The sequence below is a fragment of the Ammodytes marinus genome (genome assembly GCF_949987685.1).
Source record: "Ammodytes marinus genome assembly, chromosome: 20".
In the NCBI taxonomy this organism is placed as follows: Eukaryota; Metazoa; Chordata; class Actinopteri; order Uranoscopiformes; family Ammodytidae; genus Ammodytes; species Ammodytes marinus.
In genome coordinates, this window is record NC_137224.1 from 11,007,762 (window position 1) to 11,128,498 (window position 120,737).

Here is a 120,737-nt window from a genome sequence, read left to right on the forward strand (position 1 = left end):
TGAATATGTGAAAAAAACGGTTTTTTTGGGGGGGTTTTTTTGTGTTTTTTATATTCACAGCATAGCTGGACAATAGTTCTTCTGCTTCGTTCCTCTCACAGCATTTAAATGAATTCATTATACTGCAGAGAAATAGGTCTCGTTAAAGAAAAAGAGCACCAAGCCCAACCCAGAGGACCCTGCATACATTTTTATTTATTTTAAATTAATATTTTTATGGAAAATCCATGTGTCTTTCTTCAATAGCTTCTAATTCATCAGACCCAGTGTCTCCAAATTATTTGTTCACACAACATTCCTCATATTTAGCCTCTTAATTTTCCTCTCAAAGTGCACCAGATTCATGCATTTCACTTTAAAAAGGTGAAAACAAATCTCTCGGGGGGGCATACCCCCGGACCCCCCTACGAGAGTCTGGTTCTCCACTGGCTACTATTTTCCTCCAGCAGGACATTGGAGGCACTAGCGAAAAAACACTTGGTGCGTGAATGACATTTCACTAGTCAATAATTTGGGCAAGTCTGTCTGCCTATCTTTCTCACTCCGCTGCACACTCAGTCACTACTATCCATGCTTAAAGGAAGCAGGATTAAAACACTGGATTAAGATGTTAAAATGTATTAAAAAATGTGTTTAAAAACACACAAAATGTTTTAGAATGTTTCAAAAATATGTTGAAATTTGTTCTCTGAGGGGGGGGGGCTCACTTTCTCACACTTTGAAAACCCCTGCTCTATAGAACCGAATAATGTACAGGGAGCATTATTTGATAGGGGATATTGGGATATACATATGATCAATATCCTAAAAAAAAATGTCATTGCCCTTTGTAAAATTATTTTGTAAAGGCGGCATTATTTATTTCTTAGGGAATATTTGGCTATTGAAATATACCCCTGAAATCCTTTTGGAATATTTTCCCCTAAGCCCATGAAGCTTTTTCTCTATCAATTTATTTTCTAAATATGGTTTTCCAAAGAGGCCTTTGTTCCCACATTATTTAATTGAAATGCTTTGTTCTCTCTCTCCCTCTCTCTCCCTCTCTCTCTCTCTCAGTAGCCTACTCTCTGGACTCCGAGACAACTACATCTTCCCACATGTTCTGCAGGCTGTCCGCCCCCTTTTCCCCATGAACAGCTCAGGTTAAATTTATAATTTCCATTGGCCCACGTTCCTTGGCATTTAATTGGACCTTCAGCATCCCCACACTACATGCAAATCTGACACATGGTTTTTATGGAGCTATCATCTGCCCAAGCCGCAATTGCATCATTAGCCTGCAACAGTTAAGTACCCTAAGTGTCTAGATTTGAGTTGAATGTCAAAACTGCCGGATTACATAAGTACGGCTCCGTTGCACACACACAGGTGGAGCAACAGTGATCCTCTGCCAGCAAATTTGGGATGAGTAGGGGGGAGCATATGTAATGTTTGAGTACCTGTACAAAATTCCACCATAACCTATTCACATATTTAGCTCTGTGTGTATGAGATAGTGGCTCTGTGAGTAGCCACCCCTTCTCTCCATGCACACATACAAACATTGACTTGGTATCACATTTTGAATACATGACCAAAACTTTGAGGGGGAGTGATTCAAATATTCTACTGATACTCCTCTTTTTGTTATCATCTTAACCACTCCTGACATGAACAATGTCAAATGAATGAATCTAAAAGGATCTTTTTGATCTCGCTTTAAAATCAAATTGACGGCTGCATTCTTGATTTATTTATTTTTAAGACAGAAAATGTGCCAGAGAGATATGGAACGTGCGGATGTGCATGTTGAGCGCATAATAAGAGAACTGAGAGATCAGAAACGAAGACGTATGTAGTTTGATGTTTTGTTACCCCAACCGTCCACCCTGGTCTCATTCATATACAAACATTGTTGGGGCTTTGTTACAGTGGTTATTTTGAGGCAATGACTGAAATGACTTGGGAGGAAAGCCTCCTCAGAGACCCAGTCTCAGCATGCTCAAAGGCCACCGCCCCTCGACGGACTTGCTTTCTGCCTACCTCACCCCAAAGTTATTGTTGAGAATGATTAAAGGCCATTCGGACGAAAAAAAAGTGACTGAGGAATTAGTCTGAAGAATTCATTTGTGATAATACCATACGATATTTCTTAAGGAATTCATGAATTTTATTTTGAACTAAAGGACTTAAAGGACAAACAAAGTGTGTGTGTGTGTGTGTGTGTGTGTGTGTGTGTGTGTGTGTGTGTGTGTGCGTGTGCGTGTGTGTGCGTGTGTGTGTGTGTGTGTGTGTGTTTATTGTTGTTATTATTGTTTGTTTGTTGTTTAGTTGTGGATCCCCATTAGTTGACGCAGTAGCGGCAGACTAGTCTTCCTGGGGTACAATTAAAATCAGAACATACAAATAACAAATCATCAATTGCATACATTCAAATACAGTAGAAGTAACAAGATTACAGATACAAAACAACAGTTGTAGATAAATGAATGAATATGAATCAGTGCACTTCAGAGCGTGCAAACACCCACATGAAAATACAATACATTGAGTGCCATGTTAAATATGAGTTCATATTTAACATAAATAAAAATAGGATTTAATTAGCCTATTGCATTCTTTCTTTACAGTTATAACACAAATGTGCAAAGGTAGTAAATTCCATAAAGACATGGATCTATAGAAGGATGTTTTCTTCATTGCATTCGTTCTACAGTGTGGTAGCAAAACGTGTTCTGCTGTTGCAGATCTTGTCCTGCTGTTGTTTGTTGTGTGTGTGTGTGTGTGTGTGTGTGTGTGTGTGTGTGTGTGTGTGTGTGTGTGTGTGTGTGTGTGTGTGTGTGTGTGTGTGTGTGTGTGTGTGTGTGTGCACGCTTGCCTGCCTGCGTGTGTGTGGGTGTTGGCTGTCCCTGGCCCAGTCTCTTATGTATATTAGTTGGACTGACATGATGCTGATTGCAATCAAATCAACTGTGTGAGAATATGAGCATGTATCTCCAATATTGTTTTATTATTAAAAAAATGTACGTATTCCTATATAGTATATTTTTGGTATTCTGTACGTGCTGATGTGAAGGTTCCCGCATATATACATATGTGTGTATGGCTTAACCATTTACATGCTGTCCAATCCTGTTGTCCCTCTCCACCTTATAATGTTTGTGCTGAATAAATGAGCTTGGAGCCAGAGATAGAGCAAGTCCTCCACAAACTGGACTATCCCCTCTCTTCTGGAAAACCTTCTGAAGTTCTTTTAGTTTTTTTTTAACATTTTTCTACAGCTCAAACAGAAATAGGACCCTTTTATCTGTGTCCTTAGGAAGCATAAAACCAATTCAAATCCTTCAATACAAAACTGTGTCCCTTTTATAAGCCTTTTTTGACTGTTTGATTCATCAACCATTCCCTTAGAGAGTTTCAAAAACCCGGTGCTTAATTCCTTCTGCCCGCAAGTATGAAATAAAACCTGAGACAGAAACGCAGAGCAAAACTAATGGAATATTTTCAACATGGGTCATTTTACCACTAACAGATTTCAGAGGATGCACCTATCTGCCATGTTCATCTGCAATGTTTTCTTTCAGTAGTTGTTGCAAGCTGTTGATGCACATCAAGAATAAACTAAAGTGATTTTTCTACAGCAAGGCCTCTGGGGGTATGGTGTTGTTCTTTTCCCAAATAAAGAAGCCAAGCTTGAAATAATTGTGTTTTTGGTTTTTTTCCCAGACAAGGATCCTACATTTTTCCACTGAAAGAAAATCTCATTTCAGTGACAACATTGACACCATTTGACACAGTAACACTTTCGCTACATAATGGTAGTACTTTCAAACCTTTTTTCCAGATATTGTGGCGTGGAAAGAAACAATTTTCTGATTTGTTTTCCATTTTGTTAAAATAACGGGCATGTTACTTTTGCTGAATATTTACACACACACACACACACACACACACACACACACATGCACAGAAGTTGTTGCTCTTACCTATGAAAATCATTTCACAAAGACTTAACATTTGCTTTAGATGGATAATCCAGCATAGCGATTTTTTTGGTGACCGCATTATTTTTCCTTAACAAACATTTAGCAAAAAAACCTATGGTGTGATTATATAAATTTTTATCTTAAATCTTTCCTTGAACTCATCATTTGGGAGAGTTTTCAGCTAGAGACTGCATTCACATTTCTTAATTTTTTACTTTAAATGCAGCATAAAGGTAGCCTGGTGCTACCAGACCATCGTACTTCATTTCGTTTGTACAGAAGGTCTGGAACTGCTGTAATTGGCAAACGTTCACTCACTTGGAGGCAGGTGTATGTTGAAGTTTAAAACTATTGGATCTGCTCAGTGCCACTCTGGATTAGCCAACCAATCGCATAACGTTTGGTCGTGCCGTACGTCATAAGCCGGCTTCTGACGGTGCGTTCCAGTTGTACAGGGAACTCGGACATTTCCGACTTCACTACATATTTGTTATGGTAAACGATGCTGAACCCAAGAGCAGACAGAGACAGTGTTGAATTGATGAAAAAAAACGGTTTATTTAATGAGGTGGGGAAGCAGGTAGTGGATGAGGAAGCCGGGGGGAGATTGAGGCAGGCGAGCTGGAGAGAGTGATCCGGATAACTGCAGGCAGAGGAAAACAAAATTAGGTTGTAGTCAAAAGCAACAAGCAACAAGAGGCGAGAGAAGGGTAACAAGATAAACTGGAGCCAGGCACGTATAATTACCACTGTAACGCATAGGACGATCTGGCACCGACTGCAGGGAATCCAAGGGTTGAAGAAGGGGAGTTGATTGGGGATGAAGACCAGGTGAGCATGATTGCCGATGAGGGCCAAGTGTGAAGTGAGACAGACAGGGGGAGTGGCAGACACAGGAGGAGGAAAACACAGCAGGCCGCTGTGACCACGACAATATTGTAGTCTATGGATCTACCGGTACCTGGCAACGGTAATTTGCTAGAGCCTAACGTTTAGTTATTTGGATGAGAAAGGTTGTAGGCGTCCATACTTTCCCGAGCAGATGCACTGGAACACAGACAGGTCGGAACTCGGAACCACCAAGTCGGAAATTTCCGAGTTCCGAGTATAAAGGAACGCAGCATTCAACTGAAACTGGAGCGCGACTTCGACGTCATCGTTCTCAGCCACTCGCTCTGTTCCCTGATTGGACAACCAAAACTCTGGATGAGCAGAATCCCACTAATACTAATAGGGAAAATGAAATTTGGGCGGAAGTAGGTGGGCGGGCGGAGCCAGGCTAGCAGAAAGGTGTGACGTGATGTTCCTAGATTTATTATTATCTCTGGCACTGAGAGATAATGTAATATGTAGGAAATGAATGGAGACCAATTACTGTAGAAGGCAGGATCAGGATCAATCTTAACACAATAAAATAAATCTGAATTATAAGACGGCTGTTTGTCTGGCAGTAGTTTAAAGTACACTCATTTCCTGGATAATGTTGACACAACAGGTGGTCCTTAATTTTCACCCTCTTTATTTGCGCTGCAGCAGACTTTACATACACGCTCAGCAGGAGAGCTCTGGTGAGCTTAGTTCAGCTGAAAGTAAAACGTTTTCATACCTGGTTCTCAGTATAATGCGATTCTCCCCCTTTTTCTTCTAAAACAATGCCTGAAAACCACTCTGTCATTGTTAGTCCGACGGATTCATTCAATCATCTTACGCCAAGCCCTGTGTCTCTGCCAAACAGTCAGCCAAGCCTTGCCAGTCCCTCTGCGCCAGAGCTGGCTTAACATACAAGATCCCTGCATGTACTTGTGTACTGTGTGTGTGTGTGTGTGTGTGTGTGTGTGTGTGTGTGTGTGTGTGTGTGTGTGTGTGTGTGTGTGTGTGTGTGTGTGTGTGTGTGTGTGTGTGTGTGTGTGTGTGTGTGTGTGTGTGTCTGTGTGTGTGTGTGTGTGTGTGTGTGTGCAGATGTCCTGTCTCCAAGTGTGACTCTTGCCTTTCCATCTCATCCTGTCATCTAGAGATTTCCCCATCCATTTTGCGAGTGGGGGTGCAAGTTTTGGCATGGATACGACACAATGTTTGTTTGTAAAGCAGATGGTGCAGTCACTTGGTCAGTCAGTCCAACACCTTGTTCCAGGGTTGAAATATCTCGACAGCTGGATTGTCATAAACTGTTTCAAAGAAATTCATAACTGCCAAGTTTGAAACAGGTTTCAACTCGTCAAAAGTCAAAATTGTCCCCTGATCAAGGTCTTCAGTTCATCGTTCAGACACATATATGACTAACTTCATTACCATTTGATTTGCTGACCTTTCCTTTTGGCTATTCATTGACTATGGACGCAACTTGACCTTTTCCATTATCATGATGTAAGCCATAAAAACTTTCAAGCTTTTCATGCACACCACCAAAAAAAATTTGGATTAATATGACTTCCACACTCCCAGAGGATGCATTTTTGGGGGAGTTTGACCCTATGACCTGCCTTCTATAGCACTAAACGCAGGGCAAACTGTCATCTTTTTGGAATTCTATCTAATATTGTAAAGGGCAGATTCAAATTCATGCCTCCCACATAGTGAAACCATTTTAAAATCGATGACCCTGTGGCCTTCCCACCAGCACCCCATTATTTACACTTGTACGCACGATGCTTCATGGAATACAAAGTCGATCAAGGCAGCAAATGTTGATACTTTCTCTATTTATACATTATTGTCACTCTTTGACTTTAAAAGGAAGACATATAAAGATAAACACAGATGCTGGCGCCATCCTCCATTTAGGAGCTGGTTAAGCTCACAGAGAAGTTTTGGGTGTCTAATCTTATTACATGTAGACATGGTCATTTTGGCTTGTTTTTCCAAACTCATTATCAGAATAAATAAGAAAAAGTAAGTAATTAAATTGTACACAGGGCAAAATTAAAATGCTTCTTTTCGCATATCCCCTCCCAAGTTTTCCACTTTCTCTGTTTGGTGTTATTGTTCAGCCGTCTTTACTCTGACCCCTCTGTGTCTTGCCCTCTTTTTCTCTTTGTCAATTTAGGTTAGAGCTTGAAAGGCCACCCTTTGCCTTTGTAGATGTCAATAACCGCTCAACACTGTGTAGCTATGTATTTCTGCCCTCTCTCTCTCTCTCTCTCTCTCTCTCTCAGTGTTTCTATTATCCTATGAGGGAAACGGCACTGATGTCTCCTGCTCCATCACTCTCTGTCCGCCTGCCTGTCTGTGTGTGTTGCTCCGCATCTTTAACCGATGTCATAAATAGATCTATTCACTCATGCTCTTTTTTTGCTTTCGCCCCCCTCTCGCCTCTCCCTTCTTCCTCTCTCACTCTCTCTTTCTCTCTCTCTCTGCCTTTCATAGATGTCAGAAAGGCATTTGTGTGCTCTGAATGTGGAATAGAGGCAGAGGTGATGTTTGGATGTTTTGAAGCAGAGCTGTCTGTCTAACCGTCTGAATACAGACCAAGACCTATTGATTTCTGCTTTACGAAGGGATCAGAAACTAATCTGTATGGAGCGCACACGCAGCAATGCACACACACGCACACACACACACACACACACACACACACACACACACACACACACACAGTTCTGTACAAAGCCCTGCATGCACATGCTTAGTGAAAAATGTTTTCCCCCTAATACAGTAAGTACGTGTCCACACACATGAATAATCGCAACAGGCTTTCATTAAGAATCACGACTCCTGTGTTGAAGTAGAAGTGTGTGGAAGCATGAAGCATGCACACACACGTAGGCAAACACAGAGTTGACTTAAGGTTATAACAACAGTGAAAGAGGTGGACTGAGGAAAGTGATTACATTGAATGGTATTTGACCACCTGTTAGAAACACCTCTGTTTTTTATCGATCTCTCAAACACAATATATGGATTTCCATTTAGGCATAAAGTACATACATACAATCAACCCTGTGAAAACATATGTACAATACTGTATGTGCATAGAATGAACAATGATACAATTAATCATTTTATAATTTTTCAAGCGAAGGGGAATTTTGGGGGCGGGGGGGCATCTCCCATCATCTGACACTCCCCCATAACACAGCTCTTCAGGTTTTGAGTTCCCCTCATTTACATACTCCTCCTTGTATGTATCCACCTCATCTGTCCATGCTGCTTTTAGTCCAACACAAATGGTCACCTTCTGCAGACCTGCAAGTCTGTCCCCATAGTTCTCCAGGAGTTTCTTGTCATTTTGTCAGGAAATTTAAAAAGAATTAGGCACAGATTTTGTCATGTAATATAGATTGATAGGACTGCAGTAAACTTTTGAAAGAAAATTATGGATTGTGGCAATGTGGGATGAAAAATGATTTCTGGAAACCAAAGCAGAGAACACGATGATAATAGGGTACAAGGGTTATGTCAAAGTGTTGCTTTTTCTGTCATGATGAAATTTTGATGAAATGGGGACCCAAATGGAGCCAAAACGATTTCCTGAACTTACAGGTACATGAAGTTATCTGTCTGACCCCTAAGGCTACTGCTGCTGTCAGAGCGAGAATAATTTTTCTTAAAACCCTTTTTTGCGAATCCTAAGTTAGTTCACTGGCTGATCGAAAATGAGTTACTTAAATATTGACGCTCTCGTCAATTCATTAAGGTCTTTTTCATGAACGCGCCTGTTCAGAAAAGTTATCTGACGAGAAAAAAAAGAGTATGAATGCAGGTAAGAAAACAAGATAGATAGGACAAGAAATAGAATAAAACACTATTATGTGTGAACACAACCTTAGAATACATTTTAGGCCTAATTTCAAATGGCTCTCAAGGGAAATGTGTACTTTATATCACAGCAATAATGTAGCTGTGTCTTCTATCAGCCCTCCCCCCTTGACAAGATGTTGGATGTAGAAAAAGAAGCAACAGTAATTTACTGTACAAAGACATTGTTGCATTTCTATTGTTCGCATTTATTGTGGCCTTGTATGGATTTTCTTTTTCAAAATAAAACATACTGGTTCTTATGTTGCTGTAAGGGAGGAAGTGACAGGCCATGCATACAGTAGGAAAATATGAACACTTTGCTCACACTATGCTTTTATCATGGTGCCAAAGAAGTCTCCCACGTGGTAAGATGAAATCAGCTCGTGCCAAACAACTGCCATGTCCCATTTTAAATGTTTTTGTTTAGCATTTTGACTGAATATTAACTACTTCTGCACAAGATAAAAAGTAGACAAGCGCTCATGTTTTGTATTTGTTGTTGTATTACAGGAGAAGCGATATGGTACTTTTAACTAATTTCCTGTCAGTGACTGCAGATAGCAGTTCCATCCCTCGTCCCTACGTCACCACCACATGAACGCGCAACCGTCTTCGACAGATAGTGCCGCGATGGAGAGCAGCAGTCATTGTTCATGGGCACAGAGACCCGCCTCTTTATAGTGCTGTCTCCTGATTGGATAAAAGCGCCATACTCAAAATTTTATCTGGCAATTACTGCAAGGCTGAATAATAATAATAGACAGGTTTTATATAGCGCTTTATTGCCTAGGCACTCAAATAGGCCTTTCACACCAAATAGAACCATGAGCCAGTTCCGGGCTGGTGCTGGGGCCAGTTCAAAACTGGTTACAGCCTTATCCCAGTTATGAACCAGTTGGTTTCACAACTACCAGAGCCAGCCATGGAGCCGGCAAGAGAGCAACATCATGACGTCACTGTAAACGTTTGTGTACGTCGCCCGACGCCGCTGCCCTTGTGGCTAACGCTAAAGCTACCGCTAGCTTTAAGCACAACAACAGCGGCGAATACGTTATTTTTACATGTCTCCGTTTGTGTGTGTGTGTGTGTGTGTGTGTGTGTGTGTGTGTGTGTGTGCGTGCGTGCGTGCGTGTGTGTGTGTGTGTGTGAGTGAGTGAGTGTGCGTCTCTCCGTTTGTCTGTGTGTGTGGCTGTGTCTTGATTCAGAGACCACGCACTTGGTAGGACGCAGTCTCGCGGTCTATGAAGGCTATAGCCTATGAAGGCCGATTTTAAGGCCGGTTTTAAGGCCAACGAGCCTTGTTAAACGAGACGGTCTCCGCAGGTCTCCGTTTACGAGCATTTTCGGTTTACGTAACAAGCCGTTACCTTGCGTGACGACTCGCCGCTCCTGTGCTGCCTAGCAACCCTGATTGCTGCCAACGGAGACAGCCCTGTCAGCGGAGGAAAAAAGAAAAATAAGTTGTCTACCAGACGAAAAGAAAAAAAAGTACAAGAAAAAAAGAAAGGAAGATAAAAGTTAAGAAGATGGAGCAACACGTTGCTGTTTTGTTATTTTTTATTTTATTTTATGCAATCTCTGAAAAAAACGCAATGAATCTTGGGATATGTTGGGCCACGAAGGATACATCTGATGCAGCCTTCAAAACTGCTTCAAAACCGTGAAACGAAGGCTGCATTTCACGACCGCATATGAGGAGCCTTGCAAGGAGCCTTGCAAATGGGACAGCCTTTGCGCGCCGCTATGACGCAATCGGTCTTCAAATGCAGCCTACGAGGCCGGTTCCAAGACCGCAACCCCTGAATCAAGACACAGCCTGTGTCTCCGTTTGTCTGTGTCGCCCTGCTCGGCTCAATGGGTTTACTTTCCTGTTACTTCAAAATAAAAGCCAACTCACGTTTGTCCAGTGAAATCCTAATGTGAAGCCAGTGAAATGCTTTTAATGTGAAGCCGCAGCCTTAATGCTCTATTTGTTTAACAGTAACTTAACTGCTGCGCACTGATCTAAAGATAGTATTTTTTAATATAGAAAGCTGTGTCTCTGGCATTACCGGTGGTGACACAAGTTTATTTTGCTAAAAAAAACGGCACATTGTCCCGCACAAACGTAGTCTTTGTCCCACATCTGGTGAATTGGGATCTGGTCACCCTACTTTGCAAACAGAACCCATACAGCGTATTTTCGCCGGTCAATTTGATCTATATACGTTCGGTAATTATGTTATGTTTACGTCTCGTAGTAGCGGTGTTTTTAAATATGGCGGGCATGAGGTTTGAGCTTTGAGTTGGTCTGGTTGGTCAGGAAAATCCCTCCATGAAGGTAAGGATAACCCCGCCCCCTGCCCCTGGCGTAAAAGCAGTTCTTGATTTAGCAGTTCCCTGCTCAATCCTGGTGTTTGAGTTGAACCGGTTTTTACAGGCCGGAGCCGGTGACTTGACATTTTCTGCTACCCGTCAGATTTTGCTCCCTAGTGGTTCTGCGCATGCGCATTCCGAAAATAACAATCCTGCGTGAGCAGCCGTCAGATTCTGCTACCTTTTTTTGCTACCGAGTATTTTCTTCAAAACATGTTTTTAACTGCGTAATTATGCTACACATATGTTTAAATTGTGCCTTTTGACCTGTGAGCATGTAGACACTGGCTTTGCTGCTGAATATAGAAATAAAATTATAGGCTTTTCTATGTGTTAACTTTACCAGACTCGGAGTGGAGAAAGTTTTCGCCGGTGGTGGTGGTGGGAGGGGGGTGTACATAGGTAGTGGTGTAAAATAACGTGATTCTGTAGCGGGAGCATTATTTGATAGAGACAATTGATCTCACATTATACCCTACTAAATCTATAATAACGTTATAAAGTAGCATAAAAATATACAGCTTTCAATGTAGGCTACATGGGGTGAGTAGTGGTGTTGTAAGTAACGTGATTCTGTAGTGGGAGCATTATTTGATAGTTAATGGGTCTACAGATCAAATACGCTACCAATTACGTGAGGTAACATTTTCTGATAGGGTAGCATAATTTGATATAGGCTATTAAACACTAACAGCATCAAAATATGCTCCCCATATTCCTACAGTGTAGGCTACACTGTGTGTAGGCCTACATAGGGTGAGTAGTGGTGTAAAATAACGTGATTCTGTAGTGGATGCATCGTTTGATGAGGTAATTGTCTATACGCTACCATGACGTAGGGTAGCATTTTCTGATAGGTAGCAAAATCTGACGAGGGAGCAGAAAATGTCAGAACACCGGTTCTTTGGCGTTGTGAAACCAAAACACTGTCTCTAGCTCCGAACTAGCCCAGAACCGGCTCCGATTTTGCTGCGGTGTGCTGTATGTGCTGTATGTGCTGCGGTTGCTGTATGAATATAGAGTGATTTAACACATATATTAACAAACAAATATCACTTACTTCTTCTTTGGGAATACTTGTGTCAGGCATCTGGTGCCTTCCCACTGGCTCCTCTGTTCTCCTCTTTCTGACCTTGGTATTTTTTTGTGATTTGACACTCTCAGCAGGCCCCAGAGAAGCAGTTGCCTTTCATCTCGAGAATTTGATCATTCCATGTAATGGGTGAAATGCAGCTACAGACATAGTTCCAATAATAGCCTTTCTAAATTGGCTTATTGCTTTTACTAATATCTGCCTTGCATAGTGTATTTATTTGGCCCCACCTCACTCAATAATTTTTATTTTATTTTTACTTCACGTCAAATGCTCTAATCTGGGATTTACTCTATGCTCAATAGGTTACCTATAATGAAAACCATGAAAGGCTAAAAAATAATGAAATTATTACCTGACAAGCCCCATACTGTGATTAGGAAGACATTGCATTGATTTTTTCCCCCTGGTTACCTTACTTACTTTGAACCGTTATCAGTGCATTTACCCAAACCCTAATCAAAAGAACAACTTCAATGTTAAGGGTTTACCTTGCGAGTCCCCATAATGTCTAATATGCAAACACACACACACTGTTAGCCCTTGCTGTAAACGCTACAGTTAATTACCAGAAAATGCCCAGTAAAATACTTTTAAAACATTTTACAGTATGAAACTGTAACATGCAATGCACCATGGGAAATGTATAATAAACTACAGTTATTTACTGTATAATTTAAAAATGTGGTAGGATACTGTTTTCCTGCAATGCACCATGGGAAATTTCTAATAAACTACAGTTATTTACTGTATAATTAAAAAATGTGGTAGGATACTGTTTTCCTGTAATGCATTATGGGTACACACATACAGTACAGTAATTTACAACACTATTTACAGTAAGCAACCAATGTATGCACGTTCTAGAACTTTCTTCTACAGATGCTGCATTCAGAAAAAACGGTCAATTGGAATTGTATTACTTCCCAGTAAAGCAAAAACATTATCTATTATTATATTAGCTGTAGTGTTCTTTTGTAACACACATTCAAACCAGCGTGGTGATAATAAGAATTTAAAAAAAAGAAGAACAAGAAGGTGTTTGGCTTTTATACAGCCTTTTGGGCTTCCTTTTGTAGCCTACATAACCCACATTGAGATCAATTTGGATACGTGCTGATTTAAAATGAAAATTAAGTTATCAGTGGTAAAATAGGCTCTTTGGCACTGACATTGTAGCCTACTGGCGGACATTCATTACAAACCATTACAAACACTTGATGTCTCTGTAATGGAAAGAAAGTCTCACATTCCCTGTGTCCCTGAACGCAGCATAACCGTTGCGCAAAATAACTAGATGGAGAAGGAGACGAAGAACTTGATCCTCAAAAGCCTCTCAAATGTCTCCAGTGAGATGGCTGGAAGCATACAACAAAACCCACAGTAAGTTTTGAATATTTTATCGGCTGACGAGATTATTCGTATAATTAACGCTCTGTTAATTAACGCTCGGCGCAATGCGCAAATAGGGATTTCAGTGATTGTTTTCCATTGCTAAAGTCATATGTTGCGCTAGCATTAGCAAGGTAACAGTTGGTGTTAGCCAGGTTAACATTGTACTGCTGTTTAAAATGGTTTGTCGATGATAAATTGTGTTAACTATTTTAACTCACATGTTAACCGCATGCAGTGTTGGAGTTGGGTGCAAACATAGTTAGTAGGCTTTTTAAACTATTATTTCACTGGGGAATTTGAATGAGAAGTAGCATAGCAGGGTTGCTCTCTTTCTATATAGCCTAGCTAACTTTAAATTTGGGAGGGAAAAAGCTAACTTGTACACTCTTATTTCACACTACATTTGTTAAGCTTGTTTGGGTGATTTATGTGACACACTATGTTGAACTTATTGATGAAGCCATTCATTTGATTTCACATTCCTTTTTTTCTTCCTTTTTTTGCAGACAATGCCAACCAAACCACTGTTAATGTCAAGAAGAGACTCATTATACTTGGTAAGATAAAAATAGTTGTTGTGTTAGGTTTGTTAGTTAGGTAACCAGTATCGTATGGCATCGTGCAAAGCTATGCAACGTAGCAAAGTCACACTGTGTGTTTTTATTAAGGTTAAGCAAGTTTTTAAATTAAAATGTAATGTACCTATTTTCCATTTTTCCTCAAAAAACAAGAATATATGTGCCCTTCTCTGGGGAATAGGGACCTTTAGCAATGTGCCCCCTGCTAGTCAGCCAAGCATTGTACTTAGCTGAATAGTACTCCAAAACGCCCCATTTACATATTGTGACTTCCACATACCCTACATTATGAAAATAATTTTAAATTATTAGATCATTTTTGAGATTATTATTTCATAGTGGGGTAAATGTGCCAGTCATCATGTACATGAGTGTGTTTTGGGGTTCTAGGAATGTTAAAATGATGGCTTTTGACGGAGGTAGGCTGTGTATACTAGAGACTACCTTTTATTGTGCTAAGCTTACTGGATGTGTGTTCCTAGATTTCTGCTGAACAGAAATATAAGGGCATCTCTCTTCTCGTCCTACTATTGAAAGGATGTCAAATAGGCGATATTTTCCAAAATATGGCATCTTCCTTAAGATTTTGTATTCCTGTACATAGTAGAGCTGGACTGGCGTTCTACCTTGGTTTACAAGTAAAGGGTACACTTTTGTTTTTACTTCAATTTTTTATGAGTTTAAGTACAACATCTCAGGCCTTTTCTATACATTCAAAGGGATTATTTCTCTCATTCTGTTACCAAATTATATTGAAAATATGCCACCCTAAAATGATCTTATGCAAAGATAGCAAATCCATGTAGCATGCTGACCACAGGTATGTACACCAGAGAGAGCGCTCCGTCTCGAGAGAAATAAGCCTTTTGTGTTAACAGAAAGTTTTTATTAATTTGTGTTTTATCTTAACTCTTAATGGGAGCAAAGACAAATAAAAAGGGTTGCATTTACATTTTTGTTGAATACATTTATTATAATTTGTGTTTGTTTATTTCAGGTGAAAAGCTCCTGTCCGCTGACCAGTGGATGGTCAGCATCAAGGGAAAGGTGGCATATCAAATCAGTCAGCAACACAACTTTGCTGCTGCCTTGGCTTCCTATGTCGATTGCTTCTATCTCTACAGCAAGGGGGTCGGCCTGCACAACATAATTGATACAGAGGTGAGCACCGAAACCTTTTTATTAATACAGAAACTCCTGCCATACTATTTTGTCTAAGTGGCTCAAATGTATGAATTAGGGATGTTAAACGAGTCATTGTTTGCGTGTCGACGTGTCGGAGGCATGAATCGACAAATCGATCGATTTACTGTGCCATTTAAAAAAAATAAATAAAAAAAGGCAGTGTTCCTTTTTTTTGCGGCAGCATCACGTAGTTGTGGTGCTGATAAACTGCGCTTTCCTTTAAAAACACTGCTGCCGCTCGCTGTGTGTGTTCAGACTTCATCTGCATCAAAGCTTTTTGATAATAAAGAGAGGCTTTAATTTTAAAAACGCTGTCCATGCGTCGGAGGTGAATGTAACTTACTCGGCTGAAAACAGAAAGTGCAACATATAAAGCATAACCTTTTAATATTCGTCTACGACCGTGATGTTAATTTAACTTTATGCTGCATATGTTGCACTGCACTGTTGACACACACCGGACCTGCAGCGCGCTCGCGACCACACATGAACTCGCATGACGGACGTCTCCCATGTCCCCAAAACATCTAATAAAGTAAAACACCCGATTTATCGATTTCTATTTTTCGAGTCGTCTTAAGCACGTGTCGAAAATCGAGCCGAGAATCGACACATTGTTCACATCCCTAGTATGAATACATTCTTTGTGAACTTGTTTGCTTGCATTTTTCCTTTGTGGAGTACCATGATGCATGTCATGTACTGTATCAGTTCAGAAAAAAGCAAAACCATGAAGTGGGTCAAGAAAATATTTAGATAACTAATTTATTGCTTTTGTGTGTTAAAAATGATTTCTCAGGATAAACCCAGTAGAGGGAACTAAGTGCGCCGCCAAAGTCGGAACCATCAGAAAGACGGCCGCCTGGTTAACAAAAAGCTGTATTCCCAAAACCCTTGGATGACGACTTTCCTCACCAATTGACTAAGTTTCAATGGAAGACCTCAAAGTAGGTAAGTACACACACACACACTGAATGGATGTTGTAAATTGAAAATGTGAATGTACGCCTTTTTAGTTTATTTGATTTTGTTTACTGACATTCTCTTAATTTTACTCTCCCCTCCATGTGCATCAGAAAGACACCCCACGCTGGACAAATCCTTCTTCCATCAGCTACTTCCATTCTTCTTATTGAACCCCACCAAATGCAACTATCAGGGTTCGTACAGATGCTTGTGCTTGGATTTTCTCTGCAGTGTTGTAATTTAACTATTGTTTTTATTTTTTATTCTGTAAATTTTTAAAAAATTCAGAAGTCATGCCAAGGTTAATCAGTTGAGAATTTTTTTTCCGTTTAAACTTATCGGACAATGTTACTCTGACTGTTCATTCATGTTCTCCTTTGTAAATTACACCAAATCCCGAGTTTGTGTTTGTTATTGACTTGTAGATACAAAGAAATAGCATGCTAAATTGACGCTCAACACCGTTAGCAATTAGCTGACCAGCTACTTCTCAATAATTTATTGCTCCAAATTCATGTTGTTAGCTAGTAGTTGAGGTCAAATAGTATATAAATAGTATTTATCTTAATATGAAGATGAATCTGGTAAAAAAGTATGAGGATATCTAAAAAGGAAAAAAAAAGTCCCATTCACCACGTAGTGTGATACTAGTGTAACCTGTTGTGGTAATTTTCAGGACTTTCGTCCCCGGTAGAGATTTTGTCACACATCCCATGTTGTTCACTGGGGTCATATTAGTCTATAACAGTTGAGATATTCTACGCTAAATGAAGCGCATACAAATCTTACCCAGGACCTAGACTATAGATAACGTAAGCTCGGGGGTTACTTCATTGTAACGTGATGTTACACTCAGCTGGGTTAGCTCGATGCAGCTCCATTAAAAAAATTTATAACCTAATCCATTAATCACTGGTAACATTAGTTACAGAACCAAGATCCAAAATTTAAATTTTGTGAAGCTGTCAGTCGTTGCGGTGTGCTGCCAAAAAGTTATTTCAGTCCACGGTCCCAGCATGTTAACGCTATGTCGGCACATGTGTACTGATGCTTTATTGGACCAGAGCCCTCTTAGTCCCGTTTACGTTCTGAAATCATGGACGTATATTGGCTTAAATACCTTTTTTATTTGACTGTAAGACCTTTTTGGGAGGATCACTTTTTGGCAACACACCAAGATACACAAACTGTAATCTGGCAACCTAGCAATATTGAAAGTGTCTGGTCATACACAAGCTCAAGAATGTATTTAAATATATAATATCTAGGCATACATTTATACATATTTTTAAAATTCAGCCCGGGAAAAAAAGGAGTGCAAAGGCTGTATTTGCCCTTTGTTATTCTTTAATTTTTCTTACATGTGTGTGTGTGAGTGAAATACGTTTCTAATTAGTAACCATTTCCTGCATCTAGACCTATTGATTATCGCTATGGCATTTTCGACAGAAGCACTGCAGCGCTGATATAGTGACAACATTTGTCCCTCTCATGTGATATTGCTTAAGTTTTTTTTTCTTTTTTTTTTTTTTTTTTTAACCTTTATTTATACAGGTATATCCCATTGAGACCGAATACTCTTTTGCAAGGGAGACCTGAAAAGTATAGTCATGTTGTTATTAACCTGATAAATGGTCATTTTGGGCATATGAACTAAACTGATAAAGGTCTCCTTAGGGCCATACTCTCCAATTTGGTGATTGTCCATATACATTATATTATGAACACCCTCCCATTTTACAGATAAGGCAATGTTGTAACGTGACTAAATGTCGAACATTTCAAGGGGTATAAATACTCACACGTACATTTATTTTATTGGGATTTTATATGATACACCAACACAAAGTGGCGCATAATTGTGAAGTGGAATGAAAATGAAACGTGGTTTTAAAAAAAAATTATAAATAAAAAACTGAAAAACGTGGCGTGCAAGAGTATTCAGCCCCCTGAGTCAATGCTTTGTAGAACCACCTATTGCTGCAAATACAGCTGCAAATCTATTTGGGTATGTCTTTACCAGCTTTGCCCTTCTACAGACTGACATGTTTGCCCATTCTTCTTTAAAAAATAGCTTGAGCTTCAGATTTAGCATCAGATTGGATGGAGAGCGTCTGTGAACAGCAATTTTCAAGTCTTTCCAGAGATTCTCAATTGTATTGAGGTCTGGACTTTGACTGGACCATTCTAACACATATGCTTTGATTTAAACCATTCCATAGTAGATCTGGCTGTATTTTTAGGCTTGCTGTCCCTCTGGAAGGTGAAGCTCCACCCCAGTCTCAAGTCTTTTGCAGACTCTAACAGGTTTTCTGTCCTGTATTTGGCTCCATCCATCTTCCCATCAACTCTAACCAGCTTCCTTGTCCATGCTGAAGAACAGGACCCTCAAAGCATGATGCTGCCACCACCATGTATCACGGTGAGGATGGTGTGTATAGGGTGATGTGCAGTGTTAGTTTCCGCCACACATTGCATTTTGCATTCAGGCCAAAAACTTCAAGTTTGGTCTCATCTGAATATACTGTGTCCCCCGCATGGCTTGTGGCAAGTGTTGGAGGAAGGTGCTCTGGTCAGATGAGACCAAAAAGGAAATGTTTGGCCTTAACGCAAAGTGCAATGTGTGGTGGAAAACTAACACAGCACATCACCCTATACACACCATCCCCACTGTGAAACAGGGTGGGGGCAGCATCATTCTTTGGGGATTCTTTTCTTCAGCAGGGACAGGGAAGCTGGTCAGAGTTGATGGGAAGCTGGATGGAGCCAAATACAGGGCAGAAAAACCTGTTAGAGTCTGCAAAAGACTTGAGACTGGGTGGAGGTTCACCTTCCAGAAGGTTAAATACCCTAAACATACAGCCAGATCTACTATGGAATGGTTCAAATCAAAGCATAGTCATGTGTTAGAATGGCCCAGTCAAAGTCCAGACCTCAATACAATTGAGAATATCTGGAAAGACTTGAAAATTGCTGTTGACAGATGCTCTCCATCCAATCTGATGCTGAATCTGAAGCTTGAGCTATTTTGCCAAAAAAATGGGCAAAAATATCAGTCTCTAGATGGGCAAAGCTGGCGGAGACGTACCCCAATAGACTTGCAGCTGTTATTGCAGCGATAGGTGGTTCTACAACGTATTGACTCAGGGGGGCTGAATACTTATGTACGCCACGCTTTTCATTTTTTTATTTCTAAAAAATAAATAAAACCATATTTTATTTGCATTCCACTTCAAAATGATGCACCACTGTGTGTTGGTCTATCACATGAAATCCCAGTAAAATAAATGTACGTGTGTGGTTTTAATGTGATAAAATGTGAAAAATTCCAAGGGGTATGAATACTTTTGCAAGCCACTGTATATACTGTATATATTTAAAGCGTTGGCTTCCTTGAAAAAGTTGACATTTTATCTTGAAAGTGCTGGAAAAGTTATTGCATTTTACTCTTAAAAAGCTGTCCGAACCCTGAACTATGTTCCTGGTATTGGTGGTAATTTTAAATCTATCTTGTCCAATCTTCTTAAGATGTGTGAGTATTTGTATTGTGACTTGGTGAATTAATTAATAAAAGAAAATGTATTTACTGCATATCATTGTAGATGTTTTTTCTTCTTCTACAGTTTTCTACAAGCCACTGCACTACAGTTTTGCACAACAATCATTTCAGTAACCTTTTCCTATTGTTAAACAGTAAGGGCACTGTTAAGACTTTGTTATATGGTAAGATACTAGCAGCACGGTTGCCTGCAAAATACTGTAAAGGTTAATTGACAGAATGTTACTGTAAAATGAATGTACACTACTGTAAATTATTTACAGTAAATAACTAGAGCTTTACAATAAGATACTGGCAGCACAGTTGCCAGCATATTACTGTAATATGTTTTTACAATAAGATACTGGCAGCACGGTTGCCAGCTTATTACTGTAATATGTTTTTACAATAAGATACTGGCAGCACGGTTGCCAGCTTATTACTGTAATATGTTTCTACAGTAATAAGCTGGCAGCACGGTTGCCAGCTTAATACTGTAATATGTTTTTACAGTAATAAGCTGGCAGCACGGTTGCCAGCTTAATACTGTAATATGTTTCTACAGTAATAAGCAGGCAGCACGGTTGCCAGCTTAATACTGTAATATGTTTTACAGTATTAAGCTGGCAACCGTGCTGCCAGCTTATTACTGTAAAATAGCAAGGAAAAGTCTAACAGTGCACAGTGTATATACACCCACACACACACACCTATAGACACACACACACACACACACACACACACACACACACACACACACACACACACACACATGTACACACATGAACACACACACTGCTATACCTATTTGTTTTTCAAAAGAAGACCTTGCAGAGAAGAATAAAAGTTATAGTGCAAACACATTTAAATTAAATCCATCCAGCAAACACGGTGCCAGACAGCTTGTTTTGCACAAACAATACTGAAGTCCCATTGTAAGCCCACACAACTTTGTAGACGAATACCTATTGTATGTTTATCCCTCTCTGTGACCGAGTCCCCCGAGTCCTGCCAACTTTTTTAAAAGCAGTTCAGGGTTGATGAAGTAATTGACTTTTTCATTTAAGTGTTGTTTATCCTTAAGAAGTTTTTTTTCTTCAATCAAGGACCACAGCAATGTCAGAAAGGTACAGAGCCAAGAGCCAGGGACAGGTGAAGTTTGTCTCTGTCCCCCTTTTTTCTATCTCATTCTTTTGCGGGGAATAGATAAAGCAATGTCCATGGTTGTTAATGTCACGGTCATTATTGTAAAGTCAATGGTCTGATCTCCCACAACGGCCATTCTCCTCCAAGAGCTAGCTCCCCCTGTCCTTGAAAATGTTTTTGAACTATAGTGACTGCTACATGCCTTAAATGTAAGATGGACAAAGAGCGGACAGAAATGACAAGTTGCCAATAACACAGCCGGGGCAGCTTCAATGTGGACAGCTAAGTCTCTCGTACAACAAAATTCTGGCATGGCCATCAGCATTCAACACGGAACTCAAGGTGAATGCAAAAATACTGTTGTCCAGCCCAGTCATCAAGGCCAGCAAGCAAACAAACAAGGCCCTGCGATTGCATAATTTAAGAGGGAGGGAGCTGTACTCAGAACAAAACCAAGTTGATAATTTTTTCCGAGTTGTTGGCAACCTCAGAGTATCGACCTGGACTATTTGATGAAAAGATGTTGATCAGGACCCAGAAAAAAGTAAGATCTTCACTAATTCCACAGGCAGCAAAGAGACTGGTGCTGTCTCTTTCAATTATGACCAAAGAGTTAGACAAAGAGTTCTGGTTTTATGGCTAATTTTTGAAAAAAGTTTCAACTCTCAAGTTGATCCCACTGGCTCATTAGTAGTTTTACAAACCAAAAAATTCTGATGCTGAAAAATATAGGTGTGTATTATTTATCAATTCAAGTCTGTATGTTTGTGTGAAAGTCCTACTTGTTTGTTTTTACCGTTAACATTGAGCCGGTTAGCTCAGCCTCAGCCCATCACTGTTAGTGCCAGTCGGATGGCGTACTTCCTGCCACAAGAGAAGACTGACTTACTGTTTCCACACTATTTTACGAAATGGCATTTTTTAACATTCAACGTAAAAAGAAAATGTAATGGTCAGGCAACAAAAACAATTTATTAAAGCCACTCCACCGATTAGAATTTGGGATTTATTTCTGCCGTTGGTGACCCCTAGTTGTAATATGGACACTAACAGGCTGTAATGCACTCCCTATCATATGTCCAGGTTTTAAAATAGAAAGACTTAAGAAGGTAATAGCATCAGATTTGAAAGATGTTATAAAAGCTCTTTATTATAGTTTTAAAAACTGACAGAAAATGTTTGCAGCGTTAAGGTCAGTGGGCCCACGTTCACATCCATACATCCACACCTTTACTTTTTTGTCATGGTACATAAACCGTTAACACTTTGATGCATAGTAGCACTGAGCTGTGGCACTGGGTGTAAATCATGCACTGCAGAATCATCCAATATGAGTGCAATTTCCTGGAAGGTTGGCCTTTGATTTTGAGTTAGTCGGCAAAATGCCCCCATTTTGAAAAGGGTAAAACTGTCCTGTTGTACCTGAACAATTATATTATTATATTATATTGTATTTTTTAACATTGCACCCTGTTTTGTACCACTTCTCAAGAATCACTGCTATGTTAGTTTTTGATTAAATGAAAAGGACGCCACTGGAGATTCGTTTTTTCAGTACAATCAATGTTATAGGTAAGACATACAATCAGCATACATGTATAAATTTTTTTGCTGCCTTAGTGGGAAATAATATCAACTTGTGTAAATGTAAAACTAATTTTAAAGTGACCTCAAATGGACTCAAAAGTCACTTTTGAAAGCCTATTTTCCAACTCACAAATACACATTTCAATTCATATCCCATAAAACCAGCATTACTTATGGTTTGCTAATGTTAACCATGTAAGCAAGGTGTTGGTAGAATTGGCTGTTTGCAGTTTACTGGCTTTATGACACTTTTTTTGTTGTTCTATACAATGAACATTGCGTCAGCTTTGTCAAGTATCTTAATTCTGTCAAACTAGTCATCAAAGTAACAAGAAAGACATATACACAACATATAAAGATTGCCACAAACAGAAGGATATAACAAAGGAAAGATGAGAGTGTGATACTTCTTGCCAAATATCAGCCAATCCAGTGTTTATTTAGGCTGAATGCAAGAAGAAAGAACCGGCCTAATCAATCCTATGCATTGATGATGGTCATGGCTGTCACGGAGAATTGATTTTGAGTTTAAATGCAGAAGTGAGAGACAATTAGACAAGGGTGGAACAACAAGCTACAAGAAAATACATCCGAGAGAGAGATGCTGAGATCGTCGCTCATTCATCCAATCTCGCAAACAACAGAGAAACAGACACTGAGATAGATGAAGGAGTCGGGGGGGAAGAGGAAGAAAGAGCGAAGCAAACAGGGAGGATCTTGTTCGGCAGACAGATCACAGCAATACAGATCTATTTACAGATTTGTAATGGTTCCGAGTGTAGGCTACGTGCATGTTCATGTGTGTACGTGCAGGTGGCTGCAGAACCAAGTCCCACTTACATAAGCAAACACACATACACACACACACACACAGAAACATACACGTGTGCGCATACACACACACACACACACACACACACAATACTCACACAGCAAACATGCCTTTTGCCTGGCTATCCTGATTTTTCCAGGAAGAATTTTAGGAATCAAGTTATACAAAGCTACTTTCTTTCTTACACAGTAATCTATACTAAGTACCTCTGCAAAATGACATACTTGAATATGTTGTATACAAATATTTGAGTATAAAAGCAGAGAAATTAAAGACAATCTATATTGTATGTTTTTTTATTTAACCTTTATTTAACCAGGAGAAAAATCTCTTTTACAAGACAGTCCTGGCCAAGAAAGGCAGCAGCACAGTTCCAGAGTTACAAACAATCATTTAAAAACAACAGAGAACATATAAATAGTCACAGTCAGAACATCATCAAACAAAGCATGTACAGACAGAAGAGCCAGCTTCAACATCATTACTGTAAGTAAGGACTTAAACATGTTTAGAGAAACCAAGGTGTTCATTGGTCACTGTTAACCAATGAATACCGTATGTGTCCCTTTGATCTCAATCTCAATCCTCACATCTGGTAACATAATGCATTTGCCTTGAGTCGGAAAATAGGAGGCAGAGGCAGCAAATGCCTTTTGATTACCAGTAGCTTGCCCTGCACATCATAATTTGTGTGTTTATAATGCCCCCTCCCTCTTCCATGAGATGGGGAAAGGTTTTCAATTTCAGGCTGCACTTTGATCCATGATTTGTGTGGCATAACGGTGTGCCATCAGATACTCTATGTTTCTTGGTGCAAATAAATCTGTCTTGTGTAGTGCAATTCTTATCCGTCTCATCCTTCAAGCTTCAAGAGCTAACACATACTGGTCTCCAAGCACATGCTGACTTCGAACACTTCCATCCATTATCATATTTTATTTGAGAAAAATACAGTCAGTCAACTGTATGTGTTTTCTTTCAGCTTTTTTCTTTAGCTCTGACAGAGCACTCAATCCACACTATGGGCTCACAGTCAGAAAGCACTGAAATGAAACAACCAAAGTAATGACTTGCAGGCAAATCATCACCTTCTCAATGGAGACACTGAACCCTATTGCTCCCGATAGTTAGCTTGCACCCTGCATGGTAGCTGCTGCTATCGGTGTATGAATGTGTGCTCCAGTTGTAAGTCTTTTTGGACTGTAAGTCGCTTTGGATAAAAGCATCTGCTAAATGACATGTAATGTAATGTTTTTATTAAAAGTCCATCTTGTCAAATATCTAATGGAGAGTGAACTGATTATACCACATTCCGGTAATACATGAAAACATGATTAGGGGGTATGTTGTTCAGTCTTTTTTTCAGAGGAGGAAAAATAGAAATGGCACGCAGCTAGCTACAGCGAAGCAAAAAACAAAACAAAAATGAACACTGGAGTTAGAGTGGATACAGTGTGTGACAAGCTGGATCGGCTCAACAGTGATGTGTTGTAGGGTTGTTGGAATGGAACATTTTCATTTGGCCTTCATCGGCTGCCTTACGTGCAAACATGTTGGTCAACCAGCCAGGGTGCATGGGGCTGCCTTTAACAGCACTGGATATAGGGAAAGTGTTATGAGCACTTGGTTGAGCGTGGAGTGTGTGTGTCGCATTATGTCTAAACACCAGAGCCTAAAAGAGACCTTCTCCGCTGCCCCCCTCTCTCTCTCTCTCTCTCTCTCTCTCTCTCTCTCTCTCTCTCTCTCTCTCTCTCTCTCTCTCTCTCTCTCTCTCTCTCTCTATCGTGTTCTGCCTCCCTCTTGTCAAATAAGCAGTTGTTTACAAGCTTTGCCAAGTACTTAGAGAACTGCGCAATTTCAACTACTTCACCCTGAATGATGAAAGGTGTTGGTAGCAGCAACCTTCTCACATTGGCATTTAGCTTTCAGCTGCAGGATAATACCATAATAAAACCATGTATAGTATAGACAAAAAAAGAATAGCTCCAGGCTGACTTTATAATCTGTTATCTGTTATATTGGGCTGTGTAAAAACAAAAAAATTGACATGCTCTTCAGATGAATCCGAGCAGCATGCAACAGGCTCCGTGGGGGTTGCAATACACATCCCCTAGGGTATGGAGAGGAAGATAGAAAGAAAGAAAGAAATGTCAGCATTGTTATTGGCAACAGTGGCGCGAATGATCAGCAAGGGAGAAGCAGCGAGTGTATGCATTGTTTTGTTATACTGTGTAATTATGTGATCCTTTTATTTGTTTAATTTTTCCCGTACATCAAAAATGTGGGAACAAGATCAATTATGAATTAAGGATGAGAGGAAGCTCAGAAAAATCAAGAATCTCTTTAAAAACTGAGATAATATTCTAAAGCCCACCCCTCCTACCAAGTACTCAACAATTGCATGGGAGGCCTTTTTTCCAGAGATTGCAGGGCTAACCAATTCAAGTTTGATTGCAGATGTCAGAGAATGTGTTCTTGGCTTGGCTTTTAGGTGTTTTAATGTGGTAAACACATAGGCTATTTACCAATAAGGGATAGACCACTTTTATTTTGAATAAGAACACTCCCGGAAATTGAAATGTAATGAATAATTGTATGCTTCTGATTTCAACCGAATGTTCTTATTTTATTTTTTTCTATTCTATTCTATTTATCTATTTATTTAAATGTAGACATTTTTCTGCAAATGTTGCTTCGCTATTTTAGTTGATTCGATGACAGGATACCATGAACACAATGGGTAAAACCTTCTGTAAAAATAAAGTTATGTAATTACTGTATATAATAATAAACATCATATAAATGTGAAGGTCTCCATTTGTTCTTGACAATATGTCTATTGAATGGGCAAATTGCTTGGCTATAGTGTTCCCATTACTGTACAATGATCATCAAGTCCACAAGAGGTATAAAGCTCTGGAAAAAGTTTAGAATTTGAAATGGAAGTCTATGGGGGAACTCCAACTAATGAGACACCCCTGGATCAAGCAGCTATGAGCTTTTATCCGCCACTGTGCTGTCTACTTTAGCAGTTTGTCTGACATGTGACGACCGTGAGAGGTTATATCAAAAGGTTGGTATTGCTCTCAGTTATCTATCGGCTGGGTGGGGAGTTGGGATGGGTAACTTAGGCGGTCACTCCCCTCCCCTTCGCTGCTCGCAAAGATAAGAGCTTGCAAAACCACAAATGATTCCGTAAAACAGCACACAATTCACGCTCAACTTCAGGGGACTCGCACACGATGACTGATACAGACTCACTGTAAGTATGACAGCGTTTTCACTTCCTTTTTTTTCAATCTGTAAAATATGGAACCCTTTATAATGAAACAAGAACCTGTGCTAGGGATAAGAAGGTGACAGGGGATGAGGGTGGCAGCCAAAGAAACCCCAAAAAGAAGGAAGACGCTTGGAGACCAGATGGACCCAGGGACCCATTTGCCATGGTTAGTGTCTTTGTGTGAGTGCATACACATGCAGTGATGTACGTGTGTGTGCCTGCTTGTGTTTGTGACGGTATGAACAGTTATAAACCTGCCCGTGGGTGCATTCATTGTGTGCATATCACACAAAAAACAGGTGCATGTGTCTGCCTGTGTACAGATAAAAACTGACTCCTGCTGCCGTGTGACATTCAAACTTCAATCATCTATGGAACGACTCTATGGTAACTTGCCCCCCCTCCCTCCCTCCCGCCTGTCGTGTCCTTTTCCTAGCTGGACTCCCTGCCAGAGGAGAAGCAGCAGGAGATCCAGAGGGCCCTCCACCTCTTCTCCTTGGGCCCCAGTCTGCCAAAGACCGTGCAGCAAGCCAAAAATCACACATACCGCTTCTGGGAAACACAGCCTGTCCCAAAACTGGGTAAGGAGTTATTTGCTGGAAAATATACTCTAAAAGCCAACTCAAACTGTTGTTTCAAGCAAAAGTGTGACACTTTGGAAACTACTCAGATAATTAGCTGAGAGCATTGATACCTTAAAGATATAGTGCATAACTTCTGCCGCCCCCATTAGGAAGTCTGAGTAATTACAACAACACTGTCGGCGCATCTGCAGGAGGTAAGCCTTCGGTAGTCGCGCATAGATTTGATCCTTTCTGCTGTATGGACGGGTTTTTCTTAGCAGTAGTATAAAACACTGTAACATTTTGTGGGCACTTCTTGAGCTCCTGCACTACTTTCAAAGGGCGACATTGGTTTTTAAATGCTGCCTTACTGAGAAAATCCAGAGAGAGTTTTGTGGAGCTGATTAATTTTGTGTCAACTTGTTTGGCGTTGGCTTGAATGTAACAGACATTCATTTATAGGAAAAAAGTTCCGCACTATAGCTACAAATATAAGGCCACAGCCAGTTTGCTTAACACAAAGACTGGAAAACAAGGGGAAACAGACAGCCTGGCTCTATCCAACGGTAACAAAATTCACATACCAGCAGCACCTCTAAATCTGACTAACACTGTTTTTTTTTATGTCAGTCAAACAAGCATAATAATTAGTATGCTTGAAAGGTGCTCACAGGAGGATTTTGTTTTTTTATTTGGACAGAGCCAGACTAGATTTTTCTTTATGCTAAGCTACAGTAAGCTCAACTTCTTATGACTTTAGCTTTATATTAAATGGAAAAGAATGAAACTCTTTCTATTATTAAAAAATATGTACTATCCTCCCGAAATATCGAATGCAAAGAAAGAAATCTTTCCTTTGATAATTCTAAAACCCAAATTGATCAATTGAAAAATCAATTACAGCAGGGTAAAATAACAATATTAAGAATAATTTATTTTGGTACAAAAATGTTTTTTCTTTATACTCGTGTCCTCAGGTGAAAGTATTGTGACTCATGGCCCATTCATAGAAGTTGAAGCCAATGTCCGCAAGGAACCCTACTCTCTACCTCAGGGTTTCTCCTGGGACACTCTGGATCTGAGCAGCCCCTCGGTGGTAGGTTTACTGAATGTAAACTACTCTGTGTTCATCAGTAACATCTGCATCACACACGCCCACACGCGCACACACACACACACACACACACAGAAATGAGGAAATGTATTTTATTTTTAGATTAGTACGCAAAACTAGTACGCACTAAGCAAACTTTTCTTTTGTGTGAGGATATTACAGCAAAATTGACTTATATCCAGACAAATCCAATGCTTCCCCCATCTGTGATTTCAGTTGACAGAACTGTGCACGCTACTGAATGAGAACTACATGGACGATGATGACAACACCATTAGATTCGACTTCTCTCCAGAGTATCTGCAATGGTAAGCAATCAAGCATTAAAGGTCACATATTATGCTAAATGCACTTTTTAAATGTGTTCTAACATATCCATGGGTCCACGGTGTGCCTAGAGACTGCCAAAATATTTTTTTAAATAACAATCTCTCCTTTTCTCACTCTCCCCCTTTCTGAAACCCCCACCCCTCCCCCCAATATACTCCAGTCAGAATTCTCCTCGTTTCTGACCTCACAAACTGGAAAGCCAGAAGCTTCCACTGTGCAGCCCACACCCCTATTTCTTATTGGTCCACGGCCCTGACAGACAGAGGGCGAGGCGTATCTGGCTTCGCTTCCGGACAGGGGGCGGGGGGAGCTCAAAGATTGTATATTTACGAGGGGAGCTGCAGCTCTTTCTTAAAAAATAGGCCATTGTGAGATTAGCTGAACATCAGCATAGTACAATAAATTATCTGAAAGTTTTTTTCAGCAAACAATTAAAGAAAAACGTATTAGGGACCACTAAGAACATATAATATGGTGTATAATAGTACCGAAAAGTGTATAATATGGGAGCTTTAAGTCACTTTTGATTTGTAGATTTTGAGTGCGTATTATACGAAGCTTTCATTTCATACACAGCAATTACATTTTGGTAACACCAGCAGAGAGAGGGTACCGTTAATGTTGGGACAAAAGGCAGGCTAGCTCTTTCCCCCTGTTTCCAGCCTTTTTGCTAAGCTAAGCTAACCTGCTGCTGGCTGTAGCATTGCTTTTTTAATGCACAGCTATGAGAGGGGTATCAGGCTTCTCAACTAACTCAAAAAAAGCCACCAACGGGTTATCCAAAATGTGAAATTATTCCTTTAATGTTAGAACATGTCTACACATCAACATATATATGGTTTTAGATCACATTATTTTTTTCCCACAAGACTCTTCCAGCCAGATCCACTGACACATAGTTATCAGTTTCAAGCCATCTACTCTAATCTCTTTACTGCATCTCTTTATTCTCTGTGATCTACATAAACGGCACCTGCACCTTCGGGCAACACAGCCTTACATCAAACCATAATAACATTCACTGTGAAAGGAATGATCAACATTAGCATTCGTAAAACTGGCACAGGTGTTTGAAAGAAAGCCCGCTGTATTCATTCAGCCCAGAGTCATCTTATGCTGTATTGGAAATTGTCCTTAATCATAGTTTCCCTACATTTATTCAGAGTCAAATTGTCGACAATGTCCTTTTCTTTTCTCCTCAAGGGCTTTACAACCTCCTAACTGGCTGGCCCAGTGGCACTGTGGTGTGCGAGTAGACGCCAATAAAAAGCTAGTCGGCTTCATTGCTGCTGTTCCCGCAGATATCCGCATATATGAGACGTGAGTATAGCTCATAAATATGTGCAAAGTTATGCATTGATGGGAAATTCGATGAGTAATATTAGTATCCAGAGCACTGTGGGTTGGTAGGATGGCCTAGAGGAAGAGGCCGACCAGTAACCATGAGGTCGCTGGTTCGATACCCCGGCACCGGACAGGAGGCTGTTAGTAGTTAAAAAACAAGTGGCAGCTTGTATTTCAACTACAGTGCCCACCATCTCTACCATTATGTCCTTGATCAAGGCACTTAACCCCAACACTGCTGCAGGGGCGCGACCCTGCTCTCTGACCCCCTCGGAAGTGTAGTAACTTGAGAGGGGATATGAGAAAAGACTCATTTCAATGTGCCTTGTGAAAATTGACTAATAAAGATAACTTAACTGTAGCAATTTCTTTTTTACAATAAACGTCTTAGAGAAAAAGCTCAACATGTGTTTTTTGGCAAGGGAGAAGAGGATGGTACAGGTGAAGTTCCTGTGCGTTCATAAGAAGTTGCGCCTCAAGCGGATGGCTCCAGTTCTGATCCGAGAGCTCACCAGACGGGTCCACCAGCGGGGCCTCCACCAGGCTGTGCACACAGCTGGCGTAGTGCTGCCCACTCCATTTAGCTCCTGCAGGTATAGTCTGGATTAAACACTTGATGTGAAGGCAGAGTGAAAAAAATCCAAAATATTTTGACAGGATTTGGCTTGATCAAGAGTACATAGAATGTATGTCATGTTGTTTTTCTTTTTTTTCTTTTTTTTTGCTTTACTCGTTGATCTGAAGCACAGCAGGTGTTCAGCAACTTCTGAATCAAAATGTGATGACAGTCGACTCGTGGGCTTTGCTTGCTTGCTGTTTTTATATAACTTTTGTAAAAAAGTCATGAATCTTTAATGGTATAGTGTCTGCATCCTCAACACATTGAAGAATCAATAAAACCTGAAGATTCCTTATCGGATTGCGGGTTATTATTAAATTTGAATTACATTTCTTTTTTTACATTACATTACGTTTTCACAATAGGAGTTACTGATAACTCGTTGTACCAGTTGTACATCACATCTTTGGTCTTTTTCTCTTATAAAGCATTGTCTATCTTCACAATTTTCATCAAAATAAACCATCAAATCATTTCTTAGATACTGGCATCGCCCTCTCAATCCCCGAAAGCTGACGGAGGTGAGCTACCCAGGCCTGAGAATGAACATGAACCCGCAGAGAGCCCTCAAATTCAACCGTCTGCCGGAGGTTAGTGTGTGCTACCACCTAGAGGCAAAAGCCCATTGGTGCCATTAATAGTCTGACATCATCGGCCTCACATCAGTATTGTGGCCTTGTGTGGCACTTACTGTAGGTGTTTTTTGTCTGTTTCCAAGGTTACAAAGACACCTGGTCTGCGCCCCATGACTAAAGCAGATGTTTCGGGGATACACGGTCTACTCCAGGCACACCTCCGCAAGTTTCACCTCAGCCCCGTCCTGTCTCTGCAGGAAGTAGAGCACTGGCTTTTGCCGAGGGAGGGCGTGATTGAAACCTATGTCGTTGAGGTCTGAATTTGAACACTTTTCTCATTTTCAGGTCCCACTCATTTTGATGTCTCTGCATGAGGAGAGAGCGTCTATATAATGTGAATGCTCCATAGTTAAAGGTGCACTATGCAGTTTCAGGGCCTGCACTTAGTTTACAACACATGTTTACCCTATTGTCATTCTCAGTATTTAATAATCGTATCATCATAAATCAAAACTGGATTATTTTTAGGAACCTTGGACCAAACGCAAGACTAGAATATGTTTAAAAAACTAGACTGTGGGCCCTGCGCTGTAAAGAACAACAGTGAAAACAGTATCTTTTCAGGATGCTTTCTAACTTCAAACAGTGCTCCAGGGATCACATTTCGCTGTTAGGAAAGTTTGTCTATTCAGTTATGAGAATATGCCTTAGAAAATGTTGACTTCTCTGACACATACAAAGTGACATGGTCCACCTTTAAGAATCCCCCTCTCTTTCCCTCATACACAGGGTGACGGTGGCACACTGACAGACGTGGTGAGCTTCTATAGCGTCTCCTACAAGGTGCTGAATCACCCCGTGCACACCAGCCTGAGAGCAGCCGTTCTCCTTTACGTTGCCTCCACGGCCACAGACCTGGTCCACCTCATGGAGGACACAATGGTCCTGGCAAAATCTGTAAGTGCTGGAATAAAAGTCCCCTCTCTCTTTTCCCCTTTGTTTTTTACTGTGCATACCCTTTGTCTACAAACAAGTTTACAGAGCCGATGTGTTGCAAATTACCAACAGATTTTTTTTCAGCGTGTACACACAGAATGGACAGGTTGCGAATAGTGATATTCACTGATTTTGATTTTCACAAAGCGTTCTCCAGAATCGATGACTCAACCTTTAAGTTTAGATTACTTTCCCTCCAGACTACATACCTGCTATTACGTAAAGGAGAAGATTTGAATAGGGTTATTATTAACATTATATATATTTGTGTGTGTGTGTGTGTGTGTGTGTGTGTGTGTGCGTGTTTGCATGTGTGTCTGTGTGTCTCTGTGTGCCTAGATTTGGTTTAGTTTGTCTCATGCTCTTATTTTCCCCCTCGCTGACAGACACGTTTTGACGTCTTCTCCGCCCTCGACGTGATGGATAACAAATGTTTCCTGGAGAAGCTCAAGTTCAACGCCGCTGACACGCGCCTTCATTACTACCTGTACAACTGGATGTGTCCTAGTGTGAGCCCAGACAAGGTACCCAACACTGTTATCTCTCCACCTGTCAAAACACCTCACTGTCACTCTGTGTGTACAACGCCTATCAGTCCTCCACACTGTTACTCTCAAACGGGCAGCCCCTTATATTTCCCAAATTGCTATGCATTAAATCTAAGAGGAAAATGATGCTGAGTTCATTATCCAGGTTTATCCGGTATCTTATGGAAGTGTAATGAAGCGCTTGCCTGTAACGTCTCCTCATGCCACATTGATATGTTTCAAGAAAGAATGAACCAACATGTCCAGAATTGATACACAAAAGATTACATCATTGAAAACAGTTCTATCAAATGATACGCTAAATTCAGGAATAAATCAAATGCACATCATTTTGTAATCTTCCTCCTATTGCTACACAATATGTCTTGTAGAAATGATCTCATTACAGCTGAAAAAAACTCTCTGAAAGTGGATAAAATCCTTACATTTTGTGTAATTTTAATCACAGAGACATTGAAGGCTCGGTGTCTTTGTTGTGTGTGTTAGCTGCTAGTCATTAGTAATTCATGGGAATGAAGGGCTGTGTTGTTGTTATTTCTTCAGGTGGGCTTGGTGTCACCCAACTAACGTCAGCGAAGGAAGTGGTGGAGGATGAAAGGACCAGAGTGATTGGCACGACGTCAAACTGAGCCACCCGAGTTAATTTGCGTAGACAAATCTAACCTGACAAACTGTTAAAAACGCACTCTAATAAAACCAATAAAGGGAATAAAGATACAATTACATTTGTAAAAACATTCATCATCTGAAGGTCCCGTCTGTTATTCGAAGGGTTCAGCTTTGATGGAGAGTTGAGTAAATAAATTCATGCAGTTCAGAGAAGAAATCACCCTGTAGACCCTGATGCAAGTGTGTGCGTGTGTCGTGTGTGTGTGTGTGTGTGTGTGTGTGTGTGTGTGTGTGTGTGTGTGTGTGTGTGTGTGTGTGTGTGTGTGTGTGTGTGTGTGTGTGTGTGTGTGCGAATTAGTCTTTGGGTATTTCAACAGGCAATTTACATAACCTTTGGTGACGTGACACTTAATATGATTGAGACCCATACACAAATTTGATTACAGAACAACATCATTAATCATTCTCACTCGTGCACATGTAAGAACACAGACACACACAACACAATCTAGTACATGAGCCCATACCATTCATTTTAGTGTGCAGGCAGCGTAGGCATTACATTGAGCGTAAATGCAATCAACTTAAATCTCACCCAGACATGACACAAATACAAAATGTGTGTTTATTGAATCCTCTTAAAGCATGTTCCTATAGGTTTTAACATATAGGCCAAGGAAAACGTGCAGAGGGAATATTACACACTCGCATATCTAAAATCCCTGTTCCATCCAACAATTGAAGGAAACGTACAATACGTCCTTTGTCATCTTTTGTACTGAAAAAAAGAAAAAACACAGAAAAAATGTGCATCTTATTTCAGAATAATTTGCTCATTATTAATGGTTCAACCTTCTCATGTTTAAAAAGAAAGTGAAGTTACATTTATACATTTGTCTTTTGTCATTGTTTACACCATAGCAGCTATTGATAACCTCTCACTGATTTAAATTAAGACAGCAAGGAACATACATTTTCCAAATATTAGCAACAGGGGGCGCTGCGACCTTAACATCAAGGTGAGCATGTTTAGAGAGGACAGCTACGAAGGCACTGTAGACGTAGTAGACGCAGACACCACCTGCTTTGCATTTCATTGTAGAGTGCGCAAGAAGGTGATGCCTTCAAGACGTCAAGACAATATAGCGATTAAAAATTTACACAAAAAAGTGTGCCTGATGATACAATGTTTAATACCCAAGGACAAGTAACATTGTCCCGCTGCAAAATAATTATTACATTTGGTGTGTGTGTGTGTGTGTGTGTGTGTGTGTGTGTGTGTGTGTGTGTGTGTGTGTGTGTGTGTGTGTGTGTATTAGATAGACAATATTTTCCCTAGTAGGCCTTTAGATTTAGTCCTATTTAAATGTATTTAATTGCCTACAAAATGTTTATTGAAGTATGAAGTAGCAAATGCAAATAGACCTACATGTAAATTAATGATAGCCTACTAATGTCCAGTCCTTTCCAATTATTTTATTTTACTGCTTTCCTTCTGGAAAAGACAAACAGAGAGGTGTGCGCTTTCCAGGGAGCACGTGAACGCAGCACAGCGCCGGAGCGTGGGCCAATCAGATGCGAGAAGGCATTTTAAGTTTGAAGTTACTGAACCTGCGGCTGCGAATAGCTCACACTGCCGCCTCTGCACCCTGTCCGGGTAGGACACGGCCGTTGCTCCCTTCAGTGTCAGTGTCAGTGGAGCATGAGCGTAGAACGCTACACTGTTCTCACAAAGGACACAAGCGTTGACTTATTTATTCCTTTTTCTTTTGGTTTTAAACATGTATTCTCGTCGAGGACTCGCTCTTGCCGGCTAACTGTGACGTAGACGAGTACGTGCTGCGGTTAACTTTAGCATTAGGAACTTTCCAAAGCACAACGTCAGCTAACCGTGCTGTTTATATCGTATTATTGTGTTTGAACAGCTGTCTTTCGAGACGTTTTTGCCGACGCTCGAGCAGACTCCCGTAAAGCATTGCAGGTAAGTTATGTGCAGTATGAATAGTTCCAGTTCTAAATCAGTAATGGCTTTGTTGTTACAGTGTATCTTTCTATGCTGTCACGCAGGTTGACTGGAGGCACTAGCACTTAAACCGTAAGCTTCCTCTTAAGTAGGCCTATTTGATTGGTCTGTAAGGAAATGCTCATCTGTGTCAGTCATACATTCGTCACACAAGTGTTACATTCAAAGATACGATGCATAGATTTGTATCGCAACGCTTTCACAATACCAGACTCTCACCAGCTGTCACCGCATTCGTTGTGTTTCCTTACTTCTCACGGTGACAGTAGTCGTGCGGTATATTTCACTCCTTATTATCCTCGCTGCTTCTACACTTAAAAAGAATAATATAAACCATTCAATTTGCACCGATTTTCGTCCAACCCAGCTGGTAGGCTAACAGTAGGCTGGCCCCTAACATTTGGTTACTGCTGTTCTGCAAACCCCACCTGTGAAAACAAAGTGATAAGAACGTAGGCTACTAGAAAGCTGAAGAAGGCCCCTCAGGGACCCACTGTCACCGCATTCCTTATTTTTAAACTAAACCACTATGGTATACAATGTTAAACATAATGTCACAGACTGCCTTGTGCAAGTAGTAGTAGGAATCAAAGTCATGTTTATCTGGGTCAGACTACATTTGCGATATGCAAATATTGGATGTGTACATTTGTTGGAGGCGGATGACACTTGTTTAATTTCCTTTGAGTTATGACGACCTGTATAGTCTCTGGGCTAGGCTCTTATTGCTGTGAATTCAGATTGTTTATGTCCACCATGATGTAGTGTTTAAGAGAAAAAATCAATTACATCAATTGTGTCCCTCAAAGATTTCTCCCAGAGAGCATATTTTTTTCCTCAAATGTTGAATACAATGAAAGCCACTGAAGCTTCCTATCCGAGGGCTACGGTATTCAAAGCCTTGCCAGACTGTAATTTTCCCACTCTAGTGCATATCCTGTGTCACAACAGGTTTTTCCAAAGAACTTCCCTCATCTGGGCTGGTGTTGGGCAAGAAAGAAGAAGCAAACAAACCCTGATGTGTTGCATTGATAAAATGTACTGGATATCTGCATGGGTGTGTTTGTGTCAGCACATGTTTGTTTTGCATATTTCTAACATAGCATGCAGCTTTGGGTTACTGTGGTCGTGTTGGGAAACTATCAACAGAAAGGTGGAAGGACGCCACACAGCCATAACCAGCCTGTGCAGAGCAGCTGCAGCAGGACGTGTTCCAGCAGGGAGTGGCTCTTGTCATATTTTTTCCCCCTTTCTTTCTCTCCCTCTATCTCTCCTACCTACTTCATTGTGCTGCTTTTTTACCTGCCTCTTCTTTGGCCCGTGTAAAGACCCCAAACAAAGACACAGACGCACCATTGTTGTCGAGCAGAAGCAAAGGTGATGTTATGCGGTTACGTTTGTCATGTACCTGAACGCCTCGTGCCAGTCGCGTTGCCCCTGTGGGGGATCTGGTTACACCACTCTGGCAAGAGAGAAAGCTTTTCTGAAGGTCGGGGGAGCGTGCTGTGAATGAGGGCTACCGCTGCTGCACGGCCTTGTCTTGTTCAACACTGAAACATCAACTTGTTATTCATTTTTGACTTCAGAGCAAGTTGTCGTCAGTTCAGCTGGGCATCAAGTTTCAATACCAGGATCACAACTATGAATGAGAAAGCTACAGCAAGAGATGCAAGTGTCTGAATCAAATCAAACATCTGCCCGGGGCTCTCCACTTATCATGTTTCTCAGAGCAGTTTGAGGTTAATAGGTAATGGCTTACAAGTAGGAAAACAATCTACACTTGAAGCATGTGTGATGATGCTAGGCAGTGGGCAAGCTGTAGTATTGGTTAACTTCATCCTCAAAAACCGTGTGACTAATGCATTTCCTTGTTTTGTTTTTTTAGCTTCTCTGATGGCTTTCCTGCCTCCCCAATGCTTCAGATTACTTGATCGTCTCATCGGCCTTTTGTTTTCTGAATGTGGCCAGCTCTCTGTCAGAAAGGTGCAAGTTTGGTGTGTGTGTAATTTTGATTATTGTAACGGTGGCTGTATGTCCCACCGGATGTTGCTGTAACTGAAAAGTCATTAAAGGGATGTAAAAACCCTACTGTTGAATTGGAATTGTAAGCTAGATTTAAATGGGTAATTAAGGTTCTTTTAACAAGTCTGTAAGAGAGAAAAGCACAAAATAAGTACACTTGTGCACCACGATTGCCTCAAAATGAGCAAAAGATTCCCCTTTATATCTATTGTGGATCACTTACTGTATATGATGCTCAGTTAGTTAGGTTGCGTTTTTACTTACTTACTTTTTACTATCCTTTTCTATTATTATTTTTTTTAAAATTTATTCTATGTTTTCTTTTTACATTGTTGGACCTGTAAAGAGGGAGCTAAGTAGAAAAACCTAAGAATCCACAAGCCTTTGGCCTTCTGGAAAAGCCCTACACACATATTTCTTTTTACATTTTTATAATATATATTGTTTCATGCAATCAGCAACCCAGTATCTTAATGGATCTTAATCCAGCTGAACTGCCAAACTTGGCTGCCAAAAGTCAGGCACGAGATCCACCCACTCAATCCCAATGGTCGCCCCCTCAGCTCTCAGTAGGGTTTGATGTCAGCTGCACAGCCAAGAAGTTCTGCACTGCAAATATTTATATAAAGCAGAAGGGAAGTGACATTGTAAGCAATTGGAAGTCCACAGGGAAAAGCGCTAGGGGTAGCCCTCAGGCTAATCTCCACTAAGACATATTTATAAACCTAGCTAGCAGTTAGAGTGGACCGCTTCCAGTTCTTTCACCGAGACACTAACTGTATTTGGTCAGCCGACTTGTACAGCCAAGTCCCACTTCACTGACGTCTTTTGAGCATCGTAATATTTGCATGGCACATGAACATATGGTTATACTTCAGACTTTTCATTTGATTTCCGCACACATAATAGTTTCCATGCGCGGGGGAAGCACGAGGCCTCTCTCTCTCTCTCTCTCTCCATCCTGCATTTCACTTTGTTTTAGTTCATCGCCTGAACAGAATTTCATCTGACACCGTCGTCAAAGAGTTAGTAAGGCCTTTTAGAATTAAAATATCCCAGAGTGCTTTGAAGCTCGGTTCAAAACAAGCGACTTTATGGGCAACCTTTTCTGTGCATGTCAACCAAGGGGTTTATGTGGCCTTTGTGCCCATATGAGTGACAGATGTTGCCAGGAAACATCCATTAATAACACATGCACAAAACAGATGTATCTTTGTGAACCATGTGTATGGGATGTAGTGTAGCGATGTGTCTTTTTAATGCAAACTGAAAAGGGGACGTTAAGGTTGCCTTGCATTTATCCCGATGGAACAAATTAACAGAGACTATTTAGTTGTTGACTGCCCTTCTAATTCTGCATATGCTTTCTTAGTGTTATTGTCAGTGAATAGTAGGGTACAGTCTGGATATTGTAATCTGATTTCAAACATTGTTATGCTGTAATGCCATAAATGCCAGCTTCATAAATATTTCTAGTAACTAGTTGTATATTAGGGTTAAATATTTATAGGTCAATCGGTCTCAGTACGATTTAGCTTAGTGCTCTGCCATGTCTGTTGTAAGGAGTTTAGTTGGCATTAAATGGTTAATACTACTACTGTTAATACTCTCCATCTCTCGGACATATCCCTTCCCCCTGCAAAGACGGGCGGAGACCCCCCCTCCCCCCATTGACCCCCTCCACCCCCTGCTCAGCAGCATTCCAGCTGGCCAGATGGTGTCTGCTCTAGTCTACACGGCGGACACCAGAGAGAGAGAGAGAGAAACCTCACAAGCGGGATTCTCCGGGCGAGACATTCCACACACACACACACACACACATGTCGCCCATCCTCTCTCTGTTCACTCTTGTCTGTATCTTGCTAGAGGCCTTTCCGAGGGATGAAGTCCAATCTTGGTAATTGGTTGACAAGCAGAGAATTCACATTAGACAGATTCTAGGGAGATACGGCGCTGTAGTTAAAGGTGCACTTTGCAGTTATCAGGGGAGGGGTATGTGTTTACATTGGCAGAGCCTGCAGTTGGTTTACATAACATATTTACTCTGTATGTATTTCTCAGTATTTGATAATTGTATCGTCAAAACTGTGGGCCCTGCTACTGTTAACAACAACAACAGTGAAACAGTAACTTTTAAGGTAGCTTTTTAACTTCAAACAGTGTAGCTTGCAGGGGATCCAATTTTCCCGTGAGGAAAGTTTGTTTATCCAGTTCTGAGACTATACCTTAGAAAATGTTCCCTCCTCTTACACATCCAAAGTTACACAGTGATCCTTTAACTTACCTCTGTGGTGAACTGTGAGAAAGAGTGTCAGTAGAAAATAACAGGTTTTGGTCTTCTGCCCAGCATGTTTATAGAAACAGTTGTTTTTGTATGATCTGGCACAATCTAAATAGGGGTGAGCTCATGCATTTTACATTACATTGTGAGCTATTTAAGTCTGCATCATGTCTTATTTCCTCCTCGCTGGCAGTTTTTGAAATTTATTTATTGTACATGCACGTACTGTGTGCACATTTGGCAGAAGGTTGGCCTCAGTAACCGGTCAAATAAATGCTGGAAGTACACATGGAAGAGACCAAATAAACTGAAGCAAACATCAGCTCTACTCAAAATGGGTGGCCTGGTTCAAGTTATAAACAAGGTGAAACTGAACTGAACTGGTAGATGCCTTAGTCAGTTTTGCACACTTAAAAAAAATGGCCAATTAAGTGCACCTGAAGTTTTGTAAGGCAGTGGGGATGGCAACTGGTGTGACTGTAGATGGTGCTTTAACTGTTGCTACTACGGTACATTGGTCCCATAAAAAGCAACCTGTGTGGGTGTTTGTCTCACATTGGCCCACATTAACACACCCATTGGAACCCAAAGGAGCACGTTGTGTGTTGATGTGTATTGGCGAGTATGCATGCATACGATCCCCCAGCAAGATAAAGCCCCATAAACCCCACCCTTTCCACTCCAAACTCTAGGCTTCCATGATTGTAGCCTTGAAGGAGTGCCAGTGTGTATTTCTGTCAGCCTTGTTTTCGTGTTCCTTCAGCTTCGTGTCAGTTTGCACAGCAGTGTGTGTGTGTGTGTGTGTGTGTGTGTGTGTTTCTGTGCAAATTTGCTTGTTTGCTTTCCCATACGTCACATTTTAATGGCTCCTCTGAATGTGGCAAACAGAAAGCCGGAAGGCTCGAACAAAAGAACTAAGCTGTAAAAAAAGAAAAAAAAGACAGAGAAAAATAGGGGGAAAAGGAAAAGACAGTGATGCTCCTCTGGGTTAAGGTTCGTATATCTGTACTGAGTTTGAATGCCATAATATGCTGCTGTCGCCCTTGACAAAGATGAACGAAGGAGGGGAAAAAGCACGCAGCACACTTTTCCCAGTGACAATAGTAGCTCCGCCTTTACAGCGGGTCAGTTCAGTTTTTACAGTGTCAGTTACTTAGCCAAAGCAATGTGCAGGCATGTGTACCCAGGGGGTTGTTATGTCAACTGCCTCTCGGGTGACTGGCTACAGACAGCGGGACTTCTGCTAAAAGGGATTTGAGTGAGTTTGTGTCTGTGTGCGAAAGAGAGGGGGGAGAGATGGATTAGGCCCGGGCCCTGGTTTTGCCCCATCCTCCTACCATCACCAGACTGGGGCCCCCATGCACCCTGGAGACACATGCCCCACAAATCCATCACATCCATACCCCCACAAAAGCCCATTCTCTATACCCCGGGTTCTTTCCATCTTCCTTCCTCTTTTTGCCTCTGCTCTCTTGACCTCTGCGGCTCTCTTCATTTTAGTGCTCCTCCGGATTCTTTTGATGCTTCTTCCCTTTTTCGCGTCCTCCCTTCTCCACCCTGCAGTCCCTTCTTCTCTCCTTCTTCTCTGTCCACTGTAGTTTTGTTTTCTTTCTCCTTTTCCTATTTTCCACGCAGATCAGTTTAAAGGTGGAGTCAGCGATTCTGTAGAGCTCTTGTTGTCAAAACACTTTTTGGTCAAAATCAGTGAAGTTCCTCAAGTTCCAGTACCTGTCCCTACTGTGTGTGTGCACTGAAAAAAGGTCTGGTGTTATTACAAAGCCTAGGCTCTGTAAACAAAGGTTATGTAAACAAAGGGGCCTACCGTATATAGCCACATGCACAGTATGGACAGGTAGTGTAAGTTAGGAAATATTCACTGATTTTGACAAAGTGTTTTGACAACAAGCATTCTCCAGAATCACTGACTCCACCTTTAAGGGAGGAGTTGAGTCATGAGTGAATGAGAGGGCTTTTGTCATGTTAGACTAACATACCCCATCCTGTCAGAATCAGCCTTTGAAGCTTTCTATTAACCAAGGCCCGTTTCGACAGGATGAAGTGCTGTGAGCCGACTATTGCAATTAAAACCTAATTCCACCAGCAGTTGCAGGCAGAGCATTTAAACCGCCTTAAGTGCTGAAGATTGCTTTTTAATGAGAAACACATCAGCCACTCAGTATGTGGTAAATTGTTGTATGTGAGTGGTTTAAAGTAGTGTGACACACCCTGGATAAAGGTAAGATTTGACTTAACTTTATTCCTAAATAAGATTTTTATTGTGGCTTTGTTTACACTGCCTTAACTGGTACATGGGAGATACACATTTCGTGACCAAACCTCAAATACAGAAAAGCACCATTTTAGTAGCCGGATTGTCGATTGCCTCTGAATTGAAGATCCTTCCATCCTTTGTTTTGCGACTCTATGGTCCCAGAACCTGAAATTTCCCCGGAGATGCTTCAACTCAAGAACCTTTCTTAAAAATGGATGGCTAGTCTGTTTTTGCCTGCTGTCTTTGCAAAAGACACACACTGGCACCTGGTTTTCTCTGTGGAGCAAAGTTTCCACTCTCCACCCTCTTTCCTCAGGAATAATGTGTGTCAGGAGCTGGCTGCATCTTTAACTGCCTCCTCTCTTTTTGTACTGGAAAGATGATGGCTCTCTGATGCTCGCGGTTACTTTATGTGGATTCCTAAAGGTTTACAGTGGCAAACTGTTGTCATAACACAAAGTGCTGGTGCTGAAGAGTTACCTCGTGTATACTGCTCACGTCCAGAGCAATGTACAGAGGTGTACATCATTTAAACCCAATAACTGTCAAAATGCTAGCAGATTCAGGTGTAAGTATCTGTGGTGTTAAGCAAGAGTTTGAAAGTCAGATAAGATAAAAGTGTCATGGGACAATTTCAGTAAAGCTGAACTGAAACCGTGTGGAAATATTGGCTACATTTGTACAACAGTCAGTCCGCTTTTGGTTGCTCGCTCTATGTGTTCCATTTAGTGCTGTGTGCATATTAAAGCTTTTAATGTGGGTGTTATTCACTTGAAGAGAGCCTCCTAATTTTTTTTACAGTCAAGATTCCCTACTTTTCCACACAAATCCATTGTTTATGACTAGGGTGTAGCTGCATTCCTGCTCATTCCTCTTGCTCTGTGTGGACATGTGAATTCTGAATAAACACACAGACCACAGGTCAGCTTTAGCCCCAGAGGCAGCTTTCTGTCTGGCCCTTGTCTTGGAATGGATCAGTGAGTTAATGTGTCTGTACTCCCTCCTATGGATTAGTGACAGGTATTCTTTTCCCAAAAGCTGCACCTCCCACAGCTTCACCCTTGTAGATTATGACATCAGCAGGCTGTGAGTAACGATGACATTATGAATTTTGAGTTGACTGCATGACATGTCCTTCAGGTGCTTTAGTTGATACACCTTTTATCCAAATGTTATAATTAAGCACAACACTTGACACATAAAGAATATAAGGACACCATAGATGGTAAACTGCAGTGATTATTTCCAACCAGAAGTACATTATGTAGGAGGTACTTCTTTACAGCTATGTGGAAAATAGTTTTAATTTAAAATATATTTTGATTAGTCTACTCTGCGCATATCCACATGGTGATTGCTGCAACGTTACGTGTTGCCTGTAAAGTATGTGAGAACTAGCGAGCAAGGTGTAAAACGTTATCAAGAGTTATGCATAAATGGTTAATATAGATAACTAACACACATTTTGTCAATTTAAATAGAACTATTTGATATATGGTTGGAATAGATAGCTTAAAGTAATTAATAAATAGTTAAAATGTCCACCTACTGCAATTCCAAGTGGTAGCAGTACAAGTGAGCTACAGGATTCACTGACAGATTAAATTATATTCACACTTTCAAATATGTCCTTGAAACCTCTTAGTTTCTGCAACTTCTGCATTTGTGGTGTATTGCACTTGTCAGTGTATGCCTCAAACCTTATGTAATGCACTGTAACTGCGCATAATGACTAGAGGCCTTTGCAGAGAATTACTTTATACATTTTTTTTTACTTTATTTTTAAGGGCCCATCGTTGAGTACTTTTAAGAGGAAATATAAACACTGAATCTGATACTGTTTTTGAGTGCAGTGGGGATGTCTGGCTGTTGAACCCTTGAAAGATGTCCGAATGCCCTTATCCCTTCCCCTCTCTCTCAAGGGAGGTTCTGGACATTTTCCAGGCTTATGAGTAACATTTCCTGATTAATTAAAGAGGATATGGGGCACGGTCTCAGGAAGTGACACACTTGGCCGTTGTTGGGACAGATCTTCCTCGTAGCCAGTAACCAATCCCAATGGACAACCAAAGGTCAGAGATACACTCTAATGACTGGAAACGGAGGACTCAGTTTGTTTACATGCCCTTGAGCAGCAGAAATGATATTGCCCGTATGAATTAGCAGGCAGGACAGACTGGTATAACTACATACTGATGTACAGACTGTCATCAGCGAAACAAAAAGCTATGGCTGTGCTTCAATATTTTCCTTCCCATCTGTCCATCAACAAACACCTCAATTGTTATGCACGTGACAGTCAGACAGAGCAAGCTCACTTATCCACTTAAGTCTAGAACAAATGAAAGGGGATGTTTTTTTACACCTTTATAAAATCACATTTGTTGTCAACGGAACCAGTACTAGCACTTTATCAGAGCTATCTTCAATGTTGTGGTCCTGCATGGTTCTGCTTATTCCACTTGTCTGTACTTCTGAAGAAATAACCATAAATAGGTAAAGACACCTTGTAAATGGGCCACCAAGACAAATACTCTTGGGTTAGCTCACGCTATCGCTGATAGGGTTGTTGATGATTTTTAAAGTATGACTCACAACTGTTTGTTCAGTCCACCCTTTGTTGCTTAAAATAACACGAGGAGCTTCCAAAAAAAGCAGCCCCAATGTACTGGGTCTCCACGGACAAGCTTTAGCGTACTGTTTAGCACTCCTTTTATAGGTTGTGGCCTAGTAGGTGAATTATGTAAGCGTTTGCACAGTCCTGAAAACAACATCCAAACCCAGGATCAGGTTTTTGCCTTCTTTAGGCAATTCTCTGGCTTTGTAGTGGCATTCAGTTTACATCCCCCAAAACATGTGAAGTTAAAGATATCTGTATTGCTTTTTTTTATGAGGAAAATGGCTGTCTAGTTAAGATGGGAGTATGACAGTTTACTCCTCCTCATTTTGATTCTGGCATTATAACTATTATATTTCATTGATATCACAATCAAAATAAACCAAAACTTTTCAAGAGCAGAAATGTAACACACCTCCTTTAACGTCCTTTATTGAGCTGTTGAGCTCTTAAAGGCTTGACTCTGGGTATTGATGTACCACTACCATTTGATTAAACCTGCATATCCAATTGGCCATTTTTTTTATATTTTGCACTACAATATATTCCATTTAAAAAGCTTGAGCCTCACCTGATCCTGGTAACATTCCTGGGTAATGTTGTAGTTTCTGTTCTGGCTAAGTTCAATGGGCTAAGGATACTCGTTGTTGGACTTATACTCAAATGGAAATGCTGCTTTGTTAATTCAACAAACATATGGTGAATTTTTTCCTACTTGGTGTAGAAAACACATATTCCAGAGTGTAGGTGTCTTGGACATCCTCAGGTTTTTATACAACAGAGCAAACAACATGTAATTGTCCAGCACATGGTTTATGGTTGGACTAAATTTAAAACCACACAAGGGAGGCACCGTTAAGCCGAGCACTGTTATGTTAGGTGGAGGAGGGATCGCAGAGGTCAAGGTGAAGACTGAGACACACACACACACACACACATTGACACATTTTCCCGGACATATACACTGATTTCCTGTGTAATATTTCAAAGCCATGTTTTTCTATGGGGGGGGTACTCCTGATTCTGTTTTGGTTTTACAGCCCAGCAGGTGAGGTAGGGGTCAGAAGGGGTTGCACTTGAGATTTGTTCAACCTTGTCATCATTACAGAGAAAGGCTCTTGGAGTCAGCTCATTTATCCACCTCATGACCAGGCCTCACCTCTCTTTTTCCCCCTGGCCCTGACCTTTCGCTCTCTCTCTCTCTCTCTTTTTGACGATCTCATTACGAGCATTGTCCAGACATGCCACTCACATTTATGTTCTTCCCATATACCCACCCCCCCCTCCATCCCCCCATTACCCTGTCCATACATTTGAGAACCAGTGTGCCGAAATAGCGCCTGCCCCTATACTTTGAAGGATACCTGGGGGTTACTTTTAAAAAACCTTGCACCTCTACCGCCATTTTATTAATCTTTTCTCCTTGGCTTTCCTAGGACATAAGCCCCCCCTAAGCAAACATTCCCTGTGAGAAATGACTGTAAGAAAAGCCCCCCTGTGTTGGGTTTTGTGCAATCAGAAACTACGCACACATATTTTTTTTTTATTGCTGCTGTCAGCTGGTAATGCATTTAAGTAAGTGCAGTTTTCAAACCTCTGCATCCGAGCCATGTGTGGTTTTTCTGCTCTGTGTGAAAACTTAATGGAACACAATGAGCTCAACCCAACCTCCGAATTGTTTAACTTCCCTCAATTTGACTCACTAGGTACTACTAAAGTCAAAAGTTATTAAAGCGTGCACTTTTTTGTATTGCACTAAATGGTGGAGTGGAGATGGTAAACAGATTATCCTTTTCCAGGCGCTGGAGAGCTGTCCCAACATGCATTGGTTGAGAGGCTGTGTACACCGTGGATATACTGTAGGTCTATTACTGGGCTAACACATGTAGACAGACGGACACATTCACACACCTAGCTGCAATTTTTCAAGTTTTTTTCTCATGACTTGTGTTTATAGTAAATACAAAATCATTATAAACTGGGATTATGTTCAAAAGATCAATTTAACAAAGTATTGAATTAAACAGGATTTAGATGGTATTTAAAGTACCTGTCTCACTTTCTCTCTATCTTCCCAATTGATCCCAAGTGAGTGGACTGAGTAGAGGTTATATGAGAGTCTCTCTGCGGTGGTCAGCTGTCTTTGTGAAGAGCTGGCTGACATCATTCTCACAGGGGAGAGGAGGAGGAGGGGAGGGGGGGTGGGGTTGGGGGGTGTTAGCTGGGGCAGGGCTTGGCTTGGAGCTCCACAGCTGAGCCAGTTTCCTATGCAAGCCGCAGAAGTATCTCTCTCTCTCTCTCATTCCCTCCAGTTGAACACAGTTTTGAAGAGCCTGTCATCTTGAAAGTGTATATACGAGGCACGAGACACTAATGCTGTCATCCCTTTCTTCTTTGCAGCACTGGGATGATTTTGATGGAGTGAGACATCACCGTCAATAGAGATCTATACACAGAAAGGCCTGGGTTATCTGGGGTTAGGACAATTGAACTTGGAATCTTCTCACTCGCATTCAAAAACCCTGAAGTGAGTCCAACATGGATGGAATAGACACCTTGCAGAGCTCGGCCCCGGAGACCAAAGCGGAACGAATAGCCCGCTACAAGGCAGAGAGAAGGAGGGAGCTGGCCGAGCGCTACGGCAACACAGACGAATTCACCTCTAAATACGTGCGCAGGGAGAGGAAGATCAGCGACTCGTCTGAAACCGTGTCCTCAGAAAGCACCAAATACGAGGACAATGGATCAGAGCAAACGTACACCCGCAGGGGCCTCAGGAATAAAGGACCTGAGGATGAGCCGGCCCAGGAAAAGAGGGCCGCCAGTCCCCTAAAGGCAGACTCACTTCTATCATGCAAATCAGAGGCTGTCTCCTCCACGAAGACGTCCTCTCATTCCAGGTGAGTTCATTCACTTTATGACACGTTTTAAAACCCAAACACACTCCCATTGCACCATTTTTCTGTGCAGGACCAGTCCCAGTCCCAGTGTTGTTCCTCGATTTCACATCAACTTGAGCCAGAGAAGTGAGACACAAAGCTCCCCAGGCGAATACATTGCAATACAATTCATTTTTATTATTTAGATATGTATGTAGCTTAGTTTTTTTTATTTGAGCAATGGTGCAGACAGAGTGATGAAAAAGCCAACACAGTAATATATCTTCTCTGTCAACACATGACTAAGGAGAAGATATAGTATTCAAATCACCACCTATTGTAATTGAATCAAGAACAGTGGTTCCTTTCTGTGGTATCCTTTTGATAACTAGAGCATTTTGCAGTTCAGCTGGTAAAGGCGATCTGCTATTAGATTACTGTAAAAGGTCTCACTGTCCCCTAATGAGTGAAGAGGAGGCAGCGAGTCGGCACTTTGGGAGAACACTTTGTGCTGTGTTTTGTTTGAAGTAAACATGGCTGCTAACATTTCCAAAATTGGCCATGTGTGCAAAGCGGTGGTCTGCCTCATTTATTTTGCCATGGCGTGTTTTGCACCGATGACATGCAAGCTGCTTGTTTTGGTGCACTTCACAGCGACATGGGGGGGGGGGGGAGTCAAATGTTTAACACATCAGAGCATAACAAACAGTAATTGTCAGAATGGCCTAAAAGACAGTTGGATAGTTGTCAGTGGGTGTGTGGAATGTTCAGCTGAGGATTTGTACATAGATGGAGTTAAACATGACCAGTCATGGACGTTTGAGCCCTAATCAAGCCGGGTATTTTGTTGTGTGCACATAGCCAGACTTGTCTATTCTTGAAAACCAGCCCGAGGCAATGAGGATATAGAGAGAGGAGAACTGAGCGTTGTGTCGAGATAATGTCAGAGATTTTGCGTTTTGCAGAAGGGTTCAATTTAATCGGGCCCGCCACATTTTCATGCCGTGGGCTTAATAAAGCAAGATATCTAGATAGCTGTGATTGATGGCTTGTTGTTAGATATTGTGGACCAATGACTAAGTTTGGGAAAGGCATGTCTTGTGTTGTAATGGACTTGCAAAAGAAGTAATGTGTGCATCACGGCATGCTTCAGCAAATCTCAGCAATCAAGCGTTCTACTTGATAATATGTCATGACACGAAAGTTGTTTCTTTGTGAATCTGCTTATGTTATGTTTGCTTGAATGCAAAATGAATGTAAAAACATTCATTTATATGAAAATGTTACGCACTATAGCTTTACATTATTATTTCTTCTTTTTGTCAATGTTTTTTTTTTTTTTAACCTTTATTTATACAGGTAAATCCCATTTAGACCGAAGACTCTTTTACAAGGGAGACCTGTTTTCCTTTCCCACGTTAGTTATACCATTCACACACACATTCATACACCGATAGCAGGCTAACTATCGACATTCACACGAGGCAAGGTGGGTGAAGTGTCTTGCCCAAGGACACAACAACCATGACACAGGTGGCAGGGCGGGGATCGAATCTCCAACCCTTTGATCATCAGCCGACCCGCTCTACCAACTGAGCCACAGTCCAATGTTCAATGTGAGAGAAACGGTTTTCTCACATTTTTTGGGGGGCAAAAATACAGGGTCTAGTCACCCACAAGATTATGGTCTCCATTTTTAATTAAAGAGAGCTCAAAAGAGGGTTGACGTGTTTGTCTCGCATGCCTGTCACATTAGCAGCTAATCTATCTTGCCAGTTTTGTTTTGACGTGCTCTGCGTGTCACAATGCAGCTGTGCCGTCTTGAGTGCAGGCACGCTTACACAACATACAGCGTCAGACAGAAGAGGTTATAGACAATACCAAGAAATGAGTTGTTTTTGTGTGTTGTCTGTCTTCTTGTCACTCCTCCTTTCAAAGCATCTCACTCTGGTTGATGTGTTCTATTATTAGAGCCTAGCACATTGGTCACTGAACCTTTTTGTAGGGAACATGTTTGTGTGTGTCTGTTACAGGAAGGAAACTGTAAATGTGCTTTCGGAGGGATAATGAAAACTGTCTGTCAAACATGATAATCTGCCACAAGAATTCCTCCCTCTCAAGGTTACAGACAGTCGAAGGGTGACATTCCAAAGCATTACATTTGAACACAGAATGTATGCTGCTGTCCCTCTATGTCACACTTCGTACCTGTTCATGTAAATGTATCTATAGCTTTTACATTTCGGGGATCACTTCAACATCAGGTTCCTTGAATTGGCAGTTATTGTTGGCAACTGAACCGTAGCACAAACATTAAGTACAACAATGTGATGTTGTATCTAAAGGTGCTATAAATACATTACATCGAAGCATATGCAGCAGTGAGCATGTAAAACTAATCCGTGAAGAACCTGGTTGTGTATGCGTTACCAGAATGCAATGGACTTGTAGAATGATTTTATTCATTCATAGGAAATCCAGAAAATGTCCTATTTTGTGAAGAGCATATTAAAGGATACTGGGTTTGATGTTGAAGCATGTGTTGTAAACAGCAGTAATTGGGTTCCTGGCATCACGTTGGAGTTAGCCAGTTGGATTATAAACAAGACGTAATAGGATTTGGGCTGATTATTGTTTACATGGCTGAAACATTACAGAGTTCCTGTTACCTGTCATATGAAGACACTTGGAAAGCTTCCACAGTTAAGCGCGCTAATTACAGACATTAAATGGAGATCTTTTACCTCTCTCTCTCTCTCTCTCTCTCTCTCTCTCTCTCTCTCTCTCTCTCTCTCTCTCTCTGTTCCACCGGCTCACTTAATGCTTTGTGTGTATTATGTATACATAATTCAACAGAGCAGGAGAGAGGAAGTTTACTGTAAGTGTTTAATTAATGACTAGCCAGCCTTGATTTGAATGTGTGTTTAACTTTTTCTCTTCAACTTCCACCATTTTTTGGCTGGCTTTCTGCAGCTGTCCTCGTCCTCTCTCTCTGCACTGCACTCCCTTCTTCTTTTCTGGTTAGTTGTTATGGCGGCGTGTGACTGGAGCCCCTCCCCTTTCAAGTGTGGGCGTGACTGATGTAATGGCACCGAGCCCTGTGGTTGTAGAGGAGGGTGTCAGAGGAGAGAGCGAGTAAAACCAGGTGTAATCAGCCAAAGCCTGCAAACTCTCTACTCTCTTGTAGCTAAACATTGCTTACTGTTGTGATTTTACCCATGTGGCTTAAGTAAATGATGTAAGACTAAGACTGTGAAATCATTCCAATGTGTTTCATGTGTTTATTATTACACAGCCACAGATCACAGTGTATTATGATACTTTTATTAATATTACACCTACCCCTATTTGTTATCATCCAGTATATTTTTCCATCTGCAGCCACACCATATTCAAATGCCCATCATACCTTGGCTTGGCGTTTTTACATTTCCCACAACATCATAAAGATGCACTGAGGCGTGCCAGCCTAAAACTGACACCACTCTTGGTGGTAGCCAAAACCCAAGCTTAAAATTACTCATAATAATACACTGCTGTACAAATTACTTTTCAACAAATTGTTGGGGACTCAAACATGACACCAGTCCAAGGAAAAGTCATATGAAACCGAGTCAGATCCTATATTTAATAAAAAAAAATCGTAATAGTTCTTTAACTTTTTGGCACTAATTAATCAGACATTGAAGGCCACATTAGTCAGTGATAGGCCAGGTGTGTGGAGGTGAGAGAGGGGAAATTGATCTGACTTTATTCAGCCATCCCCGATCCTTTCTAAAAAAGCTAGTCCTCATCCTGAACCTTCACATGAGCTTAGGGCCATCTCCCCTCTCTGCTGCCCTCTGACCCTTCCCAGATGTCCACCATGATTGTCTTTTGTCTTTTAAAAGCAGTCCTCTTCCCCTCCTTCTGTTACATCATCACTGCCTGCTACCCCACGGGCAGCTGCTGTCCCCATCCATATTTAACGCTCATTACTTAGACATGAGTGCACATCCTCACAATGCTACAAAAGGCATTGCTGTTATATCACTGGCAGAGCAGCCAGTGATATAGAGTAAATGTTGTATGATGAATTTCATATGAGCGAAGCGAAACTCTTTTTGTCAGTTTGGTTGATATTTTTTTATGTGGCTTGTTTGAGTGTACATTTTTGGTTTGCAGATCTGCAAGTGAGACTTAATATTTTTATTTTCTTGCTAGTTTGCAAGCCTCAGTATGTAACAGACATGTAATTGCTGTCATCGCTTCAGAGTGACCTCATTTGTCTCTCTCTCTCTCTCTCCCTCTCTCTCTCCTAGGCTGCTGGAAACTGATGACACAGTGGAGCCAAAGGGTAAGACAAACTCGCCACACTCACTGCACTCAGATATCCTCTATTATTCCATGGACCACTTTATCTGACAACTCATTCAAGTCTATCTCTATTACTCAGCGTTTTAGGAATACTGATCTCATTGCTCATGTCAGATCAGCGACCTGGTATATAGATGTTGGCTGTGTAAATGCTCTGCCACTGAGGAGGAGTGAAAGAAAACAGGTCTACTGATGGCTTTGGATCTGTTTTGTGTGCTGTATAATTTAAAGTGAATGTTTTGCCTCAGGAGAGTTTTTTTTTCCCTTTAAAAAAAAAACGTGACTTGGAGTTTGGCATATGTCTGCAGTGTTTTTGTTCAAAGACAGTGACTTAGTGGCTCTGCACTTACACTTGAGCATGTTTCTGTGAAAATGGTTGAACATATGCAATTACACTGGAAGCTTGTTTCAGCCGGATAGCATTGTGAGCTCATTTTGGAGCTTGCTGCTATAGAGAGAAGAAAAAATGGCTAGGTTTGCACATGGGCTGCTGGCTGCTTTTCTGACTCACGTTCAGCCACCTGAGCCCACAGTCTATCTACCTGACATTCTGTTTGTCTCCGTCCTTTTCTATCCATTGGTCGGCCTGCCTTGTCTGCATGCATAGCAATAGCGTACTATGCAGGCATAGCGGTGCTAGTGGATCCATGTGCAAATAAATCCCAGGTGTTATCCAAACACTGATTAGTGTGTTTGACTGAAGTGTTTGTTGACACAGTATTTGTACTGCCTTCCTTCAATACATTGGGTCTGATTATTTACCTTCAGCAGCATTTATGTCTGATTTTAATTTGGGTGCGTAATAAAACTGAATACTGAAGCTATCTGTCAAACACAAGAGGCCAGTGTATTCCTCCTGTTGGAAGACGAGAGTAAAAAAAGATCAAAATAAAAGATCTACTTGAGCGAATCAAAGACACACTCAGAGAGGGACAAAGGACAGTCAGTGTTCAGCTTTAATTGAGATTAGTGCGCGTGTGAAAAAGGGCGAGCGTGTGAGAGCTCTGGCAGAGCGTTCACATGGCTGTCGAGCTTCCTGTGTGTGTGTGTGTGTGTGTGTGTGTGTGTGTGTGTGTGTGTGTGTGTGTGTGTGTGTGTGTGTGTGTGTGTGTGTGTGTGTGTGTGTGTGTGTGTGTGTGTGTGTGTGTGTGTGTGTGTGTGTGTGTGTGTGTGTGTGTGTGTGTGTGTGTGTGTGTGTGTGTGTGTGTGTGTGTGTGTGTGTGTGTGTGTGTGTGTGTGTACTTTTTCATTCAGAGGGATTTCAGTGCGCTATGACTCAACACCGGTATGCTAGAAGGCAAGGCACGTTTATTTCCCAAAGTTAATTTTTTATAGCACAACTCAGACACAAGGCAATTCAAAGTGCTTTACAGGGTCATAACAATACATTAACAATTAAGACTAAAGAAAATATTGAAATTGCATTTAAGAGATGATACAACAAAGAGTGAAAACAGGTAGACAAATTGTTAAAAGTGTAAAATAATTGCACAAGAAAAAAAATGTTACGGGTTCAAACAGTTAAAGTAAGTGCCCATTACACAGGGTGGCTAAATAAACAATAGACCATATCCATTACTCATGAAGGGTGTACTGTACATTTAATGATACTCTCTCTACTCTGTTTTTCTTTTGGTGGAGGGGGAGTGGGGGTTAGACCATATTGTTCAGATTTCCTCCAAGTCTATTGGCTGATATTCACATGTGTGCACACTGTGTTGGACATTACAGGGTCAAAGGCCCATCCAATAAGCTCTCAGCAGCTTATAGCTCTTGGGAGATGGATGAAGACACTTGTGAAGTCGCAAACTGAAGTGGAGATTTTTCCTTTCCCTTGAGTTATTCTCTCTCTCACTATCACTCTCTCTTTCTCTCTCTCTCTGTCTCTCGCTTGGAAGTTGGATGGATGATGATGTAAGAAAATAAAAAAATTGTACGGGAGTCAAAACTAAAAGTGTGCAGTCTTGAGTGGAATCACCAGTCTGCAATGCTTAATGTTTCATCATCTGAAGTTAATCTGGCTAAGATCTGAACAGCAGGGGAGCTCTGAGACATAAATCACAACTGGAGTATTAGGCCTGAAAAGAACAGTTGTTTTTTCCATTGGAAAAGGGGAATTTTTCAGAGATGTTATTTGGATTTTCTTTTCTTTTTTCTTTCTCAGGAGGAGGGGTGGTGGACGGTTTTGGCTTGAAGGAAGTCACTTTCTGAAGGCAATAAAAACAGATTTAGAGTGGGAGAATTAATTTGAGTGTGCGCTGACTTGAGACATTTGCGTTGCTTTGGAATTCCATGGACATTTTATGGCTTCCCTCTGTTCAGATTAAAAGATAATATTCTCGAAGCTGTTCTTGATTAGTCCACTCCCATATGGGAATACATGTATTTTCTCTCACTCCCTCTCGCACATATGCACACACACAAGGAGATAGATACAGAGTGGTTTTTACCTTCCATGTATGTCTGAACCCACTGGAGACCAGTGACTATTCAAACTCATCCGGAGAGCGAGGGGAAAGCTTTCTACATAAATGTCCTTTTCTGATCCAAAGACACATTAGAAGAAGCCAATGAGATTAAATCCTCAGTTTGTATGTCTGCAATTTGAAAGCTCTTATTCCCCCGCATGGAAAACTTACAATTGACCTAAAAAGAGTCTCTGACGTGCCTGTGTGTGTGTGTGTGTGTGTGTGCCTTTGCCTGTGCCTGTGCGTGCGTGTGTATGTGCAAGACTTATTTCCCCTTTAAAGTACATAATATCTTGACTAATGGAAAGTTTTGTGTGTGAGTTTTTTTGTCAATATGTACATCCTGGCAATGTGTTGATTTACCTGACCTTTGTGCAAGTGACTGTATTCAGTTCTTTCTCAGGTATTTGCACGCAATTGTATTCTCTAATACTAGGGTATGTTTGACAATGTGTGACCTCTGACTTCAAGTTGCCAACAATGTATTAGGTTGTGGATACTAAACACACATTGCCCATCTTAAACCTGCATTGTAAGGCGTCACTACACTGGCAGGAAGCAATTACACTGTGCGATGGAATTTATTTTCACTGTTAAACTAATGGTCAGTCGTGTGTGTGTGTGTGTCTGTTTGTGTATGTGTTTGTGTTTGTGTTTGCCTGTATTCAGTTGAAGAGATGCCTGAAGACTCGCCCAAAAGGACTTCAAAGACTTCTCTTTTTAAGGTACAGTATGTTTTAGGTTTGTCTTCCTACTCGCTCAGAATAAGGCAGATTAGACACCCCAACACACAAGACTAGTAATGTGTAACACGTCATTGATTATACTTGCCCAATACTGGTGCCAAGTCCATACATCAGGCCCAATTTGCTACTGGCACTGGCACAAGCACTAGCAATTAAATGCACATTTGTCTGATCGACAGGTTTCTCTGCAGTCAGCCATGGTGGTTTACCGATTGCTCTTCTTACCACATTTGATTTTTTATCGGCCAAAATAAGAGCACACCGAAAGCAAAAATCCAAGCTTCAAAAAAGAATTTTATAAACTTATGAGTGATGTCGCAGGTACTATATCTATATTTTTCTGCAGTGTGCTTTTCCATTGCAGCTGCCTGGTGTACACTTCAACCCTCTCCACCCTTGGGAAGTTTGCTCAATTATTAACAAATTGAAATGTTCCATACAGCGCTGACTGCACCTGGATGCACACTATGCCAAATTCATTCATCCACACACACAGTCCATGGAAAGCTTCTTAAAGCAGCAGTGGGGAAAAGTAGTGTACACAGCTAAAGGATGCATTATGGGGAACAAAGACTTGACAATCCTATGGGAGATACAGTATACACATGTGCACTTGAAATAACGCTGAGAGATGATGGCGCTTTCCCAGGCTGCTTAGGTTTCACTAGTGGTAAGATTTCATAATATTGGATGTAAATAGCTCATTCTTACTTGGCCTTTACAGACCAGGAGCAGTGCCAAGGTCGGCCGAGTGAACCCAGATGGCAGCACAAACCCTGCTGGGAAAAGCTTGCAAGGCTTTCTTGTGGTCCCAATACCATCTTTTCCTTTTCCTTTGTTCTGACCTAGATCTGTTATTTGAAGTTGTCTCACCATAAAGTCATCAGCTGTGACAGATACCACGTCACTGTCTTCACTTTGTCGGATCACTCCCTTCTCCTCCACAGTCGCTGTTGAGAGCTAGTGAGTCAGCAGAGTAGGAGTGAGGTTACTAACTATAAATCTGCTTTAAATGTGGAGTCTGCAATTCTGTACGTACTGTGTCTGTTTGCGCTGGAAGAAAAAAAATCCAGTGTTGCACCACAGCCTATTTTTCTGTAAACGGCTATGATACTAGCTACATCGGACACCCTTGGTTTACATAGCCTTGGTTTACATACTAGTTTACAGAGCATAGGCTGTGTATAAACACCAGTTGTTGTTTTTTTCAGTACACACAGTACGGACAGGTAAGCGCATCATGAGGAGATATTCACACATTCTGACAATAAGTGTTTTTTCGTCAACAAGCGTTCTCCAGACACAATGACTGCACCTTAAATGGAGACTCCTGCAGAAAGATAAAGCCCATTTTATATTTAGAATTTCCATACTGAATTTTTATGTGTACTGTTTATGAAACCCTATTTTTCAGAAGGTTATGAACTCACAATGGTTGGAAATACTGTACAAGTTCCTTCTTTATAACCATCCAAGCATGAACCAGCTTCCAATAGGCGACTGATTCCCTATAAGCTTTGGTTTGTAATTTCCAGAAAAAATAGCATTTTATTTCCCGTTGCCTTGCTCACAGCTGGAGATCCACTCATCCTTCCCGGGTCACCCCAGGACCTCAGTAAAGTGATCGCTGACAAATGATCTCGCACAGCTGCACGCTTCGCACTGTATGCGTGTCTGATGACTAGACCCCAAAGAGACATTCAAATCACAGAGTTTTTTTATCATCGAAGGCAGGTTGAAGTGGAATTTGTGATCAAATCTGGCATTGTTTCTCTGTTTCTAGTTATCTTCAGTGTGGCTATAGTCAAACAAGACCGGATGAAATAGGTTATAGTACGTCAAAATTGTTCACGTGGTCTCCATAATTTTTTTTTCGCTTATATTATTTCTGGAATCATCACTCATTGTTTTATTTGTAAGCAGCTAAAATTGTGATTTTTGTAAAAAGCGCACATTGTGATCAATGTAGCCACCGTTCAGGTCTTAAACAGGGATAGTGAGAGTCAGATAGTATGACCCATTGAAGACAGAATGTTTCTCTGTCCTCACCTTTGAAATGTGAATTTGACATGGTGCACACAAGCATGATACACGACATGGCAACACGTCTGGAGACAATTATGATCCTTCATACAACTTACACGCTGGGGATGCGGAAATTTTAAGCCTCAAATAATCAGTCTTTTTATATGGCATGTGATAAATCTGGAGGGCATCTTTAAAACTGAAGGTGGTTAAAAAAAATCTTAAAACAAACTATAATGGCTCCCCTGGGGGCACTTCACTTTAATGTGGAAAATGCTGTACCAGCAGTGCTCATCTCTCTGCGTTTCAGTTGTTATTATGTGCACTCGGGATGGGGTACATTTGGGTATACGGCACACACTTCTGAATCACTTGCACACAAAGTAGAGCAAAGGGTTAACGGTGTGTAAGGGTGGAAACTGGTTCATTTATTCACTCCCATTATCAAGATCAAAATGTTTTCTTTTGAATGTAATCCTAACCTTTATGCTATGGCCGCCCTGCTCTCTGCCTGCAGGACCCAGAGGGGACGCGGGATGGAATCAGTGGTCGGCGTGCCAACGACAGGCTAAAGTGCCGGCCAATCAGCAGTGATGAAGAGGAATGCTCTGTCAGGTAGGCAGGCCCAAACACAGGTTTTCATCGCAGCACAGTTCACTTCTCAATACAATGGTCAGGATCTCAGAATAGTGGCGTAACTGTGGACACCATGTCCTGTAGTTCTGCCTTGTTGAGTGTGTGCAATAGGCTATATGGTCAGACCATGTTATCAGTCTGCATTTACGCATTGAAGGGAGGAACAGATTATGTGGGCTGTGGTGCATTACATATGCTACAACATTTCTTACAGTACCTATTAACTACAGTCTGGTTTGCATCACCGTGGCTACCACATAGACCTGTGTGTGTGTGTGTGTGTGTGTGTACTGTACGTGAGGGGAGAAGCTGTGCAGGTTCATCTGGTTAATCTCCGCAGCAGTGTACATCATTAAACAGCATTCGAATCGGTCTGTAATTACGTCTGTGCTCCGTTCAGTCCACTAGGTGTGTGTGTGTGTGTGTGTGTGTGTGTGTGCTTTTTTCTATAGGTAAAACTGTTTGCTTCATCTACTTGTGTAGTAAAACGTCAGGTCTGAGTTGGACACCAGACTTCAAACTGTTCAGGAAATATGTCTATTTGCAAATTGCAAATAAACCATGTCACTGAAAATTGGCTACTACAAAAACAAAACAATTACATAAAAATGACATCATGCTAAAAGCAAAAGCGAATGTGTGAATAAAAAACACTCTCATCAGATGAGATGGTTACATGGGTTGTCTGTGCTGCATTGGCGAATTTCTATGTTAGGCGTCTTTATCATTATGCTGGCACAGTGCCTAGATTGATTACAGATGCGTGACTTGACTGTTCACGCCCTTTACGTTAGTAGAAAACGAATGAAAATACAAACTCTTATGCTTTTGTGAGGAACCAAACTTTTATTGACGGTTTTACCAAGATAGTAACATTGAGTTCAGAGGGTTATCTAATGCTGTTAGTACATTTAGTCTAAGTAATGACCTCATAAAAAGTCATTACAGCCTTAATCACTGGTAATATATCGCTTAGCAGAAGGACGACATTGTGGGAATACAGCAGACTTATGATTGTTTAATTTCTTAGTTTTTTGGTTTGAATTCAACTTGCGGACAGTTTTTTTTTAATGAAATATCTGAAATGTTTTTAATTAAAATGTACGGTATTACAAATGTTAATTATCTATTTTTTTAAATATGATTTTTCAGCCTCCCCAAAACTGATATGAGCAAGGTAATGGATGAGAAGGAGGCCACAGATGAACCTTCATGGAAAGAGCAGCGTGACTGTTCTGCCACTGTGGAAGAAAGGATGGTCAGTATTCATGTCTCCATTTGTATAATGTTTTTATAAAGATGTCACGCTATAGAGTACTGCTATGAACATTATCTTTAAAAAAGGGTCACAAGGTTTTCATAACCCCAGGAGGCTATGTATGATATAGAAGTCATCTCCCTGGATTGTGTTTTGGAAAGATCATATTTTTGATCACCGCATGCGGGCCAATTCCAGACCTCTTACTCACTTTAACCTTGGCTCTGTTTACCTCCTGGATCTGGTTTTGTTTTCATTTTTAATTTTTTCACTTTTTGACGTTGACGTTTAGATTGTAATTCATGTCACTGGTGCACTGTTGCAGCCCACATACACATATTTTTTTTAAATCATCCGGACATTTTTTTTTTGATTACCTCAACCTAAATCTTCAACTGATTAAAAGAAAGTACCCATACACGTACTGTATATACCACACACAAATGCCCACACATGCCATTAGCTCTGGCGTTTTTATCAGTGAAGACGGCCACCACCTGGTTTGCATTGCACTTTCACACACAGCTGGCCTCACGGTCTGCTTCTCCGTTCACGTCCTCCCTAAATCAGCACAGCACTCCTTCACAACCTTTGACCCCCTCGTCTGCGCTTGCTCCAGCGGCTCTTTAATCATTTTAGCAACAGCATATTGAACACCAAAAAAGTGTTTTCATAATATGTCACATATTGTATTCTGACATATTTTACTCCTGCATGATCACAATTCAAAAGGGTTAAGATTTCATTTTGTGTTTTACCAACAGGCCTTTGTCTCTTAGTTAGATTATCACCTTTGTTTTCTACAAATGTGTTATTCTTTCCCCATAAAAAACACAAGAAACATGTTTGATGCCCCAAACAAATCTTGCACATTTTCTGGCCAATAAAACAATTCCCCATTTTACCCATTCATTCTTGAATTTCCACCTGATGCCTTTTTCTAATCACCATTGTGTCGCTCTCTCAATCCCCTTATCTCCACTTTGATGTCCCGTTAAGCCCCTAACCCTTCTCGTCAGACACTTAAAAGTATCCTGATAACAGCAGTGAGTCTCTGTGTTTTGTGTGTATTATACATGAACATGTCGGTTGGTTCAGAAAGTTCCATGCTTTATTTGATTAGAAAGAGGGGGTTGACCAGTAACCATGAGGTCGCACAGCAAGACCCTTAACCCCCTTGCACTGCTCCAGGGGCACTGTACTAGTGGCTGACCCTGCGCCATGACATTGACTCCTACTGGGAGGGCTATGCGGAAAGACACATTTCTATCGCCTCGTGTACATTGACAAAAAGTAACGAGAAAAAAATAAATGAAAAAAGTGCATCTCTGAATACGGCTCTGATTAGCTCTGACTGCAGCGATAGGAGGTGATGACATGCATTCTCAAATGCTCAAGCTTCTATCGACCTCCGTAGCGTCCTCTCAACCGTCATTGCTTAAAGTCCCTAGTGCCGCGATGGAGAGCAGCGAGTCACTGCTCACGGTTACAGAGACCCGCCTTTTTATAGCGCTCTGTCTCCTGATTGGATGAAAACGAGTGGGATACTCAAACTTTTATCTGGCAATTACTGCAAAACTGAACAACCGGGGAGACCTGTGTTATGAACTGTACCTACTGTTTAAGTGATTGCTGTATGAAGAGTGATTTAACATGTATATTAATCAAACAATTTCACTTACTTCTCCTTTTAACAGCAGCCGTCTAGTCTCAGTCTCAGCAGCAGGAACAGCGACGCCTCCTCCCCCCCTCCCTCTCCCTCCGGCCAGCCCCCCTCCCTGCTGCAGCGTCAGGACTCAGGGGCCCGAGGCATCAAGGGAATCCTCAAGAAGAGCCGCTCCACCAGCGTGGAGTCTGACCACAGCACAGAGAGCTCCACGTCGGAGTGCGCGCCGCCACCGGTCCGCCAGAGCAGCATCACACTGAGCCCGCCTGAGAGCGAGGGAGAGGAGGAGGAGGAGGAGGAGGAGGAGGAAGAAGAGATGGAAGAGGAAATGGAAGAGGAAGAGGACAATGGAGAGGATGGCGAGGTAACGGATGAGCTCACAGACGGAGGGAGCTTCAGCATGGACACAGAGCACAGGGAGGAGGGCAGCAGCACTGGGGGAGGGAGCAGCAGAGGCAGTTCGGAGGAGATGCGCTCTCTCTCTCCTGACGAGAGCCTGGAGCAGACCTCCTCTGTGTCGGAGGACGTGGAGGAGCTGGACAGCAGTCTGGATGGAAGCGGAATCGGCTCCTCCATCAAACAGAGGTCCATTGGGTTGTTCACAAGCGCACAGCCATGCATTGTTGTTTTGTTTATGATGATAAAGGGACAAAGTAGATCTGCATATTTATTATTATTGGGAATATAACTTATTAAAGAGAGAACCATGATTTTAAGTTCCCCTCAAGAGCGAAACATTCCTTTATTGTATACACTGGTGTGGTTTTAGCTGAGTCATCACAGTTACTGTATCCACAGTTAGTTACAATATATTAGTTCTTATAGCTCAGAGCTGGCAATGGGGTAACTTTGTACAATGTTGTAGTCCCATCTGTTTGCCCCTTCGAATCTTTCAATTAATTTGCATTGACGGCATATTAGCAAAGTATCCAATTATAAGATACCTGAGGAGCCATTGCAGGCAAAAGCAGTCTGAATGCATCTCATTCCTAAATATACAGTAAATATTACTAGTTAATCGATGTAATATGCAAACAGGAGATACCAGGGAACTTTTTAATATTTTTAAAGTTAAGGCTCAATGTAAGATCTCCAAGGACTTAATATATCTTTTTCCCTTTTTTTCAGGCTGGCAGAGTTCACAGGCGAAGGTGAGAAGTCCTCGATACAGAAGGAGCGCAGGTCATCCGCTAAAATCCAGACGCCACTGTCTGATCGCTTCGGTCAGCTCCAAGAGGCCGAAAACGCATGGAGGAAAAAGGTACCATTCCTACTTGCCCATTTTGTGTTGTGGGGGTTTAGGCTTGAGATAAGTGTGTGTATAACATGGCTACAAAACCTCTTAAAAAATGAAAGCCAATTTTTTTGGAGTTCATTGTTTTTTTTAATGAGCGAATATTGCCATATGTTGAGGCGCCCCCCTTAGCTTAGAGTCCAGGGGTAAAGAAAGATGTTGGCTACATGCGGACTGGTTTCTCCCTCTGCTGAATCAGCTTATTTGCTTGAGTTGCTGCCAAGGGGGGTGTGTGAGGTAGATTTGGGAGTGGTGACGTCAAGGCAAGTAGATCTAGGGGCTTAGCTAACCTCCCCCAAGACAAAGAGGGACCAGCCCCTTCTGCATAGACTTTTATGTCTCACATAATATGCACATGGTCATTCGGGTCAAACAGTTTTAACCCAGGTCAGTGTTTACTACAGACAATGCTAGAATAACTGACTCATTTCAAAGTGGTGATAGAAGTGCAAGCTGGTATCTTTCGACATGCCCTTTTCCTGTGCAAACAAGACCACCCTTGCTATTGCTTTCAAGTGGAACAACAGCTCTACACTCTGTAATAACCATTCCAACCATGGACAGTCAAGAAGAAGAGTACCACACACCAGTGGAAGAAAAAAAAAACATGGGTGCGACATGGATATCCCCCAAAAAACGCTCAATTGGATGCTACTAGGATTGCAGTGATGTCATGTGTATTTATACTGACCCATCTCTTGGCTTGCTGTCTTTTTAAGATCAATGATCCTCTTGGGGGAGGATTTCTGGTTCAGGCTCGCTCATTCTTCGTCCAAGGATGATCTAACCTTACAGTAAATCCCCCCTCTTAATCTGGAAAAAGCCCACTTTATAAGTACCAAATCCCCTGTCAACTAAATGCTGTAAACTGATGTCATTTTTGTCTCTGTGTGGCCTGTCTTCATATTTTTTTTAAATCCACAAAATGTCCATAAACATTTTAGTTTAATTCTGTCAATGGCACAAAAAAAACGAATGGCAACCTCCACACTCCGCACACCACAAGACAAATTGCTGTCCAACATGTCTGCAGATTCCTTTTCCTTAAAACTCTGAGGTTATTGCCTGTGAATTGGTCTGGAACCTACCAACCACGCATGCACTGTGGGCTGCTACTGTGGAAGCTCTGGGAAACTTCTCTCACATCTGAGAGAATACGTGGTTTGGCTATATTTTGGGTATTGACGCCATGTGGGCATTGGGCTACGGGGCATTTAACTTGCGCGGGACTATTTTGTTACATTTCCTCTTTCCTCTCTTGAGTAAAAGAACACCACTGGTTTTCACATTTAGGCATTTTTAGTTTTATCTCGTACACTCGCCAAAACTGGAGCAGATGTTGTTGCTCTTTGGCTGATATGTGGGAGACCAGGGAATGTAACATGCATGGTACACATCATGGTCAATCTTCAACCACATCCAGATGTTTCCTGTAAAGCCCCCCCCCCTCTCTCTCTCATGCTGTGCAGTATACCACCACAGTTGTATTGTAAAGTGGGGCCTTGTTGTAAATTTATTTTTAAGAGGGGTCTGCCTGCTCTTAAATAATGATTGTTAATCATAAGTTACTCTGACCGTTTGCAGCATGTCAGCGGGTTAAGGATTGACTGTATCTAAATAATAAGAGAGTAACAGTAACAGAAAACCGCTGCTTTCCTTTGTTTATTTTTCTAAATTCACTTTTCAATGCACATTCAGTCACACATTTTTTAAAGTGCCCACACCAGAGACGTTAAAATAATATTTTGAAATCCTTCAGGATTCGGTTACATTGTCTGGATGCTGTATTCCAATTTCAGTGACTCATTGAAAACTGGTCTGATCTAGTCCATTGAGACTAATGTTCACTTAGAAATAATAACTTCCCTGGTGTATTGATTTCCAGAAAATGTATTAAGAGATAATCTACTAAAAAAATGAGTTGATTATGTTGGAATGATTCATACATGCAAAATGCATTCAGTGTTTCTGGTTTTCACCCTCTCCGCATGCACTGTTATAAACAAGGGTATTCCCCTTTTCCTTTCTCTCCCATCCTCACAGTCTTTATGCCAAGCTTTAAATGCCCCATGTCTCCTCCTCTTGTCCGCCATGCTTATATTGCCCTGCTTTACTTTTCCTCCTCCACACTCCTCTGACAATTTTTATCCTTTCCTCTCCTCCCTCTTTCTCCTAATCCTCCTCCTTTTACCCTTCTCTCCAGTTCCCTCTGTCCTAACCTGCAGACTCTACCCCTTTCTCTGACTTAGACACCCGCCTCTTGACTTTTCCCAGTCCTTTCAGGTGAGTGTGTGTACATGCATATGTACTGGTTGTGCCTCTTTTAATGGACTTAAAGTTGGAGTCAGGGATTCTGGAAAAATATTTGTAGTCAAAATCACTTGTTGTCAAAGTCAGCTAATTTATTTGCTCACGGTCTGCTACCTGTCCAATATGTGTGTGCTGAAAAAAAAATCCAGTGTTAATACACAGAATAGCCTTTGTAAACAGGCATGTTGCTAGCTACATATGAACTCCAGATATTTTTACTAGCGGAACGTGAGGAGATGTTCACTGATTTTATGACAAAGTGATTTTGACAACAAACATTCTCCAGTATGGCTGACACCACTTTTTAATCAGTAACCCCCTCTTTCATTTGTTGGCCCTTTATTTTTCTACCTGTGCTCTGTACAATCTCTGACACCCTGAGAGAATTACCCGCTGATAAATCTGGGCTGTCAACGCACTTGCTGTTGCTACATGAATGTGGTTTGCCTGGCCCTCAGTTTGGTCGATATCTGCGTCAGCGGTTTTGGCTTACGGTGTTTGTCTGTGCGGTACAGTAAGGGCTGAGAAAAATAGTTTCCTGTGGGGGTAAGAGGCCCAGGCCCTTTCCCTTTCCCCTCCCCTTGTCTCTGGGGTCCTGTCAGGCCAAGGTATTTCCCCTCTCTGATTGACTCCAGAGAGGGGGGTGTGTGTGTGTGTGTGTGTGATGACAGGTACTGCAGTTTGCATGCATGTGCAACTTAGCATTATTATACTACTAAGACACTTTTGTGTGAGGTAATGTACAAGCAATTTGAAGCAGTCATTTTTGAGAATCAACGGTTTAAAGGCATAGGGAGGGAACTCTGTATGTAAGCAAATGTCTCGTATTTTTTCCCTTGTTATGAAATCAGCAAGAGCTCACTTTGATGTTCACCCCCATTGTTTTGTCTCTGTGTGCCTGTGTCAGTATGATTAACTGTAAATTCTTTGAACTTTTGTCTCATGTCTCAGGTTAATATTTGACCACACCATGCAATGTATTTATTATTTAAGTGTGTGAGTGGCGGAGAGAGAGAGAGAAGGGAAGAGGGGGAGGGTGTGTTTGTGTTCTGGTTTGTTTGAGTGCAAGATTGTTTAACCCATTGATGACGGCTGCTGCGCGATGCCACATTGGCTCTCCTGCCTGATGCTGCGTCGCGCAGCATTATTACTTTATCTAATTTTCATGGCATTCCCAGTATAGAATGCACTGTCATTAGTTCAAATACACATGAGGTGGGTTTTGTTGATTTTTTTTAAGACCACGTGACCACCCAAAAGTTGTGTGGTTTGCCGAAAATCATGTCAATCAAAAAAATAAAAAATAAAACAAAATAATAAAAAAAATACGCCGGCTGTGTCGGCGACAGAACAGTTAGTGGCGTTTGGTGCGCAGAATCAAGGTCTACTATAGACTACTGACGAAAATCACACAACACATTGCATCTATTTATTAACAATATTTAATCATTTTCTAATTCATCTAATTTTAACGATTTTTAGAAATATTTGTTGGTTTGTAAGCGCTAAGGGAGCATGTTTAAATAAAACCTGTGAACCTTAACTTTTAAATGTATTTTATTTCATGTTTCTATGTGCTACACAGGCTTAGATATTAAGGTTTTGGTAGACTTGACAATTCGTACTATTTTTTCAGAAAACCCTCAGGCATTAAAGGCCTACTTCACCGGTTTGAATATGAAGGTGTATTGAATTCTGAGATCCTATGTAGTATAAATGTGCAAAAAAAATTGAAATTGGTTCATCCTAGCCTGAGAAAAGGCAGAAAGAGTGTTTTTTTTAACCCTATATTAATCTTACTGTGACATCACAGTAAGATAAATATAGGGTTAAAAAAAAACCTTACTTTGTAAATATTACTGTGATTTCTCCTACTGTGACATCACAGTAATATTTACAAAGTAATTTTTTTTTTAACCCTATATTCATCTTACTGTGATGTCACAGTAAGATTAATATAGGGTTAAAAAAAAAACTCTTTCTGCCTTTTCTCAGGCTATGATGAACCAATTTAAAAAAAATTTGCACATTTATACTACATAGGATCTCAGAATTCAATACACCTTCATATTCAAACCGGTGAAGTAGGCCTTTAAGGACATGCATCCTAGATTGCCATAGTCATCAATGGGTTAAAGGGAAACTGGTGTTTAAACATGTTGTTGCTACATGGCTGTCTGTATATTGCAGCATGCGTCACATTCATTCAGGGAAAATAACATGTATGATTTCTTAGGCTTGTAATTAAAGATTTTAACCGGATTTATTTTGTATATGGCAGGGCAATTTCCAGCTAGTTCCAAGTTGACAGGGTATCACAAATTATTGTTTAAGCAGGGATGAATAGAATACATCATCTTCCAAACAAATAAATGGTTGAATAAAATATACTGGATGGCATTTGTAATTATTGATGTAATCGGGTACTTACTCAGATACCCTTAAATTAGCATTTTAAAATGAGCAAACTGTTGTTTGTTCAGAAATAACACAATCGATCATTTGCGTTACACAGAGCACACCCTGAACAGACGGTATGTCACCGAGCTTCATTTGTAGTATTGCTCATTTATAAATTCACATTTTTGTCATGAGTCAAATTTAAAAAGATATTGAAGTCTGCCATTTCATGAAACTCAGAAGTAATAGTGTGACATACTCTGTGGCTGTTCCAGCTATCATACAACTTAACAATTCAATCTTAAAAATGTGAAAGTATAATTTTAGCAAGCTGCCAACATTTTGAAAGTTAAACAATGTCTATTGACTTTTCACTAGCTCTGCAGACAGCAGCGGTAGCCAAAATAAATGTTAAGCTGTAACTTATTAACACAAATTCTGTGAGTTGTCAAAAGTACAGAATGGAGACTCCTAGCTGTTGTCTGCACTGTTATCATTCAGCCTTTGCGAAATGTATAACCATTAATTTAATGTCCAAAAAATTTGAGTATCTACCACTGATTTTAACATTGACAAGTCTGGCCTCAGTTCATCGCCCCGCACATCTTGTTCGCCTTAAAGGTGCTGACATCTGCGAATGTTTAGGTTGACTCTTCTTCAGGATGAGTTTTTCAGTTTGACAGGCGGCAGATCAAAACAGGCCATCGCTCATCCTCAAAAGAAAAATCCCCCTGACTGTAGAAAGCTGTTAGGTTTTTGGGAAATCCCAATCATTTGGTTTTCATTTACTTTCATCACACACATTTCCCTGCTCTTGCGCTCACATGAATTCTTATCGGCACACCCCAAAATAAACTGTTAACAGAAAAATACATGCAACCAATGTAGAGTTTGTGATTTCTGTTATTTTTCTGTTATTTTTCTCTGGGACATTATCTTGTACGCTAACTTTGCCTCGTGCTGCCTGTCATTTATTTTTCTGTGCGTTCTCCCATGTCTGCTTTTGCAAGACTATCTTGTGTGCAAACCTACTGTAGAAAGGAAGTCACCGCGCTCATGGTACATTTAACGCAGTGAATTGCTCATTATCAGCAAAGGGTTAAGGCAAGGGTCTGCCAGTTCTAAACCCATGCAGGGCCATAAAACGCTCCGAAGATTTCGGAGTGGAATATCATTAATTATTTTAACAGCTCGCTCCTGAGGTCCAGTGTGAATCAGGGGGGGCCCGTAAACCTCAGCTTATTCACTTTTTAAAGGTGGATTTTAAGGTGTAAAGTTGGCAGCAGGAGTAAATCACGTAATTTAAGGTCCCCTGAATAGCAGGTGATGGACGGCCTCAGTGTATATATAAACAGGGGATTTTGGGTGTTTTATTTCCAGGCTTAAACATTCGTCATGTTTTTTTGTTGTAAAAAAATAAAGTCTCATTACTTTCTACCGGCATTTTTTTTTATAATCCTTTAACTAAATTAATTTCTTGCCAGGGAGGTTGCTTCATCATCTCCTTTCACAATCACCAGCGGTCACTCACGCAACCTTTTCTTGCTCACTCGTGGTTACGTCACTGACTGTGTCCTCATAACGGTCTGTTCCTGTGTGAAATAAATGGGACACAGTTAGTGAGTGTATGATATGCATTTTTATTTATTATTTTTTTAAATGTCCTAATGCGAAATAAATTGAATTTTAAATTGTATTTGAATAAATGTTTCCCTGCAGAAGTCTGGTGTAGATTTGGCGCCCAAGACGTCGCTGGCGGACAGGATGAAGATCCTCAAAGACAAGGAGGAGCAGTGGAAGAGCAGAGGCAAAGGAGCAGCCAACGACTCCACCCAGTTCACTGTGGCTGGACGCATGGCCAAGAGAGGTAGCACTACACGCAGACACTGTGTCTATTCAGTTTAGTCACTTTAACTTTGCTTTACAGTCTCCATCTCTGTATTTTTACCCTTTGAAAAAAAGGGTAAAAACTAACTAAGCAATATTTATTTCTTAAAATGGAAAGACAATCATGGATACTGTATATAGACATTTTGCTTTGTCATCACCAGTTAGTCAATTGACTAGAAATGAATCTGCAACAAATTTCATGAACCAATATTTTCAGTCATTGGTAGCAGAATACCTTTTTTTTATATAAAATGTGAGAATTTGCTGCTTCTCTTTCTCAGTACACTGTCAATCTATGCCTGCATTTTTATTAACCTAATTTTTTTTATTTCGGACAAAATAATCAAATTAATCTGCAAAATAACTGATAGATTTGTGAAAATAATGCGGTCCTCGCAGCCCTGATATTCCCCTTTGTGTTCCACCAGGTCTTGTAACGGACACGGGAAAAGAGGAGTCACCTCTTATCTCTCTCAGGAAAGCTAATGCCACGCCTGTGAAGCCACACGAAGGTAGAACACCTTTCCCCACTGACTTATATCATCAGTGTGTGAGTCATTCAGTCAATCAATCAATAATGGATGAGATGGATATGTTTTGTTAATACAGCAGATAATTTAATACAGTATGCACTGATACTTGAACTGGACTCTTGTGGCCATATGTGTCAAAAAATGCAAATAAGTCCAGATGACACTGATTTCAATTCAATATTTAGTCATTTTAATTTGACTTTTTAAAGCATTTGACAACTTAAAAAAAACAATACTAATGCCAAGCACTTTTATTGTGTTGTAACATTAAGTGTAGTAAACCAGTATTAATTAATGAAGCCTCTGTTTTGTTTTTCCTGGGCAGAAATCTCAAGCCGAACTGCTGGAACGGTTGAAGGAGATAAAAGGCTGGATAAGCTTGAGTCTTTCCTCGACAAGCTTCACAATAAAGGTACAGTCCCCCCCGACTTGGTTTTTTTTTTTACACATGAGATGATATTTAATAGCACAATAACACATTATTATTATTATTGTGCGGTCAGGTGTGAGCAAAAACAAGACGTCCACCATCGAGGTGACGGCAGAGACGGAGAAAGAGGTGATGACGCTGGACGACGAGGAGACCTTCGGCAACTTCTACAAAACGGTCTCTCCCACCACGCTCCATGACTCCAGTCTGGTTCTGACAGAGGAGGACCTCAGTCAGATCCAGGCCAATACACCAAAGTAAAGTTCATAATGATCACAAATTATTAGGAATGTTTTCTGTACTTCTGTGAAAGAAATAGACGGTGTATGTGATCACTTGTGATAGGCACATAAAGTGTTTTGTTTTTTAATTTATTTTGGACAATGCAAATACAAACAATGAACAAAAACTAAACAGATCACACAACACTCCGCCCCCCCCACACACACACACACACCCCTAAACAATAGAGATAAAATCAATTATAATAATAACAATATTTTTGTTTTACATATGTAGTAAACATGCATAAAAAATATATAGGCCTATATATTTCTTTTAAAGTGAAAAAATATGATACTTTATTGTGTGTGTGTGTGTGTGTGTGTGTGTGTGTGTGTGTGTGTGTGTGTGTGTGTGTGTGTGTGTGTGTGTGTGTGTGTGTGTGTGTGTGTGTGTGTGTGTGTGTGTGTGTGTGTGTGTGTGTGTGTGTGTGTGTGTGTGTGTGTGTGTGTGTGTGTGTGTGTGTGTGTGTGTGTGTGTGTGTCTTTAGGCTCACCTCAACTGTGACGGAACACAAGCGAGCGATGCGACCGGCCAGAAGGAACCAGGGCTCCAGGAACCCCCTGCGGGCTCTGGCTGCTCGCAACGACCTGCGGCAGGTCTACACCGAGCAGAGGCTCAACGTGGCCTCAGTGGAGACCAAGAGGATCCAAGTGGAGAGGAGTAAGGCTGCACACTAACATATCTACTGTGGGACTAGCATGCTTCTCGTTAGCTCCCCTAGCTAGGCCTAAAGGTTGCATACAGTTTTCAAGAAACACCAAAAGCTAAATCCATAAGTAAGTAATATGATTACAGCAGAAAGTTGACCTGGACAGTACGCGGTGGAGCTGGACACCATTCAGCTGTTCTGAACGGTACGAGCAGCTGTACTGATTTGATTTGATTTGATTTGATTAGATTTTTGTATTATTGTGTCATGCATTAGCATGCCCAGCCCACAAGGGCTTACCAGACACCATTATAAACACACGCATAGAGCAGAAATCAAAAATAGATGCTAAACAATACTTATACTAGTGATATTTACCATCCTTACGTTTCATCCAAGCTTCTGTAACAAAAGAGGACAACTTATAAAGATTGAAAATAAACAAACATCCCATCCTAAAATCATCATTGCTTCACAATATTTCAGGGTTTTGAGCAAACATTTAATTTACAAAAAGGTACTCTTAGTTCATCATAGAAGGGACAATATAGAAGAAAATTTGAAATATTCTCGACTTCTCCTAAATCAATAAATTCACACAGTCTCTTAATATACTGTAAATCTTCCTCTGGGATATTTTTAAATCTGCCGACTTCAAGTGCCAGTGACTTGCTTTAACATAGAATTATGTAGTATAATTATGCTTGATTTGAATATACTGTATGTCCTTAATTTCGGTTTTAACAATATGTCACTTGTTAGCTACCTGATGTACAGTATTTTCTACTTCATTCTGCTGTATACATATCTACTATATTCAGTTCTTCTCTATAGATGATTATCACAGGTAACAAGAGGAAGTGAGCACCGCAGCTACGCATGTGCTGTCTACTATAGCTCACATGAAAGAAGTTTTTTTTTAAACATGTCCTGTCTCTTATGATCTATGTTATGAATCAGGGCGTGGTCTTCATTTGTTATGAACAGCAAGATTGGCAGATGAAATCACGGAACAGCAATGATTAAAACCCATTGCTTTAGGTAATTTCTAATTGTCACTGGTCCTTTTCTTCTTTTTGTCTCCCTCCAAAGTGGCCAAACACTCCAAATCAAACCTGGCTGATGTGGCCTTGGCCGGCCTCGCCAGCAAGGAGAACTTCCGCAAGGTCAACCTGCGCAATGTGAAATCCACCGATGTTGTGACCAACAACAGTGCGCTGCCTTTCAACAAGCTCATGCTGATTCGCATCAAAGGTCAGAATCACAAAGAGAAGGCACCATTGGGCTTTTGTTTTCTATGAATACTTGTTGAATGCAGGTGTGTGTGCAGGGTGAACGATCACACATAACCATTTATAATGGAGAGCAAATTACCTAACGCTTAAAACGTATGTTAATGGAAGTCTCTCAAGTGGGCTTCATGTGTTATTTCTGAGGAATGGCAATAAAGCTGATAAACAGAAGAAAGATTTATACCAGTGATTTGTGGTTTCGATTAAGGCTCTTGCAGTCTACTCTGCAAATAAGTTATAATCCGCTTTGTGTTTAGGTCGCAGGCACGTCCAGGTGCGCCTGATGGAGCCCACAGCCAGCTCTCTAAACAGTGGCGACTGCTTCCTTCTCATCACACCAAAGCACTGCTTCATGTGGAGCGGAGAGTTTGCCAATGTCATCGAGAAAGCCAAGGTAGTGGTCTCTCTCTCTCTCTTTCTCTCTCTCAAACAGCATGAAAGAGCTTCAAATAAAGTACAGCTTCATAAACACTTTTTGGATTTGGCGATAAACTTCTCTTGACATGCGCAATATGCTTTGCTTGCCCACCAGGCATCGGAGATGGCGTCGTTTGTTCAGGCCAAAAGGGACCTTGGGTGTAAGGCCCCACAGGTGACGGTGCTGGAGGAAGGCATCAACACGGACAACAGATGGGCCAAAGAGTTCTGGAGCTTGTTGGGAGGAAAGACCCAATACAGAGGTTCATAAACACACACACACACACACACACACACACATGTTATATAAAGTGATATACTGTGTGTATATATATAGTGAAATACTGAAGGAGAGAGGAATGCTGGCAAACAAGTTGGTCTCAGCTTCGGCTCATCGCACACACGCTCACATAACACACATTGAACAGTTCACATTTAATCCGCCTGTATGTGTCTCTTCTGCATACACATCCAGAAGCAAAAGCCTCTCTAACAATCTGTCTCTCATTAACATCATCACAAGCACGTTATTGCAGCACAAAAAAAACTGATTGCTGTGGAATTTTTAGTGAAAGTGAGTGACGGCAGCTTTTGTTTCTTAACACGTTTTTTTTCAACCTATTATAATGCTTCTCAAGGGAACTTTTTTTCCTCCAGAACCCCCTTTAGCATTTGAAAGATTATCTGTCCCCCCCCTACACACACACATGCTCACCCTGCTCTTTGTGTGTGTGTGTGTGTGTGTGTGCGTGTGCTTGTGTGTGTGTGTGTGTGCGTGTGATAGGGGCGGGCGAGCCAGAGGAGGATGAGCTGTATGAGAGCGGAGTGTTGGACTCTATTGGGGTGTACAGACTCCAGGGAGACAAACTGGTGCCTCACGAAGAAGCCTGGGCCTCTATCCCCAGCGTCTCTTTGCTCAACTCTAAAGAGGTAACGGCGGCCACTCCACTCTAGAGCAATGACCTCATATGGGCCCTGGGAAGTGTGGGAAAACAAATTTGATCCATTTTACACCTGGGGGGGAAAAAAAGTAAAAGCGTGGGACCTGCACAGAAAGTCTTAAAAAGGATGGTATAAAAACTTGAGATGCTCATAAAGCCTCCAGACAAGAACAGCAGTAATGTATAGTTCAGTGCACTTTATTGCTGTTGTTTTTTGTTTTTTTTACATGTTATAATAACTGCCGACTCTCTCTCCCTCTTCTCCCCTGCTTGCCAATACTCCACACCAGGTGTTAGTGTTTGATTTTGGCGGCGAGGTGTACGTCTGGACCGGCAAAGACGTGTCCTTGGGCGACAGAAAAGTTGCGGTGAAATTGGGCAAACAGCTCTACGGCGGCAGCTACGACTACAGCAGCTGCAGAGTCAACCCTTTAGATGCCTCCTGCACCAATAACGGTGTGCCTCAGTGAGTTGATCCCACCACCTTTCATGGCAGTTAATGTACATTTGTGTGCTCTTTTTTTTGTATTTGTCTGGGTTGTTTATGGGGCCTGCTTTATACTTGGCTCATGCTGTTGCTATCTGTTATATAGAAGGAGGGAGATTATTGGTTGTGTTATTGTAGCCCCCTAGTGGTTGTATCTCTCCAGTACAGCTGCACAGGGGAGATGGTTTTTAAATCATTACAATGGTTGCGTTCCGAATCGCATACTTTCTACTATATAGTATGTAGAAAAAAGATTTAGGATGTCCCGATTCTTATGGCCAGATTTAGGATGGTTAGAAGTACCCGGATGTCCTACTTCATGCGGCCAAGATTGTTAGTGTTGAAAAGTGCATCCTATTTGGGCGATTCTGACCCACAATCCAGTGCGCACGTGAAGTGACGTAACATCGACGAAGCCTCCATATGAAAACAAACGGGGATGCGACGGATATAAAAGCAAGAGGCAAGATCAAGGCGCAATGTTATGATGAAATAAGAGAGTAAAGTATGTCCCAATAGTATGCCTACTGCATCCTAACTAGATTCTTTTTATCGTCGGATGTAGTATGTAGAATAGAAAAAAGAAAGAGTATGAGATTCGGAACGCAACCTGTGTGTGTGTGTTTCCAGGCAGGGGGAGAGTCGTCCGAGCTGGGCTCTGTTTGGCCGTCTGTCAGAGCACAATGAGACGGCCCTGTTCAGAGAGAAGTTCCTGGACTGGGCGGAAAGGAAGAAGGAGGAAGCAGCTCAAGCCGAGGAAATCAAGGTATACAAGATTAGCCGAAACACTGTGTTTGTATAATATGTTATTGTCAATACGTGAAAGCTTTCAGGAATCTTTTTGGCTTGTCTGTTCCTTTTTTCTGTTGATTTATTGTGCTCTTCTTTTTATTTTCTAACTGGCATTTTAGTATTCTCAATGTTATTTAACAACATTTTAAAATGTTTCAATTGTTTTTATCTACTGTTCAATAGTGGCTCTTTTTATCTGCTTATTGTTGGACGTTACTTTAGTTTATACGAATCTTTGTTGCTGTTTACTTTGCATTGTTTTTAGGTTGTTTTTACTTTGCATTGGTTTGTTTGACTCAACATCATTAGAAATGAGGATCACCCCTCAATAATCTCAAATTAAAATAAAATAAATTGAATAAATTATCTGTAATCTGTATTTAAAGGTGCTACGAGGAAAATTTAAATATTTATGAAACAGTCTAATTTTTCCTCTTATGACATGTGACAGCAAACGAGACCATCAGTACAAAGAGTGCTACTGTTATATAGTTTTTCTTAATGCTTTTGTCATGGGATACGCTCACCCAGGAACAACAAGCTTGCGTAGTAAAAACACTACCGCTTTTGTCCAAAGGGGGTGCCAGAATGAACACAAAGTGAAAGTTCCTTGGAGCCCCTTTAACAATGTAAAACTGACTTAAAAACATATTCTTTCTATATTCTCAGAGCCCCGTGCATGCTGCCGAACGGCCCTCGTTTGACTTGGAGCTGCAGCCGTGTGATGCTAAGGCTCTGCTGGAGCATGAGCCGGAGGCGGTGAAGACGCTACTGGAGGGGGTCAACGTACAGCGGGGCCACGGCCTGGTGAGGGCAGACGACGGCAGGCAGGCAGAGCTAGCGACGGTCACCGTGGACGCCTGGCACATCAAAGAGCACAGTGAAGAGGAGCTGCCCCAAGAAAGCATGGGCCAGCTGCACCAGGCCGACGCCTACATCATCCGCTGGAAGTACTCTATCACCACACTGGGTGAGTCACACAGCTAGCTGGCCTGAAGGATAAACAAGCCATTTGTAAAAAGTGGGAGGTTTCATATGGGAAAGACGTATGGTATGAGTATTAAGGGGACCCGGGAGAAGATAAACAGCAGAAGTCATTAGTAGTATCCGTCTGCACATGCAAAAAGCACCTATTAGGGAAAGCACAGCTGAGGAAAGAGGCTAATTTGACTTGGATTGAAAGAAGAGAGGCTTGTAAGTCCCCGAAATGTAATTTGCAAAATGTAATAAAACCTCAAATGTTATAACTGGTCCATAGCGTAACAAAATGCTGAGCCTAAAAGTGAATAACTTGTAGCCCATAATGTAATAAACAAAATGTAAAAAGTTGTCATAGTATGGGCAAAAGGTTATAACGTCAGGGGCTCAGCAGTGTGTTAGATTATTGACCAGTTATTACATTTTGGGTTTATTTTTTATTTTTTTTCGGGTCGGGTCATTAATACATGTTGGGCTCTAGCAAGGCTTTAGCGTCACATAGTTATGGTTCGACAAAGTGGACATTCATTGGGTTTACGTGGTTGTGTTCTGTTTTGTCAGTGGGGAAGCGGCAAAAACCTGGCGAGCTGAGTGCCGGCGCTCCTGGAAGAGAGAGGACTGCTTGTTTTTTCTGGCAAGGTCGTCACTCCAGCGTCAATGAGAAAGGAACCTCGGCTCTGATGACAGTGGAGCTGGGCAGCCACAGGGGGTCACAAGTGAGCATCCGTTCATCACTGCCACACACAATCAATAACATTTTATTTTTCCAGACTGATAGTTAGCTTCTGATTGTTTAACAGCCAAACAAATGCTTAATCCGTTCGTGTATACTTGTATTCACTGAATATGGACGCATGGACGTCTTTGTGCAAGTAGGATTTAATCGAAGTGTCTCTTTCTTCATAATTTTGCTTCTGATTGTCTGTCCAGGTGTTGGTGATTGAGGGAAAAGAGCCTCCGTGCTTCCTCCAGCTCTTCCAGGGAGGTTTGATCATCCACAAGGGCAGCAGAGAAGACAGTGCCAACAACACAGGTAAAAAAACAATAAAAAAACACAAAGAAAATACTTGGCTAACATATATTTAGCTTAATATTTTCATGCTCGGAATCGCTACTTCAGTCAGTGATTCTGGAAAATGCTTGTTGTCAAAATCAGTGAATATGTCCTCATGATCCGCTACCATTCAGTACTGTGTGTGCTGAAAAATAACCCAGTGTTAATACCCCAGCCTAGGCTTTTCAAAATGTTGCTAGCTACAGTGGGCTCCTTTTTGTTTTCGTAGCAGTTTACAGAGCTTAGTGATTGCCAACAAGGGGGAATCTCTGACTCCACCTTTTTAAATTGTCCATTTCTGCATTAATATTTCTGATCCTGTGTGGTTGACCTCTACAAGATGGCTGGAGGTTGTTCTGCGTCCGTGGTGAGGCTGAGGTGGAGGCCTCTCTGGTGGAGGTGGACTGCCAGCGTTCCAGTCTGCGCTCTCGTGGCAGCCTGGTGCTCCTCCATGCTCAGAAAGGACGTCTCTATCTGTGGCACGGCTGTAAAGCTCACGCCGGCGCCAGACAGGTGGCCAAAAGAGCCGCGGACAAAGTAACCCAGAGGTAAGGCGAGAGCGGAAAGATGGTTATACAGATGTGTGTCTAATGGAGGGACACATGTGAACCAACAATGGTCTCTGTTTATGTCTCCAAAAGGTGTCCCCTGGAGTTAGGTCTGAGCAAAGGCAGCAGTGTGACAGTGGAAGAGGTGGAGGAAGGAACTGAACCGGCAGAGTTCACCAAGGCTCTGGGCCCACAGGACAAGAAGGCCTACGACTGTATGCTGCAAGGTGAAATCCTCACATTCACACGCCACTGCAAACAAACGACACTGTGTGTGAGCTATTGTGGTTAACCACTCTGTGTGTGTGTGTGTGTGTGTGTGTGTGTGTGTGTGTGTGTGTGTGTGTGTGTGTGTGTGTGTGTGTGTGTGTGTGTGTGTGTGTGTGTGTGTGTGTGTGTGTGTGTGTGTGTGTGTGTGTGTGTGTGTGTGTGTGTGTGTGTGTGTGTGTGTGTGTGTGTGTGGTGTTGTCTCCAGATCCAGGGAAGTACAACTACACACCGCGGCTGTTCTGGCTGAGTGCCAGCTCTGGTGTGTTTGAGGGCGAGGAGCAGCTGTGTCCGGCCAGGGTGACGGAGGGCATCATGGCGCTGCCCTTCCTACAGGAGAACCTCTACTCCTCACAACAGCCAGGTACCACACACACACATACTGTATTTATGATACATTTGAGAGAATTATGTTTATTATTTGTCTGATGCTTTCTATGAAGTAAAAAATATATTGCTTGCCCATCCCCAGCCCTTTTCCTGCTGGACAACCGCATGGAGGTGTACCTGTGGCAGGGCTGGCAGCCTGAAGACACACAGTGCACCGGCTCTGCAAAGATCCGCTGGAACAACGAGAGGAAGTGTGCCATGGAGACCGTGCTGCAGTACTGCAAAGGTCAGAGTTCAATGACCACCACTGTAGAGAAATAATAGTATTTAAAGGCACAGTGGGTAGAAAGTCATACAGTAATAATCACTTATGCCCCCTAGAATGCCTGGTAGTGTGTTTAGCTGCACAGTGCCCCCTCCACCTCTGGCTGTATTTTGCATTGGTAACATTTGTCGGTTGTGTTTTGTAAACAGAAGATTCAGACTTGGCTCCGCCCCAGCTCCTCCCCGCTACTCTGTGCCTGTATACATACTTATACTGAAAATAATAATATTATAAGTATAACCTTATTCTTCTACTTGAGTTGAATGGAGGACTTTGTTCTTGTAGCAGAGTATGTTCACGGTGTGGTAGTGCTAAATGTGCTAAAGTAAAGGAGCTGAATCCTTCTTCCACCATGGCTGATCACCGTGTTTTGATTTACAGAAAAGAACCCTCGGCGCCCCCCTCTGGCCTATCTGGTCCTAGCAGGCTGTGAACCTCTCACCTTCACTAACATCTTCCCATACTGGGAGAAGGACGACAGTATCGCCTCAACGGTGGGAATTTATTATTGATTTGTTTACCTTTGATCTCTCAGTCTTAACTGTTAGTGCAAGTATATGCAGTGGTTAGAAGAGCTGGAGACAGCAGAAAGAATCCAAATCATCTCACTCAACCAGATCTGTTCAGATACAGTGCCATCCTCCACATCTGCCTATTTAAAGCCGCAGTGCATGAGTTAACTTAATGTATTGAAAAATTCCAGCAAAGTTTCTAAATGAAAAGAAAGGTAATTTAAAGCAATGTAGTTTTAGTTTGAGTATAGTATTGTCTCTGTAGCAATCAGAGGAAAAAGTTACCATCTTGTATTTGAAAGCTGAGTCATGTCAGCCCCTGTAAACCCCGGAAGCATTGTTCAGGAATTATTGATATGCACATATTTTAACATATAACAATATTGTAAGACGTATCATTCCAGCGTAAACAAACAGAGAAATAAAAACTGCAGTGTTTTTTCCCTTTGGCGTATGTGTGCTGACTGTAATCTGCATGTGTGCGCAGGCCGAGAGCTCCAAGAGCAAGGTGATCTTAGTGAAGGAAGCCCTGTCCAAGCTCAGTAAGCAGCAGTACTCCATTAAGGAGCTCACTGGGAAACAACTACCAGAGGGGGTGGACCCTCTACGCCTTGAGGACTACCTGTCTGACCAGGACTTCAAGGTAAGGGCACTTGGGCACAAACATTTTTAAGCATACATCAATGAAGCAAAACAATGAAACAACATGCATGCATCTTACAGTCAAGATACAACTAGACTGAATTGAAATGTTGCTTTGCTCTTGTTTTTAATTGTTTTGCAGACCCTTCTCGAGATGAGTCGAGTTGAGTTCAACGCTCTGCCAAACTGGAAACAAAAGAATCTGAAGAAAAGCAAAGGCCTGTTTTGAAAACACATTTGTTCGTACATAAATCTGCCCGTTTTTCTATGTTCTCAGCAGCTTTTCTTTAATTTTTTTAAGTCCTAAAAAAATATCATGTCCTTATTTTGTAAAGGATGAAGAAAAGCAAGTGTACAAATGTTCGATCTATATTTCTATTACCAATGCCATTGTTAATGTGTCAGCCAACTATTATGTGCAATTTTTAATCTTTTTGATGGCAAGATGTTTTCCTTGTATGTTAAAAAAAAGCTACCCTCACAGTATAAATATGTAATATAGTATAACTGAATGTGGTATATTGTTTACTCCGTACAGTGTCAATTGTTTGTGGGAGAATGTATGTGTATGAAAGCTGCCTGTGTTTTTCAAACTGAGGGGTTTATTCATTGATTATCTTTCTTTCTATCTTTTTTCTGGAAAAAGCCAACTCGGTGTAATGGGATTCAGTTGTTCAAAAACAATGTCTCCACAGGATGACAAATAATAGAAAAAAAACTAATTGTTGTTCAGGGAATAATCCCTACCATCTTAAACCAAGATTGTATTTGTGCAGCAACAAAAAAAACATACATTTGTATTGTTGTGTTGTCAGGAAATGTGCAGAGCTGGATGTTGGCAAAATGAACTCAAAAATCCCAAAGAAAATTGAGAAATTAAATGTAGACTTTTTAACCATTTTCTAAAGTTTGGTACTGGATAATTGCTGGTTCTCGTTAATATCTGTGTGCCAGTGGGACCAAATCTAATCTTTTTGTCTTGTTATAAATGGTGTGTGTGTGTGTGTGTGTGTGTGTGTGTGTGTGTGTGTGTGTGTGTGTGTGTGTGTGTGTGTGTGTGTGTGTGTGTGTGTGTGTGTGTGTGTGTGTGTGTGTGTGTGTGTGTGTGTGTGTGTGTGTGTGTGTGTGTGTGTGTGTGTGTGTGTGTGTGTGTGTGTGTGTGTGTGTGTGTGTGTGTGTGTGTGTGTGTGTTGGTGTGTACATGTGCAACTTTAAAAGTAATGAGTGTGTGTGGGTTTGTAAGCGAGACAGCGCGAGAGTACCTGGGCTGTATAAACTGCCTTTATAGCTGTAGCTGGCACTGCAAATGTAAACTTGTAATGCTTTGTTATGGTTAAAAGAAAAATCTAACTGACTGTGATGTCTGAATTAGATTTTCTTCATGGTGTTTCACAAAAACACTTGGCTTAACAATTATGTATTAGTTTGTTACAATAATATGCATCGTTTTTTTGTGATACATAATATCTGCATTATATGTGGCAACAGATCCCAAGGCCAGCTTTTATTTCATGGCACATACAAAGATAGCATTGGTGGTAGGGAAATGAGATATTAATGCTCAAGATTCCCCCTTGAATAAAAATATTTTTAAAATGTTTTGGTTCTGCTTTTCTTTTAAATGGCACAAGTGTGAAGCTGTCATGACATTACCTCACAAAGAGGCTCTGAAGATGTTTTCATTGGAGACACATTAGGAGATGCAAATGTGTAAATATTTAGAATGTACCTTTTTGACAGGCGAAAGTGTTATTATGGACCTTTGTTTTTCTTACTAAGAAAAGTTCAAATGTGCTGTGAAAAGGGTTTAATGGGATCATTTTACAACTGTCACCCATTGTTAATAGTTTTTGCAGTACAAATATAACATGGTCCTTTTTCTTCTTACTTAATTTGTGGATCCATTGAAACCATATTTTAAAAGGTAGACTTTTAACCCTTCCTGAAGCCCGGAGCCTATTGTCACGCAAGCGCTTAATGTGCGAATAGTGTCTTTTAGATAAGTAGGCTACACCCCCTACAGACATCTAGCCTACATATATTTTATTGTAGGCCTATTTTGTCCTTATTTTTTACATCAATAGTTTAAGTAATTTATCTTATTTGTTTTCATTTTGAAGTAGGTGTTCCTCACTCCGGCCACAGGATGGATTTTACCTTTAATTGTGAGCACTTTTATGTCTTGTGAAACCTACACACATTGTAGTGAAGGACAGAAACGGATGGCGGACAGAAACGTGTGTTAATCAATGTGTCAATATGTCTGTTTATTTGCAGGTAAGTAAGCAATAGTAGCCTATAAGCTCCGTATAGTATAGGCCTAATAGAAAAGTTAACTGAGAATATTAGCCTACCGAGACATCTACAATTATTTTTTGTATTTCCATTGCTAAATACCTCACGTGTTTTAATGTGTATTTTTTTAAACTGTTCTATAGTTTGATAAGATGTTAATAGACAAATTGTAAACCTACGTTGTTGTGCAGTAGCCTAGCCTATTGAGATGGCGCCATGGACAGAAACGTGTCTTAATGTGTCGATATGTAGGATATTTGCAAAAAATTAAGTAAAGAAACGACTCTTCAAGTCACTCTTGAGTTTCATTATTCAAGTGTGCTACATTAATAGTATCTGCACATGATAGTTATTCATTTGTGCAAGAGATGAGAAGGAACAGTAGAACAGAGCCACTACTTTTCAAAATGTCTCCATTGGCCATTTTAACGCCAGGCTTTGTCATAGAAGCACGAGTGCAGGTGGAACTAATAACACTAACGAAGGCCCGATTTCATTGAGAGCTATACAGGTATATATATTTTTTTTTGCTGCTGTTGTTGACAAAAGCTGCCTCCTTCAACAACACCATGAAAGTGGTATGAACTCAAAAATGTCCTCCTGAAACCTATAGGCTACTTATGTCACTACACACTACTCTAAACTGCAAACTCATGCATTACAATAAAATAAAAAAGTAAAAGTGTTGTCATGTTCATATATTGCCACCAGGTGGTGGTGTGTTTCCAACCTATACACTGTAAAGCTTTCCCTGTTACATTTGTGCAGCACTCATACATAATCAATAAGTGATGAGCAAAAAAATAAAACATTTGAGCCAGACAAAAACAAACTAAAGGTGCTGCTTGAGAATGTTTTTGTCTGTGGGCGTCAGGTCTCGGAAATCTCGTCTAACCTTGTTGTCAAAACTGTTCATGAATATCCACTGCGTTCAGCCTGACTCATGCGTTGCAATAGCTGTTGTTGTGGGATGCAACACATCTGTGCATCACACACCTAGGGCTTCCAAAGGTACTAAAAGCATATGAGTGTGTGTTTGACGTAAAGGACACACTGAAGATACTTTTTTTCTCAAACCCAAAACTGGCTCCACGTCTTTTTCCCTGTGTCAAAGAGTAGATCATGCTCGTAAGGTTGATGCCAACAAACATGCAGCAGCAACATTATGTCCACAACAGATGGCGAGAGGCCAACGCAGTTCCCCTCCAAACAGCAAATGGGCGGCTGCTTTGTTTGTTTATGAACCAACTCTTTCTTGCGAGCATTAATCACCTGCATCACTCTGCCTCCTGGCTCAGGTGCCACAGCTAGCCCACAATGCACAGAACGAAGCAGCTGATACAAGCCAGATGAGCTTGAGTAATAAAAATGTGAATGTGAGATGATGGAGTTGAATGGACAGCATTGGATAGGGAAAAATAGTCTGGAGCTTTGATCAGGTCTCCCTTGCAAAAGAGTCTTCGGTCTCAATGGGATTTACCTGTATAAATAAAGGTTAAAAAAAAATCAGGCCCCAAATGAGCCGAAAGACATCCCAAAATCACACTGAAAGCAATATTCAATCAAGCAAACCCAATTAAAAACATTCTTGTTTTTTTTTCCTCTGCAGAAGAGGTTATAGGCTGCGTTTTCCAAATGCAGTGTTGTTAACGGATACAAAAATTAATTTGACATTTCTGGGATTAAATGCATTTATTTTCTTATTTCGGGTGAGACGATTAATACCAAAGAAAAGATATGTTCATTATGGGTGCTGGTTGGTGAATGTTGTCTCAGTAATTGCTGAGTAAAAAAACACAGTATTATAAAAAGTAAAAATGAGACATCTTTCCCTGTAAGAACTTGTTCACTATCCAACGGCAATATGCACCTGGCTCTCAGGAGGACAAATTCTATTTACTCACAAAGCAATACATGAATAAAGTTTGTATTGTGGGAAACCCAAGGCCTTGAAAAATGCATTGTTGGCTCCTGAGTGCAGCAGCCAATATTGAGCAAGAAAAAAACCTGTAATAACCTTGGATGCCTGGAGGAGAGTCGGACGGAATAACAGTGATAATGTTGCTAAATTAATCAATGTTGCTCTCTGGCTTCCCTCCCAGCAGCTCTGGATTCTTGTAGCGGAGATGAACTTGCTGAGTTTTCCCAGACTGCTTCAGAGCTATAGCAGTATACACACTCTGAGCTGTACGGTGGGCACGTTAGAGCATGTACTACAGATCCATCAGGGAGGATTTATATCAGGAATACTAGGGTTATCTTGGTGTACTTGCTGAAAGGTTGTGACGAGCCAAATAGTGGTTTTGTGTCTTTGTATTTTACTGTTTTGCACTTAATTTGGTCATTTCCGAACAGACGCTGAAACACTGTGCAATTCTGATTATACTGTATTTTATACATATTGTATTTTTCTTCACTTCAAATCGGACTCTCTTCTATACTACTTATGTACAAGTCTTTCACAACATGCATTTTGAATTGTCATTGGCTGGAAAAAACCTTGGTGTTAGTAATAACGCCCCCACTGGCCCAGTTGAGGCAATGAATTTGGCCATCATTCAATTCCTTGTTAAGCATTTTCAACAATGATATTAAAATATATAGGTTAAGAAGGTCTGTAAAAACCTTCCTTTAATATAATCTTGTGAGTCTTTAGGAGGCTTTCCTCTTGTAAGGGAATTGCAATGAAGATCAAATAAGCAAACGCTTGCATAGCGCACATGTTTTGGATAAGGAGAGCTGCTAACTGCTGAAAAGCCTGGGGTGTAATGTCAGTGGGTGTTTCCAGGCAGCAGATGGTGACAGTTTGCCTACATAACTTCAGTACAACAAATGTGAACACTGTCTCTCTCTCACACCATCCTCATACCTTAAGCACAAAGAACAAAAAAACAAAGTAATTGCATACCCTTCCCATTCACACCACCCTCCAATAACAGCAGGTACTGTACTGTACACTGCTTGAATGCAATAAATCCCCCTTCTTGAACACACACAAACACACATCGGCCATCCTGTTGGTATCGACCATGACATCAGTCCTGTTTCCTGCGGATGTGAGGGGAACTGCGGATGACAGATTGATTGAAAGGTCTTCCTCGCTCTCTCATCCATCATTTCAGCCTGTTTATCATCGTCTTGCTGTTCAATCTATCTGTTGAGAAAGAGAAAGAAAACCATTAAGGCAAGCCTTGACCATCAAGTCACCTGGGGGGGAGGCAAAACACAGATAGGACTATGGCATATCTGTCCTAACAGAAAGCTAGGTGACCACAATGTATTGGGCAATACAGAGTGAAACTTACTTTCTTTCTAAATATCCAGGTAGCAGACATCCTCCTCATGATGGTGCTGTAGACTGAACGTTATCGAGGCAGTTGGTAATTTCCCAGCCTCAGCTGTACTTTTTGTTTAGTGCTAACTATCCAATCTTAGCACACTAAGACATATTAATTAATATGGTAGAAAGTGATTGAAACTTTAATAAGGTGTATGTCACATCACGAAATCCTGGTACAAATCTGGCCTTGCTGTATTATATGAATTTGAGATGGCTTTGTAATTAAACCATAATTCTTGTATGCTGATGGGACTCTGCTACTTGCCCTGTTCTGTCTGTACTAATTACGGCCAGTGAGCTTTTATGTGCCTGCCGTTTAATCCTTGCTAAGCCCATTGGGTTCTGTGGCACAGCTCAATAGAGTTGACAACTGTTTGATATGGAGAGACCCTATTCTGGAGCAGATGAGAACAGAATTAGTTATGCAAGGGCACGTTGCTGTCAGTATTCTCTCCTTAATTTCTTTTTCACCTCCAGTTGCTCTATATCATACTTTATTTCATGATTTTATATTCATAGGTTTGCTCCAGAATTGCTCGACAATTGTTAGTGTCACTCACTCATCACTGACTGAATCTGAGCAAATGGTGAGGAAAGTCCTAATGGCTGAAGATGACAAAATTGCAGCAATTTTTACGTTGAATGTCTTCATTTTTGCTGTATTTTAGTGCAATTTCTTTGCCTGCATTCACTTTCGCCTTTCTCCATCTGCTTATCTCTTCTCTTTAATGTCCATTTCATCCTTCAGTTTTAATCCATTTCCCTTCTCCTTTTCATTCCAGCCTTATCTCTAAAGTTGTCTTTCTTCACTGTTGCACACTGACTTATCGATCCAACTTAGGTAAATGCTTATTTGTGGTTTAAATTGATGATGCAGAAAAATTCTGTTTATGTTAACCGAAGGAATACTTCTGCTGTATTAACATCACAATATACAGGCGCATCCATCCATCCATCCTTTTTTTTAATACCACATATCTGCTATATATATATAGCCAGCAAAGGAGCCTAGACCGTCCCTTACCTTAGCAACTTCCTCCAGCCTCTATTCCTCTACTTAAAGGAATAGTCTGAAATTTGTTAGGGGAAAAAAACAAGATATATACCACTCTGTATGGTTATCATAGGTACAGCCAGCAGCTGGTTAGGTAGCTTAGTAGTACACAGACTGGAAACGGTTAGGCTGGTTCTGTCCAAAGTAAACAAACCCCAGCTTTCATCAAAAGTGTAATGACTATTGTGTTAGAGAGTATTTATTGGCTTGGAGTTTTTGCTGGTTGCGTGGCAACTGTTGTGTTCCTCTCCCAAAACCCTCCCACTAAACAAATGAGATACTATAACTATAACTAAATAATGAGCTTTAGTGGGTCTGATAGTTGAAACAGAGCAAGGCTAGCTGTTTTCGGTCTTTATGCGCCTCATGTAACTCGTCATGTAACTTTATCACCAAGGGGAATACGCATATTTCCAAAACTATTAAGCTATTTCTTTAAGCTCACTTAATAAAAGTAATGTATGTTATATTGTGTAGTCATTACCACCACAGAGCATCCAATAAATACTACATAAAGTCAATATATTTTGTGGACTGTTGTAATCTTCAAATTAGTCTCCAACCTTGATTCTCCTTTTTTTCACATTTTATAAAATATTTTCACAAAGAAAAACCAAAACTCATCAACCAAAGTGCATCATCTCTTTTGAGTTGAGACTCTTCAGATGTAATTCCTTTGGGCCTCTCTGAAAAGCAATCATCAGCTAAGGGTTTGATGAGGGGTTGATACTTAACATTGACTTCATCAAATAAACTGTAAGGTCAGTCAGGGCTGGACTGGGACAAAAAATCGTCCCTGGCATTTTTGGCCATGGCAGCCCACCATGATTTTTTATACGATATGCAGGGGCGTTGCACCAAATTCTGGAAGTCCTGATGGGTCCTCTGAGAGGCGGTCTTACAATACAAACATGTAAAAGCTATGTTTGTCTATAGTCCAAAACGTATGAGTGACTGGTCCCTCTCTGAGCCAGATAACAACACAATGTTTCTATTGATGAATGACCAAATCATTACGCGTACTTGAACACAACCCCTGGTCTAATGACTCTTAATAACCATGCACACACACAGTGTTTCTCACAGGAATTTGGGAGACTGTGTCGTGGACCCTGGACCTTCTAGGGGGGTCCGGGGGAATGCTCCCCCGTAAGATTTTTTTTTAAATGTTAAAGTAAAATTCATCAATCTGGTGCACTTTGAGGAGAAAACTAAGGCTAAATCAACTGTTTTCTATGTAAGCTATTTAGTACTATTTTATTTCTAAAATTATTCTATCAACACAGACGTTTACATCGATAGTCTGGCGTTATAATTGATTGGCCTCGGGTGTACTGTGGAGTGGTTAAGACTGTTTTAGTAGCAGGCTAGGTATCCCCCCGATGCCGTGCGCTAGCTTAGCACGAGCGCACTCTGCAACTAGAAGGACTGAATTAAATGTGTTGAAAACTGTCTCCACTGATAAAGAACACCAAGGCTAACTTGGGAATAAGGCCCTATGTCTAAAATCCTGAACTACCCCTTTAATACTTTTGCTGCTGCTGATATGCGTACCTTTTTTAATAGACTATTGCTTCTCATACGTAAGCATAACGACTCAGAGTGCAGGATTAAACTCAGAGTTTGTAAACCCTGCTACCTGAAATACCCCTATGGTCTAAAAAGATTATATTGACTGGTGTGTGTTTGCTGGTGTCACAATGTTTGTGTGTATTAGAGCAAGGTGGGGATCTGAGGCTTCTGTCCGGTCATCTGTTTTACTCCATACATTGTGTATTTTACCTTGGATTTGATATTTCCCCAAGAGTATCTGATAAGATTCAATAGGTTTTCATTTTTCTTTTAACAACTGTCTTCAACATCTTTTCCCCCTATAATATGTGTGCCTCCTGTGGTTTTATACAAACTCATTCCCTTACGCAGATACTGTGAAATTGCTTTTATAGTTGTGTTTACTTATGCTTGTAATTGTAATGCTTTCTACACACACATGCATGCATAGCCTAAACTCTAAGGTACATGCTGCACAAGTACTTGCACAAAGGACAATTTTCAGGATATTCTCCACTAGGTTTCAGTGCCTCTGCATGTGTTTTGCACATGCAGAGGCTCTTATCAGCTCTTATCATTTTCAAAGTTGTTTGTCTCTTAAGTTGTTTTTCTCTGCATTTTCTCTCTGCATTTCCTGTCTCTTGTTCATTTTCCTCTGTGTCCACCTATTCTTTCAATCCTTTTCCCTCAATATCAGCCTCTATCCATCCTGCCCTTCTTTCTCCATTCTCCTTCACATCTTCAACAATCAACAGCAGTGGAGTGGCTATTTTCCACCAGCATGCTTTCACAGCCATCTACAATTAGGTGAGGTGTTGTTGTATAGACCTCCAAGCACTGATGCCACAAAAGAAAATGTGAGTTACCGGCTTTGCCTCAAAATCTCCCCGGGAGAATTTGGTTTTATTTGTCTGAAAGAAGGGGTTGAGGTTTGTGGTGTATGTATGATCTTGGTTTCCTTTGCGTTAATGTGCTCTTGACGGTTGGTGCATGTGTTTTTCGTTGTTGCCAAGCTCCCGTGATACCCCACATGTGCAGAGACAACAATTTCTTTCTACATTAAAAACAAATGCAGTGTTGTCCTGTCACACACAGGAATGTTTTCTTAACCAACACAAACCTTTATGTCACCATCTCTTCTTCTGCACCCCAATCATTCTGTTTATTTCCTCCACTGAAATTAAATTTTCCTCAAGAGTGTAATTTTCTTTGAGTATCATGTCACATGTCTTGCCTTTCCACTCTTTGCTAATGTTGTTTGTAATGTGTGTGTGTGTGTGTGTGTGTGTGTGTGTGTTTTTGTGTGTGTTTGTGTTCAAATAAAAAAATTAGAAGGTTAAATGTCGAGGAGATGATTTAGATTTTTCATTATTTGCCTTCTCCATAATATCTACTAATGTTCGGGGAAATATGTTTGGGCACTATCCTCTGTTGTTTTATATATTGACATGATGTAATAAATGTGACACAACCTCAGCAATTTTCCATGAGAAACTCAATTTCAGCAGCAGCTGAGGGGGTTCTCTGTGGTGCTCACTATAGATGCAATTGTTATTCCCCTTTTTTCATGTCTCACCTCAGCACAGTCCATTACAAGCATGTATTATCAAGGGGGTTGATTATGGTCAATGAAAAGTCACCATGATCCCTCCTTTTCTCACCGCCCATGTAGGTTTCCCGTAATGGCAACCATATGCTTTCCTGCACGTTTGTGAAATGTCTACATTGACCCACCTGACAAGGGGTTACGAACAAAACCATTTCCCTGCTGTTTTACAGCCTCCCTGATGATTTCTGCTCCTGCTGACAGGGCGCATGTGTTGTGCAACCCCCGATCCATCTCAGCATGACCTTAAGGTCAGTCATCCTGTAAGGCCACCGCAGAGTTTTCATGCACTAAAAACAAGCTCACTCTGTGTGTTTGTTGTGATCAGTAAGGGTTATCTTGATTGATAGCATACAAGGCTTAAAATAAGTTGTCAGTCTGGGTGGTGGTATCCAATGTGTGATTTTTCTCTATCATCTGCATATGCACACATGCATTTAATCAACAATCGCTATTGCTGCCTAATCCATACATAGGGGAGAACAGGGTAATGTGAGACACTTTTTACATTTGCTTCCCTCTAAGGGAGCTAAAATGATTTATCAGTCAAATTTACACATTTCCCACTCATTCAGGATGTTTCCTAGAAAAGGGCATTAGCAGAATTTATTCATGACAAAGGGCAGTGAAAATATGATTGTTTAAAAAAAAGTTGTCTTGTGTCTGAGGGGTCAGAGCAAAGAACAATCAGAACCAGCTAGAACAGCCTGGGACTCAGAACACAGGACTAGACCCAGCTGTCATTTTCCATCTTTTGAGTCTTTGATTAATATTTTTCTGCATTTTTTTTATTGGGATCATTCATTGAATAAATACATATTACTTAGAGTATATTGATGTTAAAGGTCACTCTCCTGTCCCCCACATACTGTACAAGCACTGTGTATTTTTGTTGTATTTTTGAGGATTAATTTTATTATTGAACAACTACAGTGCTCTCGGTCAATCCAAAATGTTAAAGAACCTAAACCTGAATGTTTACGAAAGTAAAAGTGAGGTTTTTTCTTTCTTACGAGAAAATTTCCGACATGTAAAAAAAAAAAACAGTGACCAATAGCCACCCTTCTTTTCAATAACTGTCACAAGCCTTCCATTCATGGAGTCTGTCAGTTTCTTGATCTGTTGACAATCAACTTTTTGTGCAGCAGCAACCACAGCCTCCCAGACACTGTTCCGAGAGGTGTACTGATTTCCTTCACTGTAAATATCCCGTTTAAGCAGGGCCCACAGGTTCTCAATAGGGTTTAAGTTAGGTGAGGAAGGGGGTCATGTCATTATTTTTTCATCCTTAAGGCCTTTACTGGCTAGCCATGCAATTGAGTACTTCGATGCATGTGATGGAGCATTGTCCTGCATAAAAACCATGGTCTTCTTGAAAGATGCAGACTTTTTCCTGTACCACTGCTTGAAGAAAGTATCTTCTAGAAACTGGCATTAGGTTTGGGAGTTGATTTTGAGGCCATCTTCAACCCGAAAAGGTCCAACTAGCTCAACTTTAAAGATACTAATAGTTGCCTAATAATAGCAAAACATATATATATTCTCGTAAGAAAGACAAAACCTCACTTTTACTTTCGTAAACATTCAGGTTTAGGTTCTGTGGTGGGAAAATCAAGCAAAATCTGCTACCACAGTTCTTTAACATTTTGGATTGACCAAGAGCACTGTAGTTGTTCAAAAATAAAATTAATCCTCAAAAATACAACTTGCCTAAACATTTTGCACACAGTGTACGTGCCAAACCATGCCCTTGCTGACATCTCTTCAACCATCAACCCCCACCTCTAGCCCACATTGTCTTTTGTCTTAATCAAACTAGTCTCCTTGCTACCTCAAATATAATGGATTCATTAAAAGAGGGCACAGACACTGTCTCACTTTACCCCACAGCATTTCTCTCACTTTACCCCACTGCCACAATTTGAGAAAAAAACTACCTCTTTCAGCAAATCAGTCTAATCTTCAGTTATCATCATCACATGGTTTCATATGTTGGTAGTTCATCAACACGTGTGATAGAAGTTTTTCTACCCGAATCAATTTGCTTTGGCACAACAATCGATTAAGTTGACAGCAAGAAAATTTACTTTGACAAAAAATACATTTTTGTGGAAAAAAACATGCGTTACAACATCACCATGAGGTCCTCTCTTTCATGGCCAAGGGGAAATGCGTGGGGCTTGAAAACATATATCTCACATGATCAAAAATGTGTTCCATTGCCTAGATACAGGGGGTGTCTCACATTACCCGATGGCTCACATTCCCCCGTTCTCCCCTACAGTACATATTCTGGTTCTTCTGTGTAGTCTAAAGTCCCCTTATGATACACATTGCATAAAGGTCTGCCTCCCAAGCTGTACTTTGTAATTCAGATTTTAATTCTATAAAACCTTGATTTGCAAGATGTTTCTGTTGCTGTACATACAGTAAGCATATGATGAATCTTAGAGACATAACAGACCTTCGACATCTAATTATGAGCAAGCACTTGTACACAAATTTTTCTGATTGAAGATATTTTATTTTTTCATTACTAAAAGAACATTATAGCCCTATTCTTTCCACATCTGTAAATAAGTATTATCTTCAAAGGAAAATCTGACTGCAAATAGTCCAACACGCAAACCCTTGTGAAACTGCAAATTGATGTTTTTAAACACATTGAACAAACAAAATATTGCATTTTATTAACAGAGCCAGACAAGCTGTCACTCCCTGTTTCTGGTCTTTAAGCTAAGCTAAGCTAATTGGCTGCTGGCTCCAGCTTTAGGCTATATCTGACGGACAGTTATAGGGGTACTATCAATCCTTTCATTTAAATCTTGGCAGCGTACAAGTTCCTAACAGTATGTGGCTTGGCTTTTTTCCCCTTTTACCTGATGCATAAAACAAATCTCCTTTGTAATGCTTTTTAAATAGTTACCGTAGACTTCAAGGACACACTTTGTTGCCTCAAGCGGAGGTTCAGAAGTAAAATTGTATTCATTTATTCAACAACCGTAATCTCTCTTCAAAAAACATGTCTTATTGTCCTTCTGTATAAATAGAGCACATCCGGTTAATGTCACTGGCTCATGTGTAAAATGCTGGATTTCTCAACTCTCACGGACACCTCGCCCCCTGTGGTTAGTCACTGATCCAGCCACTGATTTCAGTCCTCCCACAGTAAACATAACAAACACAAACACACACACTGACATACACAAAACACACTTCGCTGAACACTTCACCTCCTGCGTGCTTCTCCACTGAGGCTCCTTATATCCTGTCTATGCACACACAGCCACATGCACACAGACTCAGGCAGGGAAGCAGACCTAAAACTAACACAACTAATGCTGCATATACAACACACACAGTCTCACATGAAGTCACATTCAGACATGCTTACACACACAAAAACATACATTCAGTGCACTTACATGAACGCTCCCGCGATTACACAATGCACGTAGTATATCCTGTTTAAAAATGAATGCAGGCTTGCCCTAAACATGTTTTTTGCTTTTTCACCATCACAGAACTTCATATGGAGTGACAGGTGGTTAATGCCGGCTGTTCTGCAGTTTAATGAAGTACATTTCGCACATGATTTATTTATTTTTTAAGTAGTCTTCTATCTGGTGTTTTATAGCATCAGAATTTGCTCAAATTTGTCACTCTTTTATGCAACATAGAGCAGCTTTCTGAAGAATGAGAAACAATGTGCTGGGGGCACATGGATGATTCATTCTAATCACTCAATCACATATTTTTTAGACGCTTGTTATCCAATCATTTTTGGAGCTGCATGTCACAGTCGTCTTAAGCAATTTAGGTGGAAAGTAAGCGGATGAATTGAAATTAGTTTTCTTTATTTTTCTCTTTGTCACACTGACTCTAATATAAGGTTGCTAGGCAACTTCACGCTGCTGACAAAACTCCAAGAAGTCCCTTTTCCTTTCAACCAATACTATTGACTTATTGTTGTTATTAAGTAATCTTTAGAGGTGCAGGTGGATTTTGTTCACAATTGTTTCCAGGTAGCTTTTTTCCAGCTTACATCCAGACACAAGAGTGGTATCTGATGTACTGTAACTCAGCAAAAAAGCAAATATGTTTATTTTTCCAAAAATATCAAATTATTCCTTCAACGTCCATTTAATTAAGCTGACTGAATCTCACACAGCAGTGGCTTGACTTAAAACAGTATGTGACGTGTGTTAGGGGCTGTTGGGGGCTGGCTTGATAGGGCTCTGCATTAACAGTGGCATGGGCAGAATGTTAGCGCCATATGGCAGCAATCAAGGAGCTGATTAGTAGCTCGGATGTGTGAAACGGAGGAGCTACTGACTCAGTCAGAGAGCATGAAGTGTACGTGTTGGTTCAGTGTGTCCATGTTGGTGCGTGTGTATGTGTGTGTGTGTGTGTGTGTATGTGTGTGTGTGTGCGTGTCATGTGTCTACCAGATGGAGCTCTTGACAGTGAACTGTATCGTGGGGGGGTGGGGGCGACATTGAAATGATGTCACTCAGCCCTCTTCCTGTCTCCTCCTTATTAAATAAACTCTCTCTCTCTCCCTGTCTCCCTCTACCCTGCTCTCTCACTCTATCTCATTCCTAATTCCATCAGATCCGATTCCCCTTACGTGTTTGTGTGTGTGTGTGTGTGTGTGTGTGTGTGTGTGTGTGTGTGTGTGTGTGTGTGTGTGTGTGTGTGTGTGTGTGTGTGTGTGTGTGTTTGTGTGTGTGCATGTGTGTGTGTTAGGAGAGAAAGGGGGTTAAACATGCGGATAAGTCGGCAGGTGCAGGAAATTCACGGCCTTTCCCGTTTGATAAATGACTCTGTCAGCCTCCAAAGCCTGCATTGACCCTGAAGGTGCTTTTCCACACTGCGACTGCTGGCATGGAAACCGAAAGGACAATGAATTCAATGGAACACTGTTAACACATTAAATTGTGTCCTACAGAAGATTTCATTTACCCTTTAGCATGGCTGGCTTCAGAAAGAATCAAACCTTTTCAAATGAGAAGATTTTTGAATGTGAACCTTTCATGAGCGATAAGAGGACTGTTGAAGACTAAGTCCCAGATGTATAGTTCAGTGGTTAGGCTTATTAAAATGCATATGGAGACATTTAACCTTAAGGCTTTTTTCAGCCTGAAACTGGAACTTTGCATCTCCATACATGCATGTAAACATCTTTGAACCTAGGCCAACAAGGGTGTTATTGGTTTTAACCTTTAAACTTTACGTTTTGTTTGTTTTGGTTAGCTTTTGTGCAGCGTCTTTGATCACTGGGAAAAGCGCTATATAAATTTGATCTATTATTATTATTATTATTATTGGTAACTGTACTTCGCACAGGGACATAAAGGAGCAAAACACGTGCAAACATGGATATAAAGTGTTTGGGAGTCTCACATGTCAAGAAAGCTGACTGCTCAATTAAAGTCCTGTTCCTGGAGGCAAGTTCCAAGTAAGGAAAAAAAGCATTGAAGTTTTATCAGTTGTAGTACAAATATTTTAAAAAACAGCAACGTGAATGCTCCGGGCAGCCCACCAGCACATTCACCTACAGCAGCAGGGGAAAACATCTTTTTGCCCGAGGAGAAAGTAGAATTATTTTCTAGGTGATGCACCACCGACTTACATTAAATTCTGCTCCTTGAAACAGGGAAAAAGATCAAATCACACAGCAGAAACAAACAGTGTGACATCAAGGGAATAGGGGGCACTGGAAAACCTGTCTTTAAAGGATTTATTTTTTATGAAGACCCGAAAGAATTGTGTTAAAGTTCATAACTTTGTATTTTAAACTTATCAATGCAGAGACTGGACACGTTGTCCTTTTAGTTCAAAATGGCCAAATAAAGTGGTTACATCCTGGTTTACTTTGTGAACCAATATTGAAGGCTTTACTTGTTTTACCTGCAAAACACAGTCACATGAGGAAAACAAGTCCTCATATTAAATTATTTCATTTTTCTCATGGATTGCTCGGCTAAATTAATCGTTTTTATTTTCAAAACATTATTAATGTTAATAAAACGCGTTTTTTCACTGATGACATTTGGAAATGAGAATCCCAAAGTCACAAACTCTCCGATATTGAATTTAGATACATATTTTATCAAAAAGAGTGGATTGGATTTTACAAAGTGACTGCTCCATAACAGAATGTGGGGCTTCCATTAGGGTTAAACACTGTGTGACAGCCGGAAAAGAAGACTTGTTTTGAGTGGGGGAGCAGAGATGTGACTCCCTATGTTGGAGAGTGACAAGGGGCCCTGTTTGATGGGTTTGGTCAAAGTGGGCCAGTAGAGTTGAGCTTCACAGTTATGAAAGCGGCTCTGAAATGGAAGCGTGTGGGTGCTAAGGGCCTTGTTGAAAACTTGCTTATCTAATTACATCTCAACAAGTAAGGGAGGGGGGGGGGGATAAGAGCAAATGAGCTGTGTGTGTGTGTGTGTGTGTGTGTGTGTGTGTGTGTGTGTGTGTGTGTGTGTGTGTGTGTGTTCATTCATGACTATTGATATACCATCAAGTGAGATCCATAGTATTGCCTGTGTGTTTTGTGGTTTGCTTTCATTGACTTTGAGGATGTAATTAGACTATTTATTCATTTAGTTAAAGTTATTCTGCTGCGTGTGTGTGTGTGTGTGTGTGTGTGTGTGTGTGTGTGTGTGTGTGTGTGTGTGTGTAGGTGTGTGTGCATGCTTAACTTCACCCCTCGATGCGGGTGTGTAATATAATCAGCTCGTACTATTCTCTCATGTGGAAAAGCTTCCCTTCCCTCTTCTCATAAGCGCAACTGGAACTAGAATTGGAGGCCAGGATAATTGCTGTGGGGATTCAATCCAACAGATCCTCTGGTGGAGGGTCCCAGCAGGTCAGCATTGCCTAAGCGCTGACTCGAATTTTACACAGTGCAGAAAAAAGGCAGAGCTTTGCCTTTTCCTTGCCAAAAAAGAACAGATTCCTCCCCCCCTCCCCTTTGTTCACCCTGCCTTCCACTGCATATTACCTGGCAGGGGGCGCCCTTAGCTCAGTTGGTAGGGCGTCCCCCCCATGGGCCTCGGCCAGCAGCGGACCCGGGTTCGATTCCAGCCCGCGGTCGTTCTCTGCATGGCACTCCCCTCTCTGCCCCATTTCAACTCTGTCTCTACACTATCAAAAAAATATCTTACATATATTACCTGGCACTCTCTCAAGGATTGGATTGGTACAGTCGCAGAGATTTTATTACTGTTATTGGGACTTTTTTTATTGAGTGTCAAGACACTGGTAGTAGTAGGCTACTGGTAAATGATGTGTTTTAGGTCAAGGGGGTTTTCATTTCCACAGGGAATTCTGGTGGAGCCAGCTGCTTAGGCCACAGCATGTGCGACTGAATCGAGCTCATCCAGGTTTCCTGTTGAACGGGGACCAAGGCATTTTCCCCGTCCCGCTGCTACACTCGACTGCGTGGTCAGGCCAGCTGACATCAGGGCAGTTCAGCCCTCTTTTAGTTTGGTCTCAGTTTATTTAGTTTAATAAATTACCAAATTGCTTGTACTACTTATCAATAACTGTTTGCAAATGGTACTGATAACTTTTACAAAACATATTCACAAGACAATGTTCTGATCTGCTAGCCCTTTGCTTATGATTCAGTTAGATTCAAGCAAAAAATCAGCTATTTAAAAAAAATATTAGATAGGTTGTCTAAGAAATGAATGTTTGTTGATGAGCATCAGTTTGTTCATGTGTGGTAAGTCTGGTGCCATCACACAGCAGAGCTGTAAATGATGTAAAACTGTCCACCATGAATACAAGTACTGTACATAGTAAACACATTTACACTGAATAATGGATCAACGACAATGAAAACTCAGGCTAAACAGCTGTGACAGGCATGCAAAGCAAAGATGTAGGAACCACTGAGAGACAGGTCAAATAGTATTGGCATGTGTGTGTGTGTGTGTGTGTGTGTGTGTGTGTGTGTGTGTGTGTGTGTGTGTGTGTGTGTGTGTGTGTGTGCTTTTGTTTTCCTGTCTGTATAAGGACCAATTCAATTTGTTTGATGTTGAGAGTGATGACAATTTTGAAAAGTGAAAATTTTCACTTTTTCATATGCCGTTTGGAGGACGTTTGGAAGACCTGGACCTGAATGTCAACAGCTATAATGAATTTTGTCCCTAATAGGTGAAAGAAAATAGCACATTTCCAGAAGTCAGCCAAGATAAGACAGAAGTGTGTGTGTGTGTGTGTGTGTGTGTGTGTGTGTGTGTGTGTGTTTGTGTGTGTGTGTGTGTGTGTGTGTTTGTGTGTGTGTGTGTGTGCTTATTTTCATCTCTGCATGTGGGGGAGGGGGAGTCCCAATGCTATAGGCTATATCTTTATAAGACCTCTGCTGTGATCAGTATGTATGGCACACTGTGCACCTGCTGCATTATTTATCAGTAGATTGTGCGCACATGAAAGAGTGTGTAGACACATGAAGAAATGAAAAGAGAGATGAAGACGCACATCTCTTTCAGCCCCCCCCCCCTCCCCCCAATTAGGATGCGAAGGTCGGCTAGAGTCCCACTTCTTCACCTCCACTTAGCCATTTATCGATAAAACAGGGAAAGGAGCTGTGGATGTTTCAGTAAGGCAAATTAACAATGATTTGGAACACTGTAGCGTTCATGTTTCATTCATTACTACTACTAGGGAGTGAGCAGAAATAGCATGTGATCGGGTCTGCATCCGGGTGCTGTGTACTGTATGTGGAGTTGGAGTTAATGTTGGTGCATGTGTGCGGTGCGATGCCTCGGAGAAAACAGTGTATTTCTGCATGAATGAGCAGTGGTGACAGCAGATCACCCCTGAGAGGAAAGGTGGTGTGCACATGTATGAGTGAGTGCATGAGTGTGCATTGGTCTGTGTGGATGCACACCCCGTACATACATGCATATGCTCAGAGGGATCTTAGTTTGCTCAGGTTGGGCTGTACATAGGAAATACATGTGCACGCTTGTTTGTCTTCAGGCTCATGGTATGCAAGTATAGCACTGCTTAGCCCTCAGATCCATCATCATATGGCAGACTCATTTGCCTTGATTCCTTTGTTTAATTAACCACCAACCGAGCAACTGGGCCATATCTCAAGACGTTCATACAATCCTCTGTGCAAAATTTTGGGATTAAATTCAAACTGATACTCCACACACATTATCTGTCTTCTTTTGAGCCTAAAATAGTCGAAATGTGTTGGCTTTAAAACATCTGTACTTTTCCCATAGTGAACATGTCTTTCTATGGAGGCTGGTGGTGTCAAAGCTAATCCTATTTCACTCCAGCTCAGAACACTTACCTTACCGCTCTCTTTTATAATTTACCTCCATAGTTTTCATGCTATTTAATATCGAATGAAGAAACGGCTGAATGTTGAAAATTATTATAGGGGAGAACGGGGGAATCTGAGGCATCGGGTAATGTGAGCCACCCCCTGTATCTAGGCAACGGAAAACATTTGTGGTCATGTGAGATATATGTTTTCAAGCCCCTCTCATTTCCCCATGGCCCTGAAAGAGAGGACGTCATGGTGCTGTGGTAAGCATGTTTTTTTTCACCAAAATAGGTATTTTGCATGTAAAAGTAAATTTTCTTGCTGTCAACTTAATCAACTGTTGTGCCAAAGCAAATGTGTTCACGTAGAAAAACTTCTATCATATGTGTTCATGAACTACCAACATATGAAACCATGTGATGCTGATAACTGAAGATTAGCCTGAAATGCTAAGAGAGGTAGTTTTTTCTCAAATTGTGGTGGTGGGGGAAAGTGAGCCAAATGCTGTGGGGGAAAGTGAGCCACTGTCTCACTTTCCCCCACCATGAGGCACAAGTTAAGCTTAGTCTTAATCATATTTTTATGTAATATTACATGACATATGTTTTATTTTAATGTCATACACATTGTAGAAAAGCCATCATGCCAAGGAAATACACCAGGAAGACGACCTGGGGCAACCACACGGAAAGAGCACCTTCTCATCTTTCCCTGTAATCTTCAGGGCTGGAATGTAGAGTAGGCCTAGTTGTAGAGTATGACAGGCTGATGTTATAATCCAGTTGGGTCTTCTCCTGCGTTCTGAGTCCCAGGCTGTTCTCGCTGGTTCTGATTTTCCTATGCTTTGACGCCCAGACACTAGCTGGCTCTAAGGGTCCTGTGTTCTGACCCCCAGACTGTGTTCTAATCTAACTGGTTCTATCTTTCATTTGAATCTCATTAAAACCTTTTGAATTATAATGTGTTGTATTTGATTTTGTTCAGAGTTACTTTCGAGTGTTTAGAAAATTTGCTTTGCTTAATTGACCAAACCCTATCATTCTTTTACTAGTCCGACATTAGTTCTGGAATGTGTGGCTAGCTTCCAGGATTCTTACTGTTACAATATGTGTTGTTATGGTAGTTTCAGAGTGGAAAAAGTAAGTGGATCAGTTTACCCCACAGCTGGGGTAAAGTGAGCCACATGACAACTTTTTTTAAAACAATCATATTTTCACTGCCCTTTGTCTTGAAAAAATTCTGCTAATGCCCATTTCTAAGAAACATCCAGAATTAATGGGAAATGTGTAAATTTGAGTGATAAATCATTTTAGCTCGCTTAGAGGGGAGCAAATGTAAAAAGTGGCTCAGATTACCCCGTTCTCCCCTACGCTCTCCTCCCATTTTCATTTGTGTTGCTTGAGTAACTGCAGGGTTTCTGACACCAATCTCAATATACCCCTGAAACCTTTCGTATTGGGGTCGACAACTGCCAAATTAATTAAACTACTACCTTCACATGGATTGCTTTAAACCCTGTGTGGTGTGACTGTGCTGCCGCCAGGCTATTGACTGTATCTACAACTTGACAGTTGAAAATACCGGCCTACTGCTACGGTTAGGTTATGATGTGTGAGCTCAAAGGGTTTTTGTATTTTCCTGCTCTGCTCTTTGATCTTTCATATTCATTATGTCCAAAAATTATGTCACCGAGCCGAAAGGATCGGTTCATCCAGATTAAGGCATTCACCAAAACATACAGTGTGTGTTTACTCATTCTTAGTAGCTAGGGGTGTATATACAATACAAATATTCGTATTTTTACCGAACCGCAAAGGCCGTACCACTGTTCGGCCAGTCGATCCACAGTACTCAGATACAGTAGCTCACATTATCAATTAGAAGCTTTGTCCCCTCTTTTTGGCAATATTCCTACCCACACTGAGCCATTCTCCCCCCTGTTTCACTTCACCACCTTGCAGAAAAAAACCTGACCATGCGCTCAAAAATAGTTTTTCTTGATAGAATTTGACCAGTGTCAGCTGAAATCCTGCTGCAGCCGTTGATTCACTTGAGCAATCGTCTCTTATCTTTCGACAGGGCCAGAAACGGCCCTTGCAGTAACCTTGCTTTTTCTCAAGGCCGAAGGGACAAAGAAAGATGTTTGACTTGCATGGCTTATGCATTTTTCAACAACATCTCTTGTTGTACTAAGTGCACAAGTCTCCAAATGTGTTTTTTTTTCTCATATCTCGAGTCTCATCTGTGTCCTGCAGTCCAGTTCAGCGATTTCAGACCCCAAGAGGAAGATGGGGCGCCGAGAAACCTTCTGTCCGATGTGTACACCATGCACTAAGTGTTGTGTAAGGAGTGTGTGTTTGAAAATGTATATATTCACGTGGCACAATGTCCTGTGCTTGCGATGTCTTCTTTTACCATCTCAAGCTTCTCCTGTTTCCTGTAAGTGTACCTTAGTGCCTCAGCTTCTGGATCGTTGGTGAATCACTGCAAGTGACTGCACTGCACCGAGTCTGACAAACAGCAATCAATTAGTGTAGTCAATTATTCCAATATCTCGATAACAAAGCCACTAAAAACCCTGAAACTACCCCATTTGAAGCCAAACTAGAAGCAATGACGGTCTGTTTGTCGGTCTTCCACTTTGGTTCACTCTGAAATATCTCACAACCTATTTTGGATGGATTTCCAATAAAGGTTGTACAGACATTATATAGTCCCAAAACAATAGATCGCATGAATTTAAGTGATTCCCTGACTATCTATCTGGAGCCGAGAAGGATGTGGGTGTACAAATGGTCGTACTTCAATATAATTTCATCAAATGCGACAACACATCATAAACTATAAAGTGGAATCAGCACCTCTCTGACACAGTCAACAATCGCGCTTCACTGTACAGAACAAAACAAAAATCACAGCTTTGATTTTTGTTCCAATCCTCAAACCACTGGCTTCTTAAAATGTAGTATAGTCTTTGAAAAGTACTCACTCGTTCTTTGTTTTGGCTTCTGTCTCTTCAAGCAGCTTTTTTTCCTCAAGGATGTCACAAGGTCTGCGTGCTCACCAGTATAGTGATTAAGATATTTGCATTGCCGCAGCATATCGGGGTAAGGGAAATGCATAGCGGATAGGACTCACTGACTGTCTTCAGGCTTTTGGGGGAAGAATTGTGACCTTTAAACTTGTTAAGCTGAACCAGGGACTTTTACTTTGAAAACAACAACAGATAGGTGCTATGTGAGCGCTTCTGGAAGGGCAAGCTAAGGGCAAAATTGTACTGCAGGCAAAAAATTCCAAAGAATTTCCCCAGACAATCAGCACATCGTGGTTTTATTTAGAAAAGGGTCGTTTATAAAATAAGATGGCAAGGACACCTGGGGAAATCAGGAAAAACTAAATTGAAGTGTTGATGAGGTGAGGCAGTGTCTGTGAACAATATAAATTCAAACAGGCATTACAGGTGGTCCTGACGCAAACGCACAGGCTAAATAATGTCCACAAGAAAAGGAATGAAATCAAAATCCATAAGTATATCGTGGCTGCATGATCAGAATCGTGTGAGTGACTGTTTGACCTGGAAGATCAGTAGTTAAAGGAGGCCGTGTGAAGCAGTGTGTTTTGACTTTTGAGACAAATTTATTTCTCCCTTTTCTTGTGAAAAGTCCTTTTTGGACTGACCTTAGAGTCTGACCACATTTTATTTATACAATTGTAGTTCGCTAATTTTTCCTGGTTTCTGACTCGATCTAACCCATTTGACCTGGACCCTTTGACACGGTTCGGTTGTAGAACGTGTTGGCGAAATTAAGTTTGTACAGTACATAATTTAGTCATTGTGCTGGTTGTTTTATGGCTGTTTTGTTAATGCTCTTCAGTGACACATGGTTCAACTGACAGGGGCTTAATATTTAATGTTTATTGAAAAAGTAGAATTAGTTTATTTTTTACGTCATAAAGCGATCGCAGCACTGTGACATACAGCACCGTGACATACAGCACTGACTCTGGCAGCCTTCAGTGCAGAAGTATGTTCAAAAGGTAGTCGATGTTGTTTCAGTTTGGTAAGGCAAGCCCTGTTTTTTAGATTGTTAGCTCAGTAGTCACCAATTTGTTACCACATTTTTATTGACTCAGTTGCTTCTGTGGTCTTTTAATGAGCTCGTATAACAAACAGCCAGTAGTGTTTTGCATATCACAACTTAGCTGGCAATGACGCTTTCCGTTCAGCCCGAAGGTTTAATTTTCTGGGACTGCTAGCGGCATGGCTCTCGGGTTGGCAAATGTTGGTCCACAGTCGGTCCACAACTTTGTCTCAATAACTATTTGATGTAGTGCCATGAAATGTTGTACCGACATCTGTGGTCCCTAGAGGATGCGTCATACAGACTTTGATGTTCTTCTGACTCTCCCTGCTTTTTAAGAGGAAGTAAACTACTTTATATCATGGCGGAGCTCAGTGTTTTACAGTTGAGATAGTTCAGCCTGATGAGTTGTTGTTAATTACTTCATACATGTAGCCTACTCCAGACATCCATCTGTTGTCTTGAATATTTTTTCGACCGTTTACCATTCATGTAGTTTTACATGCAAAAACTTGAAGATCTCATCTCATTGGGGGATTTTAAACGTGTAATTCTGTTGTGTGTTAACTTAACTTAACTGTACACATTCCCTGCTGCTGAATGCGGGTCTCTTTCTCGAAAAAGTGATCTTAATCTCATTAAGTACACTTTACACTGTGCACAAACTTTTGGAGAATGAGGGCCATGATACCATCTGCAGGATGTGTTTTAGGGGTGGGAATCTCTTGGCACCTCACAATTAAATGCAATTCCGATTCAGAGGTCAACGATTCGATTCAAAATCGATTCTCAATGCATCTTGATGCAATTCATTTTTGACATACATACACGTGTGATTTTCAAAAATATATTTATATACACATCTGAGTTTGCTACTCAGAGTTTGCTAATCACTTCCTACTTTTGTGATGATCATTAAAGACAATCAACAGATGAATTACCTTCTCTAATATTGTTTTAGAGAAAAAGCTTTTCTTGGCACAAATATGACTTTCTATGAACAATGCCATAATCAATGCAGCTTGCATTTCAACACAATATGGAAGTGTGTAAAGACTAAACCGATTCAGTTTAATTTTGTTTCTACTCTTGTAAATCATGTTTCTATAGGATTTCTATTCTATTATTTTCTATGTCATTTCAACACATTGTGCAAAAAGTTTGGCTTGGAATTCAGCTCTCATACAAAAACGTAAAAAGAAATAAAGCCAGTGTAGGTATGGGTTTGCTGCTCTCAGCCCTTTTGTCACCACTTTTGTTAAAAACTCGCACGTGTGTGGTGTGCATACGCAGTGGCGCAGGAAGTACTAGTATTCACAAATCAGATTAAAAAAAATATTAATTTATCTGAATCGATTCGGAATCGTTCGAGAGAGAATCGCGATGCATCGGAGAATCGATTTTTTTCCCCACCCCTAATATGTTTACATGTAAGCTCACACTTTGCCTCAAGAAATAGAAATGCTATCTCGATTGTGTCTTTGGTCGATTCCTGTTCTTTGTCACATAGCAGAATTGAATTCTGCCTTACAATGTAGTTTATGTTTGGATCATGCAGAGGAAAAAACTTAACTATATGAATATGTGAGTGTTATGTTCATAAACACTTTTACAGTAATCCGAGATTCAAGGTCATTTTCCCTGAAGACAAAAACATCCAGGACAATCCAATCATCCTGCTCATGAAAGCACCCTCAAGGTTTTGCTGCTGCTTTTCAAGGTCCGTACGTATTTCATTATTGTCAGAGCATTTTATTAAAGTTCTTCTGATATATATTTTGTGATTTTGCGCTACAAGCATACAAGGTTAGCCAATGTGTGTTGAAAGAATCAGTATGATCATAAAAAGGTCACAGCCAATTATATGAGATTGTTTACATATTTTAAACACACTGTAGAGCAAATGTTCATAGATCCTTATGCATTTGAACCTATTATAACCTCCCTAATTAAAGTCAGTCTGGAGCAGCAGCATGTGGCAGTTTCCTCGTAGTTACTCTGTTAACAAAATATTGGAGTAATCCAATCAATCAAGTAATCAAGTAATAAAAAACTAAATACCCCCCCCCCACACACACACACACACACCTATTGATGAAGCACACGTTTGTATAAGGAACCACAGTCCTCCAGAGAACAAACAATCAGATTAAGTCCCTCCCAAACACAATTTGTCTGCTCTTAATGAAAATGAATGTTAACCTGCCTCCACACACTGTTTGCGACAGCATGATTTCAAGGATGCAGAGTGGTGCGGTGTGAGCAATCAAGTTTGCCTCTGTGTAAACCCAAATCCCCGCTGTCAGCGCAGGGTTTAATTGTGAATGAAGCCTTATTTCTATTTTTTTACACTTGTCTAAATCAGCTTACACAGACACAGTGAGGAAGTCTTGCTCATTATGTGAAAATTGAGGGATTGGTAGGATAATACCTTACTGTAAGTCACCCAGTTACCTTAAATAAATAAAATGTATAGGCTAATATTGAGGTTACATGCCTGCCTCCGAGGGCGACAATATCAATAATTATAATGAGTTTCGTCCCTAAAAGGTGAAAGAAAATAACAGATTTCCAGAAGTCAGCCAAGACAAGACACGTGTCTATGTGTGTGTGTGTGTGTGTGTGTGTGTGTGTGTGTGTGTGTGTGTGTGTGTGTGTGTGTGTGTGTGTGTGTGTGTGTGTGTGTGTGTGTGTGTGTGCTTGTTAGCCACTTACTTCTATTTGACGTACTTTATATGTACAGTATGTCAAGGGTATTGGAACCACAGGAAGAAGTCAGTCAGCGAACATCCCGGGTCACAAATATCAGTGACGCTCTGCTGAGCGCTGAAGGACGTGAGGAATTACCTCTTCTGAGTCATGAACGATATGCCCTGAAAATGCAAGGTGAGAAAGCAGGCCAGTAATGCTCCACTTTATATTTAAAGTCAGAATAGAAAAAAAAATCCTTTTAAGGCTCCATGTACAAGTTGATCCTATTGTGATAGCATACAACATTGAACTTTTCTCATCAGTGTGTAAAGGGTGCTGATCAGCAGGCATATTTTATCAGTATATATGTGTACACACTGTTCTGATAAGTCTAAGGACTGTCATGAAGAGCAATGAATCCGAAATGCTGGGAAAAGAAAATGCTTTATTCTTCTTCATTGGAGCTCAGTTAATACCAGTGTGCCTGTCAAGCTTTCTGTTCTGGTACTGCTGAAAAGTTTACATTTACTACAGTGGCGCTGTCACTCATTGATAATCCATGTAGAAGATGTATGGACATGAAAAAAATTGAGTAATGTTCTTTATTGCAGTTTACAGGTAACTCCTAGAATTAGTATGATCATGAAAAATTAAACATCGGGCCGTATTCACAAAACATTTTAAGGCTAAGAGTAGGTCCTAACGTGCTGATTTAGGAGTAACTCTCAAAAATAAAGGGCGTTTCACTCCTAATTTTAGGACTCCTAACTTTTTAAGATAGGCTAAGTGTAATTCACAAAGCATTTTAGCGCTAAAACTAGCTCCTAAATCTATGAAAAGCTCTCGAGGAGGACTCCTAAGTCACTAAGAGTAAATCACAGACACTCATTTGATGGTGTTTTGGAGAGATGTAATGCTAGTGAGCTATACAAAAGGTACCTTTAATAGCTGTAAGGGTTTAATGATCTTAGTAAAGCTATATTTAGAAAGTATAGACACATTTATATTTATTACATTTATATAAAAAAATATTTATTAAGTTCCTTTTCCTGCAGTTGCTTTTGGTTTACGATGCACTGAAAGTTACTGTTGGTGTCACGTTTGGGTTTAATTGCCTACTAGAGTAGGCCTATATGTGGCGCTTCGCAGCATCTCCTCCGTTCCACAGGTCCGCTACTGTATAGTTGCGCGTCTCGCCTTTTTCCTTCCGCATGCACTTTACGATTTTGCCGGCTGTTGTTTCTAAATGGTGAATTTCCCGGTTTGTCGCTGTCTGACTATTGCTGCATAGTCCGCCGTTGAGAGAAATACAGTGAGAGTGCATGGCGTGCAGCTGTTCAATGAGGACATTTTTTCCGATTCAAATCATTTTAAAATTTAAAATGAATAGGCCTATGTGGCACTGTTGTAGGCTAATTGTGAACAAATGTGTGGGAAACCCTGCAGTATCTTGGTTTCATGTTAAATCAGTGTCACTTGTCATTAATTGTATATAAAAACTATTTACTTTAATACACCGACACAATATGGATATCTCCCACAGTGTTTCTATCATAAATTCACTCTTAGCTCTCATTCCCTCTCAGCCAATCACTGTAGGCATAGAAGGTATGAACATGACATCATCCATAGCAACAGGGTCAACCCCGCCCTCTAGTCTTAGCTTAGGAGTCCCTCCCATTCCTTAGTAAAAGTTGGTCTTATCAGCTTTGTGAATAGGTTAATAACTCCTTACTAAGCACTTTTAGTGCTCCTTAGGAGTACTCTTAGTGCTAAGATAAAATGTTTTGTGAATACGGCCCCAGACTGTTATCTTGTTCCAATATAAACATGTTCAGACTTTAAAGGTGGAGTCTTCTGGAGAACGCTTGCTGTCAAAATCAGTATCAATACTCAACCTAGGCTCTGTAAACGCATATGTAAATAAAGGCTATACAAATGGGGCCAATCTTATCTAGCAACATGCCAATTTACAGAGCCTAGGCTGTGTATTAACAATGGATTTCTCACCGCACACAGAGGACAGATCGTGAGGAGATATTCACTGATTTCAAAAAAAGGGATTCTGATCACAAGCGTTCTCCAGAATCGCTGACTCAACCTTTATATTATTTGTTATATTATATAGGACTGGCTTCCACACTGAGAAAAATATGAGACAGTGGACGTGCTGGTCTGAGATTGAGCTGCAATGTGTAGCTAACCCTTAAAACAATCTAACAATGCATTGTATGCTTTATTACAAAATACTTTGTTAAATAAACAGAGACCTCCACTCCTTTTCTTTGGATAGTGTTACATGCTGCAGTATTTCCAGACTTCTGCACCCACCTCACAGCTAACAGCTGTGCAGTAGCCTCGACCAAATAGTTATTTTTTATTTATGTTTTACATTAGGCCAACATATTTTTGTTGGCAATAGTTCAAAAGTTCATCTGTGAAATAAATTAAATCAAACAACCTACTCTTTATTCGTCGGGGAATGATATTCCGAGCAGCAATTTAATCTGCCTGTTTCCCTTCAATGGTAAATTACAGTGTGGCAAATTGTGTGTGTCTCAGGACATGAGACTTATTGTGAATACTGATGCCCGATGCCCGAGTTTGTAAAAGGTGAATCCACACAATGTAACTATGTTCCTAATAAAATTGTCAGTGCTTGCTCAGACTTGTACTATTTTTGGATCCATTTCTGTGCACGTTTTGTGCTCAACCATATTAGAATTAGAAGCCAAGCTGTGAAATACACAACAATGTTAAACTGTTAAGTAAATCACTGCTGTAAACTTTACCTCCTTTCCTTTAGAAAACAAAACTCAGCACAACTTTATTTCACTTTCATGCCTCTGGTTAAGTGGATGCAGTTATAAAATTCAGCAGATTTATTTCATAGAATTACACTGTTTTCAGTATGTGCTGTACTATCTACGGTGGTTTCAAGAATTCAAGTATTGCAAATAAATTTCTGTTTATCGTAATTATGCAAACCTTACCTTTTTTTCTGAAATAATTACTTGAAAGTTCAATAGAGCCAGATGGCAAAGAACCACTCTCTGCAAAAGCGTTTGGTGTGAAAAAGATATTTCTTATCCTAACAACAATTTAGCTGCCAATATGTCTCATAAACAAGCTTTTTTTTTATCAAGGGCATTCGGACACATAAGCCAGTATCCACCTCAGCTGGTGATTACCATGACATGCAGTGCTGCAGTAACATTGACACTCAGGACTCAAGACTCAGGAATGGGGAAAGATTTTCATTAAATCATGGTGTGAGCCAATACTCGACCTACTTTACTGCCACATCGTATGAGACATTATCATACAGGGTCATAAGCCTCCGAGGAGATACTTTTAATGCTCTTCTATGTTTTATTAACTCCCTTTGTATAGATGTGGCTTGACCTTGACAGCAACTAACACAAGGGCACAATATCTGACTGCACCACTTTGTGCTTTAGGCTTTAGCTTTGAGTAATTTGTCAAATATCCTCTCAAAATGCCAGAGGACGGGACACATTAAAACTTGCTTTGTAACCACAGAAGGAAATATTATTAACTGTAGACTAAAGATATTCCCTCAAGTTAGAGCCAATGCATAAGCTGATATATCGTTGATGGCAGTCTAGCACTGCAGATGGTCAGTGCAAGAGTACAAGAGGATTATGTGATCTAAAAATTTGAAAATCTAATTAATTGCGAACTCAAAAACAAATTGGGTTTTGCTCTGTAAATAATGAAGAGCGAATTGATTGGAACTACTACCAATTGATTGGAATACTAATACCGGTGTAACTAGAGGAGACACTGACATTGATGAATGACAAAGAGAAATCACATAATGGCTCAATAGGAGGATGTACCACACACACGTTCTTTTTTTTATGTCTCTTCATTCAGGTTAAAAAAAAGCAAAAGTATATCAAGCTGAAATTATTTTCTTGTCTTTCGTGCCTTATTTCCTCATAACAGCTAACTTTCACACCAAACTGCAGGCAAAATAAATGATCAAATTAATGAATGCCTGCCCCACAAAACATGCTGGCTTTGTACTAGCCTACTATCAACTATTAACTGAATAGTGAATAACCTGCCTTGTGGTAAGTTAGACAAGGGAAAGCTTTACCAATTTGTCCACCAACCAGGAAGTGACTAACCTCACAGAGACACTTTGTAAGTCAGCCTGGCAGGACTTTGACAAGAAATAAAAAGGTTGAGGGCACAGATGCAACTTCTGCACAGTAACGTCCTGGCATGTGCTGCATCATTTCCCTGGAAGGCAGACTGGCATTGTGGCCAGTCTGGGACACGGGCACTAAACGTCTGTGTGTTTGCCAGATTGTTTGCTCAGCTGCTGTTTGTTTCTTGAAACTGGCAAATGTGCGAGACAACATTTTATTGGTCATTATTTTTGCTTCACTGATAGCTAAATCTGTTCAGTTTCCAGTTGGCAGCCATATGCTTATAGTCATCATGAGTCATGACAAGTAGGATACCGTGTCTAAAAAGCCTCAGGAAGAACTTAGGCCTACCTTACTTCGACTCTGCTGGATGTTTCCTTTCCTATACTTTCGTTACACCTTCAGACATCAACTACAAACTACATAAGTGACTCTTAAACAAGGAATTTGATTTTTTTTTAAACTTCACATATTGTGTAGGACGAAAAAAAATTAACATTTTGCTAATACTAGGCTAGGTAAATGGGTGAAATAATTAGCTAACGGTAGGTTATGAACAGTTTAAATGATAGCTAAAAGTAACTGGTAATTGGTTGAAAAAACAACTTAAAGTAGGCTAATGGAGACATAGTTGAATTAATCATCTTAGAGGATGGTTTAAGATGATGACCCAATGAAATGGATAAACAGTTGAAATTGTTTGCTTAAAGTAACATGGTTGAAATAGTTAGCTAAATGCAACGGACAAATTGGTGAAATAGCTAAAATTATAAATAGCTAAAATCATTAGTGGATAAATAGCTGAATAATGTTAAAGTAAAAAGTTGAGATAAGCAAAAATATTGGATTAATGGTTCAAATAGCTAAAAACAATGAATAATATTTTAAATAGTTAGCTTAAACTATAAACATATGAAATAGTTAGCTTAGTCTAAGCAGATTAAATAGTTATCTTAACTTGAACAGATAAAAATAGATAGCTTAAACTAAACAGTTGAAATAGTCGTCGAGTCGCAGTGACCCGAAAGATTGACATTGAATGTTGAATTGAAATTTTGTTACATCTACTATTATATCACTTGTATTTTACACCTCAATAAAAATTAAATACCTTTGGAACCGGTTAGGAGGTTAATCTGACAGAGCAGTGGGTAGGCTATATAAGGCTGGATACCACTGAAATATGTAGCCTAATGTCACATTTTTCTATTGGCTACTTTTAGAATGTTTTATGTAAAGATGTCTCTAACCCTTTTTTCTGCCTTTAAATCAAACAGGGTCAAAAGATAACCTACATGTATTTTATTTCACTTCACTTCCTTGAAGAAGTTAGCCACTTCAGAGAAGCGCCCCAGCATCCACCGTTGTCTCATCTCAGCTCTTGTGGGAATGGCTTCCTATAGCATGCATTTGGGTAGCTATAATACACGTTTGAATTATTTATCAAATGTAGTGTGCATGAAACATCCACCACTCAATCAACTGTCAAAACAATGTGCTGAATAAGTCTGTGTACACAGCTAATCAGATGTATTTGTGTTTGAGGCAATTTAATTTGATAGTATACACCTTGTCAAAGCTTGAAAAGACTGATAGCATTAAAGCAGCTCCGAGTAACATTTAAATATCTTTTAAACAACACATGTTTCCTCTCATAATCATAAATTACCTTTAACAGCAAACGAGACCACCAGTGCAAATAAAGACGTTTTTATATCGTTTTTATTGCTGCATTTGGTCTGGTCGCACACCCAATCCGATTTTCGGTTCGCTCGTGCAAGCTCTATGGTCACATATCCGTCCGTATTGGTCGCAGATTTCAGTGTGGCGCAGCAACGCGATTTGAGAAGCCTATCCCTCCAGGTGAGGGAAGGGGAGCGGGAGCCTTGTTTGAGACAGTTATCTGTCGTCATAATGACTGATAACAGGGCTGAACCATCAAAGAAAAAAAAGAAAATGCAATGAAGAAAAGCTAAAAGTGAGAGCGATAGGCGGGCGGGAGGGCGTTGCAAAGCAACGTATACACAATTTCACGGGAGCGAACTAGACTGCAGTGTTTACTCCTAAATGAATGAGCGGTAGCCTACTAAAACAAAGTTTACTTTGCTTCACCATCATCAGATGACCATTATTCATCTGAAATAGTCATTATTTACAACAACATAAACACATTACCTCATCGTGATCCATACTAACTGCCGTCTCTCGTTCATTCGCTTTGTGTAAGGACACGGAATCTTTCAGCTCCGTGAGAGGTGACACTGCATCAACTCATTGCAATCAGGTGTGTGTAGCACTGACTGGCATTAGTTGATGCTGTGTCACTAACCACTCTCACAGAGCCGAAAAGAGTCCGGTGCCCTCACACTTTCAACACACGGACATGCACTATATTGCTTCCTGATCATTTGAATCTCGCACGCCCGGCACGAGCTAGAAAACAGCTTCACGACAGCTGGCGTCGTAAAAATACTACCGCTTTTGTCCAAAGGGGCCGCCAACGTGCAATGTTACTCGTAGTGGCTTTAAAGCCAGTTGAATTTGATTCCAACCTGCTGTGGGTTGATATATCTGAGGGTGTATCTCATGTGTCACTGGAAAATCCAGAAGAGGAGCTGAGACACTTTTGTGTCCCACAAAGCATGCACATTTTCAGAAAATAGGGGAGAACGGGGAATCTGAGGCATCGGGTAATGTGAGCCACCCCCTGTATCTAGGCAACGGAAAACATTTGTGGTCATGTGAGATATATGTTTTCAAGCCCCTCTCATTTCCCCATGGCCCTGAAAGAGAGGACCTCATGGTGCTGTGGTAAGCATGTTTTTTTTCACCAAAATAGGTATTTTGCATGTAAAAGTAAATTTCAACTTAATCAACTGTTGTGCCAAAGCAAATGTATTCACGTAGAAAAACTTCTATCATACGTGTTGATGAACTACCAACATATGAAACCATGTGATGCTGATAACTGAAGATTATCCTGAAATGCTAAGAGAGGTAGTTTTTTCTCAAATTGTGGTGGTGGGGGAAAGTGAGCCAAATACTGTGGGGGAAAGTGAGCCACTGTCTCACTTTCCCCCACCATGAGGCACAAGTTAAGTTTAGTCTTAAACATATTTTAATGTAATATTACATAACATATGTTTTATTTCAATGTCATACACATTCTAGAAAAGCCATCATGCCAAGGAAATACACCAGGAAGACAACCTGGGGCAACCACACGGAAAGAGCACCTTCTCATCTTTCCCTGTAACCTTCAGGGCTGGAATGTAGCGTAGGCCTAGTTGTAGAGTATGACAGGCTGATGTTATAATCCAGTTGGGTCTTCTCCTGTGTTCTGAGTCCCAGGCTGTTCTCGCTGGTTCTGATTTTCCTATGCTTTGACCCCCAGACACTAGCTGGCTCTAATGGTCCTGTGTTCTGACCCCCAGACTGTGTTCTATTCTAACTGGTTCTATCTTTCATTTGAATCTTATTAAAACCTTTTGAATTATAATATGTTGTATTTGATTTTGTTCAGAGTTAATTTCAAGTGTTTAGAAAATTTGCTTTGCTTAATTGACCAAACCCCATCATTATTTTACTAGTCCGACATTAGTTCGGGAATGTGTGGCTAGCTTTCAGGATTCTTACTGTTACAATATGTGTTGTTATGGTAGTTTCAGAGTGGAAAAAGTAAGTGGATCAGTTTACCCCACAGCTGGGGTAAAGTGAGCCACATGACAACTTTTATTAAAACCATCATATTTCCACTGTCCTTTGTCTTGAAAAAATTCTGCTAATGCCCATTTCTAGGAAACATCCTGAATGAATGGGAAATGTGTACATTTGAGTGATAAATTATTTTAGCTCCCTTAGAGGGGAGCAAATGTAAAAAGTGGCTCAGATTACCCCATTCTCCCCTATGTTATTTTGAACATGAACAAGTGTTCATTCTCATTGAAGATTACTAAATGATCCCACATGGTATTTACTGAATGTGTTATTTCGATATTTCAGAGGGGGAGGGTGAATATATATATATATATATATATATATATATATATATATATATATATATGATTTTATTCAGGACACATGAAGATCCATAGTACAATGTATAAAAAATAGACTCAATACATGAATGAACATGACTGCAAACTGAATGAGCAATGTGAGGCCTTTTTATGGAAGATCAAAGGTTTTAGTTCTTGTTAGTTGAGGTCGTCAAGTGCTGGAGCTGCATTTTTTTCAAACAATCAAACCAAAGAAAATTAGTGTTTTGTAAGTCACTGAAGGTCTTGCTCAAATCAAGGCTTGTAGCGCAGCCATTGTGACTTTTTTGTGAATTTTGTTTGGAGAGAGTGATGAACAATGTGCACCTTGAAATTAATTGGAGTATAAACTTTTGCAATGAATCAAAGAGATAGAGAGGACACCTATTTTCTATAACCTTACTCTTCAGTCATCAAACATGATCACTTATTCCATGAACCTTGCACCATGAAGCCCATAACAAATATGGTTCCTTCCTGTGCATATTATTTACTCAAGTATTCAGGTCATCCTCTTTGTCTAGTCTTCTTTATAGACAAATTAACTCACACATTTAAGCAATTTCTTCCCCAAGCAGTGCTTTACTTTAGCCTGGCACCGCCCACCTACCTACTTCCGCTCAATTTTCATTTCACTTCAGTAGTCAGTCAGGGGGCTGCGGTATATTCATGCGTTCCTGCTAAGCCAGATTTTTGGCGGTCCAATCAGCGAACAGAGGGAGTGGCTGAGAAAGATGACGTTGAGGTCGTGCGCCAGTTTCAGTTGTAGTCAGAGGGATACCAGGGGCCGGTTTCCCGATAACGTCCTCTCTTAGCGAGCTACGAAGACTCCTACGTTATGATTTACCAAAGTTGTTTACCTCTGTAGTCGTGGTTCCCGAACGGTCTCTTAGGAGAAACACTCCTTACATCGTTCGTACACTGCTGAAATCGATTGCTCAGAGTTCGATTTTCCATTTCCTGCTCATTTCATGCGTAGCTGCATGACAACACTATATTATAAAACGTATTGCAGTCTTTGCGGAAAAAAAGATTGCTAGAAATCCTCTCTAGGCCGAAACATTTATTTAACACTAGAAGCGCCAGCGTTCTCTTTATATGCTGCATAATCAAATCTACCCGTGCATTTCTAGTGTAGCCTAATATAAAGTCATAAATTAGTTTGTTTAATCATCATCTGTGTTTTGGACCTCTTGTTTTATAATCTAAGTATCTTTAAGAACACTAATCACGTTTCGTGGTGGGTCAGTAATGAAACTGAAAGTAGATAGGCTATAATATCGGCAATAGCCTATATCAATAAAAACAGACGGCCAAAACAGCGTCCAAATGAGCTAAAATCCTAAATACAATAAACAGTAACATGGCACACTTACTTAAGGTAAACTCTAATTGATTATTCATTAATTTTTTCAGACGTTTACATGTTTTGAGGCGGAGGATCCGACGCACTCTGCCCGGCTGCTTTCAGCTGAGCCGGACGAGCCGCGGTGTGGAACACCGGTTCTAGTGTTAACCATGGTCGAACATACTACCATAGCCTATAGGCTACTGATTTTAAAAAAGATATAGAAAATGTAGAAACAGCGGAGGAGATTAAGATTAAGATTGTTTCCAGCAATTATTTTCTTCATGAATGACTTTAAACCATTGGTGAAACACAACACTGGCAATGTGGCAGGTCCATGCCTAACAGGGATGTCACTCGTGTCCGTTTTACGCATGGTGCTTTAACGGAAGGATATGTGGGGGTCTGTATCTCTGGCGATGCCACAGCGATCGCACGGACTCTCACTTGTGTCATTAAACTAATAAATCTGACTATTTCATGTCGAAGGGACACAGCGATGACTGTATTTAATATCAAACTGATAAAAACGATCCGACTGTAGAGTGTAGGCTATCACGTATAAAGTATTTTCATATTGACGGACATCGCATCCATTCAGTTAATGCTGATTGTCAAGTTAGATGACTAAAAAGTACTTGTTTATATAGTTTGAACACTTATTGAATCAGAGTGAATGGTATTCTGCTACAATATCAAATAGCATACTTTAAATATACGTGATATACACTATATACAGTTGGATCGTTTTTAACAGTTTGTTATTTAATACAGTCATCGCTGTGTCCGTTTGATATGAAATACAGTCAGATTTATTAGTTTAATGACACAAGTCAGAGCTGAAACATCACTACGGTAGAGCTAAGAAGGCTCTGAGGGCACTCCAAATGCTATGCGATTGGTTGGCAGATCCAGAGTGGCACTGGGCTGATCCAATCATTTTAAACTTCAACAGACACCCGCCTCCAAGTGAGTGAACGTTTGTCAATTGAGCAGTTCCAGACCTTCTGTACAAATAAAATAAAGTACGATGGTCTGGTAGGACCAGGCTAGCTTTACTTATTAATAGATCAATGAAATATTTATCAGACTAGCATGTTTTTCACAAGAAACACGGACATGCTCATTAATTTTAACTCTTCACTTAAGTCAATAATACAAGAATTCCTTCCATTTATAGCTAAGTAAGCCCTTTGCAAAGACAATTACTTATTCCTAACAACAGCGGCTGCTCCCGAAGTGCTGTTTGCTAATGTACACTGAATTATTTCGTATTCATGGTGCTAGGATTGTACATTATATCCAAAGGGATTGAAAAAGTCTCGGTAGGAAAACCCAATTAGGGTGCCAAGAAAGGGGCATGTAATAAGATTCTGTCACCCTGTAATTGAGCGACAGGGCTGGTAATAAGGCTGGCACATGTTGAACTCTCACTCTGAGCAGATTTCAATCAGGTTCGTCCTGGAAAGCATGAACTGCTTTGATAAGAGGATGCAACACCCTCCCCTGCTGGTTGGATTAATTTGAAAGAACGCACTGTACCTTTGGGAAAAATATGATTCATTGCACAGTGTCTACAGCCTGAATCTACAATAAGGTTTAAACAACATTTCATAATATGTCCAATGCTGGTAATATGGTAATGCTGCAATGCATTTATCAAAAGATGAATTAGTTAGTTGCCCAAAATAAATGTAATTCAAAAATACATAAACAAATAAATGTATTAAAATAAAAAGTAATGATTTAAGTTATTTATTCAGTGTTGGTTCCAGCTTCTCAGTTGTGAGTTTTCCCACTGTTGTATTCAACTAATGTGAAAGCCAGCTATGAGTGTCACAGTGAACCAAAACATCAAAGTTGCTGGACTAAAAACCAAAACAATAAACTGAAAGACGCTGAATTGCTCCCTAGAGCTGAGGGGAACTGCTGAGTCGGGTAACAATTTTGTCTGTGGTCTTCGTTTGATATGATTGACCTCTCATACTATGCACAGCCACATGGTCAATTGTTCATATAAAACTATTGATTTTAGCTGTTTTAATGCTATCCAATTGAACAAACTTCTGTGGTCCAGGATCATTAAAAAGGTGCAATAAAGTGGCTGTTCATGTGGAAGTGCTTGGAGGTGATAATATTTGTTTCCAAGACATTCTTAAAGTGTATTATCTACATATCTACTGTTCACATAAAAAAAATGTTTTGCAGAAACATAATTGATTTAATCAGCATTCTCCCATGCTTTTGTTTTGCAGGTATGTCTTGAACATTATTTTCAAGTATTGTATTCCTTCCTCTTGATCGCACTGCTTTTATTGTACAAAGTATTTCCAAAGCTAAGAAATCAATCTTGAAGTGATATTTTTTCCAGTGGAGAGTGGCTTTTTCTTGCTTAGAGCAAACAAACCAATTCTTACAATCCTCCGTAGCTGAAAGCATGCCACAGAAATAAAGAGCAATTTAATTGATGTAGTTGATGATGGTGACTTATGGAGAAAGCAGATAAACAAATAGCAATTGAGATTCTGCTGGATGAGAGCTGAGCCATGTTTACCCAGTCTGCCCAGAGCCAGCCACAGGGCACAAAACAGCTCACACATCAAATGAGGCCCACTCAGATATCTCGTGATGATCCAAAGGAAACTTTTTTTTAAATAAATTCAAAAAATCAGAAAAATTGTTTTTCCAAAAAAAGACTATTTTTAAACAACAGCTTGTGTCTGAAATAAAATATCACTAAAGACTACGCCCTTGTCAACAGGTCAAAATACAATGGCTGAATCACTACCCAGATGATCCATCAAACCACCATGCTGACGTGCATCACTGGAGAAGGGACCATTTCTGTGCTCATTGACTATGGATGAGCATCTGGTCAATGTGAATTTTCGATCCGATCGCTCTGCTCCACCTAAGAGCGTATCGCTGTGTTTCCCCATACACAAAGATAAACATGGAAACGTTACACAGCCAACAGAGCCACATAACACCCTCATCTGCCTCCATAGGGGGCAAACAAATGCAACTTGTGAGGATGACTCACACTCTTGTGAACATAAAGCGGAGATTATAGTGATTCATTTTTTGGGGCCGTTCAAATTTGTGAAACAAGTCTCTTTTAGGCTTAAAAAAAGAATGAATAATTCAATGATATTAAAATCAGACCAGTTTGATGATTGTGTATCTGATGTATTAATGCACCATATTTTATGAAAAGAAAAAGTCAGTACAATGGTGGTACTCTTTGTTTAAGTATTTATACTTGTACTCCTCTATAATTAAAAAGGAATATTGTATATATATATATATATATATATATATATATATATATATGTGTGTGTGTGTGTGTGTGTGTGTGTGTGTGTGTGTGTGTGTGTGTGTGTGTGTGTTAAGTTAAGTTAAGTTAAGTTAAGTTAAGTTAAGTTAAGTTATACACATACAGCATAACGCTACGTTTTACATGTAAATGTAATCATTATTAATAATCCAAAATTGTAATATATAAAAAAAATTACAATGACAGTGGTCATTCCACTCCATGTACTTTTACTCTGATTCTTTATGTAGAGTTTGCGGACAATCCGTGGCGGAAATATTTAGAGGGTTTAATTACCACATTAAAATAATTCTTCACAAAAATACTTCTCCTGAAAAGTCTTAATTAATGTACGAAAGCATTGTCTGTAAAATGTATTTAAACATTGATTTCACCAGGGAAGTAACATATTAAGATCAGGCACAATGGCATGACAGAGGAATGAGCTAAACAGATTTTTATTTACAGTTGAACTCATCATTTGACCATATTATGCCCCCCACCCAACCCATACCCCCCAATCATTTATCAGAGTTAATTTGATCTCAGTCTGGACCGAGGTAATTATTTTACTGTCAACAAGTTACATAATCAAATTTCTCTTTTGTTCTATTCTTTGCAGTATGACTAATTAGCTCTGGACATCTCCAGATGGATAATGTCTGGAAAATGACCCTCCTCCGGAGCACTTCCATCTTGATAGCCACAATCAAGATTTGAAATTGACTGAGTGACCCTGACCATGCTGGTTAACGGCACAACTATTTTCGGCTCCTCGAGAACTAAAGTAATTAGCTGAAGCTGTAGCAGGAGAGGATTCAGGACTTTGAATTCAAGTGGGCACAGGAAGGCATAAAGTACTTTAACCTACCGATTTTCTTGGGTTTCCTTAACTCTGAACTATTGCCCTCCTTAAATTTGCACATGAGCTACTGGTGCATTAATTAAGTGTTGAAATGTTGAACACAGCCAATATACAGAAAAGCCGATGCAGCATTATTTATATGAAAAAAAGAAGGAATAACGTACTCACAGACACCCTTGCAATCTCAAATCATTTATTATTTATCAGTGGCAATATCAAGTGTTATCCTATTTTATAGTTGCAATAATATGTGTCCCCTGATGTCAGCATCACTGCAAACCCAAACACCTGTATTTGTCTGACTTTTTTAATAAATAATTTTGTGATAAAAGTCCATTGTCCGAAATGGATCTGTGATAACATTTTGTTACCCAAGTGTACAACAGGCCAATGCAAACACAGTGCCAATGTATAAATAGTTACAATGCACAGTCTTAAATATAAAATTAAAATGAGCATTCAAATAAACAGATATTCAGTACAAGTGATAAATATATATGATGTGACTTATAAATCAAGGTGTTTAGGATATATATATATATATATATATATATATATATATATATATACATTTCAGGTTGATGACGGATGATTGATTGTTAGCTATGCCCGTCTTCCTTTAGAGTCGCTACACAGTTTTCGCACGGCAGAACACAGTGATAACAGTAGCAGCTTTGCAGCTAAAAATCCTTGGGAGTTTGATGAAACAAAGATGTAGATAAAAAAAGGTTTCTAATTTCCAGCCAGCAACCATCGATGTTTCTGCCTTTGTGTTAGAGTCTTAAATAAGCAACTGCCAGTTACATACAAAATATTGTGCTCACTTAATAAGGTTAAAAGTAACATGTCAGATTACATATATAACAGATAACATGTAGAATGTAGAATGTAAATTTAAAAAAAAAAACACTACTGTAGTAAGGTGCTCCTTGGCCTTGGAAATACAATATGTTATAGGTAGTAAGCTTGTTAACCAAACAGGCTCAAATTTGCTGTTTACTTTAGAGCAGGGGTTTTCAAAGTGTGAGAGAGTGAGCCCCCCCTCAGAGAACAAATTTCAGCGGAGCCCCCCCCCCCCCCAAAAGAAATGTTCTAAATACCTGTGTGTTTTGAAAGATCTTTTAATTATTTTACAAATTTAAACATATTTTTGAAACATTCTAGAAAAAATTGTGCGCTTTTAAACAAATGTTTTAATACATTTTAACATCTTAATCCAGTGTTTTAATCCTGCTTCCTTTAAGCATGGATAGTAGTGACTGAGTGTGCAGCGGAGTGAGAAAGATAGGCAGACAGACTTGCCCAAATGATTGACTAGTTAAATGTCCTTCACACACCCAGTGTTTATTCGCTAGTGCCTCCAATGTCCTGCTGGAGGAAAATAGTAGCCAGTGGAGAACCAGACCCTCGTAGGGTGGTCCGGGGGTATGCCCCCCCGGGAGATTTATTTTCACCTTTTTAAAGTGAAATGCATGAATCTGGTAATCCTGAATAATAAGCCTGGAAATCCAGACCCTGATATCTTGAACGATAGAGGGTCTGGCCACGATCAATAGTAATTTCCAACTCAAGGGGCGGCTCCTACTCGTGCATTTCAAATGCCACTGCATGCAGTTGGATAGCACTACAACCAATCAGAGCGGTGCACAAGGCGACGTAAGCCCCTTTCGTTTAGCGAACAGCTGTTAAACTGTTAAATTAAAGGTTTGCCGTTGTCAGTCGGCAAAATAGAACATTCCACTTACTTGCTAATGAAAGATTTGAGTGCCGTCTTCCAAATCGTTAAGGGTCGAGGCCAAAGCAGTCTCAAACTCACACAACATATCCGCAGCCATATTTGATGTTTACTATCACGGCTTCGACGTCGCATGCACGTCACTGTCGTCATCCGGTTACGTCCTCCCCAGAGCACCATATAAAGGGCTCTGGCGCGCCCATATTAGATAGAACCAATTGAAACCATAGCCAGATTTCTGGCTTTCTTGATAAAGCTTCAACGGAGCGTGTCCAGACCAACACGCGCAGCAAATTTAATTTGCCAGCGCCTAGTGGCATGTCTGGGAATGCCAGGCTATGAATCTGGTGCACTTTCA

The 120,737-nt window shown here is 40.6% G+C and overlaps 2 protein-coding genes across 3 annotated transcripts; both read left to right on the forward strand.

The window, feature by feature from the left end:
- Positions 1-26,619: 26,619 nt before the first annotated feature.
- On the forward strand, positions 26,620-35,447 carry LOC307266448 (glycylpeptide N-tetradecanoyltransferase 1-like; the record flags this gene model as incomplete). Its single annotated transcript, XM_080048469.1, has 13 exons — positions 26,620-26,639; positions 26,724-26,823; positions 27,094-27,238; positions 28,198-28,316; positions 28,551-28,642; positions 29,868-29,984; positions 30,431-30,601; positions 31,109-31,217; positions 31,346-31,516; positions 31,992-32,159; positions 32,585-32,722; positions 35,281-35,336; positions 35,423-35,447. The coding sequence occupies 13 exons, from the start codon at positions 26,620-26,622 to the stop codon at positions 35,445-35,447; spliced, it is 1,431 nt and encodes a 476-aa protein (XP_079904595.1).
- Positions 34,983-80,580, forward strand: LOC307266980 (supervillin-like). Of its 2 annotated transcripts, none has more exons than XM_080049136.1 (29): positions 34,983-35,336; positions 46,971-47,470; positions 51,751-51,785; positions 54,943-54,998; positions 57,562-57,659; positions 58,833-58,938; positions 60,636-61,189; positions 61,733-61,865; positions 68,328-68,475; positions 68,927-69,010; positions 69,357-69,443; positions 69,535-69,718; positions 70,234-70,406; positions 71,488-71,649; positions 71,945-72,081; positions 72,220-72,367; positions 72,889-73,034; positions 73,336-73,511; positions 74,163-74,298; positions 74,994-75,294; positions 75,864-76,018; positions 76,233-76,335; positions 76,697-76,904; positions 76,998-77,131; positions 77,380-77,535; positions 77,644-77,787; positions 78,208-78,320; positions 78,826-78,981; positions 79,123-80,580. In XM_080049136.1, exons 2-29 carry the CDS (start codon positions 47,109-47,111, stop codon positions 79,207-79,209), a joined length of 4,482 nt encoding a protein of 1,493 aa, XP_079905262.1. In that variant the 5' UTR covers positions 34,983-35,336; positions 46,971-47,108; the 3' UTR covers positions 79,210-80,580. The 2 variants fall into 2 exon arrangements, with proteins under 2 accessions (XP_079905262.1, XP_079905263.1); XM_080049137.1 differs by having other exon boundaries at positions 60,639-61,189.
- Positions 80,581-120,737: the final 40,157 nt, after the last annotated feature.

What these genes read in the sequence shown, in the direction of transcription:
- LOC307266980 (XM_080049136.1), top strand. Translation starts at nt 47,109, where the DNA reads ATGGATGGAATAGACACCTTGCAGAGCTCGGCCCCGGAGACCAAAGCG. An exon ending in GCCTGTGAAGCCACACGAAG is followed by an intron (nt 69,011 to 69,356) that starts GTAGAACACCTT and finishes TTTCCTGGGCAG; the next exon opens with AAATCTCAAGCCGAACTGCT. An exon ending in ATCCAGGCCAATACACCAAA is followed by an intron (nt 69,719 to 70,233) that starts GTAAAGTTCATA and finishes GTGTGTCTTTAG; the next exon opens with GCTCACCTCAACTGTGACGG.